This window comes from Scyliorhinus canicula, chromosome 10 (assembly GCF_902713615.1).
Source record: "Scyliorhinus canicula chromosome 10, sScyCan1.1, whole genome shotgun sequence".
Lineage (NCBI taxonomy): Eukaryota > Metazoa > Chordata > Chondrichthyes > Carcharhiniformes > Scyliorhinidae > Scyliorhinus > Scyliorhinus canicula.
Genome location: NC_052155.1, coordinates 121,971,373 through 122,115,551, shown reverse-complemented (window position 1 = coordinate 122,115,551; position 144,179 = coordinate 121,971,373). Strand labels below are relative to the sequence as shown.

Genomic DNA, 144,179 nt, shown 5'->3' with positions numbered 1-144,179 from the left:
CCAGAATGGAGTTCTGGGGCCCGACCCCGATCGCATGTGCCCCCTCATGGAACTCCCCCTCCCCCACTGCCCCAAGATCCTCAAACAATGCCTGGGGTTCTTCTCGTACTACGCCCAGTAGGTCCCAAACTACTCGGACAAGGCCCGCCCACTCATTCAATCCACCATTTTTCCCCTGATGGCCGAGTCTCACCAGGTCTTCAACCGTATCAGAGCCGACATCGCCAAGGCCGTGATGCACGTGGTCAACGAGACGCACCTCTTCCAAGTCGAGAGCGATGCATCAGACGTCGCTCTGGCCGCCACCCTGAACCAGGCAGGCAGGTCCGTGGCATTCGTTTCACGCACCCTCCATGCCTCCGAAATTCGGCACTCCTCCATCGAAAAGGAGGCCCAAGCCATCGTTGAAGCTGTTCGGCATTGGAGGCATTACCTGGCCGCAGGAGATTCACTCTCCTCACTGACCAACGGTCGGTTGCCTTCATGTTTGACAACATACAGCGGGGCAAGATCAAAAATGATAAAATCTTGAGGTGGAGCCTACAACTACAAGATTTTGTATCACCCCGGTAAACTCAATGAGCCCCCCGATGCTCTATCCCGAGGTACATGTGCCAGCGCACAAGTAGACCGACTCCGGACCCAACACGACAACCTCTGTCACCCAGGGGTCAACCGTTTTTACCATTTCATCAAGGCCCGAAATCTGCCCTACTCCATCGAGGAAGTCAGGGCGATCACCAGAGACTGCCAGGTCTGCGCGGAGTGTAAACCGCACTTCTACTGACCAGACTGTGCGTGCCTGGTGATGGCCTCCCGCCCCTTTGTACACCTCAGCGCGGACTTCAAAGTGCCCCTCCCCTCCACCGACCGGAACACGTACTTCCTCAGTGTGGTCGATGAATATTCCCTATTCCCCTTTGCCGTCCCATGCCTCGACATGACGTCTGCCACCGTCATCAAAGCCCTCAACACCAGCTTCACTCTGTTCGGTTTCCCCGCCTACGTCCACAGCGACTGGGATCCTCATTCATGAGCGATGAGCTGCGCCAATACCTGCTCAGCAAGGGTATTGCCTCGAGCAGGACGATCAGCTACAACCCCAGGGGAAACGGGCAGGTGGAGAGGGAGAATGGGACGGTCTGGAGGGCCGTCCAGCTGGCCCTACGGTCCATAATTCTCCCGGCCGCCCGCTGGCAGGAGGTCCTCCCCGACGCCCTTCACTCCATTCGGTCGCTCCTGTGCACTGCGACTAATGAAACCCCTCATGAACGTCTCTTTGCCTTCCCTGGGAAATCCACCTCCGGGGTTTCGTTCCCAACATGGCTGGCAGCTCCCGGAACTGTTCTCCTCTGTAGACATGTTCGACTCCACAAGGCAGACCCGTTGGTTGAGAGGGTACAGCTACTCCACGCCAACACGCAGTACGCTTACATAGCGTACCCCGACGGCCGCCAAGACAGTCTCCCTCAGGGACCTGGCACCAGCTGGTTCCGCACACACACACCCCCCCCTCTGCCCCAGCGCCACTCTCCCTTCCCCCGGCGCACCCCACTGTAGACCCCGCTCCGGGATAATCCTTCCTCCCCTTCCTCCCACCCGGGGATGAAGAGGATTTCGACATGCTCCCGGAGTCACCGATGACTAAGCCGCCGCCTGAGTCACAACCAGCACTGCGGCGCTCTCGCCGGCAGATCAAGGCACCGGACCGCCTGAACTTTTAATATTCTCTGTAATTTTGAACACAACTTTCTGTATATAGTTCTCCACCACCCCCGCTGGACTCATTTTTTAACTGTAGGTGAATGTGGTCGTCACCACTGATGTATATACTGTATATATATATATGTGTTTTACGGTAAGGCCCCTGTACTACAGGTACGAGGGTAGATCCCTGCCTGCTGACTCCGCCCAGTAGGTGGAGTATAAATAGGTGTGCTCTCCGTACAGCAGCCATTTCGTCAGCTGCTGTAGGAGTCCACACATCTCTGTGAAATAAAGCCTCGGTTACATCCTACTCTCGTCTTCCTGTAATTGATAGTGCATCGCTGCTCCTTATGATGGTGAGATTGTGCAGGGTGCATTCTACAATGAATCATGACAATGCTTTGCCGAATGCTTCAGGGCTTGAACAGTGCAGTCGACGCAGCAGAAGCATCACTGATGATGTTTCATGTGGCAACATTACTCTCACTGTATGCAAGCTGTCCACATGTAGTTGGACAAGAGCCAACATTCTCTGGTTTGACAAAGGCTAATGGGACAATGGACTGAATATGATAAAGGTATCAAGACAGCTGCCATACTGAACATTCCCCTGCATGATGTGCTGAGCATGAATGCACACCCAGTCGGAATTCAGGGACTGAAACCCTTTGTAGCAGAGGTACATCTTTTAAAATTAAATATGAAGAGTGCAAAGTCAAGTTATGATGGTGTTCATGCCTGCTATCTTGGTAAAGTCATGTGTGTGTTCTGCCTATATTTCTATGGACAGAAAGAACTGATGTACCATCAATGACTATGAGGTGAATGGTGAACTATTGAGGCTTTATTGTACTAGATGTTAAGCCTCTGGCAGCTGAACCCAAGAATGGGGGCACTGCAGGAGAGCGTACACTTTTATACAGAACCTGCTGGGTGGAGCCAGCAGGCCGTGATTTACTGTAATAACTGGAGTACAATGGCAGTGTACCGTAATACATGTAGTGTATGATCAGTGGTACCACAAGAACATCATCTTCTCCCTTCCCATATCATAAAATGTGTCAGTCACTTCCTTTATGGAATAGTTGACAGTGAATTAGGAAATGTTCGAGATCTCAACTACTCCAGCCTGGAAAGGCCCAATATGAAGTCATTTATGGTAATGGTCAGCTTCCATCTACTGACCAAAAGACAATAAGACATAGGAGCAGAATTAGGCCACTCGGCCCATCGAGTCTGCTTCGCCATTTAATCATGGCTGATATTTTTCTCATCCTCATTTTCCTGCCTTCTCCCCATAACCCTCGATCCCCTTATTAATCAAGAACTATCTATCACTGTCTTAAAGACACTCAGTGATTTGGCCTCCATAGCCTTCTGCGGCTAAGTGTTCCACAGATTCACCAGTCTATGACAGTACCATCCTTGCTTGGCTCTGAAGTTGTAGTTCTCTTCCAAGAAGTGGCAGATTTCAGGAACACCTCCTTCATAAAAACGGAGTCAAAACACACAATATTCCCAGCTTCGGTTGAAGTAGGACAAACGAAGACCCAGGGCAGGTTAGATTTCCTAGTGAGAGCCCCACTTCTACCTCTGGGAGTAGCTTGTCCTCTTTTCTATTGCATCTTCTATTTTTTGCCTTTCATGCTGCAGACCATGAGTGCTTGTAACTACAGCACCCAGTACTGGGAGTAAGTGGTCTGGTCCGAACCCTTGAAGTTTGAATCAAGGCCTTCCCCAGGTGTGACACTATTCCTTGCCAGCTTTACCCACTTTAACCTTACAGCACCTCTACAAATGCAGGTGGAGCTATTAGAAATTAGTCAGATAACCTGAAAGCAGTTGAGGGTCACTTTAAATACTGTAGTTGAACAGTCCGTCAGGCTGCTAAATTCACGTTCAGCTATCGGCATCAGATCGAGTGGTTAGGTTGGAAATGGCAGCATTGGTATCAAATCAATGCTGCATGCAGGCTAACATCACAATCTGCCTATTCTGCAAGCTTTTCAGTGGACAATCCTAATACCTCTACTAAACCCTCACCAAGATGGCTGCTGGAAATGAGCATGCTCAGTATGATGCCATTTTGGCACCAAAATGGAACCTGTAGTGCCAAGGTCATGGGTGTTATTTTGTGATGTTAGTGGTTGACAAAATAAATGCTGAAAGTGCAGAAAATTAATCCACGCAATAAAATATAAAATTCTTTAACAAGTTAAAATAAACTTCCCCAAAACAGAACTTAACAAGCAAAGAGAATTCCTCATTCTTCAAAGGATCTGCCTGGATCTGTTGAGGCTCAGTAAATGACTATGGCCCTCACCTGCAATTGTTTTGTTCAAGTCACACTCGTTTAGACTACCCACATTTAGAATTGCGATATAGGCCTGAATTCTTCGGTCATTGTGATTCACTTTTCCCGCTGGAGCACAACCCCACCCCCCTGCAGCCAGGCAACGTGGGGTGGTTAATATGGGAAATCCCATTGGCAATAGGTCGGAAGATAGAAACCCTACAGTGCAAAAGGAGGCCATTCGGCCCATTGGGTCTGCACTGGCCCTCTGAAATAGCATCCTACCTAGGCCCAATCCCCCGCCCTATTTCCGTAACCCCATAACTCCACCTCACCTTTGGATACTTAGGGGCAATTCGGAATGGGCAATCCACCTAACCTCCACATCTTTGGACTTCTTTGGATCTTGGGCATTTTTAGAGATAATCCTGCCACCTGCGAACAGCATACCGCCAAGAAGCACGTGGCTAGGTAACGAGAGAATCCTGCCCATTGTCCCATCGTTGCTCATTAACTATCTAGGCAATTTGTGATGTGAAATGTTTGCTGCCATAATACCTTATCTGCCTTTTCCTGGTTCCTGCCAGGCACTCCTGTTTATTTCAAGATTAGTTAAACACTCCACTGTGAAATTGGAACAATTGGGCACGAGAACAGAAACCATATAAATTGTAATCTCTCATATTAAAAATTAAAAATGCCAGTCATGAAATTGCCTGAATTCTGTATACAGGTTAACAACACTTGAATATTGCATGAGCACTCATTTTTAATGGTCATTGTCGTTATGGCATGAAAGGAGCCATTCGGCCCATCAGATCTACGCTTGATCTGTGTGGAACAGTCCAGTCAGCCCAGTCACTTCTCTGTCCTGTATCCATGTCATTTTATTTCCCTTGAATGTCCATCCAATTTCCTTTGAAAATCATTGATCGTTTCCACTCTGCCACCAACATAAGCCGCAAATTCTATTACCATTCATTGCATAAACAAGTTCTTCCACACACCTCCCCCTCTTAAATCAGTGGTCCCTCTTCTATTAGCTGATGGGAATGGATTTTTATTTTCTATGTCAAAACCTATCACAACCTTGTACACCTCTATTAAATCTCCCTTCAATTTCTTCTGCTCGTAGGAGAACATCCCCAGCTTCTCCAGCCTAACCTTTTAGCGAAGATCCCTCTTCCCTGGAACCATCTGGTAAATCACCTCTACAACCTGTCAAGGACCTTCACATCAATGGCGCTTGACAAAGCAACAAATGATTGTGACATACAAATTGTCCTAACTGACGCTTTGGGAGTACTCTTTCTCACATTAGACAGCAGTACGAAATAAGAGAGGCTCTTTGTGCTCCTTTGTCTCATAGTATTAGCACCTGGATTGTGTGGCTGGACAAAATCTACACCCACATTGCAGTTACAGCGCTGACTCCATCAAACGTTTCTGCAGGACATCTTCATTAAAATATTCAAGACGAGGCTTTTTCCTTTAGGAAGTGCTGAGGGTTTTGGCAAAGGGTTGTATCATTTTAAAAAATAAATTTAGAGTACCGAATGATTTTTTTTCCCAATTAAGGGGCAATTTAGCATGGCCAATCCACCTAACCTGCACATCTTTGGGTTGTGGGGGTGAAACCCATGCAGACACGGGGAGAATGTGCAAACTCTACATGGACAATGACCTAAGGCCGGGATTTGAACCCGAGCCCTCAGCACCATAGTCTCAGTACTAACCGTTGTGCCACTTGCTGCCCCCAAGGGTGGTATCATGACCGGTACAGGCTTGAGGGTCGAAGGGCCTGATCCTGTGCTGTATTGTTCTTTTAGGCCTTGGCATTATTAATGCTTCTGACTGAGAGTTCACCTATTTAGGGTTGATAAAAAACCCCGGCAACTTAAAAGTCAGGCATTATCAGACATTTTTCAACAAACTGTTATAAGAATCTTCTGAGATGCTAAATGCAGGGTGAGGTGCAAGGGCTCAGTGAAGCAGAGGATGAAGTTCCAAGCTGAATGAAGAACACTTGCAAAATGTTGACATCTAGAGAAAGGATGTGGTTGGGGCTATCAGTGCCAACTGTGTGACTTAGCAACTAAATGCCACAGTAAGTTTAATGACATCAGCAGGTCAGGCAAGGAACAAGACATTAAGTCTTCTTGCCCTATACCAGCATTCAACCCGAGCTTTGTTGGGCGTGCCTATCAGTAATACATTGGAAGTACAACAAGCCACTTTGAACTTCAGCCTTCAATGCACATGTTTATTTATTCATGGCTTTTCATGCATTTATCCCACTGAAAACTTGCATAGTAATTGCTTGCTTTATACAGCTGTCATCCCTTCATTATGGTTTGTCAGTTTGCACCTGGGTTTGACAGCATCCCATGGAGTAAATTAATGTATTTTGCATTCTTCTTAAAAAAGAGGGTAGTCGATTCCACCAGACAGCTGGCAACGTTTGTTCTTCAACCTCCTTTAACAAGGATGATATGTGGACACTCCTGGTGTGGCAGCCAAAAGAAGCAATTGAAAACAGGAAGAAATCAAATCATCGGACTTATAGGTCCATTGGTTTGACAATGGTTGCAAGTTATTGAAGGTCTTATAAGGACATGTTTTTTAATCATTTACAGAGCTTCGAGACTATTAGCAATTGGCTGTATAGTTTCAGCAACAACACAACTCATCTTTATATAACCTTTTTAATCAAAGTAAGTCTCACTAGCGTGATTGAGTTATTTGACATTTTGATTACACTAATGAATACAGGCAATCCTGTTAATGTTGTATACCTTGATTTCCAAAGCATCTTTGACAAACTGAAATGTAGACAATTATTTGAAAAGATTAAACTACACAGAATTCAATAATGTGAATGGATGAATTTGAGCCTGATAACAGGTTGAGTTCCATACATTTATATGTTGAGACCATTGTTGATCAGTATTTTCATGAATAATTTGAATGAAGGTAATAAAGTCTGCAGATGGAAAACAGTTTGGACTGTGGATGCAACTATATAACTGCAAGCAGATTTGGCAAATAGTATTTAAATTAGAGAAGTGCAGTGTGGCAGACCCAATGCTAATAAGCACACGAGGAAAGAAATGAAGCTGGTGGTGAAAGGAAAAGATCTTGGTATCATTTTTTATAACTCTGAAGGTTTACAACCAAGTGGTAGGAGCTGGTCCAGGAGCAAAAAAGATTTTGCGATGATATTACAAAGCAAACGACAGCAGTGAGTCCTTGCACAAAATCTTGATTCGGAATCATGTAGATTACTGTGTCCAGTTTTGGTCCCCTCACATAGTGAGTGATATTGAAGATTCGGAAAGGTTCAAAAGAGGATCACAAGAATAATGCTGGTTTTAAAATACCTTCGTTACCTAGAAAGATTTAAAGAACAAAATACTTCAGCAAAGCATATACTTGGGCAATTTGATTACAGTGTATAATATACTAAAATGATTTGATAATATACATGCTGAAAATGTAGTTCAACTGGTTAGGTGTATAACCCCCACGGGGACCGCCCATTAATCTCCCTGTGAGCCTTGTGGAGTACAAGATTTCCCGCTGAGGGACGTAGGCCTATCCGTGGTATTGTTAACTCAGGACCTTAAAAGCCGGCCCAGGTAGGAGCAGACCTGCAGAGTATTCCAAGCTGGGACTGGGATTGGAACTGTTACTTGTAAATCCTTGACTTTTAGCTTTAGATCATTCGTTTCACTCTCCATTCTGTGATGACAGAATTGGCGACAAGAATAAAGCAGAACTACAGTCGGCGCTGCTGATCATTTGGAGCAATGCCACCTCTCTTCATTTAAAAAAAAATGTTTTTATTGGTTTTCACATATTTATGTTACACATTTCTGATCGTACGCTAAATTACAAGTGTCATAACTGCGCATAATATTGAACGATTAAAAAAACATTTAGAGTACCCAATTATTTTTTTTTCCAATTAAGGGGCAATTTAGAGTGGCAATCCACCCACCCTGCACATATTTGGGTTGTGGGGGTGAAACCCCCGCCGACACGGGGTAAATGTGCAAACTCCACACAGACAGTGACCCAGGGCTGGGATCGAACCCGAGTCCTCAGCACCGAAGGCATAATATCAAACAAAAGCAATCAAGGAGAAATTAAAATTATGAAAGAGAGATAGGTCAAACAGTGAGAGAAACAAAACACAAACAAACAAGGATCACTATAAAAAGTTACACCTATTTGCCCCCATCCACCGCCTCTGTGGCTGCGGGCCCCATTTGCCCGATCTGCCTCATCTGCACTGCCCAGATTGTCCCTCTGTATTTTACCCTGCATATTGCTGTTCAGCCTATCTTTCCGCTTGCCCTGGGTCATGTCCCCTGCAGCTATGCCCCTTGTGTCCTACAGTCTTTGTTATGTGCTATTGTCCCCCGCCCATCTTCCCTTTATGATCTGTGGCTCTTCTGCACATCCCCATTCCTTCTCCCCCTCCACTCTGCTGGTTGCTGGCTATGAACAGGTCTTGGAAGAAGTTGGTGAACAGCTTCCACATCCTGTGGAAGCCCTCTTCCGACCCATGGATGACAAATTTGATCTTTTCCAGTTGGAGGAACTCCGTCAGGTCGGACAGCCAGTCTGCAGCTTTGGGTGGTGTTGCCGATTGCCAGCCAAGCAGGAATCTTCGGCAGGTGGCAAGCTAGGCAAAGGCTAGGGAGCGGGCACCCGCTCCCCATAAAGTGCTCTGGCTGGTCTGATACCTCGAAAACCACCACTATTGAACATGGCTCCACCTTCACCCCAACAACCTTGGACACAGCCTCAAAGAAGGTCGTCCAGAACCTGACCAGTCTGGGACATACCAGAACATGTGGTTCTGGTTGGCCGGACCTTCCTGGCACCGTTTGCACTTGTCATCTACCTCCGGGAAGAACCCACTCTTTCGGGCTCTGGTTAGGTATGCTCTGTGCACCACCTTTAGCTGCATTAGGCTCAGCTCTGCGCATGTGGAGGTGGAGTTCACCCTGTGTAGTGCCTTGATCCAGAGTCCCCTCCTAGTTCTGCGCACAGTTCTTACTCCCATTTTTCCCTTGTCTCATCCAGGCGGGAGCGTACCTCTTCCAGCAGTCGTCTGTACAGGTCCCCACAGTTCCCCTCCCTAGGTCACCCGCGTCTAACAGTTCCTCACCTAGTGAGTACCCTGGTGTCTGGAGGTATGTCATTGTTTCCGTAGAGAAGATGTTTTTGATCTGTATATACCTTATTTCATTCCCTTTAGGTGGTTGGAACCTCTCCATGAGTTCTTCCAGGATCACTAATCTGTCATCTGTGTACATGCCGCTAACTGTCAGTGTCCTCTTGCCCTGTGTCCACCTTTTGAAGTTGGCCTCCATTATTGCAGGCGTAGACCTATGGCTGTTACAGATGGGAGCCATATTGGACATTTTGGTTAGGCCGAAATGCTGTCTTATTTGATACCACTATTGGAGCATGGCTACCACCACTGGACTTCTTGACTGCTTGGTTGGGGGGGATGGGAGTGCGATCGTGACTAGGGCTCGGAAGGCTGTACCTATGCAGAAACTCTCCTCCATTGTCACCCATTCTACTCCCAGTTCCTTTACCCATCCCCTCACTCTTTCTGCTGTGGCTGCCCAGTGCTAGGAATGTAGGTTTGGGACAGCCAGATCTACCACACTATTTTTCCTTTGTAGGACCCTTTTTTAGATCTTCTGGTTCTCCACAACCTCACACACATGCACACACATAAACGGCATGATTAATTTTTCTAATGTGTTGGAAAAGGCCTTGGGAATGTAGATCGGGAGGGATCTGAACAGGAAGAGGAACCTAGGCAGCATGTTCATTTTGATCATCTACACCAGGGGTGGGCAAACTTTTCCGTGCAAGGGCCACATTCAAAAATTCACAATTTTAAAGGGCCGCATAGTATATTAAGTAAAATAATTAATATTTAAAATAGCCAAAATAAAAGGTTTTTAAAGGAAAAAAAAGCAATTAATTTTTATTAATTAATATTTTAAAGTAGAAACTTTACATGAAACACATTTATTTGAAAAACAAAGTAACTCAGTTTAAAGAAAAAAAGCAATTAATTTTTATTAATTAATATTTTAAAGTAGAAACTTCACATGAAACACATGTTGTGCCGAGCAATGATCACCCTACTCAAGTCAACATATCCACCCTATACCAGTAACCCAACAGCCCCCCCCCCCATTAACCTTAAAATTAAAAAAATTAAAAAATTAAAAAATTTTAAAAATGTTTTTTTTTAATTTGACTTGATTTTGGTGGGCCGCATAAAGACCTTGCGGCCCGCGGGCCGTAGCTTGCCCACCCCTGATCTACACTCTCCCCACCAGCGAGAGTGGGAATGTGCGCCACCTCTGCAGATCCCTTTTGACTTCCTCCAGCAGACTCATCAGGTTCCATTTATAGATCCGTTTGCAGTCATGGGCTAGTTGGATCCCCAGGTAGCGGAATTTGTTTTGGGCTTGTTTGAACGGTAGTCCCTCCATCTCTGCCCCTCTCCCTTGCGGGTTCACTAGGAAGACTTCATTCTTGCCCAGGTTGAGTTTGTATCCCATAAAGTCTCCAACTACTTTAAGAGCTTCATGATCCCTTCCATGCTGGCTTTGGGGTTCAAGATGTAGAGGAGCAGGTCATCCGCATAGAGTAAGCATTTTCAAAGTGGGGGTCTTGACCCGCGGGTGGGTCATGGGCGGGTGTTGGGAGGGCCGTGGAGCCGTCCATCATGGTGTTCCGGACTGCTGGAATTCACACTCAACAGCCGCAGCAGCCGGCTTTTAACAATGCTGGCTGCGAGCTGGCTTTAGAAGTGGCGGCCGCGACCAGCTAAAGAAATGTGGGCGCACTGCACATGCTGCCCGCTCATCAGTGCGCATGCAGCCCGGGAGTGTTGCGACCTGAGCCCGGGGTCAAAGTGTGATGGCGGCATGCCGGCGGCTGACTGCGTGGTGATCACCGATGTTGAACCTCGATCTGTTTTGCATCCCTAAACATTATTCAAATGATCTGGAGAGAATATATATTCCTCATGGTTTAATCATGGTTTAATCTGAACGTATGGCAAGGGATATGATGAAAACCATGGGAAATCATCACATTGTCGCCCTCTGTGTACTGAAGGGTGGCTATATATTTTTTGCTGTCTTTTTAGACTACATTAAAGCAATGAATTGAAACAGTGACCAGTCAATCCCAGTGACGGTGGACTTCATCTGCTTGAAGAGTTACTGCAATGATCAGTCAACAGGGGAGCTACTCAGAGTTTAGGAACTGAGGTACGAAATCCATGCTTTCCTCTTCAAGAAATTGTCCTCTCTGGCTAATTTGTTTGCTGATGAAACTTGGATGCTAGCCATCATCTTTTCAATTCTACATGAACTGAACCTCAAATTGCAAGGGAAGAATGATGATTGCTTTAGGCACTGTGAAAAAAATCGCAGCTTTCCAAAACTCATTGAAAGTATGGCAATTGCGAGTGCAAAGCCAAAATTACTACATGTTCTCCAAACTGCTATGCCACATCGAATAAAACAGCATTAGTAAGGAAACTGTGAATGGACTGGCAAACCTGACTCCAAATGAAGCTGACTGACCGTCTGCACCTCAGCTTTGACAGCACATTAAAAACACGGCACAAGTCAATGACACTGTTATAATTCTGGAGTGGCGCCTCCGAGGAGAATCCGGAGCTGAGTAAAACAAGCATTTTGTTGCTTTTGTCCTACATGTGCGAGGTTGGATTTTCCATCCTCACAAAGATGAAGAAGGCACAAAGGAGCCGGTTGAATCCTACACCCGATATGTGCATAGCCCTGTCCTCCTATGAACCTGATTAGAGTGTGATTGTGAGGACCAAGCAGGCTCATCTCTTGCATTAAAGGTAAGAGAAAATGGTGGGTTGCAAATGTCAGCGGTGTGGGTCATGAAGGTCGGAGGCATGGGTTGCGAAGGTTGACCGGCATGTGTCGCAAAGGTCGGCCGGCGTGGGTCCGGACGGTTAGCCAGTTGGTAAAATTGGGTCGTCGAAAATGTTTTTTTGAAAAACACTAGCATAGTGTGAGACTCTATGCTCTCTGTCCCCTCTCTGGATATCTCTCCAGCTTTTCGCCATTCTGATGGCGATCACCGGTTGCTTGATTGCCAGGGCGAACAGCAGCGCGGACAGCGGGCATCCCTGTCTCGTGCCTCTGTGCAGCTGGATGTATTTCGAACTGGTGGTGTTTGTCCATACACTCGCCATGGGAGCGCTGTACAGTAGTTTCACCCAGGAGGTGAACCCTGGCCCAAGCCTGAACCGCTCAGTACCTCTATGAGGTACTTCCACTCGACTCTGCTGAAGGCCTTTTCTGTGTACAGGGAGATGATCACTTCAGTGTTCTCTCCCCGGATGGGGTCATTATCACGTTCAACAGGCGACTGATGTTCGATGTTAGCTGCCTGGCCTTGAAAAAAATGGCTGGTCTTCTTCAACTACCTCGTCTGGTACGCAGCTCCACTTTCAGCATCATAAAGAACCTGATGCACCCTGTGACCCCAGATTCCAAGACATTCAAAGAAACAGCAGCGTCATGGCAAACCACGACGACCCCCAAGTCATCAGTTACTGTGCAGAGGTACCAATTTTATACAGCCAAGAGGACACCAGGGGAGTCGACTACTGTGCTTTTTGCATGATTGCACAAATTGGCAGCGTTTTACGAGTATGAGCTATTCCTACTGAGATGCTATGGGACCCCCTTGTATGTGGAGTAAACAATATGGTGACCGAGCAGCAATTGTTGGCTGAGCTGTTGCTTGACCTAAAAAAAGTCCTTCGAGATCTCCCTCTCATGGGAGAGCACAGAGAAGGGAGTCTAGGAACTCCAGGGGATTCTACAGATGGGGTGAATAGCGTAGGATGCCCCTTGTTCAGGCATACAGTGCCACCTAGGATGAGGACCCCCTCAGAACCGCACCCTGGCCTGAACACCACCGGAACCAAGCCCATTGGTCAAGGGCTGCCACAACCAGGCGGGAAGCCTCCCCGGAATGAATGGAGGATGATCCACGGTGTGGCACTTGTTGCCGATGATACCACAGGGATAGGAAACCAAAGGTAGCCAGCATACCCGCTGCCCTTCCCGAGGGAGACGCTAGCCCAGAGCCAGGAGTCTCCACTTAGAACAACCTGATGATGAGGAATGTATGCGGTTGAATTGCATTGTCACACCACCGGTTGCCCCCATTAGGAATAATGTTCAGGTGAACGTCCACCTGTTGGAGACGGAGTTGGACACGGCAGCCGCAGATTCGGCAATTGGGAGGCAGACGTTCAAGCATATCAGGACTGAAATTCAACAGTTGAGTTTGGGGGACACTGAGGCAAGGCTAGTGACCTATACGGGTGAACTCCCAGCCATAGCGGGCACGACGATGACCCTATTAACCTACGGGCAGCAGAACATTAGACTGCCATTAATAATAGTGCAAGGCCCTGGCCCGTGTCTGCTGAGTCATAAGTGGCTACAACGCCTCTGGTTGGACTGCCAATAGATCTTCCGGATAGTTATGACATATTAGAGAAGTACTCTGAAATCTTCCAGGAAGGCCTGGGCAAAATTAAGGGAGCTGTGGCCAAAATATATGTGGGCTCTGAGGCACAGCCAAAGTAATTCTGGGCCTGTCCGGTCCTATATGCACTGTTGGCGAAAGTCGAGGATGAACTCCGCTGACTGGAAGGTCTCAGGAATTTCCGACCGGTGTGGTTTGCTGATTGGGCAGCGCCGGTAGTCCTGGTACTAAAACCTGACAAAACCGTACGCCTCTGCAGTGATTATAAATTGCTCATCAGCAAGGCCTCCCATCTGGCCAGGAGCCCAATGCTGTGGATAGTAGGCCTGCACGCAAAGTTAGCTGGGGGTCATTCCTTTTCCAAGCTTGACATCGGCCGTGCTTATTTTCAGCTGGAGCTGGACGCCGATTCCAGGTGTTTGGTAACCGTTAATACCCACAGGAGCCTCTATGATTACACAAGACTGCTGTTTGAAGTGTTTTCGGCTTGCGTAATTTCTCAGTGCACTATAGAGAAGATCCTGAGAGGGCTACACGTGTGGCGGTCTACTTAGACGACGTCTTGGTCACCTGAGCCAGGGAAAGTGAGCACCTGAGCAACCTGGAGGAAGTCCTCCACCGATTTTCTGAGACAGGCCTACGCCTCAAGAGAAGAAAGTGCGTTTTCAACGGCAGGGAAGTTACATATTTGGGTTTTTTAGAACAGTACAGCACAGAACAGGCCCTTCGGCCCTCGATGTTGTGCCGAGCAATGATCACCCTACTTAAACCCACGTAACCCGTATACCCGTAACCCAACAATCCCCCCCATTAACCTTACACTACGGGCAATTTAGCATGGCCAATCCACCTAACCCGCACATCTTTGGACTGTGGGAGGAAACCGGAGCACCCGGAGGAAACCCACGCACACACAGGGAGGACGTGCAGACTCCACACAGACAGTGACCCAGCCGGGAATCGAACCTGGGACCCTGGAGCTGTGAAGCATTGATGCTAACCACCATGCTACCGTGAGGCCCCATGCTACCGTGAGGGTTATCATGTAGATCGGGATGGACTACAACTGGTAGAGGAGAAAGTGAGGACGATTAGACAAGCCCCCACTCACGACAGAGTTGTGGTCGTTCTTGGGTCTCGTAAACTATTACAGGAAATGTATTCCTGGCCACGCAACCATCCTCGCCCGACAGCACGCATTGCTGAAAAAGCACCAAGAATGGGTGTGGAGAGCGCCTCAGGAGGAACCTTTTGTGAGGGTGAAGCAGCAGCTAACGTCATCCGGATTATTGACACATTATAATCCCTCCAAGCGTCTTTTGGGAATGTGCGATGCCTCACCTTATGGAATCTGAGCTAAATTGTCCCACCTCATAGCAGACCAAAGAGAGAGGTTGATAGCATTCGCATCAAGAACATTGGACACTACGGAGCGTAATTACGCCCAGATAGATAAAGGACTGGCTGTCATAGTCAAGGTGAAGAAATTCCATCAGTACATGTATGGGTGGCGATTCACTATTGTGACAGACTACAAGCTCTTGCTATGCTTTTCAAAGAGGACAAGGCGATCCCACGAATAGCATCTGAAAGGGGTGTCCAGTGATGAGACCTCTTAAAACTGAATAGCTAGGATGCCACTAGAGTAATTTTACATAAGTTAGTTCATTAAGGATTGAGATTAATTATAGAAAGGGTACTGGGTAATCATTATTAACCATTAAACCTGTATTTTAGGACATAGCAGTGATTATCATATAAACTTTAGCTACAAATGGTGGCCACAATGCATGATGGGATTTAGGCTAGCTAACTTGCCCATATTTTTGAGACACAGGAGATGTGTGGTCAGTAGATTGCATAGTGGACGTAAACAAGTTTTATCAGTGGCCCCCAATATCCTCTGAAACAATCCATGGAGTAAAAAGGATGCCAGTTCTGCCATCCTGTCCCTAATGAACAATGGATGAACAGGATGTTAGGATGGGGGAAACAACTTAAAATGGACATAAAACCTTTGGTAAACAACAGGTGACAGGATGAGGCTCAATCATGGATTGATCGCAATTTTATTAGATAAGTTTGAACATCGCAGCTTCAGGGATTGGATTGAGTCCAACTGGGGTGGGCTATTGATTTTTGGAAATTGTATAATTGATGTGATTTCATCAGTGTACAGCAGATCGATCTTGACATTATCCAGGTCCATCTCTCGTGTACACAAAACCAAGCTTGGGATAATAAATAGCCGTCTTATCCAAGATTGTTGTGTGTCTACTCTGTTTATTAAGCCAAGGCCTAACAATTAGGGATGAACCCCACTTTAAGGCTGGCTCAATACTCAGGCCTTGGAAAACATTCCTACAGTACCCACTTGGATTCAGTGCTGAGCTCTGTTGCTAGCAGCATACCTTTGAGCATCGCCCAGGAACGCAAATTGCAAACGCGAATGCGTTAAGCAGGCTTCCACTGCCGATGCACACCCCAGCCCCCCCACCCTGTCTCCACCGAGAGCCGATTAAGTAATTTTGATACAACTTGCCAGTCACCACCGCCCAGATCCGTGACTGGACGCAGAAAGACTCCATATTGGCAAAAGTACGCCACATTGTCTTGCACAGAGGACAACAAGGGAAGCTGCCCAAAGAACTGCCAAAATGCAGTAGCTCAGTGTGGAAGATGCCATCCTTCTGTGGGGGGCTCGCATTGTGGTCTCACACCAGAGTAAAGATATCATCCTCCAGGACCTGTACAACAGACACCCAGGGGTGCTGAAAATGAAGATGCTCGCCCGCAACTATATGTGGTGGCCAGGCCTGGATGGCGTGATTGAGCGACTGGCTCAACAATGTGCCACATGCCAGCAACAGCAGAAGCTCCTGCTAGCTGCCCAATGCATCCATGGGAATTTCCAGGCCATCCTTGGGTGCGCCTACACGCCGATTTCGCCGGGCCTTTCCAAAGGTCAATGTTTCTACTCATGGTTGATGCCCATTCCAAGTGTCTGGAGGTCCACCGGATGTCGCCCACCATGTTGAAGGCTATGATTGAGGAGCTCTGACTGTCCTTCAGCACCCAAGGCATTCTGGAGTTGTTGGCGCTTTATGAAAACAAACAGGGTGCAGCTGACAGGAGCTTCTGCTTTTCCTGGCATCTGCATGGCCCCGTATCACTCTTCCTCAAATGGGCTGGTCGAGCGAGCGGTGCAGGCCTTTAAGAGGGGAATGAAGAAGCAGACCACAGGGTGGGTTGAGACGTGGCTGGCAAGATTTCTGTTCAGCTATCGGACCACGCTGCATACCTCAACCGGCATTGCGCCAGCAGAATTGTTGATGGATAAGAGGCTCAGGACCCGGCCCAACTTCACGTACCTCGATATTGGTGGGAAAGAATGACATGGCCAGAATCTGCAGAGGTGAAGCCAAGGCAGACAGAAAGGATCTGGAGTTTCAAACCAGGGGATACAACACAGGTCTGAAACTTTGGGGACGGTGCTCAATAGATCCCAGGGACAGTGGCACAGCAGATTGGACTGGTTTCATACCAGGTAAAGATGCAGGAACGGACAGTGCGGAAACACCTTGATCACCTCAGGAGCAGGGGCCTAGCATTAGGCTGCACCCCAGCAGAAGAACCATCTTCCAGCCCCATAGCCCCGATGCATGAGGGCCTGCACATCACCCCCTGGGGGCCCGGCACCAAGATGCAAGAGGAGGTCGACTCCGACTCGGAAATGGAGACCCAGGAATCCAAGGTTTCCAACGGCAACCTGGCCAGGGATCAGCTGCCCATGGTGGTACCCCACAGACAGTCATCGAGGACACGGGGAACACCAGCCTTCCGCCCCTGACCCAGCACCACAGCTGCTGGCGAAAAGGAGAAGACACCCTCCAGTTCCATATTTTTCAGAGGGACTTATGGACCTCGGGGGAGATAGGATGTTATAGCTCACGAGAATCACTGTAATGACCCGATTAATCTCTCCGGGAGCTTCGTGGAGTACAAGCTTCCCCGTAGAGAGGCGGAAGCCCATAAACAGGATAGTTAACTCAGGACCTTGAAAGTCAGCCCAGGTAGGAACCGAGCTGCAAAGCAGTCCCAGCTGGGACTGGAACTTATAAATACTTTACTTTTGGTAACAAATCATTCATTTGACTCTCCTTTCCAGACTCCTCTGTGACAACTATAATAGGCTGGTGATGAGGATCGACCATAGGAGAGGTTGCTTGTGTATAGACTGCACAATTTTATAACTAGATTAGATATTAGGAAGTTCTTTTCCCAATAGTAGCAGATCCACAGGATAAGTTGCAGTCTTATTGTGTGAGTGTCAATTCAGTGTATACCCTCAAGAGACTTGGACCAGTTCCTGGCTGAGGCAGGGATCCTACCATGCAAGAGGTTTGCACTAAATAATACAAGTCATGATCATTTTTTCGCCTGGACTCATTTCCACAGCCCAGAGGGATTTGGATCACCATCTGAATGTATTAAACCAGAAATTAGAAGTAAGCAATGGAACCACCTTACACACATTAGCCCTCTTGAGATCAGTTTTTATTTTCAAAACGTAATATAATTTCTGCGCTGGAATTAATACAACTGATTTACTATGTATGAGTTCGACAAAAAAAATCACTTGGTATGCAATTCATATGAAACAACATGCAGAATAAAATTCTTCATCTAACAAACTGAACAGATCAATTGTTGCCAAATTTGGGAGAGACTAGAAGTTGTTCCGTCTGTCTGTAACTGTTTGTTCCTTATCTTGGTGGCTCACACTGAACTAGACTGTGAACCGTCCCCTATTGAAGGCTTGAAATTGCAGCCTACGTGACACTTGTCACACCTGCCAGTCAAATCGTTGTAACAGAACATTGCACAAGCTCACAAGCTAAAGTTAATGGATGATAAATATATTTTATGTGTCTGAAGGAGTGCGGCCCTCATCAATAAATGCAATCCTGTCGTAGATGTGACCTAATAGATTTGTTTTTTGCAGCTAACAATCCTCTCCTTTTCCGCCAAATAAATGCTGGGAATTCAGGAACTTATAAACTTCTAAACGTAACAACGAAACCACATGGTTTACACAAGTACCAATCTGTCACTGCGCCTTGACATGAGGATGCTCTCAATATAAAGTTGCCATAGTCCCAGATGACCATAGGCTGCTTTCTATTTTTGAGGCGGAGAGCTGACTGGTGGTGGTTTAACCTGAGGATCACCACACTTCAGGAAGGGGGGAAAGGTTGAGAATTGAACCCATAGCTGTTGGCCTCGCTCTGCATCACGAGACAGCTGTCCAGCCAACTGAGCTAAACCAGCTCTCATTGTAGACAACTATGTATCCCTGTGAAGCTGGGACATATGACATGATTGGAAGCAGCCACACAGTCTGTAATTGAAAATATGGAAAGATATGTCATTTGAAACATAGAAATCTGGCAATACCTGATCTAAGAAACATGAGAGAATGTAGGGAAAATCCCACGAAGGGTCAACAGCAGCTGCCAGGAGAGGATTGTAAAATGCAGATAGCCTTGGTCAAGCAGACTTAGCAAACAAACCAAGCAGGTCTTTCAAGACACAATCAGTGAATTTTAATATACAGATAAAAGCAATGTTTTGTTCCTCCTTTTGAAGTTAGGTAAGCAGATGGAAAAGAATGGATAAGGTTTTCAGCTGAATTAGGTGACAGATGTTTAAATGTGAGAAAGTATTTTAAACTCAACACCAATTGAATCATTAGTATAAAGCTAAAAGCAATATTTCACACCTTCATTGAAGTTAAGTAAGCAGCTGGAAAAGAATGGATGAGGTTTTCAGTTGAATTAGGTGACAATTCTAGGTGTGAAATTCTGCTGACACCAGGTAAATTAAAGAAACCTGGAGACAACGTGTCTACGAGAACACAAATTAGATCCAAATCAAAGTTAAAATTATGAGCTGGGGGACACAATTTGATAATAATACTATAGAAATGAGAGGAACCAAAAGTCTCACCTTTGAAATCAAAGCATTTTTGAACATCACAAAGGAAACAATGTAATCAGAGATCTATGAGATGAGGTCATGCTCAAAATCAATACTTAGTCGTGTTAGAACATTTAGATTAAAGGTACCTTTTACAATCCAAGTGAAATAAAAGTTACTTTACCATAAAGTCATAAAAACTTAATAACTGTTAGAAAAATATAAAAACCCTGAGAAAGGGGACGGTAGGGAGAGAAGCAGAGAAGGAATAAGAGTCAACTCAGAGTCATAGCTTGGTCATGGGGATGGGACAGAGCAAAGCAGCCGAGCTAAAACAGCTAATACTTCTAAGGAAGACCAGAATTTAAAGAGGAGGCAGAGTCAGCTCAGAGTCAGCTCAGAGACAGCCAGCAGAGCCAGCTCTCACAGCTCGGTACATGGGAAAGATAGAGCATAGCAACCGAGCATAACAGCGAATACATCTGCGGAATACCAAAAGAATTTAAAGAGTGATTATCAAGGTGGACCTGAAGGTCCCTTCAACCAACCAGAAGGTTCCAGAAGCAAGATCGTTTTACTTTTCTGTAAAGATAGTGATTGCATCTTTTAAAAGAAAAAATATAATAATAAAATAACTTAAAAGTTTTAACCTCAAGCGGTGGTTATTACAAAGCCTACTTTACTTACTTAGCAATGCAGGACCCAGGATATCGATGCTACTAAGTGGTATGTAGGTAAAATTCTTCTGTGAAGATATGTGTTATACCGGGGGATAACTTGATAACATAGTTTGACCTGAATAGCACCCACCTAAGCCTGCACAGGAGTCAGGGAGTGAGAATCCCTGTTCACCATTTAAAATGTCGGCCCTATTTGGTATAGGGGAAATTCTAAGAATAGTGGTGAGTTTTTAACTTCAAATCTCACAACTTTTCAGACCTAGATGTTTCCAAATTGCGTTGGTGGGATTCTCCGAACCCCCCGCCCCCAGCCGGGTCAGAGAATCCCCGGGGTGCGGCGCAAATCCCACCCAACAGCCCCGACGTCGGCTACCGTATTCTCCGGTGCCGTTTTTTGGGCGGGGCGGGGTTTACGCAACGCCAGTCGGTGGCCAATGGCAGCGGCCCCCCCGGCAACTCTCTGAGCCCCGATGAGCAGTCGGTTTTTGGCCAGTCCCGCTGGCGTGAATCACTCAGCTCACGTACCAGCAGGACTTGGCAGGTAAGTCGGCTGGGGTGGTCTTCGGGGGTAGGGGTGCAGGTGTATTCGACCCCGGGGTGGGGGGGAGGCCCTTACGGTGGCCTGGCCTGCAATTGGGGCCCACCGATATGTGGGCGGGCCTATGCCGTGGGGACACTCCTTTCTTCTGCGCCGGCCCCTGTAGGGCTCCGACATGGCTGGCGCGGAGATGGGAACACCCCCCGCGCATGCACCAAAACGCACCCGTGGTTTCGCACATGTGCGAGATCACGCCAGCCCTTTGGCGCATGCGCAAACTCACGCAGTCCCTTCGCCGCCGGCTGGAGTGGCGCCAATCCCTCCAGCGTCCACCTAGCCCCCAGAAATGCGGAGAATTCCACACTTTCGGGGACTGTTGACGCTGGAGTGGTTGGCGCCAGTTCTCCTGCCGGCGTGGGGACTTAGTCCCCCAGAAAGGAGAATCCAAGTCCTTATCTGTATTTTAGAGGATCATTATAATTAAACTGCTTGTGCTCAATATGTCAGCTTGTATTGAAACGTGTAGGTGTTTTATTCAGATTCTGATAGTCTCGATCCTCGGAAGGCCTGCATATAATACCAAGCACACTTACTAACAGATCAGAAAGACAGTTTCCAGATTTCTGATACTCTAATTGACCAAAGGTTTTAGAACTTTATTTTGCCCTTCTCAGGCGAGAACATGGCAATAGTGAGTCTCCTGGCATGGCACATGAGGCATCCTAACTGCATTAAACATGTTAGATAGAAAGCTGGTCTGTTTTTAATCCTTCATTTTTTTATGTCTGTATGTTCATATTAATGGACCATTTATAAATACATAATGATAGAAAATTATGCATGGGGTAAGAATATTGGGCTGGGTTCTCTGATCCCGCGGCTATGTCCACAGGATCGGTCTGATCTTATGACCGGTAAGTCGGCGCTGCCCCGCACCGATCCTCCGTCCGGTGGGGGGCTAGCAGCCGCACAGCGTATAGCCCTGGCTTTACCTGCGGAAACGGCCGGAGAATGGCCGGGTCCGTGGCCGTGCTTGTGCATGCCGGCGGCTTGTGGTGGGTGTGCCATGCAACATGGCACCGGCTGCACGGACCCGGCCTGCCAAAATCTGCCCCCCTCAGTGCTAGTGCCCTCAGCCCCCACTAAAGCCCCTCCCCCCGCAAGCGGAACACCTCTCCCCCACCCTCCCGACTGTGGTGGTGTTGGACTCAGTCGGGAGGCCGTCATGCGAGGTTCCCGAACGGTGTGAGCACACGCACCCCACGACGTCGGGGACTCAGCCCATCGGGGGCAGAGCATTGGGAGAGGGCCTCAGGTGATGGCCTGAGGCTGTCCATACGGCGTGCGCCATACTCCCCGAATACGCCGTTTTTGAGATGGCTTGGCATTCCGGCGTAAAGGGAAATTCTCCGGCCGATCGCTGAATGCGATTTCAGCATCGCCAATCCGAGAATCCCGCCCATTGAATAAGTGACAGGGACTCACCTAAATTAATGCAGGCAAAATAATCGACATGACCCGATGGCTTTGTTCGCCGAGTTTAAAGAAAATAGGTGAGAAGGTCGAATATAATCTTCTGAAGATAAAAGCAAATTACTGCAGATGCTGGAATCTGAAACAAAAAACAGAAAATACTGGAGAATCCCAGCAGGTCCAACAGCATCTGTGGCCGGAGGAAGGTGCTAACGCTTCAAGTCTGGATGACTCTTTGCCAAAGCTGGTAATCTTCTGAAGTTCCCTTGACTCAAGAGCTGTTCCTTCAATTGTAAAATTGTGCCTGCCTCTTCAATATTCAGTAAAGGTAAGAGAGGAAACTTTGGAATTCTAGACCAGTGAACCTCGCATATATCATCAGGAAACTAATAGAATCTGGTGACTGAATTGCCTCGAGATTTTCAGTTGACCAGAGAGAGATAACACAGATTCATCATAGTAAATGCACAATGAACCTGATTGCATTATTTGAAAAGGTGATTAAAGTAGGAAAGCTAAGGCAATGTCTATAGATTTTGACTTCCAGAAGACATTTGACAAAGTCTCAAAAGAAGTTATTAGATAAAGTTGGAGTTGAAGGAAAATTATTGATGGGGTTCGGATGGTGGGAGACAGAAGATGGAGATAGCAGGAAGGTTCTGTAATTCCCAACTTTGACAAAGGGTCACCTGGACTTGAAACGTTAGCTCTTTTCTCTCCCTACTGATGCTGCCAGACCTGCTGAGGTTTTCCAGCATTTTTCTTTGGATACTGTAATTCGCAATATGTGACTAGTGGTGTCCTGCAATATTCAGTGTTGTAGCCTCAACTATTTACCATATTTACAATTTACTCATGATGATTGGATAGAAGGCCACATATTCAAATTTGCTGAAGACACAAAGATAGGCAGTATTGTGAGCACTTTAGATAAAAGCATAAAATTACAAACAAATACTGATATATTGAATGAATCGGCAGGACTGTGGTAAATAGATTTCAGTGTAGGTAAATATGAGTTATTCATTCGAGAACAAAAATGAATAAAACAGATGCTTCGTGAAAAGCTAGACACATTGGGACCCAGGTATAAAGATCATTAAAATGTCACCAACAAATACAGAAAATAATCAGAAAGGCAAATAGCATGCTGACCTTTATATCTAGAGGACTAGAATACAAAGGGGTAGCAGTAAAATCCTGGTTGTCATTGTGGAAAATGACAGAAAGCAATTGTGAATTGTTGGATCTTGATTACTCTATAATCTAGGAGTCTGAATTATATCGCCTGTGGAACAATGAAGTGGATAATTGGTCAAAGGTCACACCCCTACAAACAGAAAACAAGATATGACCACAGCATTTTTGCTTCCTGCAAGAATTTAAATCAGAAGCAAATGTCAAGAAACCTGCTGATGTTAAATACGAGAGTATCCCAAAACCCTGAAGGGTAACTTGGAACACTGTTTCTTAGTAGTGTATATTTTCAATTTATAATGTAAGGAAAGAAATGCAAACAACTGAGAAAAGGTCCAGTCTTGTTATCAATGATAAAAGAATATTTATTAACTTTATTTATTAACTTTAAAGAAACATACAAGAAAGACTACAATAAAAGGAAACAGTACACTTAACTACAATAATGGCTGTATACACACACACAGTATCAAATGAAGTTAACCCGATTCCCATCCAACAACATCCCCTGCAGTATAACTCTGTGAGTTAAAACCAACAAATAGTTAGCACCCACGGGTTATTCTTAGGTTTGGAGAATCATTCGCCCAATCATCGTATTTTTCCTCTGAGGTATTCAAAACAAGTAGCTTTGAGACTCAAATTCTGTGCCTTTGGGGAATTCCATTTCTAGCTGGGCATGGCTGCTTGCCAACTGTTATCCTCTCTTCCACCTCTCCTGCTGAACCCAGTTAACGCTGTTAAAATATACTATTTTTCCCTTTAATGCTATTATTCCTAAATAATCCCATGGACCTCTGTTCCTCTTTTAACAGAGAGGAAGCCAACTGAATTCTTATCTCAACATTTCTAACACCTACCTCTATACTCCATTGTTCACCCCTAGTCACTTGGGTAAATACTTGTTTTCCTGCTGTTAAACTAATCTGTGTATCAAAAGCCCCTTCAAACAGGCGCACTCTTATCAATTCCTCTTTCATCCCATTCTTTAAACTTTATTTTAGCTTTTCTTTTACTCAATTCGTAAATCTTCATTTTCTTCAAAGATCTTGACACAAAATATTTTCTTAAATGAATGCCCATCAGTTAGATAGGGAAGAAAGTTTGAAACTTCTGTTGGAGATCTTGAATAAATCCACAAGAATGATGAGCCATTCAGGGATTTTTGAGGCATTGTCAGAACTTGATAAGTATCAGAAAACAGATGGCAGTTCCTTGGAAGAATATATCATGAACTTTAACAAATTGTATAAGAGATTGGCAAAATTCAATCTGGGGATCTCAGGATCAGTACTAGTGTTCAAAATGCTGGATTGTGAAAAGATATCTCATATGGACAGGTTACAGGTTCTAATGAATGCTCAGTTCTCAGAGATGGATCAGATGTTGGAACAGATCTCTGTTCCCTCAAAAGAATTCCTAGATATATAGTGTTATGATATGACAGGTGATAATTGGACAGTTGGCTCGTGATGAGGAGCGATGCCAACGGCGTGGGTTTAACTCTTGTACTGGCTGAGGTTATTCATGAAGGTCCTGCCTTTTCAAACTTGACACTCGCCAGAGGTGTAGTGACCCTCAGGTTAAATCACCACCACCATCTCTCAAAGGGGAGAGCAGCCTATGGTCATCTGGGCTGTGGCAACATTTACATAGTTAGGTCAAAAGTGCTATTATAGGCAAATTCATAGAGAAAATGGCTACAGACCAGGCTTGGGACACTGAACTTATAATGGAGGGGAATTTGCCAATGATGAATTCAGAAACATGTGTGAAAATATGAAAATCACATTCATGAAAATGAAACAAAATGAAAATCGCTTATTGTCACAAGTAGGCTTCAAATGAAGTTACTGTGAAAAGCCCCTAGTCGCCACATTCCGGCACCTGTTCGGGGAGGCTGGTATGGGAATTGAACCGTGCTGCTGGCCTGCCTTGATCTGCTTTCAAAGCTAGCGAATTCGCCCAGTGTGCTAAACCAGCCCCTACACAAAATACTGCAGTTGAAAATCTTCTCAGCAATGGACTTTGAGAAAGGAATCATAGCATATGATAAAAAGTTGCACAAGATTTTAGTTGATCAACCAGACTATCTGTTGACAACTGTCCTGGCATGGATAATCCATTAAAATAATTCACTCCAAGTGGCTGAGGGTATTGTTCCTATCAATTTGTCTTTGGGCAAATACCAAATTGCCTTCTGTTCTGTATAATAATCCTCCTGCATTAGAAGATCCAATTGTTAGTTAATTTCTCCACATGCATATTTGAATGTTTCACGAAGACTATAGGAGAAAGGATAATCAGCCATGGATATCGAGGGAAATAATTGAAAGAAAAGGCATACAAAATGGCAAAGAATAGTGGGAAACTAGAGGATTGGGAAATCTTTAAAGGTCAACAAAAAGCCACGAGAGAAGCTATAAAGTAAAGCACGATAGATTATGAGAGTAAACTAATTCAGAATATGAAAACAGATAGCAAATGTTTCTACAAATATATTAAATGACTAAGAGTAGCTAAGGTAAACATTGTTTTTTTTAGAGGCTGAGAAGGGGTATTTAATAATGGGAAATGAGGAAATAGCTGAGGCATTGAACAGGTATTTTGTGTCGGTCTTCCCAGTGGAAGACACAAATAACATGCCAATAATTGTTGGCAAGTAGACTATGGCAGGTGCGAACCTAGAAACAATCATCGCTGAGGATGTAGTGTTGGGCAATCTAGTGGGGCTAAAGGTAGACAAGTCACCTGGCCCTGATGGAATGCATCCCAGGATACTAAAAGAGGTGACAGGGGAAATAGCAAATGCGCTTGTGGTAATTCACTAAAATTCGCTGCACTCTAGGGGCGGGTCCGGCAGATTGGAAAACAGCAAATGTGATATCACTGTTTAAAAAAGGAGGTAGACAAAAGGCGGGTAACTATAGGCCGATAACCTTAACTTCTGTAGTGGGGAAAATGCTTGAATCTGTCATTAAGGAAGAAACAGTGAGACATTTGGATAGAAATTGTCCCATTGGGCAGATGCAGCATGGGTTCATGAAAGGCAGGTCATGTTTGACTAATTTAGTGGAGTTCTTTGAGGACATTACGAGTTCAGTGGACAACGGGGAACCGGTGGATATGGTGTATCTGGATTTCCAGAAGACATTTGACAAGTGCTGCACAAAAGGCTGATGTATAATTTAAAGGTACATGGCATTACTGGTAATGTATTAGCATGGTTAGAGGATTGGTTAACTAACAGAAAGCAAAGTCTTGGGATAAATGGATGTTTTTCTGGTTGGTGACCAGTGGCTAGTGGTGTGCCCCATGTTGCTCGTTCTGGGTGAGTGTGCTTAACACTCAATTTGGCTCTGTTTCTTTACTTAGCTCTGGAGTCGCCAGGTATCGTTACGATACCGCCACAAGTTTCAAGGTGAAGTTCAAAGCAGTAAAACCATACACCAATTAGTAAGTTCAAACAACTGAGTTTATTATAATACAATTATAAAACTACCCATGCACACGCTAAAAGGATTAAACTATTCCTACCGCTAAATAAACAAATACTTATCTCGAAGGAACTGCCAGATCAGGGAACAAGGCCTCTTGCTCTGCTCTGGTCTGCAGACTTCAGGTTGGTACAGGTTAAAAAGGGGTCAGGAGTGTCTATCTCTAGTAGCGATCGTTGTGAGACACTTACTTGCTGGCGGCTGCTGTCCCAAACCTCTCCTCTCTCTCGTTCAAGGTCTTCTTGGCAAAAGCTGGTCGAGGTGCTGGTCCACAGGGGAGGGCTGGTCAAGGAGAGAGGAGGGCTGGACAAGAAGAGCGAACTAAGTGTGGGACCTGTCTTTTATAGGTCCCAGGGATCCGCGCCCCTTTGGGCGGACCCCTTTACCTGCTCGGAATCGATTGGGTCTCTTCCCAATCGATATGTTTGAATCCCCCCAATACTGAGGCTGTTCCTTGGCTACTGGGCGGGCTTTCAGGTGCTTTGTTTTCGGACCCCGCTGGTGCCGGGGTGTCTGGTATCCTATACAATGTTGCAGTTACTTCCCCATTTGTGTCCATTGTCTCTGGGATCGTTCCATTAAAATACTAATTATCCCGGAGATTGCCTCATTAGTATGCAGAATGTTCGTTTCAGTGCTGTCTGCTCTCTTAGCAGACATAATCCACATTTGCTTGGTGCAGCCTGCTGGTGCTGCAAACATTGTCCATTTTAACCTGTCTGCTTTGCGTTCCTCCATTTTGTATTTAGGGAATGGCCAACCTCAGTGGCTACACCCAGCAATCAGTGTTGGGTCCGCAATTGTTCACAATTTACACAGATGATCTGGAGTTGGGGACCAAGTGTAATGTGTCAAAGTTTACAGATGGTGTTAAGAATGAGTGGTAGAGCCAAGTGTGCAGAGGATACTGAAAGTCTGCAGGGTGATATAGATTGTTGAAGTGAGTGGGCAAGGGTCTGGCAGATGGAGTTCAATGTTGATAAATGGGAGGTCATCATTTTGGTATGAATAACAGCAAAATGGACTATTATTTAAATGGTAAAAAATTGCAGCATTCTGCTGTGCAAAAGGACCTGGGTGTTCTTGCGCATGAATCACAAAAAGTTGGTTTGCAGGTGCAGCAGGTAATTAAGAAGGCAAATGAATTCTGTTCTTCATTGCTAGAGGGATGGAGTTTAAAAGCAGGGCGGTTATGTTACAGCTGTAAAGGGCACTGGTGAGGTCACACCTGGAATACTGTGTACAGTATTGGTCTCCTTATTTGAGAAAGGATGTGCTGGCACTGGAGGGGGTGCAGAGGAGATTCACTAGGTTGATTCCGGAGTTAAGAGGATTAGCTGATGAGGAGAGGTTGAGTAGACTGGGTCTATACTCATTGGAATTTAGAAGAATGAGGGGGGATCTTATAGAAACATAAAATTATGAAGGGAATAGATGGGATAGAATCAGGGAGGTTGTTTCCACTGGCGGGTGAAACTAGAACAAGGGAGCATAGCCTCAATATAAGGGGGAGTCTATTTAGGACTGTAGCCACTGTAGCCACCTAAAATGGACACTGAACCAAACAAAATGGAGAATCGCTAAGACTGTAGGGAAAACCAGTTTAGCCAAGGCAAACAGCCTGCAAACACTCATTAGCATTTTGCAAGCAGCAAAACCAGTTTCTGGCCAGGTGGAAGATCTCCAACCAAAGGTGATAATGGCAGAACGTTCTACATACTAATGAGGCAGTCCAGATCTAGGCACACACAATGGCAACATTTGGGTTTGAATAAGATACTTTAAGTGGATGTCCAGACAGAGCGGCACCAGAAGTATCCACTATAGAAACCGCCCCCACCATCGAGAAAGACCCTTACATTGGAGGAATTCAAAAGATATCGATTGGAAGCGATCCAATCGATACCTAAAGGTAAAGCCCGCCCAGGAAGAGGGAAGGACATTGGGGACCCCTATAAATATAGACCCCCACACATGGTCCTGTCTGTTGTTTCGTGCTCCGGCTTTGACCAAGACCTCCAACGTGTATCCTGACTCCAGCCGTTGAGCACCAGCCGCCGAACCGTAAGTGCCAATACGACGCTCGCTACGCGAACCAAGCCCGCTAGACCCCCAGTGACCAGCACGCTTTCTGAAGGTTGCAGACCAAGACCGGGACGAAGGCCTCGCTCCCTGACCTTGCCTGTTCCTGTGTAGTTAAGTATTCTGTTTGCTTAGTTTAGTCATAGCTTAGTCCCTTAGTGTGTGCATGCGTATTTATTATAATTGTATAATAAATATTGATCGTTTGGAACTTACTAATCGGTGTATCGTTTTATTACTTTGAACCTGACCTTGGAATATATGTGAGTTGTCTATATGGCAACTGGCGACTCCTGAGCTGAAAATACATAGACAGAGCCTAGTGGTGTTAAGCACACGGCCTTTAACACAGGCAAGTTAATACACCCCAATAAACGCGTTTTGCACCCATAGCAAAACGTGCAACATTTAGTGGCGACTTCCTGACGGGACACGGTTACAAGTGGTACCCCCACTCCGTTGAGGACCCTGAAATTTGAATTGGAAATCTGGTAAAGAAAACGGAAAGAAATCACAAATATTCAAGGTGTTCAAAGCAATAAGCGTAATTCGGAAGTGTGTTTAGTGCATGCGTACTAACAGGGTTGTAAGGAAAACCTGAAAGCATTTTTGTTGTGACAAACTTTCGGTAGTTTTGTGAACGGAACATAGCGTAAGCCTTACCCGTTTCGTGAGACATAACCTCAACACCCCCTGTTCCTAAATTTAAAGTGGGTCAGAGAAAAATGGCCATGCAGGCAATGGAACGCCTCATGAACCCAGAACGGTTTGTGGTCGCAGCGACCAGCAGCAGTAGCAGGGTAGGTCAGTGTCCCATGTGGGAGCTGGAACTCCGCAAATATCTGCAAGGAAAGGGATGGCCCCTTTGGAAAGAGTTTTGTTTGAATGAGGAGACAGGTCCCGGAAGTATAGGACATACTTGGTGGGAGAACCTCTCTCAAATTCACAAGAAAAACATGAGTAAAGCACGTAAGCCGATGGCGATTGTGTCCTGTTTGGCACAATTGCGAGGCACAGAGGAGGCGTTCAGACGCTCCGGGCAGAACTAGAAGAAAGGAATAGAATGAGTAAAGTGGATGTCAGGGACATCGAGAAGGAAAATATGGAACTTAGAGGGAAGTTGGCAGAGAAAGGTAGAGAGGTGGATGATGCCAAGAGGGCACATCAGTCTTGTCTAGCCCATCTCAGCAGTTCCCAGACCCAGTACGAAAAGGCCTATCAGGACGTGCAACGTGCCGTCCTGATAAGAGAAGAATCAGAGAAGCAGGTAGAGGCTTTGCAGAGGCAATGCTCTGACCTTAAAGCAGCTTTGAGAGCACTCCATGCTGCAACCACAGAACAAAGGCAAAGTACAGTAGACCACGCGAAATGCAGGAAACAGATTGCAGAGCTGCAATCGCTGCTTTCGGTGCAAAATGGGTTTCAAAGCACCTTTGGAACCCAGTTAGATGAGGAGAATGCCCCAGACTGGAAAGAGTTAAGTGAGACAGCGCAGCGTTATGTTCAGGGAACATGTGCGCCAGCAGCGCAGCAGAAAAGGCAAGCACCCCAACCCCGCACAGATCAGCTCCTTACCATTCCAATGAATCCAGTCACCACCCAGAGAAAAGCGACCATAGAAGGCGCACCCGATATAACTTACACCACCCCCTTAACTGTAACCCAACTAAGGGACGCGTGTGAGAAGATCACTCCGTTTCTCCCCACCGCAGACCCCCACCAGTTTTTCGCTAAGGTAAAACAGCAGGCTACCATGTACGGCCTGGACGAGAGAGAGCAGGTCAAACTCACAGTTCTGAGTTTGGACCAATCGGTTGTAGCAGCCCTCCCCGACCCACAGAACGTTGGCGGAGGAACCCTAGAGGAAATGCACACCTCCATTTTAGATGCCATAGGGTATAATCGAGGTGACCCCGTAGAAGGACTCAATAAGTGCCGGCAGAAGAAATCCGAGCACCCCACAGCATTCGCCGGAAGGCTGTGGATCCATTTTAATGCAGTATTTGGCGATTTAAATAGAGCCCATTTGAACCGTGAAAACATGGTTAAATGGACGCGCACCATAATTTCCCATGCAACAGAAGCAGGACAGAGCGCTTGCAACAGCTATGACCCCTCAGAGGAAGCCCATAATGAGAAGTGGGTCCTGAAAAGATTGTCCCGCGCTTGGGAGCAATCAGTTCAGGGCAAGAGTAGAGTGAAATCCCCAGAAGAAGCTCAGGCTGCAGCAGACATACAGGCAGTGAGAGAGCACCAAAAACCCGCATGGGTCAATGAAGGAAAGAGCAGCCCTCCACAGAAGTCGCAGGAATGCTACAACTGTGGACAGTTAGGGCATTGGGCAAAAGAATGTAATGGACCCCAGAGATCACAGAGAGGCCAGCAGACAGGCACTCTGAACCGCAATAAAACAAAACCGATCCATAGTATAGGGATCCAGTCAGGACAGACCAATGTGGACGGAACGGACTGACGGTGTTCGGGCTCCCCCACTTGGGTCTGTGACACACTATGGGATCCATCAGGAAGACCGGTAGTCACGGCAAAGTTAAGAGGGAAGCCCATAGAGTTACTTTGGGACACAGGAGGCTCCCGCACCACAATTAACTCCACCACCACGGCACACACAGACACGTGGCCGACCACCTCCACCATCACACTTAGCGGGTTCACCGGACACTCGCAGCAGGGACACATTACAGCACCCGTAGCAATCCAGCTAGGGAACATTTCCACCAAACACCCCGTTGTTCTAGTAAATCTTCCCCGGACAGCAGAACACATCCTAGGGATAGATTTTATGAATGCACATAGCCTGTCGTTCGACCCAGTGAACCAATGTGTCTGGCGAATGGCAAGATCGGACAGAGCACCCGCTACTCTCACAGTAGGAGAGTACGCTAACAGGATTAGTGCAGTAGGAGAATACTCATTTGACTTGACTACACTAAACACGGACAGACAAGTTAAGGCAGTACTGAATAAACACAGGACAGCATTTGCCAGTCACCGGCATGACTGCGGCAGAATGGCTGGACAAATTCACGTTACCGGACCTGACCCCAGACCACAAAAACAATATAGATTTCCCCTAGAAGCAGAGGGAGAAATAGAGAAAGTGATAGGTAGCTTATTGGAGCAAGGTGTGCTTAGAACAGTAGCCTCTACCAATAATGCTCCTATTTGGCCAGTGAGAAAGCCCGACGGATCATGGCGTCTGACCATTGATTATCGGGAACTCAATAAAGTAACCCCAGCAGTAGCCCCCACGGTAGCAACAAGTCCCGAGACCATGCTCAAGCAGGGACTCAACTCCAAATATTTCACGGTTTTGGACATTAGCAATGGCTTCTGGTCAATCCCATTGGCAAAGGCGTGCCAGTACAAATTTGCCTTCACTTTTAAAACACAACAATATACGTGGACATGCCTTCCACAAGGATTCCACAATTCCCCCTCCATTTTCCACCGACAGTTGGCGAATGGTCTAGAAAAATTTTCCCGCCCCGAATGTCTGGTACAGTATGTAGACGACCTACTACTGCAGACAGACACAAAGGCAGAGCACATTACGCTTCTGGCCGAACTCCTGGAACTTTTAACCGAGATTGGATGTAAAGTTAACCCAAGAAAGGCCCAGATTTTGGAAAGTAAAGTGATGTATTTGGGAACAGTCATCACACACGGCAAACGCGAGATCGAATTCAAAAGAATTGATTCGATTGTCAAATTGCCCCTTCCCCAGAATGTTTCAGCCCTCCGGTCGTTCTTAGGACTGGTTGGTTATTGTCGGAACCACATCGACGGATTCGCGACAAAAGCCGCCCCACTCTCAGACCTCCTTAAGAAAGGAGCCCCCTGGGAATGGCTTCTGCAGCATACAGAGGCTGTGGAAGAGTTGAAGAAAGCCCTTAGCGCAGCACCCGCGCTACAAGTCCCAGACCAACTTTCCCCCTATGCAATAGAGGTAGCGAGCACAGATCTGACCCTCTCGGCCGTGTTACTTCAGGAACGGCACGAGCAGCTAAGACCAGTGGCTTATGCCTCCCGACTGTTAGACCCAGTTGAACAAGGATTTTCAGCCTGCGAGAGGCACCTCCTTGCTGTCTTCTGGGCAGTGCAATATTTTTCGTACATTACCGGACTCAACCCCACCACCATTTTGACCGAGCACACCCCCACACAGTTACTCCTAGACGGTCGACTGAAGGACGGTTCAGTTAGCCAGATTAGGGCAGCTAGGTGGACACTACTTTTACAAGGACGGGACATTACAGTAAAACGGACCCGCACACACACATTTTTAGCCGACAACCTCCAATACCCAGGACAGCCCCATGAATGTGAAATTGTAGCCCCCTTACATAACACAGGACCCTTTATAGCAAAGACACCCCCCAGGAAGATAGGGAACCCAAAACAAAGCCCCCAACCCACAGACACGTGTGGACCACTACGGATATACGTAGACGGTTCATCCACAGTTTTAGAAGGTGAGCGTATCACAGGATGCGGCATCTATGTAGAGGACGCGCAGGGGCGCGCTCTCGAAGAGATAGCTTTAAAACTACCCGGACACTTAGGCGCGCAGGCAGCAGAGCTCGCGGCCATAGCTTATATAGTGGACCACCCCGATTCTTTCCCCAGCCCAGCGGACATATATTCGGACAGTTTATATGTCTGCAATAGTTTAACCGATTTTCTGCCCCTGTGGAGGACACGAGGTTTTGTCTCCGCAGATGGGAAACCCCTTCCATCAGCCCCTTTACTCAAGCACATTTTAGAGAAAGCGAAGGACAGGACCTTCGGCATTATCAAAGTAAGAAGCCACCATAGGTCATCCCCCCCTGGGAATGTAAAAGCCGACGCACTGGCTAAGGCAGGTTCCAGGCGAGGACACTTATGGACACCCCCAGCTAGCGCACCAGCTAGCGCCCCTGTGAGCGCAGTCCAAGTCTCACAGACCAGTATTAAAGATTTAGTAGAGGCACAGAAGCAGGATGAGGATCTCAGGGAGATTTTCAAAGGCAACTTTGTGCCACAGTATGATAAATTCAGACACGCACTGACCACACATGAGGGTGTGATCATAAAGGATCAGCTTTATGTGGTCCCGCAGCAGGACAGGAATGAAATGATTGCTTTGTTCCATGATGGACACGGGCACCAAGGGACCGACGCAACCACGAGGCACCTCAGGCAGCTCTGTTGGTGGCCTAACCTAAGGACAGATGTAGGTCACTACATCGAGAATTGCCTTATTTGCGCCCAGAATAACCCGGAGAGGTATTCTAAAAAGGCACAACTTCGGCATACTCGACCAGTTAATGGCCCCTGGACAAACCTCCAGATCGACTTTATAGGACCATTGCCCCCTTGTAGGAATGGCTATAAATACGTTCTGGTGGTCATCGATACCTTTACCAAATGGGTAGAGGCATTCCCCTCTAGAACAAATACAGCTAAGACAGCTGCAAAGATCCTGATCCACCACATCTTCACGAGATGGGGTTTACCCCGTAGCATTGATTCGGACCAGGGATCTCACTTCACAGGACGGGTCATGAAGAACGTCCTGACAATATTTGGAATAAAACAAAATTTTCATATTGCGTATCACCCACAGTCCAGCGGGATTGTAGAGCGCATGAATCGGACCCTAAAATCTACGCTTAGAAAAATGGTTCAAGAGAACAACTCCACATGGGATTCAGTGCTCCCATTTGCATTAATGTTCATCAGAAATACAGTTTCCACTTCCACAGGATACACACCACACACACTCATGACCGGACGCCCTATGAAAGGTACAGAATTCCTTTTAGGACTGGACATGACTAGCCCCGAAGTGACGGCCCTCACACACGAAAAGACGGTTAAAGACTTGGTTGAGACTGTGAGGTCTGCACAGATTGCAGCCGCAGTTCAGCTAGGGAAACGCCGTAAACAACGCACAGCTTGTTTTAATAAGACCGTACACCCCACAGAATTCCAGGTTGGGCAACAGGTAATGCTATCTGTATACAACCCCAGCAGTTTTTGGCACCAAAATATTCCGGACCATACTCAATTTCGGATAAAATTAGCCCCTCAGTTTATAGGATAAAATATCCTAATGGTAAGACCGCGTGGTTCCATATCAACCAGTTAAAGGCATATGGAACACAGGCCAACCATGCACACCATGTCCTGCTAGACGCAGCAGAACACCTCACCCCACCCACCAGAGACACGTTTCCACCATCCCCCTCACAGACCAGTTCTTCATCGGACTCGCCCACGACTCCGCCCACTGACCATGACAGACCACGCCCCGAAATGCCCACAAGCTGCCGCAGCAGAGACAGCGAGACAGACACTGACTCTGAGGACAGCCACAGCACACCACACTACAGCCCACATAGCAGCGACTATGACCCCGACTACAGTGACCCCATGGAAGTCACTTACATTAAAAACCCAGACCCACCACCCGACCCCGACGACCCCGACAATACCCATTCACTTTTGGACCCAACACTCTGGCACAGGGACAATTCGTACAGACTTGTCCGCAACGATGAAAGTGACCCCCGGTCACACAATTCAAAAATATCATGCCTGATCCACACAAGGGTGTGGGATCCGGGAGAGCAGGACGACACGGTGTCTGAATCCCGATACGGCAACCCCTTTGTGACCCTGTTCACAGAGACAGAGGAAAAGTGAGGTGTCCAGATGATGTAAAATAGGAATCGTTTGAGGGAAGCGATGTCCTTTCTGATGGAACCTGCACGTATGTTTGTTTGTCAGTTTATGTTTGTTTGTTAATATGTTAAGAGACTGATTACAGATCTTTTCAGCTGAAAAGATTGTGACCACCTCACACACCCGTTAGCTTGTCCGCAAATACCTTTGAGAACTTCGGTTCGCAACCCAACCGTTTGATTGGAGATCTTTTCAGTTGTAAGGATTGCGACCACCTCGCACGCACTTTAGTTTATCTGCAGATACGTCTGAGAACTTCTATGGTGAGCAGCTCACCTTATCGTCTGAAATGTCTGAAGCCCAGCTCATTTCCCAAAAGGAGCATCTTGGCTCCTCCATTGTTTTTAGGTGCCCCTCTATTCGGCGAATAGAGGCTGCAAATCCATGATAAACACATTCTTACCCGTTTAATCCAGGTTACTCAGGCAGTGGACAAACGGCACTGAGGACCCGCCCTGTCTGAGAACCCACTTTGGTCAGCCAAGCTCGGGTATGGCACAGCACGCCCTACCCGGGGATCCCATTCAAATCGTACCCGTAGCGGCCCATATGCAACCCATTCGACCTTTCATTTCAAATTTGTTTTCATTTTTCGTTAGGCAGCCCTTAGGCCGCCATCCCACATGCTATTTACATCCAGGAACATTCGGATGGTAAATGAGCAAAGCCTGCGAGACGGCTCGCAGGAGGAGAGTTGTTAGGTGTATTGTGTTCATTAAATTCGCTTTTGAAAAAAAAAAAAATGAGGGGAGTCACAGGGTGTGACTTGGCCAGTCATTTTTAATGGGTCAATTGGAATTGAAAGACAGATACACTAACCAGTATGGATATTAAGCTGTATTGACAGATACTGTGCTTGATCCCATAGCTTTCGAAGGACGAAACAGGGACCACAGCAAGGATCGGCCATACAGGAGGAAGAAAAGAAGGAGAACAAAGAGAAGATGATGGAAGCCCACTTATTGCTTTTAAATGTTATATTTGTTTGTGTGGAAGCAAGACACGTTTCCCCCACAACCCCCATCGTAAATGTTTCACTTACAGCAACTCCCCAGTGCTCAGCTCTGATCAGTGAGGTTCAGACCTGGTGCACAAAATTTATGACATGGTACTCCATGTCATACGTGATTGAATCACTGCTAGTGATTGCGATCCTCGCCATACTTGTACAGACCCTCAGGTTGAGGAAGTGGAAGAGGAGAGCCTCCCGTTCCTGCCCCTCAACCGTCTATGGAGTTCGATCTCCTATTTTTCGATTTCATCAATCCCCTTTGCCCCATGATGAATAAAGCACTGTGTAATGAATAAAAAAATGTACCCATGTATTATATTGTCCTGAACTCGACTGCCGAGTCAGGAAATGTTATGTGATGTGGTATGAATGGATGAGGTTTAGTCTGTAAGGAAATGTTTAAGTTAAGTTAAGGATAATTGTGATAGGTAGAGGTTCCCGTTTGTGGTAATGCATGTCCCCTTTGACATAGCGCCAAGTAGAGATGTCAGTTAAAATTTTTTCTTCCCATAGTTAAGGACAGAGTAGACGCTCAGGAGCTTGCCGAGGTCAGGGAACACAAAGAAGGCAACCCAGATGCACTCAAGGCAACGTACATAGGTGATCCTTCACAATATTTTGATTGTGAGGATCACAAGGAGGGAATGTAGCCACTGTAGCCACCTAAAATGGACACTGAACCAAACAAAATGGAGAATCGCTAAGACTGTAGGGAAAAACAGTTTAGCCAAGGCAAACAGCCTGCAAACACTCATTAGCATTTTGCAAGCAGCAAAACCAGTTTCTGGCCAGGTGGAAGATCTCCAACCAAAGGTGATAATGGCAGAACGTTCTACATACTAATGAGGCAGTCCAGATCTAGGCACACACAATGGCAACATTTGGGTTTGAATAAGATACTTTAAGTGGATGTCCAGACAGAGCAGCACCAGAAGTATCCACTATAGAAACCGCCCCCACCATCGAGAAAGACCCTTACATTGGAGGAATTCAAAAGATATCGATTGGAAGCGATCCAATCGATACCTAAAGGTAAAGCCCGCCCAGGAAGAGGGAAGGACATTGGGGACCCCTATAAATATAGACCCCCACACATGGTCCTGTCTGTTGTTTCGTGCTCCGGCTTTGACCAAGACCTCCAACGTGTATCCTGACTCCAGCCGTTGAGCACCAGCCGCCGAACCGTAAGTGCCAATACGACGCTCGCTACGCGAACCAAGCCCGCTAGACCCCCAGTGACCAGCACGCTTTCTGAAGGTTGCAGACCAAGACCGGGACGAAGGCCTCGCTCCCTGACCTTGCCTGTTCCTGTGTAGTTAAGTATTCTGTTTGCTTAGTTTAGTCATAGCTTAGTCCCTTAGTGTGTGCATGCGTATTTATTATAATTGTATAATAAATATTGATCGTTTGGAACTTACTAATCGGTGTATCGTTTTATTACTTTGAACTTGACCTTGAGATATATGTGAGTTGTCTATATGGCAACTGGCGACTCCTGAGCTGAAAATACATAGACAGAGCCTAGTGGTGTTAAGCACACGGCCTTTAACACAGGCAAGTTAATACACCCCAATAAACGCGTTTTGCGCCCATAGCAAAACGTGCAACAGGACTGAGCTTAGGAGGAACTTCTTCACCCAAAGGGTTGTGAATCTGTGGAATTCCCCGCCCAGTGAAGCAGTTGAGGCTAACTCGTTAAATGTTTTTAAGGCAAAGGCAGATAGAATTTTGACCAGTAAAGGAAGAAAAGGTTACAGTGAGCGTGCGGGTAAGTAGAGCTGAGTCCACAAAAAGATCAGCCATGATCTTTTTAAATGGCAGAGCAAACTCGTGGGGCTAGCTGGCCTACTTTTGCTGCTAGTTCTTATGTTCTTATGTTCTCAGAGAAAATTCACAGTGCACTGAAGCATATAGAAAATGAACTAGTTTACTATAAAAGGGAAGGGTCATTGTGAATACATTGGTATGAGAATAAGTTGTGAGAGTAAGACAGCACAGATTAAACATGGCAATCAATCTTCATGATTAATCAGAATTAATTACATCTTGGACTGTTAGCAGCTGATATAAGTGAATGAGGCACCTTGAACTTAAATGCTCATTTGTGTTTTTGTGAAGGTTATGAGGAACAGAACACAGTCAATCAAGTTAATAAGCTTCAGGTTGATTAAATAATTTGCGGATTGATCCCATGTGTGACTGATGCCTTTCAATTTGGACAAGGTCAAAGTTACATATTTAGGGTGGGTTAGACGGGTTCAGGTTTATACCATTATAAAGATGAAGAGAAATACCGGAATCTAAAGCTGATAAATTACTAAAAGTGCACAATGAGTGTGAAATGGATTTTTGCAGGCAAGTATGGTTTGGGATCTATTGCTACGCTATGAGACAAAGAACATAACAGCTAACCCATACAAGACTTTGATACGTTGGTACTTGAAGAATTTTGTTGAGCATATAGTGGAGGGCATTAGGACTTTGGAGAAAGACAGGAAGTATTTACATTGATACATACGCTGTAAGGGCAATTCATGTTGTTCACTATGGGGTGGGGGCCCTGGTTGGCAATAACAGCGGGTCTGGCCCATGGGATTGAGGTTGATGATGGCCCGCTCTGTGATGAGCTCTGGTGCTCCACATCATTTGACAATGTCTGACTCCTGTCCACGGTAGTACTTCCCAGTGTCCACCTGGGTGATCCCTGCATGCAAGCTGGCCATTCCATCATACTGACCCACCAAAACCTTGGGGTGGCACAGACCCAGAACCCATCATCATCATCACTGGCACAGACCCCATCATCTCCTCCCTTGGGGTGCCCAATGGCCTCGGGGCTACTCGTTGGGACGGGGGTGCATCCGAAGCGAGCTCCGGTGGCTCCCCCACCACCTAGCCCACTCCCACCTTGACCATGGTCTCAACGCTCGCACCATGGAGCACAGGGACTGGGACATCTATCTCTGGGTCTGTGCCACGTGACTCTTGACTGACTCAGGTCAGCCAATGCCCAGGCAATGCCATCAACGCCTACAGCCATGACCAGTTGTGATTGGATCAAGCTTTGGAGTGCCGCTACAATGTCCAGGTGGTTGTGATACATAGCTGCCTGTGACAGGGCCTTGGACATCCTGACCCATAGCCGATGCCTTCACCCCCAAGGCTTCCACCACGGATGAAACCTGTGATTATCATCGCCTCCTGCCGCTGCAGCTGGTTGGACTCCTCCAACTACACCTGCAGGCATTAGATGGTTGCTGACAACCCCTCATATAGTCCCTGGCTCGGTGTCTGCATCTTCAGCATCGATGGGATAGCCCTTTCCAGAAACCCGAGACCCATCTGGACAGCAGCTAGAACCTGGGATTTGACCGCCCTCCGACAGTCCATCCCCTCTGGGGTTCCTACTTCCACCTGATGTACCGCTGAATGTGTGTGATGCGCACCAGATAGTGCCCCAGGAGCTTCTTCACTATAATGCCCAACCGAGGTGAGTGTCTCTGGGATGGTGGAGGGTGTTGGAGATGGATGCACCGGAAAGTCGGTGTCGTTCCCGGACTGATGCTCCAGGATGTCGCGGGCTGGCGTTTTGGGGTTTGTGCCGCAGTCCGGTGCTGCTTTTCTGCGCAATGTGCCCTGGGGTTGTGGCCAGGATGGGTCACCTCATCACCAGGTGATCCTACTAAACATGACCCACAGTTGGCTCTCAGGTTGGGGTGGTGGAGGTGGTGGAGGGGTGGTGTAGATGTGGTGGGGATGGTGTGGTGGTTGTCGGAGAGAACCAAACTCAAACACGCACGAAAGCGGTGATCCATCAGCAATTCAGCCAGGTGACCACTGTCGTAGCGTGCGGTGTTGTCCGATAGCAAAAAAGGAATTGCGCGACATGAGTCTCCCAAGACCCCAAAGTCTGCTTTCTCATTCTGTTTTTGAACGTCTAGACTGCTCGGTCCACTAATCCATTCAACGCCGCATGGTCAGGGTGGCATGCATGTGCCATATGCTGTTTGTGGTCATGAATGTCCCAAATTCCGCACTCGTGAAAGCTGTCCCATTTTCCGAAGCCAGCACATCTAGTATCCCATGTGTGCTAAAAGATTGTCGCGCCTGTCGATGGTGGCTCGAGCTGTCGGAACTTGCATTTTATGGACCTCCATCCCCTTTGAGTGGGCGTCTATGACAATGAGGAACATTGCTCCCTGGAACGATCCAGCAAAATCTATGTGGAGGCGGATCCAAGAACTGTCCGACCAATCCCATCCTCGTCACCAGTGTCGAATCCGCTAAAGTAGCATGCAGTGACCAAGCAGGTAGAAAACAAAGGTTAGGTTTATTTACGGTATCTAAGAATCTCCACTGCCTGAAAGCTCTCCCTCTCGACCTGCACCCAGGTTGGAGTTTTTAATACTCGTGATCTAATCCCCTGCTAAAGGGAAGCCTCGCCCCCATTAGCGGGGAAGCTCGTATTCAGTGGAAGTCACAGGGAATCTGATAATCCTGGTTCAGTGACCTCCATAAGGTTTATGACACCACTGACACAGTCCACGTCCAAATGCAGCAAGATCTGGACAATATCCAGACTTGCGCTGAGAAGTGGAAAGTAACATCCAGGCCACATAAGTGCCAGGCAATGGCTATCACCATCAAAAAAGAGAATCTAACCATTTCCCCTTGACATTCAATTGTATTACCATTGCTGAATCCCCACTATCAACATCCTAGGAGTTACCATTGACCAGAAACTCAACTGGACTCGCCATGTAAATACTGTGGCTGCAAGAGCAGGTCAAAGTCTAGGAGTCCTGACTACTTAATGGCTGTCCACCTTCCACAAGGCACAGGTCAGGAGTGTGCTGGAATTCTTTACACTTGCCCGGATGCGTGCTGTTCCAACAACATTCAAGAAGCTAGACACCAACCAGAACAAAGCAGCCCGCTTGATTTGCATCCCAATCCAGAAACATTCACCCCTTCCATCACTGACACATAGTGGCAGCTGTGTGTATCATCTGCAAGATGCACTGCAGGGACAAACCAAGACTCTTCAGATAGAACCTTCTAAACTCACAACCTCTACCATCTAGAAGGAAACAAACATGTTGGACTTTAACCTGGTGTTGTAAGACTTCTTACTAGAAGGACAAGAGCACCAGGTGCATAGGAACCACCTGTACTTCCCCTCCAACACCATCCGGACTTGGAAATATATTGCCGTTCCTTCACTGTCATTGGGTCAATACCCTGGGATTCCCTCCCTAATAGCACAGTGGGTGTACTAGCACCTCATGGATTGCAGCAGTTCAAGAAAGCAGCTCACCAGTACGTTTCCAAGGACAATTAGCAATGAGAACTTAATGCTGGCCTAGCCAGCAATGGCAACCTTCCAAGAATTAATAATGATTTTTTTTTAAAAATTCTCACTGTGGACCTTTAGAACCCTGGAAGTGGTTCCTTGTTGAAGTTGTCCAACTGGAAACGTTTGGGATAAAATTCCAAGATGTGTTCTTTGCGTGTTGATTTTGGAAGCCCTCATGAGAAAGACAGAGTTTGACTGCTCACAGTGCAGCAAGCATTGGGGAGGTTGATAATAAATCCTTGAAATCTGCTTTAGTGGCACCTGTCACAGTTTGGAGTGTGGTGTGTCTTACCACAGTTCACACATTGTTCACTGCTTACTTACCATAGATATTAGAGTACAAGATAGATATTCTAAATTGTGCTATCTTTATGAATTTCTATATATCTGCAAAGGTATATTTTTGGTAATGCAGCAGTGCGATTTGACTCATTTACTGATGTTTGCATTGAAATCGTTCCAATCTCCTTGTCAGGTGTAACATAGTTAATTTTTACTGTTTAAAAAACATTTTGGGCCGGATTCTCTGTTTCAGAGACTAATTGCTGACGCCAGGACCGAATTCGTGGTGTTCTATGGCCACGGAAGAGAACCCCACATCGCGCATGCGCCGGCAGTGACGTCAGCGGCAAGCTGCCACTGATGTCACTGCCGGCGCATGCGTTGACCGGCGAAAGCCTTTCGGCCAGCCCCGCTGCCGGGGGCGCCGGTTTTTTGCGCCAGTCTTCTGGTGCCAACCGCTCCGGCGCAGAGCTGGCCCCCAAAGGTGGGGAGAATTCCCCACCTTTGGGGAGGCCCGACCCCTGAGTGGTTGGCGCCACTCCCCTACGCCGGGACCCTCCGTCACGCCGGGTAGGGGAGAATCCCGCCCATAGTTTCTTGCTTATGGCAAAACAGCTTGCATTTACTTCAAGTGTTAGAGTGGAAAAGTGAAAATATGAAAATAACGATAGCGAGTAGTTAGATCAAAGCATAGGATGATCCTGGATAAAGATGGCCGTACAGACCATCATGTTTAAGGAGAATCTTATCAGACTTTAGGCATCTATCTACACCTCAATGTCATCCTAAATGGTTTGGGTTATAATTAAATACATTTGATTCGCTGGTTAACTGTCAATCCTTAATGTGCATCATAAGTTCTGAATGTTTCATGTTTGAATATTTGTGTATGTTATGGAATGCGATTCTGTGCATTTATCAAGCTGGTTTCTACTGGTTTTCTGCAGGGGATCAGATAACTAGTATAAAAACCCGGCCTGGGTGCACGTCAGGGAGAGAGACCCTTCGACGAGTGGAGATTCTTGTAATTAAGCGTAATTAAACCTAACCTTTGTTTTCTTCCTGCTTGGTCAATGCGTACTACTTTAGCAAACTCTACAAGTACCTGATCAGTTATGAATGGTCCTGAACATTCTGCAATCATCAGTGAATATGCAAAATTCTGTTTTGTGATAGAAGGAACGTCATTGATGAAGCAGCTGAAGACAGTTGGGCCATGGACACTACCCTGAGGAACGCCTGCAATGTTGTCCTGGAACTGAGGCTTTTCACAATAACTTCATTGCGGTGTTAATGTAAGCCTACTTGTGACAATAAAGATTATTACTATTATCATGATTAACTTCTGGCAAACACAAGCGTCTTCATTTGTGCCAGGTATGACTCCGACCAGCTGAATGTTTTTTCCCCTGATTCCCAATGATTGGGTTTTGCTCAGGCTCCTTGATGCCTCACTCCGTCAAATGCTGCCACGGTGCCAAAGGTTGTCCCACTTGCCTCACCAGCCCTTTGGCTGCCTCTTCCAGTCTTCCGGCTTCTCTTAAGCCCACTTTGCTTCATGTCTGCTCCTTGCAGCTTTCTCTTTAACTTGGAGCCACTTGCTCTGCCCCTTACTTTTAACTTTACTTCACAGGACCTGTTTCAGATTCCTGCTGTTGTCCTTTCACTTGACTATCTCACTGAGATCTTGTTCTGACCCATTCCCTGGTTTGGGACCTTCTTGATTTGAGCCCTGCTCCCTTTCTCCCTCCCACATTCTGCTCCTTTGGACATCTTCTTTAGAATGGCACTCTTCTTGTAGGCCACCTGACTTCCTATTTACACTTTCACTCTTCTCTTTGCTTCTTCTGTGCAGGACCAGTTTCCAGCTGAAAAAATAACAAAACACAATGGTGAAAATGGATCAGCTGCTGTACTCCAGTGGTGCATATGCAGGAATCCTGTGGCCTAGTGGGAACCGGAGTTTCCAGCCTCCAATTATAAGGTAAGTTTATTTTTTTCTTTAGGGGTTTGTCACAATCCTCTGCATCTCCAAAGTACTCTGGCAGCTTCAGACCTTTGGAAAAGGGTAAAGCCCTCAAGTCAGGTTTTAGACATCCCAGTAGTGAAAATTAGGTCACTTTAACATGTGAAGCTGCCTCCATGAACTAGGAGATGGAAACTGCCCCTGATGTCCCCCAGTGAAAATTGTGGGTACTGGATTCAGGGGCAGGATTTCTAGAAACGAGACTGGGTGCGGTCTCAGAGGAAAGTAAACAACCACATAGAAAGTGTCATCTCTGCATAGATCTGAGATATAAAATTGTAATCTTATTGTCACAGGTAGGCTTACATTAACACTGCAATGAAGCCACTGTGAAAATCCCCTAGTCCCCACATTCCGGCGCCTGTTCGGGTACACCGAAGGAGAATACAGAATGTCCAAATTACCCAACAAGCATGCCTTTCAGGACATGTGGGAGGAAACCAGAGCGCCTGGAGGAAGCCCACGCAGACACAGGGAGAACGTGCAGACTCCACACAGACAGTGATCCAAGCCGCAAATCGAACCTGGGATCCTGGAGATGTGAAGTAACAGTGCTACCCACTGTGCTACTGGGCTGCCCACGGTATGGCATGGTTTGGGGTGCTCCAAACAGAAACGGGAACCAAAAATCTTTTAACAAAACAAAATATACAGCATTCAGCATGAGTGAGACAGCAATGACAGAAAATTCTATATATTACTTCAGGAGAGTTGTTGTCCATTATGGAGCTGCTGTGATTCTCCTGGGAAATTCAAATACCCATCAAGGAATCACCTACTCCAGGGTGATCAATAATCAATATGATCATTAGAAAGTTATTAGTGAGGAAGTCCATATGGCCTATCTATATTCAGTGACCTGGAAAGATCTTACTGTCCCCTCTGTGCAGCATTCAATTAGTTCCAGGTTGCCATCTACTACTCTTGTCTATTAATCTCAAAAGTTAAAAGAAATATAGTGCTTTTCCTAGCCTCAAGACATCCCAAAGCACTTTAAAGCCTGTAAAATTCTTAAGTGCAGTTATTGCTGTAATATAGGAAATATGACAGGCTATTTGTACACAGCAAAATTCTGCGAACAGCTATAAAATTGTGAACAAATAATCAGTTTTAGTCATGTTGGTGAGGGTAAATAGGCCAGGACACCATAGAGAATGCTCCTTCTCTTCAAAATAATGCCACAATATCAGTTCTACCCACCTGAAAGGGAAGAATAAGCCTCAGTTTGATGTCGCACATAAAATATGGCACTTCCAATAGTTCAGCACTCTCACTCCTGCACAGGAGTGTCAGACAAGATTTTATACTCCAGTTCAAGTATTAATCATTCCTTGAAGAGTATTTTTTTGACATGAGTCCTAATTTTACCTTTTGTTTTAGAGTTTTTTTAAATTCGAGTTTTTTCTTGTTACGCAAAATGAAAATGAAAATAGACATAGGCAAATATATACACATCAGTTACACTTTACAAGTTCCCAGCATTTGAATTAGTCCACTAACCCCAACTCCCCTTTTACTAGTTTGACCCTGTATCACCATGGCATCTTAAAGGAATAATTACTTCTTTCATATCTTAAACATCTTATGAACCTAAATAAGATTATTTCTCAGGTGACTTCCTTTGGCTGAAAAACTGCAGTCTTTACTCAGAACTCAAACCTCTGACATTATCAATCTATCCAGGATGACATTTCAGGATTGAATTATCTGGAATCATCGAAAGTTAATAGCACAGAAAGAGGTCACTTGACCTATTGTGTCTGTGCCAGCTGAAAAACGAGCCACCCTGCCTAACCCCACTTTCCAGCATTTGATCTGTCTCCCTGTAGGCTGCATACAGCACTTGAGATGCATATCCTGATACCTTTTACACGAGTTGAGGTTTCCTATCTCCATTACCCTATTTGGCAGTGAGTTCCAGACCTTCAAACCCCTTTGGGTGAAAACGTTTTATCTCATCTCACCTCTAATATTTCTACTTTCTAATCACTTTAAATCTATGCCCCTTAGTCACTGATCGCTCTGCTAAAATAACTAGGCCCATCCCATCCACTCTATCCAGGCCCCTCACAATTTTGTACATTTCTATCAAATCTCCCCTCAGCCACCTCTGTTCCAAGGAGAACAACCACAGCCTTTACAATCTGTCTTCAATTTTCCTATCTGGCAGCATCTTCGTAAATCGCCTCTGTAACTTTTCTAGTGCAAATCCATCCTTTCTTTGGTGAGGTGACCAGAAATGCACGCAATCCTCAAGTTGTGGCTAAACTAATGCTTTATTAAGATCCCTGCTCTGACATTTGTAAAGCAATGCATTGAAAATAAGGATTCCATATGCCTTATTAACTGTCTTATCAACATGTCCTCCTCCCATCAGGGATTAGTAGACGTTCACTCTTAGGTCTCTCACATCCTCTACACTTCTCAATTTATTGTATATTACCTCACACTCTCTCGGTGGAATTCCATTGAATTGAATTGACTTTAATTTATTGTCACAAGTGCTGAGGCACGGTGAAAAGTATTGTTCTGCATACAGTCCAAACAGATCATTCCGTACATGAAAAACCATAGGACATGCATAAATACACAATGTAAATACAGAAGCATTGGCATCGAGTGAGTAGACTGAGGGCAACTCAGTAGAGAAGATGCGTGAAGAGATCAGTTCACTCCATAAGAGAGTAATTCAGGAGTCTGATAACAGCGGGGAAGAAGCTGTTTTTGAACCTGTTAGTGCGTGTTCTCAGACTTTTGTATCTCCTGTCCGATAGAAGAAGTTGAAAGAGAAAATAACCCGGGTGGGAGGGGTCTTTGATTATGCTGCCGCTTTCCCCAGGCAGCGGGAGGTGCAGATGGAGTCAATAACGGGAGGCGGGTTCCTGTGATGCACTGGGCAGTGCTCACGGCTCTCTGTAGTTTCTTATGGTCTAACCAATTAATTGCCATACCAGGCTGTGATACAGCCAGATAGAATGCTTTCTATGGTGCATCTGTAAAAGTTGGTATGAGTCAGTGTGGACATGCCGAATTTCCTTAGTTTCCTGAGAAAGTATAGGCGCTGTTGTGCTTTCTTGGTCGTAGTGTTGATGTGGGTGGACCAGGACAGATTGTTGGTGATGTGCACACCTAGCAATTTGAAGCTGTAAGGGCGGCACGGTGGCGCAGTGGTTAGCACTGCTGCCTCACGCCGCCGAGGACCCGGGTTCGATCCCGGCCGCGGGTCACTGTGCTTGTGGAGTTTGCACATGTTCCCTGTGTCTGCGTGAGTCTCACTCCCACACTCCATAACGTGATGGGTAGGTGGATTGGCCACACTAGCTAACTTATCGCTTAATTGGAAAAAAATAATTGGGTACTCTAAATTTAGTTTAAAAAAGGAAAAAAATAATTGGGCACTCTAAATTTATTTCTAAAAAGGTATTTGAAGCTTTCAACTTCACCTTGGCTCCTTTGTGCAGACGAGGGTATGTACGATACTTTGCTTCCTGAAGTCAATGACCAGCTCTTTAGTTTTGCTGATGTTGAGGGCGAAATTGTTGGTACACTACGCCACTAGGTTTTTTATCTCCCTTCAGTACTCAGACTCATCGTTGTACGAGATCCGACCCACTACGGTCATGCCATCAGAAAACTTGTAGATGGAGTTGGAGTCAAATTTTACCACACAATTGTGTGTGTGTGTATAGGGTGTATAGTAAGGTGCTAAGTATGTAGCCTCATGGGGCCGGGTATTGAGGACTATCATGGAGGAGGTGTTGTTGTTTATCCTTACTGATTGTGGTCAATGGGTCAGGAAGTTGAGGATCCAGTCGCAGAGTGAGGAACCAATTCCTTGGTTTTGATGTTTTGATATGATCTTGGCTGCAGTTAAGTGTTGAAGGCAGAGCTGTAGTCAATGAATAGGGGTCAGATGTAGGAGTCCTTGTTGTCAAGATGCTCCAGGGATGAGTGTAGTACCAGGGAGATGGCGTCTGCTGTGGACCGGTTGCGGCAGTATGCGATTGCAGTGGATCAAGGCATTCTGGGAGTATGGAGTTGATGTGTCTCATGACCAACCTGTCGAAGCACTTTGTAATGATAGAAGGCCGAGGTTCAACAAAGAACCCACGATCTAAAGAACAGATGGTGGGTGGAAAGAGCGCAGGAGCACCGTGAAGTCGAAAAAGTCATCCGACAGCTGAAGAACAACAAGGCCTCAGGCGCAGTTGGAATCCCCGCAGTAGTACTAAAATGCACCTGGGATGCAGTCTTAACAAGAATCCACAACCTCATCATCCTTGTCTGGAAGGAAGAGAGCATGTCGGATGATCTCCGAGATGCCTTAATTGTGACCATCTTCAAGAAAGGAGACAGGTCTGACTGCAGAAATTACAGAGGGATTTCCCCACTCTTCGTCACAGGCAAGGTTATCATAAGAATACTCCTCAACCGCCTCCTCCCAGTAGCTGAAGAGCTCCTCCCCGAGTCATACTCCTCAACCGCCTCCTCCCAGTGGCTGAAGAGCTCCTCCCCGAGTCTCAGTGCAGTTCTGCCCATCGAGAGGCTTAATAGACATAATAATAATAATAGCAATAATAATAACATGACCTTCATCATGCGATAAACCCAGGAACAGTACAGGGAGCAGCATCACCTTTGTACATCTTCGATCTCCAAAGGCCTTTGAATCTGTCAACCATGAAGGACCGTAGAACCTTAAATTCGGCTGCCCACAGAAATTCTTCACCATTCTCCAGCTGCTCCACGATGACATGCAAGCTGTGATCCTCACCAACGGGACCACCACAGACACAATACATGTGCAAACTGGAGTCAAACAGGGTTGTGGCATCCACCAACTCTCTTCTCCATCTTCCTTGCAGCAACATCCACCTCGTCACCCTGAAGCTCCCTGTTGGAGTGGAGCTAACCGACCAGACAGTCGGGAAAACTGTTCAACCTCCAACGCCTCCAGGCCAGAACCAAGATCACCCCAAGCTCTATGTGCGCACATTTAGAGGCCGAGCTACAAAGCATCATTGATGCATTCACCGAGGCATCTGAGAGAACTCCTCTCAGACTAAACATCCGGAAAATAAAAGTTCTCTACCAGCCGCTCCTGCCACACAAAACAGGCCCCCAACCATCAAGATCCGCGGTGAGTCCATGGACAATGTGGAACATTTCCCATACCTTGGGAACCTCCTTCTTGGTGCAAGCAGACATTAACAAGTCCAACATAACATTGACTCCATTGAGCCAGTGCAGTCTTTCATGCCTGAGGAACAAAGTATTTGAAGAGACTAAGGGCAATTTAGCATGGCCAATCCACCTAACCTGCACATCTTTGGACTGTGGGAGGAAACCGGAGCACCCGGAGGAAACCCACGCAGACACAGGGAGAACGTGCAGACAGTAACCCAAGCTGGGAATTGAATCTGGGACCCTGGCACTCTGAAGGAACCATGCTAACCACTGTGCTACCATGCTGCCCGTGTCTTGAGTTCCCCTCAGAGGGTCCAATGGTGAACGCACTTCTCTCTTGCTTCAGTCTTTCACTGAAAAGCCCTCCTTGCAGTTCAGTCTTGCTGTAAACTATACTATATTGACCAGCAATGTTGCAAAAGGGTTCTATTCGGCAGATGATGGTATCCTACCAGATGCAGAAGAAACCTTCATGTCTCCAATATCTCTTCGCTAAGGACCATGAATACTGGTAACTAAGTGCTTTCAGCTGATCACATTGATCTGGACTCCACTGCACAACCCAAACACACGTGGGGTGGAATTTAATGGTTGTGGTTGTGGACCCATCCTCTGGCTGGAGGGTCTGTAGCAACTCCACCACAGGCATTCATACCCAGATTTAATTGGGGGAATCAAGAAGGCAATGGGCTTTGCGTCTGAGCCTTCCAGCCCCATTATATGGCTCCCCCAACCTCCCAGAATGCTCCTGGAGTTAGCATTAAATTCCTCCTTTGGAGGGCATAAACATAAAATCTGAGCCATATCGCTACACAGAATGTGACAGAGCAGCCAATTGGAGTCTTTAAGAAATACTTCTGCCACCTGGACCACATTGACACCTGCTGTCTTCAATAAGTAGTCTGCTGTATGCTGCAACTCACCATTATGTGAGTACAGCCCCTGCCACCAGCTGTATAGTTAAATGGACACTTAAGGGCCTCAGTCTGCCACTGCTGGTATTCAACCAATGGTGGGCAGTGACCACCCCATGTCAGTAAGCTACAAAGTAAACCCTGGCAGGCATGTCTACTACCTGATGGAGGCACCATCTTGACTGGGATTAAATTGGGGCTCCTGGAAATGCCCACATTGGAGATGCTACTAGCTGTCCAGCCAGTGGACGGGGCCACTGTCACACCCTTTAAATTCCACCCCATGTGTGTTGGAGTTGTGCAATGGAGTCAAGCTCAATGTGAGCAGCTGCTGGCCCTTATTTGCCAGAAGCTAGCTGCAGGTTTATCATGCTGGCTCAAATGTAGATTGTACAGTGGGCCCTACAGAATGAAGGCTATTGTTGCTGCCAGGATACAGGTCATTGACCTGCATGCTACATTCTGTATTCTCGCAGAACAGCTGGAAGAGAGAGAAAGTGACAATATTTCCATCTCGGGTTGATATGCGGCAATCACAAAGCAGCATGTGTGTAGTCAATGGCACCCTGCACAATGGGGAACCTTACAATCGTTCTGAACCAACACGTTCACTGTTCTTGCTTCCAATCAGCTCTCTTGAGAAGAGAGTAACAATGGATGGTGAACTGGGAAGTGTTGCACATAATGGCAGCTCTAACTTGGATAGAACCAGATGCGTAAAGTTTGGCGGCAATTATCACCTTCACTGCCTCTGGCACGAGTAGTGGGCAACCAGTAGCCCAGCGGCCACATGTGGTCCATCTGGGTTCTGAGTGTGGTCACAAGATATTTTGTTGATTGTTGCCCACACGCCCCCACAGGATTGCCAGATTCCACTGGTTTCCAGCTGCGTCATTTTTTTCCTACCAGAATTACTAAAGTTTTAAAGAATTCATTCACGGGATGTGGGCGTTGATGGCTGGACACATATTTATTGTCCATCCCTGATTACATTGAAGAGTCAACCACATTGCCGTGGGTCTGGAGTTGCATGTAGGTCAGACCAGGTAAGGACGGCAGATTTCCATCCCTAATGTACATTAGTGAATCAGATGGATTTTTACGACCATCAACAATGGTTTCATGGTCATCATTAGACTTTTCATTCCAGATTTTTATTGAATTCAAATTTCACCATCTGCCATGGCGTTACCTCGGGTCCCAGGTTCGATTCCTGGCTGGGTCACTGTCTGTGCGGAGTCTGCACGTTTTCCCTGTGTCTGCGTGGGTATCCTCTGGGTGCTTTGGTTTCCTCCCACAGTCCAAAGATGTGCAGGTTAGGTGGATTGGCTCTGCTAAATTGCCCTTAGTGTCCAAAAATGGTTAGGTGGGGTTATGGAGATAGGGTAGAGGTGTGGGCTTGGGTGGGGTGCTCTTCCCCAGGACCAGTGCAGACTCGATGGGCCGAATGGCCTCCCTCTGCACTGTAGATTCTATGAAGCTGAATAGTGTCAGAGGGAGGACTCTCATACATGACTCTCACTACCCTGGGTCTAAGAACATTGGCCGGGATTCTCCCTTAGACATAGAACATAGAACAGTACAGCACAGAACAGGCCCATCAGCCCTCAATGTTGTGCCGAGCCATGATCACCCTACTCAAACCCACGTATCCACCCTATACCCGTAACCCAACAACCTCCCCCTTAACCCTACTTTTATTAGGACACTACGGGCAATTTAGCATGGCCAATCCACCTAACCCGCACATCTTTTTGGACTGTGGGAGGAAACCGGAGCACCCGGAGGAAACCCACGCACACAGGGGGAGGACGTGCAGACTCCACACAGACAGTGACCCAGCCGGGAATCGAACCTGGGACCCTGGAGCTGTGAAGCATTTATGCTAACCACCATGCTACCCTGCTGCCCCTTCTTGGGACTAAGTCCCCATGCCGGGGGGAAAACCGGCGCCAATGATTCTGGCATCAACGGGTCCCCAAGGTGAGGAATTCTGATCTGTCTCGGGGGCTAGGTGGATGCCGGAGTCGTTGGCGCAGCTCCAGCTGGGCTAAAGGGGCGGCACAAATTTCCGCATGCACCAAAGGGTCGGAACCGCCGGCATGGACCCGTGTATGCACAGACCGACCGGCGTATTTTTGCACATGCACGGGGAGTTCTCTTTTCCGCGCCGGCCATGATGGATCCCTACAGGGGCTGGCGCGGAAGGAAGAAGTGCCCCCAGGGAACAGGCCCGCCCGCAGATCGGTGGTGCCCGATCGCTCCCCCCGAGGACCTCACCCGCCGACTTACCTGCCAGGTCCCGCCGGTGTCAGAGGTGAATGCTTCACGCCGGCAGGACTGGCCAAAAATGGACGACCGCTCGGAGCCCGGAGAATTGCCGGGGGGGGGGGGGGCACTGCCAACGGCCCCCGACCGGCGTGGCGTGAATCCCGCCCATGCCTGAAAAACAGCGCCAGAGTAAACGGCAGCCGGCGTGGGGGCGGCGGGGCGAGATTCGTGCCACCCCCCGGGGATTCTCCAACCTGGCAGGGGGTCGGAGAATCCCGCGCAGTATGTCCATGGCCTACATGTGACTCCAGACCAGACCAATGCGACTGAATCTTCATGCCCTCTGAAATGTCTGAGCAAACCAGTCAGTTCAGGGCAATTAGGGATGCCCATCCAGAGGTGCCCACATTCCATGAAAATAATTTTTAACAAGGATGTCCTTCACCTGAAGGGGTTGGTATGGGGATGTCATGTCTGGATGAAAAAAGGGCTTACACTAGCTTGCTGTGTTTGAGATGGAGGCCTGCCTTGGGACTGACTCTCATCCAGATGAGAAGGAGGGTTAGCATAGATCCAGAAGGAACAACAGCCTGAGTGGGGAGATCTCAAGAAGATCAGGATACTGGTGAACAGGGCCCACTGCAACAGCACTGGCCCATCCATCTGTATATCGCAGGGGCTGCACTTCCATAGAATTAATAGAACCCCTACAGTGCAGAAGGAGGCCATTTGGCCCATCGAATCTGCACCAACCCTCCAAAAGAGCACCTCCCCCACCCTATCCCTGTAACCCCAGTTAACCTGCACATTTCAGACACTGAGGGCAATTTAGCATGGCCAATCGATCTAACCTGAAAATCTTTGGACTTGGGAGGAAACCGAAGCACCCAGAGGAAACCCACGTAGAGACGGGGGAGAATGTGCAAACCCCACACAGACAGTCACTCAAGGCTAGAATTGAACGTGGGTCACTGGTGCTGTGAGGCAACAGTGCTAACCACTGTAATATAAGAAATGTGTGTGCGCCCCTGGGAAACCATATTGTTGTAAATGACCTCCTCCTGCATTCAGCTGGAGGTACAACCTGAAATCTCTGTTATGAAGTTTCCTTGAAAGCGGCAACAAATACCTGATTTGTTTTTTTTTCTAAATATTTAACATAGAAACTTGCATTTGTGATTAAACAATACCTATGAATGATGTATTACTGATTTTTTTTATATAGAAGTAACAGAAATTTATGAATATTCATTTAGAACACAATTCCAATTGCAGCTGACAAAATCATTTGGTTCCAGCAGAAGTAGTTTAAAAATGTATGCATATCCTGTTTCATGACATGTGGTCTGAGATGAGCTAATGCAGGATATTAAAATTTCATGCCTTTAAAAGAAATCCTGAGCCTTGAAATTGGATCATGCAAAAAACATTTTGCAGGTAAAACGGAGTGTTGAAGTGTCTAATATGGTATTATTACCATATACGCATGCTCATTCCACACTGGCTGTGCACCATGCACACTTTATATTGGTTACAGAATGCTGTCGTGATCCACAGCATCTGTCTAAAGCAGGCATCAAGCCAGTTGCCATGTAGATTTGTGGCCTAGTGCCTACTTCAGGCTCACTCGAGAAATTGGTTCAAACCTCACTGCAGCATATGGTGTGCATGCTGTGATTGAGTTTATCAGGATGCACATAGAAACTGATCTTTATCAGCACTGCTGGAGCCCACCATCAAGTGACTCTTCTAGTTCCATATGATATCTGTGGGCTGCTGTCAGCCATTACTTGCAGCCTGCCACCAAGGCCACATCCTCCCTCAGCATGACCCAGCCCTTCTAATCTTCTCACACCTGTCCTTCCTGGATTTACCCTTCTTTTAATTAAATCAATAACTTCCAGTGAATTAACTGTGAAAAGCCCCTAGTTGCCACATTCTGGCACCTGTTCGGGTACACTGAGGGAGAATTCAGCATATCCAAATTACCTAACAGCACGTCTTTTGGGAATTGTGGGAGGAAACCGGAGCACAAGGAGGAAACACACGCAGATACAGGGAGAACGTGCAGACTCCACACAGACAGACAGTGAGCAAGCCGGGAATCGAACCTGGGTCCCTGGAACTGTGAAGCAACAGTGCTAACCACTGTGCTACTGTGCTGCCCTATGATCAATGCATGGCCTCCTAGGCTGCAATTGAAATGCTGGAGATCCCAATTGCATCTTTACTTTTTCGCGATGCTGTTGATCGATAGTATCAGCATTTACAACTGCTGCTGGGTTCATACCTGACTTTTGTAGGCTCTGGTTTCTATTTCAACAAAATCAAGGTATTCTTTTCATTATTTTCCCCAGGATGAAACAGTGCTTACATTCATGATTTAGAATCTTAGAATCCGTACATGCTGAAGGAGGCCATTTGGCCCATGGCCTCTGCACCGACACTCTGAAAGAACACCCTACCTAGGCCCGATCCCCCACTCCAGCCTTGTAATACCACCTGGGGCAACTTAGCATATCTAATCCACCTAACCCGCACATCTTTGGACTGTGGGAGGAAACCGGAGCACCCGGAGGAAACCCACACAGACACGAGGAAAACGTGCAAGCTCCACACAGACAATTGGCCGAGGTTGGAATTGAACCCTGGTCTCTGTCACTGTGAGGCAGCAGTACTAACCACTGTGCCAGCTAGATTTCTAATCTGTCATCAAATAGTTCATGAGAAATAAACTGACTCATCCAAACCAAAAACGTAAATTAGATTCTGCATTACTCACTTCCTATTCGACACTTACTATTTTGAAGGAACATGCTATTGCCAGTTTTTAAAAATAATGTTTTTATTAGTTTTCACAACTTTTATGTTACATATTTCAGTCTGTATGATTAGTTTACAGGTTTCCTAGGCACACATAGGCCGGGATTCTCCGACCCTGCGCCGGGTCGGAGAATCCCCAGGGCGAGGCGCGAATCCTGCCCCGCCGGCTTCCCTATTCTCCGGCGGTGTTTTTCGGGTGCCGATGGGATTCCTGCCATGCCGGTTGGGGGCCGTTGACAGCAGGCCCCCTGGCGATTCTCCGGGCCTCAATGCGCCGAGTGGCCGACTAGTTTGCCCAGTCCCGCCGGCTTGAATTACTCACCTCACACACGGCGGGACCTGGCAGGTAAGTGTGCGGGGGCCATCCTGGGAGGGGGTGGGGGGAGGGCAGGGGGTATCCGACCCCGGGAGGGGCCCCCACGGTGGCCTGGCCCGCGATTGGGGCCTACCAATCGGCAGGCGGGCTGATTCCGTGGGGGCCTTCTTTCCTCCGCGCCGGGCCCCTGTATGGCTCCGCCATATTGCCCGGGAGCCGACGTGGAGAAGGTTATCCTCGCGCATGTGTGGAAATATGGCGCCTGATACGCGCATGCACGGAAATACGCCACCCGTTCCGCGCATTCGGCGCCAGTTGGAGTTGCGGGAACTACTCCGCGTCAACCTAGCCCCCTAGAAAGTGGAGAATTCCTCACTTTTGGGGGCCGTTGATGCCGGAGTGGTTGGCGCTAGTTTTCACACCGGTGTGGGAACATAGCCCCATTATTGGAGAATCCTGCCCATAGTGTTTGGGAAGGCAACTAAGGGATCGCAACCAAGGAAAGACTAATATTACATGACAAATAAAGATTTAAGTACAATGAGAGAATATACAAACAAACACAGAACACTATACAACTATTATTTCTCCCCGTACCGTGGCAGTGGGCCCCATACAGTTGTTCTGCCTCGTCGATCCTTCCTCTCTGCTTTATTGGTTGCTGGCTGCGAACAGGTCTTGGAACAAGTTGGTGAACGGTTACTACGAATTGTGGAACCCATCTTCTAACCTATGGATGCCAAATTTTACCTTCTCCAGCTGGAGGAATTCCGACAGGTTGGCCAGCCAGTCTGCAGCTTTGGGCGGTGCCGATTGCCAGCCGAGCGGGATTCTTCAGCGGGTGATTAGGGGCAAAGGCTAGGGCATTGGCTCCCATCCCCATGAAGAATGCTGGCTGGTCAGATACCCCGAAGACTGCCTTTTGGGCTTGGCTCCACCCTCACCCTACAACTTTGAACACTGCCTCGAAAAATATTGCCCAGAACCCGACAAGACTGGGGCAAGCCCAGAACATGCAGTTGCAGTTGGCTGGGTCTCATTGGCACTATTCACATTTGTCCTCCACCTCTGGGAAGATCCTGTTCATTTGGGATTTGGCTAGGTGGACTCTGTGTACCACCCTTCAGCTGCATCAGGCTCAATCCTACACATGTGAAGGTGGAGTTTTCGCCCTATGTCGTGCTTCGATCCAGAGTCCCTACCCCTTCTGTGCCCAATACCACCTCCCATTTCTCCCTCGTCTCATCCAGGAGGGATCGTACCTCCTCCAACAGTCGCCTGTACAGGCCCCCACAGTTCCCCTTACACATAGGTAACCCGCGTCTAACAGTTCCTCAACCAGTGAGTGTCTCGGTGTCAGGAGGAACGCCGTTGTTTCTCTATGGAGGAAGTTCTAGACCTGTATGTGCCTCATCTTGTTCCCTGTGGATAGCTGGAACTTTTCTGTGAGCTCCTCCAGTGTCGCTATCCTGTCATCTGTGTACATGTCGCTAACTGTCAGTGTCCTCTCCTCCTGTCTCCGCCTTTTGAAGGTGACATCCATTGTTGCGGGTGTCATAATATACACACAAGTATATGATGGTGCACAGACAGACATTGATTGATACACAGGATGACCAATGAACACACAGAACACAGCAGCCAATCACCAGACAGGACACAGCCACTATAAAGCCAGAGGGCACTAGTTTTCCCACTCTCTTGGGATGCAGCCTCTGAGACAGCCAGAGCCTGTGAGCAACAACACGAACATCCACCATGTGGTAGTAAGATAGTCTGGTCAGGTTAGCCTCAGGTCTCCAGTCAACTCAGCATAATGTCAACCCACAGTTTAAGTATGTTTAACGGTTGGTAGTTCAATAAAATAGAGTTGCATTTCTCCAAGTGTTGGTAGCCTGTCTCTCTCACTGCTATGGTAAACGCAGTCCTCGCATACCCAGCTTACCCAACACATCAGCGGGCTTGAATCTGTGGTTGTTATAGATGGGACTTTTAGCAGACATTTCGCCCAGGTGGATGGTGAAAAGTGCTACCATGGGCAGGAGTCAGACATTGTCGAACGATGGGGAGAGCCGAGCGAGTTGTCATCATCTATCCAATGGGCCAGATGCACTGTTGCTGCCAACCCAGGGCCTGTCCTGCATAGAGAGGCAGGTAGAGATTACGGAGGGATTTGCAAAGGGGGGGGGGGTGGGTGGGGTGGTGGTGCAGGGAGTGGGGCGAGGGGGTTAGGGGGATGGGCTGTCCGTGCCACTGGCCAGTCCCCTTAGACGGTGAGCACGGAGGCAATCAGAGCGTCTTGTACACGTCGGCCCAAGCACACATATTATGTGACCTCCCGTACCTGCCCGGGGTGAAAGGCCGATATGTTAGCATGGTGCGTACCTCCGTGCCCAACCAGGTCCGAAGGGCTACAAGGTGGCTCCTGTCAGCACTGTGGGCGCGGCCCCCGCATGACTCCCCCATCTCTGAATCACTGGCACCAGGGGGCTTCTGGCCCTGGCACGCGTCATTGCTGCCTGGGGTACCTGTCACCTGGCATTGCCCATGTGAATGGTACACTCCACAGCCCCGGTCTGGCACTCCCCCTGTGGGGGTTACTGTGGGAATTGCCCTTGGGTGGGCACATGCTGCCCCTCTGGAGGGTGGCAGCCTTGTGGGGAGGGGGTTGGCATAGCTGAGGCGGTGGTGGCACCCATACAGCCGGTGTCACTCTGCAGAATCACGCGCCACGGAGGGTGGTCAGTGGGGTGCACAGTAAGATGGCTGCCTAGCAGGCCACAGTAATGGTCTAGTGGTCTGTGCCAGGACACCCCTGCCCCCCAGCCAGCCTGCCCAGTATCAGGACTGGCCGCCCACGGCCACGCTTCTGTATGTCCTGTCTCCTCTCGCTCCCTCATCAGCCTCGGCGCCTGTTTCCCTATTTTTATAAGCACAGGTGAACCTCGATGTTGGGAATTTCCCCTGTCGGAGGCAGAGCATTGCAGAGACACTGGAGAATACCAGGTCAGGCCCGTTAATGATATGCAAATGGCATTTACTGGACGTGCAGTGTGCATTGACGTTCCTGTCGAGGCACCGGAGAATTGCGATTTGGCGTGAACCCAGCGCTCGCCATGATTTGGCGTCAAGACCGATCCTCTGCCGAATCGCCTTTCCCGATTTTGGCGTCGGCCGACGGAGAATCTCGCCCCCTATATCCGCCCAAAATTACAATCAACTCCAATAAATGCTAATGTCTATAATGTTGATGGAAGTTAGCTATGTAAATCAATGCACTCTCTTTATACTCTTCTAGCAGTGGAAACAAAATGACAAGTTTAGATAAGCAGTTTCCATGAAAAATTAGGACATCGGAATTTATAACAGAAACCTAAGAGTAAGGATGATTTTAAAATGGAGACTGTGCTCTAGTCTAAATGTCCTCCTGCCTGCAGAGATTACACTTGATCTCCTAACCCAAAAATTGAATTGCGCTGGAACCATTTCACACGCTAAAATGGAAATAGGCTTCTGGGCCAAATAGGTGCACTTCTGTAAGCACAAATTTGCATCAACATTAATAAGAAAAGAGAAAAAGGCTTGCATGGATCTCATGCTTCTCGCACAACTGGATATCTCAAAGTACTTTACAATCAACAAAGTACTTTTGATGTGTAAGCATAGGTCGTACAGTAACCTTGGAAACCTGGCATCCAATTTGTACAAAGCAACCATCCACAAACACGTGGGACAGTAGCACACGTGATTAGCACTGTGGCTTCACAGCGCCATCATCCCAGGTTCGATTGCGCGCTGGGTCACTGTCTGTGCAGAGTCTGCACGTTCTCCCCATGTCTGCGTGGGTTTCCTCTGAGTGCTCCGGTTTCCTCCCACAGTCCAAAGACGTGCAGGTTAGGTAGATTGGCCATGATAAATTGCCCTTAGTGACCAAAACGGTTAGGAGGGGTTATTGGGTTACGGGGATAGGGTGGAAGTGAGGGCTTAAGTGGGTCAGTGCAGACTCGATGGGCTGAATGGCCTCCTTCTGCACTGTATGTTCTATGTTCTATGTGATAATGACCAGCTAATCTGTTCTTTTGTGATATTGACTGGGGGATGAATATTGACCAGGTCACCAGGCATAATCCCCTGCTCTTCTTGGAATTAGTGTGATGAAAACTTTTATGTCCCCGTGCAGGTAGATGGGAGCCAGGGTTTAATGTCTCATCTAAAAGCTGGCACCTCTGACAGAACAATGCTCCCTCAGTATGCAATGGAGTTTCAACCTTTTTATGCTCAATCCATGGAGTTTGACTTGATTTCAAAGTCCTGTTACTCAGAGGTGGGAGTGTGCTGCCAATGCCAAAATTAAGGTTGGGAAAAACCCAGTTGAATTTGCCAACATTTTATAATTGAGAAAACATCTGACCATTTGTCATACTTTAGGTGCAGGATTTCTTCCAATTAGATGAGGCTGTATGTTTTGCAAGAACCCCAGATATTTTAAAACTTCAACAGGGACATGTAAAAAAGCAAATGTAAAATATTTAAAAACTTTTCAAGCTGCTTTGTTCTTTGCATCAAATGGTTTCCATGCTTCCTGCTGCTGGTTGGGTCCTGACTATTTACCATTTCAGCAAAATAAACATGTGGCCTCTGGCTTTGCTGCATGTACGTCATTCTCTTTCCTGTTCTACTGTTTCCTTGACACCCAGATCTGCTCCTCTGCAAGTCACATCCCTCTCGCCATGATTAAAATATGCTTTCATAGGCCAATGGCTGAAATTTAAATCAGGTTAAAGTCCAACAGGTTTGTTTCAAACACGAGCTTTCGGAGCACGGCTCCTTCTTCAGGTGAATGGCTGATTGCCATTCACCTGAAGAAGGAGCCGTGCTCCGAAAGCTCGTGTTTGAAACAAACCTGTTGGACTTTAACCTGGTGTTGTAAGACTTCTTACTGTGCTCACCCCAGTCCAACGCCGGCATCTCCACATCATGAAATTTAAATATTATGCCTTCGGTTCCACTCCTGAACCTTGATGTTTTCCAGCCCATTGTACCAGTCCTGCTTTTGTTGCTTAAAGTTGTGTATATAAGCTGACTCCTTGAGCTAACTCCTCTTTGGCTTGCATACGTGATGAGACCATAAGGTCACATGACATGTGGTTAGAAGTGAACAGTGGTTTTTAAAAAAAATAATTTTTATTGAAAAATTTTGAATTTATACAACAATAACGCACCATAGTAAAATACCAAAAATAACAATAATATTAGCAATCAGAAACATTTGCCCCACTTCCATGAACAACAAAGCATTTTAGCAACACAAATTAACACTAAGTTACAGAATAGAAACTACAATAAGGAACACCCCCCCCGGGTTGCTGCTGTTATTGACCAAGATATCTATCTTTGAGCCAGGAAGCCCAGAAAAGGCTGCCATTGTTTATAGAACCCTTGTATTGATCCTCTCAGGGCAAATTTGACCCTTTCCAATTTTATAAATCCCGCCATGTCACTGATCCAGGTCTCCACACTTGGGGGGCCTCGCATCCTTCCACTGTAGCAGGATCCTTCGTCGGGCTACTAGGGACGCAAAGGTCAGGACACCGGCCTCTTTCGCCTCCTGCACTCCCGGCTCTACCGCAACTTCAAAAATCGCGAGTCCCCACCCTGGTTTGACCCTGGATCCAACCACCCTCGACACCGTCCTCGCCATCCTCTTCCAGAATTCTTCCAGTGCTGGGCATGCCCAGAACATATGGGCGTGGTTCGCTGGACTCCCCGAACATCTGGTGCACCTGTCCTCACCCCCAAAGAACCTACTCATCCTAGTCCCGGACATGTGGGCCCGGTGCAGCACCTTAAATTGGATGAGACTAAGCCTCGCACATGAGGAGGAAGAGTTGACTCTCTCCAGGGCATCCGCCCAAGTCCCGTCCTCTATCTGCTCCCCGAGTTCCTCCTCCCATTTAGCCTTCAGCTCCTCCACTGACGACTCCTCCACCTCCTGCATTACCTTATAGATGTCAGACACCTTCCCCTCTCCGACCCACACCCCCGAAAGCACTCTGTCCATCGTCCCCCGCGAGGGCAGCAGAGGGAATCCCTCTACCTGTCGCCTAGCAAACGCCGTTACCTAGCAAGTATCTGAACATGTTCCCTTGGGGAAGCCCAAATTTATCTTCCAGTTCCCCCAGGCCCGCAAACCTCCCGCCAATAAACAGGTCCCTCAATTTACTAATGCCCGCCCTTTGCCACCCCCTAAATCCCCCATCTTTGTTCCCCGGGATGAACCGATGATTGCCACCCAGTGGAGCCTCCATCGAGCCCCCTGTTTCCCCCCCGATGCCGTCTCCACTGTCCCCAGATTCTTAGGGTCGCCGCCACCACCGGGCTCGTGGTAAACCTCTTAGGGGAGAGCGGCAATGGTGCCGTTACCATGGCACCCAGGCTCGTACCTCTACATGATGCCATCTCCATTCTTTTCCACGCCGCCCCTCCCCCCTCCATCACCCATTTACGCACCATTGACACATTGGCCGCCCAATAGTACCCCAGAAGGTTGGGCAGCGCCAGCCCGCCTCTATCCCTCCCTCGCTCCAGGAACACCCTCTTCACTCTCGGAGTCCCATGTGCCCACAGAAAGCTCAAAATACTGCTAGTCACTCTCCTAAAGAAGGCCCTGGGGATAAAGATGGGCAGGCACTGAAAGAGGAACAAGAACCTTGGAAGCACTGTCATTCTGATGGACTGTACCCTCCCTGCCAACGACAATGGCAGCATGTCCCACCTCTTGAACTTCTCCTCCATCTGATCTACAAGTCTGGCGAAATTATGTTTGTGAAGAGTCCCCCCAGTCCCTGACCACCTGCACCCCCAGGTACGTAAAGCTCTCCCCTGCCCGCCTAAGCGGGAGCCTACTAATTCCTTCCTCCTGGTCTCCAGGGTGCACTACAAACACATCACTCTTGCCTAAATTTCATTTATAACCTGAAAAGGTCCCAAACTCAGCTAGCAGCTCCATCACCCCCGGCATCCCTCCCACCGGGTCCGCCACATACAGTAACAGGTCATCGGCATACAACGACACCCTATGTTCCTCCCCACCTTGCACCAAGCCTCTCCACCTCTCTGAATCCCTCAACGCCATCGCCAGCGGCTCGATTGCCAGTGCAAACAACAAGGGGGCCAGGGGGCAACCCTGCCTGGTCCCTCGGTAAAGCCGGAAGTACTCCGACCTCTTCCTATTCGTGGCCACGCACGCCATCGGGGCCTCATATAGCAGCCTTACCCATCTAATGAACCCTTCACCAAATCCAAACCTCCCCATCACCTCCCATAGGTACCCCCACTCCACTCCATCAAAGGCCTTCTCCGCATCCAGCGCCACCACTATCTCTGCCTCCCCCTCAATCGCCGGCATCATGATGACATTCAACAATCTCCGCACATTCGTGTTCAGCTGCCTTCCCTTCACAAAACCTGTCTGGTCCTCGTGCACAACCCCTGGCACACAGTCCTCTATCCTGGTGGCCAGGATTTTTGCCAGCACCTGAGCATCCACGTTGAGGAGAGATATGGGCCTGTATGAACCACACTGCTGGGGGTCCTTGTCCCTCTTTAAAATTAACGAGATCAGCGCCCGCGACATCGTCGGGGGCAAAGTCCCCCCTTCCCACGCTTCATTGAGTGTCCGCACCAGCAAGGGGCCCACTAGGTCCACAAACTTTTTATAAAAATTCCACCGGGAACCCATCCGGCCCCGGTGCCTTCCCTGACTGCATCTGCCCGATCCCCTTAACTAGCTCCTCCAGCTCAATTGGCGCACCCAGCCCCTCCACCTTCTCCTCCTGCACCTTCGGGAAAGAAAGCCCGTCAAGGAACCTCTTCATTCCCCTCCTCGTTGGCTCCGACCGGTACAGTTCCCCGTAAAAGTCCTTGAAGACCTCATTCACCTCTACCCCCTTCCGCACCACATTCCCACTCTTGTCTCTCACTCCAGCAATTTCCTTTGCGGCATCCCGCTTGCGGAGCTGATGAGCCAGCATCCTACTCGCCTTTTCACCATGTTCGTACACTGCCCCTTGTGCCTTCCTCCACTGTGCCTCCGCCTTTATAGTGGTCAGCAAATCAAATTTAGCCTGCAGGCTGCGCCTCTCCCCCAACAGTCCCTCCTCTGGTGCCTCTGCATACCTCCTGTCTACCTCCAGCATCTTTCCCACCAGTCTATCCCTCTCACTCCTCTCGCTCCTCTCCCTGTGTGCCTGGATGGATATCAGCTCCCCACGAATCACTGCTTTCAGGGCTTCCCAGACCATCCCCACCTGAACGTCCCCCATATCATTCACCTCGAGGTACCCCTCAATACTTGCCCGGACCCTCCTACACACCTCCTCCTCCGCCAACAACCCCACATCCAACCACCACAACGGGCGCTCGTCCCGCACCTCCCCCATCTCCAACTCTATCCAATGCGGAGCGTGGTCGGAGATTGCAATGGCCAAATACTCGGCCTCCTCCACTCTCGGAATCAGTCCCCTACTCACCACGAAGAAGTCTATCCGAGAGTAGACCCTATGTACGTGGGAGAAGCAAGAGTACTCGCGTGCCCTCGGCATGAACAGTGGTTTTAATCGTCTTACAACAGAGCCTGCCTGTGACACGATGAACTCCAGATGAACTGGCAGGCAGGCTCTCAGCATCAACCTTTATAATTCCGGTTAGGGGGAGGAGCCGTGGGTGGAGCCATGGGTGGAGCCCAGTACAAACTCCCGTACACTCCCAGTGCACCTCCCCCTAGTGGCAGAGCAGCGCAACTGTTCGTGTGCCGAGCTTACAGAGACATAGTAATACAGTGTGAATTACACTACTGTGATTCACCACATTCACCCCCTGTAAAAAATCAAGGGCGGGATTCTCCGACCCCACGCAGGGTCGGAGAATCGGCCGGCAGCGGCGTTATTCCCGCTCCCACAGGGTTTTTAAATCTCTGACCGGCCAAAAACCGGCGTTGTGCAAATCCCGCCGGCAGCCTCTGAAAACAGCTGGCGCCGGCGGGATTTCAGTTTTTTTTTAGATTCCACAAATCTCCGGCCCGGATGGGCCGAAGTCCCGCCGACGTGGCCACGGGTCACGTCGGCGAAAATCACAGTTGCTTTAAAACGGCGTCAACCATTGATGATGGTTGACGCCGTTCAGTGTCGGGGGGTGGGTTGCGGCATCGGGGGGGGGGAGGGGTGGGTTGCGGCATCGGGGGGGGTGGGTTGCGGCATCGGGGGGGGTGGGTTGCGGCATCGGGGGGGGGTGGGTTGCGGCATCGGGAGGGGGTGGGTTGCGGCATCGGGGGGGTGGGTTGCGGCATGGGGGTGGTTTGCGGCATGTGGGGGTGGGTTGCGGCATCGGGGGGTGGGTTGCGGCATCGGGGGGTGGGTTGCGGCATCCGGGGGGTTGCGGCATCCGGGGGGTTGCGGCATCGGGGGGGGCATCGGGGGGGGGGTGGGTTGCGGCATCCGGGGGGATTGCGGCATCGGGGGGGGCATCGGGGGGGGGGGGTTTGGGGGCAGCGGCGTGCAGAGAGGGGGGGCTACGGATGCCCTGGGCCAACGCACCGTCGCCCCCCCCTCTGTACGCCGCTGCCCCCTACCCCAACCACCCCCCCTCACCACCCCTACCCCCCTCGCCACCACCCCCACCCCCCTCGCCACCACCCCCACCCCCCTCCCCACCACCCCCACCCCCCTCCAACGCCGGCCCCCATCTCTCACAACGCCGCAACCCCCCACCCTCAACGCCGCAATCCCCCCCTCTCAACGCCGGGTCCCCCCCCTCAACGCCGGTACCCACACCCCGTCCCCCTCCCTCTGAAGGCCGGTACCCACACACCCCCCCTCTCTCCTCCTCCCCCCCTTCCTTCCTCCTCCCCCCCTTCCTTCCTCCTCCCCCCTCCTTCCTCCTCCCCCCTCCTTCCTCCTCCCCCCTCCTTCCTCCTCCCCCCTTTCTTCCTCCTCCCCCCTTTCTTCCTCCTCCCCCCTTTCTTCCTCCTCCCCCCTTTCTTCCTCCTCCCCCCTTTCTTCCTCCTCCCCCCTTTCTTCCTCCTCCCCCCTTCCTTCCTCCTCCCCCCTTCCTTCCTCCTCCCCCCCTTCCTTCCTCCTCCCCCCCTTCCTTCCTCCTCCCCCCTCCTTCCTCCTCCCCCTTCCTTCCTCCTCCCCCTTCCTTCCTCCTCCCCCCTTCCTTCCTCCTCCCCCTCCTTCCTTCCTCCTCCCCCCTTCCTTCCTCCTCCCCCCTTCCTTCCTCCTCCCCCCCTTCCTTCCTCCTCCCCCCCCTTCTTCCTCCTCCCCCCCTTCCTTCCTCCGTCCCCCCTCCTTCCTCCTCCCCCCCTTCCTTCCTTCCTCCGTTAGTGGGGGGGGGGTGCGGCGTTAGTGGGGGGTGGGGGGTGGGGGGGGGTGCGGCGTTGGAGGGGGATAGGGGTGGTGAAGGGGGTAGGGGTGGGGAGGGGAGGGGGTTGGGGTAGGGGCAGCTGCGTGCAGAGGTGGGGTGACGGTGCGTTGGCCCCGGGCATCCGTCGCCCCCCCTCTCTGCACGCAGCTGCCCGCAACCCCCCCCGATGCCGCAACCCCCCCCCGATGCCGCAACCCCCCCGATGCCGCAACCCCCCCCCCATGCCGCAACCCCCCCCCCCCCGATGCCGCAACCCCCCCCATGCCGCAACCCCCCCCCCCAAAAATGCCGGAACCCCCCCCCCAAAATGCCGGACCCCCCCCCCCCAAATGCCGGAACCCCCCCCCCCAAAATGCCGGAACCCCCCCCCCAAAATGCCGGAAGCCCCCCCCCCCAAAATGCCGGAACCCCCCACCCCCCCCCAAAATGCCGGAACCCCCCCCCCCCAAATGCCGGAATCCCCCCCCCAAATGCCGGAACCCCCCCAAATGCCGGAACCCCCCCCCCAATGCAGGAAACCCCCCCCAAATGCAGGAAACCCCCCCTCCAAAATGCCGGAACCCCCCCCCCAAAATGCCGGAACCCCCCCCCCCAAAATGCCAGAACCCCCCCCCCCCAAAATGCCGGAACCCCCCCCCCAAAATGCCGGAACCCCCCCCCCCCAAATGCCGGAACCCCCCCCCCCCCCAAAATGCCGGAACCCCCCCCCCCCAAATGCCGGGTCTGTCTCTCTCCTCCTCCTCCTCCAAAAAACGCCGGGTCTCACCACTTCTGCAGCTGGTGAAACTGACGCGTATCGCGTCAGTCAGCTGCTGGCCCCTCCAGGAACGGAGAATAGCGGCCTAAAAGAAGGCCCCCACGCCGTAGTCATGTACACCGATTTTTCTCGCCGGAAATCGGCGTTACGACGGTCTGCGGAGAATCCCGCCCCAAGTCCGGCGGGGGTGGTGGCTTACAGATTGACTCTGTCCGGTGAGCGAGCTGTCCGCTGTGATCGGCGGAGCACCGGAGTTGCAGCCCCTTCTGGTGGCTGGATGAGCACCGTCGGTTGGGGTACGATGGCGGACTACAGGGGCGATTCTGCTCGAGCTTCATACCCATCTGGTTCGACTGGGAACTGGGGGCGCTGGGAGGTAGCTGACGCGGGCGCGCAAAAGAAATGTAGTGAACTGATAGGTGCGGGGGCGTGGGGGGCGGGTTGGGTGGGATGTAGTGTGAGTGGTACCTCAGCAGTGGTAGTGGGGGGATTGGATCCCGCAGGTGCTAGGTCCCGGAGAGATACAGTGTCCTGACGGCCGTCAGGGAACTCTATGAAGGCGTACTGGGGGTTCGAATGCAGTAGGAGCACTTTCTCTACGAGTGGGTCAGTTTTGTGTGCCCTGACGTGCTTCCGGAGGAGTACTGGGCCCGGTGTCTTCGACCATGCCTGGAGCGAAACCCCCGTGGTAGTGCCCCTGGAAAAAATAAAGAGCCGCTCGTGAGGGGTCTGGTTGGTAGCGGTACATAAGAGGGACCTAATAGCGTGGAGCGCGTCTGGGAGGACCTCTTGCCGATGGGAGATCGGGAGATTCCTGGACCGGAGGGTCAGTAGGACGGTCTTCCAGACCGTCACATTCTCCCTCTCCACCTGCCCGTTCCCCCTGGGGTTATAGCTGGTAGTCCTGCTCGAGGCGATGCCCTTGCCGAGCAGGTACTGACGCAGCTCGTCGCTCATAAAGGAAGAACCCCTGTCGCTGTGTACATAGCTGGGGAAACCAAACAGGGTGAAGATACTATGCAGGGCCCTAATGACTGTGTGGGAGGTCATATCGGGGCACGGGATAGCAAAGGGAAAACAGGAGAACTCGTCTATGACATTCAGGAAGTACACATTCCTGTTAGTCGAGGGGAGTGGCCCTTTGAAATCGATAGCGAGGCGTTCCAAGGGCCTAGAAGCCTTGACCAGGTGGGCCCTGTCTGGTCTGTAGAAGTGCGGTTTGCACTCCGCGCAAATCGGGCAACCCCTGGTGATGGCTTTTACCTCCTCGGTGGAGAAAGGCAGATTTCGGGCTTTAATGTAGTGGGCGAGCCGGGTGACCCCCGGGTGGCAGAGGTCATTGTGGATGGTTCTTAAATGGTCGCTCTGTACGCTGGCACACGTCCCGCGGGACAGGGCATCTGGGGGCTCGTTGAGCTTCCCCGGTCGATACATAATATCGTAATTGTAGGTGGAGAGTTCGATCCTCCACCTCAGAATTTTGTCATTTTTAATTTTGCCCCTTTGCGAGTTGTCAAACATGAAGGCAACCGATCATTGGTCGGTGATGAGGGTGAACCTTCTACCTGTGAGGTAGTGCCTCCAGTGACATATAGCCTCCACAATGGTTTGTGCTTCCTTTTCGACTGAGGAGTGTCGAAGTACCGAAGCGGAGAGGGTTTGGGAGTAAAATGCGACTGGTCTTCCTTCCTGATTTAGTGTGGCTGCTAGAGCTACCACTGACGCATCGCTCTCAACCTGGAATGGAGTGGATTCATCCACCGCCTGCATGGCAGCCTTGGCGATGTCCTCCCTGATATAGCTGAAGGCCTGGCGCGGCCTCAGCTGACAGGGGAAAAAGTGCGGCCTTAAAGAGTGGGCGGGCTTTGTCCGCATATTGAGGGGCCCACTGGGCATAATACAAACAGAATCCTAAGCACCGTTTGAGGGCCTTGGGATAATGAGGGAGAGGGAGTTCTAAGATGGTCCGGGTCGGGACCCAGAACACCGTTTTCCACGGCATAGCCGAGGATGGCTAGTCTGGTCGTGCGGAAAACGCATTTCTCCTTGTTGTATGTGAGGTTAAGCTTCTGGGCCGTCTGCAGAAATGGGTTGAGGTTGGCATCATGGTCCTGCTGGTCATAGCCGCAGATGGTGACGTTATCCAAGTACGGAAACGTGGCCTGCAGCCCGTACTGGTCCACTATTCGGTCCATTGCTCATTGGAACACCGAAACCCCATTTGTGACGCCAAAGGGGACTCGGAGAAGTGGAAAAGGCGGCCATCGGCCTCGAATGCCGTGTAGTGGCGGTCCTCCGGGCGAATTGGGAGTTGGTGGTATGCAGACTTCAGATCCACCGTGGAAAAAATCCGATACTGGGCGATCTGATTCACCATGTCTGCAATCCTGCGGAGGGGGTACGCGTCGAGGAGTGTAAACCGATTAATAGTCTGACTTTAGTCTATGACCATGCGGAATTTTTCCACGGTCTTGACGACCACCACCTGAGTTCTCCAGGGACTTGTTGGGATGGCCCCGCGATGAGTGCCCGCTGAGGTTGCAGTCTTCAATCGAGTTTTCTGAATGTGGAGAGGATGGGGCCCAAGATGGCCACCCCTGTGGATCGCACGTGGTGGGCGGCGAGGAAGATGGCGTCCAAGATGGCGGCCCCCATGAGTCGCCCGTGCTGGACCGTGTGGTGGGGGTCCGCCAAGGTGGCGGCCCCCATGGATCGCATGTGGCGGGTGGGGGCGGAGTCGGGGCATAGGCCACTGCGTTCCGGGGCCTGCGGGCCTGCGAGTGCGGAGAGCGATTACTTTGTGCTGCTGGAGTTTTAGGGGCTGGGGCCTTCCTTGCCAGGCACACTCTGGCGTAGTGGCCTTTTCGCCCGCAGCTGCTGCAGGTCGCGTTGCGGGCCGGGCAGTGCTGCCGCGGGTGCTGGAGCTGGGGCAGCATGGTGGCTGGGTGGCCGCGCGGCACAGGCCTGGGGGAGTCGCTGGTCGGGGGCCCATGACGGGGTCGCGCAGTCGGCAGGAAACGAGGTGAGGCTACGAAATGAGAACTCCATAGTTGTAGCGAGTTCAACAGTATCTTCTAAATTTAGGGCCCCCTTCTCCAGCAGTCGCTGGCGCACGTAATTCGATCTAAGGCCCGCAACAAAGACATCACGGACAGCAAGTTCTCTATGCTCTGTAGCAGTTACAGCCTGATAATTACAGTCCCGGGATAAGGCTTTTAAGTCTCTGAGGAATTCTTCTAGCGATTCTGTAGGGCGCTGGTGGCGAGTAGTAAAAATGTGGCGCACGTAAACCTCATTGATAGGCCTCACGTACATTCTATTGAGTAGGGCCAGGGCCTCTGTATATGAGCCGGTACAGTTTAGTTGAGTAGATATACGATGGCTCACCCTCGCGTGCAGTAGGCTGAGTTTCTGCTCCTCCGTCGTTTCTGGGGTGCTTGCTTCAGCCAGGTAGGCCTTAAAACATCGGAGCCAATGCGAAAAGATTTTGTTCGTCTCTGCATCCTGCGGGTCGAGTTCCAGTCTGTTAGGCTTGAGGGCTGATTCCATGGTCATTCCTTACTGTTTCTTAAGACGATTAAATTGATGAGACCATCAATTCACGTGACACATGGTTAGAAGTGAACAGTGGTTTTAATCGTCTTACAACAGAGCCTGCCTGTGACACGATGAACTCCAGATGAACTGCAGGCAGGCTCTCAGCATCAACCTTTATATTTCCGGTTAGGGGGGAGGAGCCATGGGTGGAGCCAAGGGTGGAGCCCAGTACAAACTCCTGTACACTCCCTGTGCATCTCCCCCTGGTGGCAGAGCAGTGCAACTGCTCATGTGCCGAGCTTACAGAGACATAGTAATGCAGTGTGAATTATGCTACTGTGATTCACCACACTACCACAGGCTCTAAATTATCTTAAAATATCCATAAGGATGAGAGACTAGAAGCCATGGAGGAGCAAAGAGATTTGGTTGTCCACATACACAAATCACTAAAGATTAGCACACAGATATAAAAAGTAATCAACAAGGCGAATAGCATGTTGGCTTTATCCCAATAGGTGCTGGAGTATAAAGGTTACAAATATTGGGGGGGATTCTGAGGGAATCGGCGGGGCGGGCAATTCCAGAGCCGAGGAGAGGCATGAAACACTCCAGCGTCGGGCTGTCCTAAACGAGCGGAATCCTCCGCACCATCAGGGGCAAGGCCGGTGCCGGGGTGGTTTACGCCATGCCGGCCGCTGGGGAAGGGGCCTGGCGCCACGTCAACCAGCACCGAAGGGCCTCCGCCAACCAGCGTGAGTTGGCACATGCGCGGGAGCGCCAGCGTGTGCTGGCGCCATTCCAGTGCATGCGCAGGGGTTGTTCATCTCCGCGTCGCCCATCGCGGAGGACCACAGCGGCCCACGCGGAAGAATAAGTGCCCCCACGGCACAGGCCCGCCCGTGGATCGGTGGGCCCCGATTGCGGGCCAGGCCACTGTGGGGGCACCACGTGGGGCCAGATCCCCCCGTGTACCCTGGAGGCCGCCCGCGCAGCTAGGTCCCGCTGGTAAGTACCTACTCTAATTTATCGCGGGCCGGAGAATCGCCGACCGGCGCGGTGCGATTCCCGCCCCCACCAAATCCCTGCCGCCGGGGAAAATTGGGAAACGGCGGGGGTGGGATTCACGCCGCCCTCCGGCAATTCTCCAAGCCGGCGGGGGTCGGAGAATCCCGCACATTATGTTTCAATTATACTGAACAGTGGTTAGATGCTAACTGGAGTATTTCCTTCAGTTCAGCGCACTGCAACTTTGAAGAAATATATTGGTCTTCAAGGCGGTATTTCTGATATTTACTTATTCTTGCTCCCTGTCCAAATTATTCATTAATTATTTCCCATACCTCCAGCTCCATGATTTGTTTGATTGCTGTTATTCCAACTCCTTTATTTAGTAATTATGTCTGTAATTTTCTTTATTTCTTTGTATAGATGGGCAGCACGGTAGCCTCAGTTAGCACTGCTGTCTCCCGACACCGAAGACCCGGGTTCAATCCCGGCCCCAGGTCACTGTCCATGTGGAATTTGCATATTCTTCCCGTGACTGCGTGGGTCTCACCCCCACAACCCAAAGATGTGCAAGGTAGTTGAATTGACCACGCTAAATTGCCCCTTAATATTAATTGGGGACTCTAAATTTATTTATTTTTAAAACAAAGAACTTTTTTACTGTGTAGACAGGACTGGAAGTCAGCCTTGATTCATTCCTTGGTGGTGGGAGGGAAGAACTTCTGGATTTAGGTACCTCTCAGCTCATTACCTATTCATGCACATGAATGCTGGAGAATCTTAAAGCAGTGTGGGCAGGAAGTCCAGCTTGGCTACCTCACAGGTTTGAAGATTTAGGTACCATGATTATTCAGTGTCTTATTCAGTGTCTGCAATCCAAGAACGGCTCTTTTCATCACTGCGTACCAATTTCAAGGTTGACCCCTCCACAGATAGATGTCTGTTACCAGACAGCATGTGATTCCACATTTAAGCAACGCCATGCTGCAGGTCCGCCTCTAGGACGACCAGGAAAGCAGGGATGTCCTTTTTCCCAGAGATGCTAGCACAAGGCCATTATGGCAGACCAAGGGGACATGGTCAGAGGGAGCCATGAGGGTCAGTGGCCTTGGGACACACAGGAGAACTGGGTTACAGTGCCCCAAGAAGGGGAATGATCTGCTGTACATTGCCAGGGTAATTATCGTTGTCTACTCATAGCAAAGACGCATAAATAAAGTCCTGAAGCATTGTGAGTTTGTGACTACAGAGGGCTGTTACACAGGAGGTTGGGTGGTTGGCACCTCCATCAGAGGCATCATGTGGACATGTGCTCAGTGCACTCAGAGGCTGCATGTCTCTGCGGCCCTGTCGGAGAAATATGACATTAGGGAAGTGCAACCTTTAGCTGCATGTGGAGATTTGTTAAGCATTGTGTAGGCTCTCAAATGCTTCTTCAAAAGTGAATGCCTCTTCTGACTGCAGGACATGCATTGTTTGTCTGGAAAGTCTCCTCAGGACAGGTCTCATGATGTATCACCCCTTTCGCATATAAGGATAAGCTGGCAGCACTGCTGATGGTGGGGATGTTTGAGGAGGCGATAGGGAAGAGGGTGTTACCACAAACTTTGGGGCAGGCATCGATTTCCCTGTTGCTTAAAAACGACAAGGATCCGACAGACTGTGGGTCGTATAGGCCCATATCACCTTTAAATGTGGACGCAAAGGTATTGGCGAGGGTACTGGCAGGTAGGCTGGAGGCGTGCCTCCCGAAGGTGATAGGTGACGATCAGGGGTTTGTGAGAGAGAGACAGCTCTTTTCGAACATTAAGAGGGTAATGAACGTTGTCATGGCACTGGTGGAGGGGAAGGAGACAGGGGTGGTTGTGGCATTGGACGCTGAGAAGGCATTTGACCGGGTAGAATGGGGGTATTTGATGGCAGCTCTGGAGCGGTTTGGGATTGGTCCACAATTTGTGGACTGGGTAAAGCTACTGTAAAAGGAGCCAGGGGTGAGTGTCCGCACAAATAAAATCATAGATACTTTTCTCTCCACCGTGGGACTAGGAAGGGTGTCCGCTGTCTCCGTTGGCCATCGCGTTAAGCTGTTCGGGGGTATGGAAAGGGATAGTGCAGGGGTGGATAGAGCATAGGGACCTTATATTCCGATGACTTGTTATACGTGTCGGAACCGAGCGTGTCGATAGGGGGAATATTGGAGCTGCTTCGGGTCTTTGGGTCTTTCTTGGAATACAAATTAAATCTAGACAAGAGTGAGTATATTGTGGTGTCTCGGCCGGAGGTGGGGGGCAGGGGGGGTGGGGGGGAGGGGGGGGGGGACTGCCATTCCGTAGGGCAAGGACTCACTTTAAATACCTGGGAGTGCAGGTTGCTCAGGATTGGGGGGTGGCTCCATAGGTATAACATTTCTAGTTTGGTAGGGAGGGTGAAAGCTGAACCAGCAAGGTGGGATGGTCTCCCTCTGTCACTGGTGGGTCAGGTACAGGCGTTTAAAATGAACATGTTGCCGCGATTTCTGTTTATTTTCCAATGACTGCCGATTTTCCTGCCAAAGGCATTTTTTAGAGAGATTGAAGGAATGATTACCTCGTTCATATGGAGAGGGAAGGTGGCCAGAGTTAGAAAGGTGCTGCTACAGAGGGGAAGGCAGGCAGGGGGTTTAGATCTTCCGAACCTGATGTATTATTACTGGGCAGCGAAGGTGGAGAAGGTACAGAGCTGGGTCAGAGGGGTTGACTCCCAATGGGTCAGAATGGAAGAGAGTTTGTGTAGGGGGTTCGGATTGAAGGCGCTAGCAACAGCGCCGCTCCCGACGGCACCGGGGAGATACTCAGGGAGGCCGGTAGTAATAGCTTTGTTGAGAATTTGGAGGCGGTTTCACCAGCACTTTGGTTGGGGGCAGGGTCAAGGGAAATGCCGATTCGGGGAAACCACAGATTAGAGCCACGGAAATTTTCGGAGATGGGAGGAGAAGGGGATTAAGACACTAAAAGATCTGTTTCTTGGGGGTCGGTTTGCAGGATTGAAGGAGCTAGGAGCAAAGTATGGGCTGGAGCAGGGAGAAATGTTTAGATACATGCAGGTTCGAGACTTTGCCAGGAAGGAGATACAGAGCTTCCCAGTGGAGCCGGCTTCCACGTTGCTGGAGGAGGTGCTGACGACAGGGGGACTGGAGAAGGGGATAGTGTTGGCAGTTTACGGTGCTATTTTGGGAGAGGAGAAGGCACTGCTGGAAGGGATCAAAGCAAAGTGGGAGGAAGAGTTGAGAGAGGGTATGGAGGAGGGATTCTGGTATGAGGTGCTCCGCAGAGTGAATGCCTGCACCTCATGCGCGAGGTTGGGGCTGATACAGGTGCTTGTGTATAGAGCACACCTTACAAGGGCGAGGATGAGCCGGCTCTTTGTGGAGGTAGAAGATGTGTGTGAATGTTACCGGGGGGGGCGCAAACCACGTTCATATGTCTTGGTCCTGTCCAAAGCTGGAGGATTACTGGAAGGAGGTTTTTAGTTTAATTTCTAAAGTGGTGCATGTGAAACTGGACCCGGGCCCTCAGAAGTCCATATTGAGAGTGTCTGACCAGCCGGAGTTGGAAAGGGCGTGGAGGCAGATGTTGTCGTCTTCGCTCGTTGATCACCTGAAGGCGGATCCTGTTGGGATGGAGATCAACCTCTCCACCCTGTGCCCTGGCGTGGTGGGGGGACCTGCTGGAATTCGTGACTTTTGAGAAGGTCAAGTTTGAACTGAGCGAAAGGATGAAGGGGTTCTACAATTCGTGGGTGTTATTCATTATGCACTTTAGTGAATTGGATCATTAGGGAAAGATGGGGGGGGTTTGGGGGAGGGGGAATGTATGTGTTAGTGGTGACTATGGGTGATTCCTGATTCCTTTTTGCTATTTGTTTATGTTAACATGCGGACTAGTGTTTGGGGGTCTGGTGGGAGGATGGGATTGTTGTTGTTGATATGGGGATTGACATTGTATTCATTACTGCTTATTGTTTATTGTTGGTGGGTGCACATTTGGGAGAAAATGTGAAAAAGGAGAATAAAAATACTTTTTAAAGAAGAGTGAAATCACAAAGTTTAATGTCAAACACAGTGAAAAGGTGGCATTTGCAGCCTGAATTTGTGGCTTTGAGGGTTATTTCAACTACTTTCAACTACGTTGGACTTTACTCACTTTCATCTAGGCCAGGATTTTATGCTCCTCATTGGTAGGTGCTGAGCTGGGGTGGGAGAGGCTGAAATTGCATGGATGAGATCCCCTCCAACATCTATCCCACCCTGGCCTGGTCACAGTTTTATGCAGACAAGGGAAGGGCTTTGGATGGGAAGCCCACCTTTGCCCCCGATTAAGAAGCCACTTCAAGGCCTTTTCCTGCCCTGCCTCAATTTTTAGGCTGGCAGGCAGATGACTAATTGGGGGGCAAACCCAAAAATGAACATCGTTCAATCTGAGGCAGGAAGGATAGGGGGAGATGGTGCAGGTTAACATTCAGTGATCACCAGACCTCGCCCCCCGCTCCCACCCCAAGCTTATCCCCTTGGGCCCTGTTGCCTTTTTTACAACCTTCCTGACCTTCCTCACTCTGGAACTCTTGATACTAACTTCTCCTCCGGTTCGGGGAACTTCGTTCCAGGCAGTTCGCTCTTCTGGTCCCTGCAGAGCTGCTCCTGGAGGGAGTAGAGAACCGTGGGTCCATCAGATTGACCGGCAGCTCTCCAAAGCAGGACTTTGTTCCAGTTAAAGTATGAAATGGCATCAGGTTGGAGTCATAGAGTCACACAGTATGGAAGAGGTTCTTTGGCCCATTGAGTCTGCCCCATCGAAACTAGACTAAATCTACACTCATCCCACTTTCAAGCACTTGGCCATTAGCCTTGAATGTTATGACATTTAAAGTACTCATTTTTTGGCAGGGTTGTATTTCCCACTGACTCCTTGGATGCCAGGCCCCTGCCATCCTGAAAATTCAGGCCTCGGTGTTAATTTCCCTGCTGCTACACCTTCTCTGCAGCCTGGCAGCACCTCATGCAGCAGTAGCCTGGGCCTCTGAGGAGCAGCAATACCAACTGTTGATGCCTCTTCCTCAGCCAACTGCCATACCAAAATGACAAAGAGGATGAACAGAGAGTTCCAGCTCAAAGGAGGCAAAATCCCTCAGCATAGGGTAGAAAGACCATTAGCTATGGGTATGTGTGTGTACTGCTACATAACTCCCTAATGTTCCTGTGACCAATAAATCAGCACTGTTGTCTCCCTCATTCTCCCCATCATCCTCTAAAGAGACATGTGGAGCTGCACATTAAGAGTGAAATCCCTTTATGAATCTGGCTGGCCAATACCAGGGAACTCTGAGGATTACATGTGTGTGATTGATTGTCTCTTGGACCTGAGTCAACCCAGCGATGGACGCAAATCCCATGGCTCTGGCAGCTTGGCTCTCTGGGTCAAAGGTGAACTGCACAAACTCGTGCTTTCCTGAGAAGGACATCCTTTAACTCTCTTGGGTGGCAGTTTGGAGATGTCATGCAAGTCCCCAGATATGCTTTGAAAGGAACCAGTCATGAGGAAGATCAACACCAATGTGATCTTCATGCCAGAGATATAGCACTGCCTCCCAATCCATGTGGCTGTTGATCACCTTGCAGGAGGCAGCAGATGCTGGTGCCAGATTCCCTAGTCATGCGAAGATGCCTCCTGCATTGTCTTTCCATTATTTGCAGATAACTGCAACGTGTGTACTGTGGATCCTGTCATCCTGACGACACTGTTGACTCTGACTCTCCTCTTCTGGCACTGCTTGTTCCTTTGCAAATGCAGCTCCCTGAGGCTCAAGTCCCTGTTGTTCCTGCCCCTGGGCCTCTCTTCCTCCTCCTTGGGCATGCCAAAGCCAGTACAGCCGATAAGTTCACTTGGCCAAACACTGCCAATGGGAACATTGATCTGTGAACATGTTGTAGCAAAGATATGATTGGCCTTTTCCAGAAATGTCCTCCTCACCCCTATAGCGTTTAAGCCCTTCTCGCCCTATTTATATCTTTGGCGAATGCTTGTCCTGCACTCAACCCATCATGGTGAGGCCCATCCTGCAAGAACCAAGACTGGTGGTCCTCGCTGTCATGCAGCCATGTGCAAGGAATTGTAATCTTGAGCAATACAGTGCAAGCCATGTCTATGGGACTGAGCTTACCCTGACTCTTGGTGGCTTTCATCAAGTCCTGCGACACATCCCTACAATCAATACCACCACATCCCCATGTCATCCACCCATGGCAATGAAGGTTCTTCAATGGCTTAGCATTGCTAAGACAACCCCCCTCCCCGCTCCTCCCAACATTGCTGAGTGTGAGTTGCCTTTCAGTGCAGACTTCAATGTATCACCTGGCCTGGTTGGGATCTCAGTGTTAAGTGAGGCAAGAGGATGAGAGCCTTTGTGTTGTCCTGAGCCCATCATTGCTGTGTTAACTGAGTACATGCACTGCCTTTGACTGGTTTCTGTTCGACTTCGCATTCATTTGGGAATGTGATCAGTTGAGGAAAACTATAGTGCAGTGAGAGATGTTACAGTGAGTTTGTATAAGTTACAATGGTACACTTTACTTTCTTTTTTGATTCCTTCACCCTCAATCCTCCCATGACATATCAACTATCCCACATCATCACAGACGGTCTCATCGTTTCATTACTCTCCCTTCTGTTAACCTTCAGCCTTCCCTCACTCCAGTCCGATTCACTCTTACCATGGATCTTCCTGCTGTTTCACCTAAGCCCACATCCATCAACCTCCCCATGCCCAGCCCGATCCTCATACTGCCTTTATCCATTTCACCTGCTCCTACACCCTCACCTCAGGAGACCATTCATTTCCTTTGTGTTAACACATAACTCCTACCCTTCCATGTCTCCCTTCCCCATCACTGAAATTGGCCCCTGTTTTCCAGTTGGCTGCACTCGATATCCAGCTCCTTCTACAAACTCAACCAATCTCACCTTTCAGTTCCATCCCTGCCAGACACACCTATCCATCTCACATTCAACTGCCCCATTGAGGTTCGCAGTGCATCCTTCGTGCCTGTCCCAAACTGCATTCCAGTCGGTATTCCACCCATTATGAATCATTATGAATTCATTTCATTTTTCATTTTAATGACTTGGAAATGAAGAATTATGTGTGAGAAGCATGAAACAGCATGTACTCACCAGAGATCCTACAAGTCTACCTCCCCGGGTGCATGCCTCTTAAACGTTATTTTGAATAAAACAAATTAATAATTAAAGGGACAAATTAATAAAATATCAAATCAACAAATTAAAGGTTCTGTCCCTTAAAGGGGAGCTGTAGCAAAAACCAGAACCAGAAAGGGAACTTATAAATATCCAATTCAAATGTGCTTGTGAGAGTCAGTAAAGCATCGCAGCCTCTGCGGTGCCCACCGGACATGGAAAGCCTCGATGGTGCCAGTGGCCACTACAAGCTCCCTCTCCAGGGATAACCGGCTGCAAATGTAGCTATAGAAGAGGGGCAGACAGTACACCTCTTACATACGGTCGGGTTTCTGAAGGCATGTTTTTCTCATTTATTACCAGCAAGATTGAGACCGTGAGTGTAATACCGTCAGGCTCTATCTTAATACCAACAGTTTTACCCACTATCAGGAATCTGAAGTTTGGGTCTCCTGAGCAATGAATTCTAACTCCTACTTTCCGTTCCACTTCAGGCCAGTTTTGCCCTTCGTTTTTCGTTGTTGATTTATTTCACTCACTCACTCATACTTACTTTATGATCCTCTAATTCTTTTAGTGCTCCTGTCTGAAAACTTTACTATACACCAGCTTCCCACCTAAACCTAATCTCTTTCTCCAGGGAAACTGTCAGCCCTTCTGCCCTTATCAGCCCCCAGCCCGGGCTTTGAGTGGTGACATGACACCACAGAAAATTCACATTGTCAAACGTAAGAATTTCTCTATTTTCCATGACAGAAGTAAGCAGTGTTCCATAAATAGAAAACAAAATACGAACAGGACAGCAGGTTTTAGGTATGCAATTGCACTTAAAATGCAAGTGGCACTTTGCTCTGCTGTTTGACTGGATGTCGATAGTAGTCAACTCCAGGTCCTGACCAGAGAACTAGGAAATTCAACTGAATATGTGTGTCATCTTTGAAGAAAGCAATTCGAAATTAATCCCCCTCTGTAGTCCGGTATCTTCCCGGGCTTCAAAAGTGCATCTACTTTTCTCCAGACAGATTCACTTCTGCTTTTCCCTTTTGCTATTTGATTACCAAACGCACAAACAAGATCGAGTGCAAAACATGCCTTTGGGAATATGAGGAGTGAGATGGTCACATGCTCAATGCTGGTGTCCGTTGCTTATGTTTTATTCACTGACCATAATTACCTGTGGAAAGTGGCGAATTTATTGGACAACACCGAATTAGACCGAGTCGGTGCTGCAATTGATGTGAGAAATATGACGTCTTTTGGCGACTTTGAGGATTAAGAAAAAGTGACTTTGACAAAATGTTGGGCGTGTCGGTACTTCTTATTAAAGCGAGAGCAGCCACATGTTGAGTAGTGCAAAGGAAATGGGCGTGTTTGTGTTGTTTCTGATATCAGCAAGGAACACTACTTAAATGACCCTATTCGCACTGACACTCTTGAGGATGGCAGGGGTAGCTTCAAAAACACTATTCCACCAACCCAAGGTAAGGTTCAAACTGGCCACTTAATTGGCGAAAGGAAATCTAAACTGTCGCGACAGTAAGAATCAGTTTCAACCTGTTGGCGCGAGCGGTTGGTGAAGGTCTAAACCTGAGATCGTTTGTCACCGGTTCTCCCCACACAAAACTGCATTTATTGCGTGTATGTTTTGATTGACGTTTTCAGACTGGAAGTGGTCATTTGGAAACAAATATTTTAATGTAACTTAAATTTTCAAAAAGGTCCCTTTAAGATTGAGTTATTTTGTTATATGGACTGGGGAGTTTCTGCAACAACCGCTTCATCCCCCCCGTCATATCGAAGTTGTTAATTGTTGCTAATATGCAAAGGGAAGCAAACCGAGTCTTGGCGTTATTCAGTCTTAAACTGGCCTGTAATAGCTTCAAACTGCAACGCAAATCGCTTTCTGGAACTGATGGTGTTGGTTACGTGAATGCGTAACGTGAATGCGCCGTAATTCTAACTGACATTGGGATTGAAAAAAAAATCTTTTGATCTTTTGCGGTAACCCATAATTCTATCGTGTGGATGGCCACAGCTTTCTTTAAATGGCTGCAATCAATCAAATAATAAATCAATTAGCGTTTCACTTGTGTTTTCTATGTTTTTAAATAATTTAGAGGTGATTTTACAGGATTACACATGATGAGAAATTCTGGGATGTATCCATCCAATTAGTAATGTCACTTGAATCCTGCACCATTGCAATTTAAAGCTAGATTTCTGACACCAATTATTCTTGAAGTTGGAAACTTTAAATAAAACACTTGTTTATTATTGGTGTGTGATATATATATATATATATCAGACTTTGTTCACAAAAAAAATGACTACTTCAGTCAAAGTGCTTACCCTTCTTGTAACTTAAACTTGATATATCTAACACCGTTAAGTATGTGTGAGCTTTAAGGGTTGATGAAGGTGCAATATTCATTTTCAAGGGTGGTGGGAATCTGGCAGTATGATACCCCAGAACATTTTGATTTTAACACTTTTTATTTGGTGCATCTTCTAATGTTCCAGTTCACTGACAGTTTGCTCCTTTGCCAATTTCATGCTGTCACTTTCCTCCTCTCCCTGCCCTTGAGCCATCTGAGAAGACGACATAGCAAACTCTGTTGGGTTTACCTGCAGACATGTAGGATGTCCCTTGTTTGCATGCTTCATTTTGAGGGATCCAGGCCCTTGCCCTTGCTGTCAACCCCCACACCAACCTGACTCAGAAAGATCCATTGCTGAATACTTGTGTTTGGTTCTGTTGTAATACCTGTAGTTGTCACCACTCCGAAGTGGTGCAACTGACCTCTAATTCAGGATGGGATTTCCAACCTGGGCTCGAGGAATGTCTCCAATGGAGCTGGCAACATTGGTGGTAAGATTCCCGCCACACTTGGGCAGTATTCCATCAGGCCTCTCGAAGATTATGTCGGCATGGGTGGCACCAATTTTCATTGCAGAGGTGCCTGCCATCTACTAAATTCTGTTTTTACATCATACCAAAGCCCTTTATGTTATTCTATTTGTCTTTTACAGGTTGAACTTCATTGTCATCTGGATGGAGCTATAAGACTTCAAACTATTTTGCATTTTGCCAAGTATGTGATTTAATGTCTAATGTTCCAGTTTATTTATTTTGCACTACAGAAACATAAGTAAATGTGCCATTATCATTCTTGGATATGGGAAGAGTATAGAACATAGAACAGCACAGAACAGGCCTTCGGCCCTCGATGTTGTGCCGAGCCATGATCACCCTACTCAAACCCACGTATCCACCCTATACCCGTAACCCAACAACCCCCCCCCCTAACCTTACTTTTTAGGACACTACGGGCAATTTAGCATGGCCAATCCACCTAACCCGCACATCTTTGGACTGTGGGAGGAAACCGGAGCACCCGGAGGAAACCCACGCACACACGGGGAGGACGTGCAGACTCCGCACAGACAGTGACCCAGCCGGGAATCGAACCTGGGACCCTGGAGCTGTGAAGCATTTATGCTAACCACCATGCTACCGTGCTGCCCTTAAAGTATGCTCCGTAGTATGAATAAGATAAATTCTTGCAATTTCCTTTGCAATGATTAATTCTTCCCACTCCCACTCTATGATCCCACAACTCGGTCCTCCTTGCACTGTACATACTCTTCCAATTATTTTGACAACCCAAAGTCTTCCAGGTTCAGCACAGTGGCACTGGCATAAAGCTGCTTGGAGGTATTCCAATGTGGAAAAGATGGCTATAGATTTGAAAGGTGACAACACATTCAATGAGTTTTGGGAGGAAAGGGAGATTGGAGTTTGTAACGGTGGTGGGGATGAAGTTTTATTTTTGGTTCGGGGGGAGGGACAACATTTGGAGATCCAGACGTGTGAGGGTCAGGAAGGGAAACTGGTTGACGAGCCATTTAGTGGTGGGAGGTGGGTCTCCTGGACAAGTTGAACTCGTGTGTGTGTGTGTGTGTGTGTGTGCGTGTGTGTGTGTCCTTGGACGTGGTTAGGTTGAATGAATTAGTGGGAGGGAGGAGGCAGATCAGATGGTCTCGCGTTTAGTAACAGAAATCCAAGAGCACTTTTAGCAGACTGGGATGGTTTGGACTTGGGAAATGGCGGAAGTCATAGCCATGTGGGGTGGCTTCATTTAGGGAGAAGATGGTTATCAGAAGTCTAGTCTAGGATGATGCTGGAATACAGAGCAATTTCAGCAGACTGGGATGGTTTTGACTTGGCAAATGGCGGAAGTCATAGCCATGTGGGGTGGCTTCATTTAGGGAGAAGGTGTCATCATTCCTCAGCCAAATTCCTGCCAAAGGCAGGGGGCAAGATTCTCCGCAAATGCGGAGAATCGTAAAGGCTGCCGTGGGCCAGTGCTATGGGCGGGAAGGAAATTAGCTAGATTTTCACTTAGTGGGGGGGGTGGGCAGAAGCGTGGCGAGAGAGTAGGATGGGGAAATTAAGACTGCTGTTTAAAATGTGACAACTCTTGGAGTGTGTTTGATGAATCCTTTGGAGAATGTCAAGTAAGTCACCGAGAGAAGCTGTGGGTTGTCTGGGATTGTCAAGTCCAGGAAGCAAACAAGAAGATTGAGAGCATTGGTTGGGATACGTATTTCAGCAGGCAGAATACTTGAGAGAGTGGGAAGGGAAAAGAGGCATGACAGTATAAGAGTACAATGTAGGAGCAGCAAGAGAAAATAAGTTTGGGCTCAGGCCCAGAGTGGCAGCCAAAATGCTGACTCTAATGGACACGGGGAATACTCCCATAGGCCTAGTTGCAGAGCAGATATTAGGATCCACAAAAGCTAATAGTAAATAAGAAATCAATAGGATGTAGTCCAGAGGTAAAGTTGACAAGTTCCAGGATGTGGTAACATTGACAAAACTGTCTGAATTCTGATTTAGGTCTTGTGAGTGAACTTGGGAAGCTATTTCAGGATGGCGTGTCAGAGGAGCACCAATGACCGTATTTTTGTGGGAAGGAGGACCCAGAACTCAATGCAGGGCAGAAAGATGCCAGAAGTTAGAGGTCATCTAAATGTCCAGAAGTGGTGGAGATTTGCACTTCAGCCCTGGCAAGGGGCTGGTTTAGCATAGTGGGCTAAATCGCTGGTTTATAATGCAAAACACAGTCAGCAGCGCGGGTTCAATTCCCGTACCAGCCTCCCCGTACAGGCGCCGGAATGTGTGCGACTAGGGGCTTTTCACAGTAACTTCATTGAAGCCTACTTGTGACAATAAGTGATGATTATTATTATTATTATGGGAATTTCAGGCGAAGAACGGATTGCAGCTGGAAAAGTGAAATAACCAGTGGCCTGTCATGGGTTCAACAGATGATTGAAGTCACTCAGTCACAGCGGCAGTAGGGGAAGTGCTCAAAAGTAAAGCTACCTCCTTACAAAATGGTTTCATATTTAGCTGGTTTAAAAGTATGAAATTGCCTAACTTTAAACAAAAGCTTTTCTAATTTATCTGTTAATTGCTGAATGCCTAAATTTATCTCCTGCAAGATTTTCCATTTTAAACAATCAGGAGGATGAATTGTCCTATTCCTGTCATGTCGGTCCCCTTTCTGTGGAACTGCATCTGCTCTCTCCACCCCGCCCTCCCACACTTCCCTAATAGCAGCCATCACACATTGTTTCTTTCAATATCGGTATGTCTCAATGTCAAACTGTAATATCAGCAGTCTTTCTTCCTGATGTGCTGACATGGCACCCATATGATTTACAGCAGTGTGGGAGGTGGCAATGCGTTCTGTCAGGCAACAGAGTTGACTCTGTAGTGCTTTTCCTCCACCGAAGTTGAATTTTGGAACGTCTAATTGCCCGTGCCCTGGTGATAGACATTTTGTTTATGTTTTCTCATGGGGAAAGGCAGATGGACAAACAGGAAGGGAGTCACAGGGGTACAAACAATTACAAATCACCAAATTCAAATGTTTTCCGGTAAGTGAGGTCAGTTGAACTCAACACTGAAGTGTCACCTCGGTTACGTGCTCGAGTCTCTGAAGTAGCTGTTCAGACCACAAACCTTTTGACTGAGGCAGAAGTGTGAACAATGAGTCAAGGTTGACAGTAAAGGAAGAAAGGCCAGGGTTTTGGTGGGACTGTAAATCCCCGTCCAATAATAGATCGTACAATTTACAGTGCAGAAGGGGGCCATTTGGCCCATCAAGTCTGCACCGAGCCTTAGAAAGAGCACCCTACTTAGGCCCACGGCCCCACCCTATCCCAGTAACCCTACCTAACCTTTTGGAAGCTAAGGAGCAATTTGGCACGGCCAATCCACCTAACCTGCACATCTTTAAACTGTGGGAGAAAACTGAGCAGCCAGAGGAAACCCACGCAGCCACGGGAAGAAAGTGCCAACTCCACGCAGATAGTCACCCAAGGCCGGAATTGAACCCAGGACCCTGGAGCTGTGAAGCAGCTGTGCGAACCACTGTGCCACCGTGCCGCCTAAAATGGATAACCTCACACTTATCCACGTTGAACTCCACCTGCCAAATTTTGGCCCGACTCGCCCCACTCACCTAACCTATTTATATCCATTTGTACATTTCTTATTTCCTCATTGCAACTTACTGTCCCACCAATTAGTGTCATCTGCAAATTTCTACCTTCTATCCCTACATCCAAATCATTAATATTTCTGTTGGTCGCTCTCTGAATTTTCCGGTCTTGCCTGCGATGATTCCAGTTGGCGGTGGGACTGGAAATTCTCATCCAAAGACAGAAAATGCTGGAAACACTCCAGCAAACAGTTGGACGAGCAGTGGCAAAACTTTAAACCTGAGACAGATAACATCGGTTCAAACTAAATTGAAAGGGCACAGTGTGATGAACTGATGACTCAAATATTAATGTTACAAGAAATATTCAAAGAGGGACCTAGGTGTTCTGGTACATGAATCAGCAAAGGTTAGTACACAGCAAGGATGGCAACTGGAATGTTGACCTTTATTTCAAGGGGGGATGGAGTAGGTACGTTTTACTGCAGCTGTACAGGGTGTTGATGAGGCCACATCTGGAATACCATGTACAGTTTTGGCCTCCTTATTTGCAAAAATATATAATTGCATTAACAGCAGTTGGTATATAAAATGTATAGGTAGAGAGGATAGAATAAATCAGGTATGGAAGAATGGTTAATTGAAGGTATGGTCTCCATATTAACCCCACAACAGGCAGAAGAGGGTCTGGGAAATTAAAAATGGAAAAATGCAGAATACGACTCCGACTCACTTGTTTACAAGCAGGAACAGGTTTCTAAGGATGCATGTGTCCAGCTTTAGTGAGGTAGGACACACCATTAACATATTTACATGGCAGTGTCTCTTTAAGAAAGGTTTTTGTCTGATCACATAGCTTCAGTGATGCCATTATGTGGGTGGAGCTGAGCTGTGGCTGTGAGGTTTGTTTTACTTTCGCTTTCAGTTTTGACTGCTGTGGACTACAGACAGAGAAAATGAAAGTTTTGGCCTATCTCCCTTTATTTTTATTTTAAATCTCTGTTTCAGAAGTAAACAGGTTGTGACTACCTGTTTGGTAACTTAAAATATATATTCAGGGAAAGCCAATCTTATTCAAGTGAGGATGCAGAATGCTGGGCAATGCCCTTGAAAAGGGGTGTTTATGTTTATAGGATTTTGTTTTGAATTGGAACAGTTAAAGGGGAATTCATTAAGTGTTACACATGGATTACTGTAGCTGTGTGCTGTCTTTATGTTTGTAATTGATAAAAATTCTTGCTGTGTGTTTAACTATATATGTTAACCTAAGTACTTGGAATAAAGCTTGTTTTGATTAAAATGTCTAGGAAGACTGCTGAATCAGACTTGAGGGGAAAGCTCTTGTGTTCATCCCAGCTAAATTCAACATAAAGTTTGTAGGTCAGGTGGACTCCATAATACACTTTGGAGTTTCTAAGCCCTGGCCCATAACCATATTTAAATCAAGCTCTCACAATTCACTTGGGAACGTTTTGCAAATTGACAGTTGGTGTGCAGTTTTTCTTGATACTCTGGAAATTTGAAAGTGAGGCAGATACTGTCAGTTCAACAAGAAAAGTCCCTTTTACAGCACTCCCATGTGGGCAAGAGTAAAATGAAGCAGAAGGACCTCAAGGAAGCCATCACTCTCCCTTGCAGTGATTATAGACTTTGCTCCACCCAAAATAGTAACATCTCCTCCATGCTGCAATTATGGCTGACCCCCCCGCCCCAATCTCCGGCCTTCCCCTTTCCTGATTGAGGGAGATCATTCACAAGAACCCTCGACTGTGATCTCTTGCCACCAGTTTTCCAGTCTAGCTGGCTGTTATTTTGGTGGAAATGGAAGAACAGATTATAATGACGACCTGCGGATAAATTTGAGAGGACATCTATGTCTCTGGTCTTGATGTATTCCCATCTCCCTATAAATATCCAGGCCATTTTATTGGAAGTGGGAACATGAGTGACTTAAAACAATAGAAACTCATATGTAACTCTGGAAAATATTGGAGTTACAAAATTTATAAGATTATTTTTGGACTATTTCTTTAATTTAAGGTAAAATGGAGGAGTGAAAGTGGTTCAGAATTCTGTCGCCAACAAGCCTGGGTGGCTTGGTTGCTATGGTGGCAGTGAGGCCAAGATAGATTCACCAGGAAGAAGATACACATTTTCTTACCTGTGGACAATAGCAAGGGAATCGGAGATGATTCTGAGTAGACAGTTATTCTCCAAGTCTCACAGGGAGGTTTTGGGAATGTCACATTTTTCAAAACAGTTATACCTCAAACTGTCTATTTATTTAATTGCATGATTGAATGGAGTTGGGTGTCATGTTTTCATAGAGATGGGCTTTGAGAGGGGAAGAGTGCATAGCAATGCCATTGTAGTATTGACTTACAGGGTTTATCTTGATATGTTCTTCTCCCTAACAGGCAAGGTCTGTCTAAAATAATCTGAGAGAGAGCTGAGAGATTAAGGTAACCAGTCTCCGTTGTTCATTCTGCTACATGTCGGAGCTTGCATTCGAATTGAGGAGTCCAAGTTTGTGAGGATTCAAGCAAGGCTGGAAGGTTAGCCTAGCTTTAGCTACAGGGCAGAATCTCCAAGGGACACATCACTGTGAAAGTCAGTTCAGAGATCAGAAGTTACCTGGCTGGAAAAGTAAAAAACAAAGGAAACCATCAAAATCTGAGAATAGCTTTGGATTGGTCCCTGAAGAATGAAGGGTCCACGTAAGGGATAAAGTGAAGTATAACTGTACAAGGGGTTTTTACTCATTTAAAAAGATAAATGGGGAAACGGTTCTGTAGTTTAGATAGAGTATAGGTTGCCTACAGTTTTAGTCTCGAGTATATAGGTTGCCTACTGAAATAGTGGTGAGTTGTTTAGTAAAAGTCTTAAGTTGAAATTCCATTTTCTGATTCTTTCAGTTGGTCATTAGAATTCAATTTAAGTCATCAGACTCTATGGAGATCATAACAATGGTGAAACTCAAAATGGATAAGCCACTGGATCCTGATAAGATGTTAAAATAACTCAGAAAACATATTCAAGAGGACCTGGCTCCTTAAGTACGTAACTTGTGCTCTGAAACTGTGAAGCGTGTGGAAGTTGAAAAATGGATAGAAAGATAAATCATGAAACCACTTACAGTAATGTCAGTTGTGGGCAAACGTTTAGAATTGATATTTTGAGATAACATTAGGGTATATTTGAAAATGCACGGTTGACCAAGGATGGTCAGCAGGTCATGATTACCAAATTTAAGAACACTGTTTGAAGACATGACTGATTAGATGGGTAAAGGAACTAACATAGAGGTAGTACATATGGATTTTCTGATCACAGTAAGATGTCTCCCAAGATGCTTGTTTGAAAACATTTAGGGATATGTTATAAAATAAATGTTGTAACAAGAATTGAAAGTTCATTGATCGAGCAGGAAGCCAAGATGGTAAACGAGTGTCGGTTCGGCTGGAAAAGGCTCTGAAGTGGTGTACACCAAAGGTTGCTACTGAATCCACTTCAGTTTTCAGAATGTTCGGATTGAGAACCCAACGTTGAAATTTGTTGATGACACAAAAAGGAAGTTGTCTGATGGTGAGGAGGAACACAAGAGGCTCAAATATAGGCAAATTATTGAAATTTACAGGTGGTTGGCAGATTCTATTTACAGTGGATAATGGTGAGGTAATACATTTTAGGGTGAAAATCAAGGAATATTAGTATGCACTCATTTGAAAAGCAGCAAAAGGTATGGATAAACAGATGAATCTAGAAATTTCCATGGGAAGCACTGGTGCAGGTAGAAAAAAAGGCTATTAAAAAGCAGCAGAATTTTAGGTTTCATAAATAGGAATAAGTTAATGGCAACGTTGTACAAAGGAATGATGAAGCTGTAGTTGGGAGAACTCCATGTAGTTTTGGCTGCTCCAATTGTGGAAAGGACATTAAGGTCAAAGGATGTTCAGAACCATTCATCAGGCAGGAAACCGGAGAGGCTTGAGATACTGGGACTCTTCCCACTGAAGCAAAGGTGATGAAGAGTGGATTTCATAAAGATGTTTCTAATATTGAAGAAGTTTACTGGAGGGAATAGGAAAGGTCAATGTCCTCCATTTGGTAATGGTAGTCATCAATTTCAAATTGTTACTCAATGAGAAGGAAGGCATGGAATGCTTCATTCCAGGGAATGGTTGAATTCAATATTATTTTTCTCATCTGAAAATCTATCTATGATTTTGCCACATCATCTGTCTGAAATCTCATTCAGCCCTATGTGCTTTTCCTTGGGGCTCCTTTCCTCTGACTCCAGCCTTCATCTTCTCCTCTTTCCACCTTCTCTATTACTCAGGCAGAGATGAGAGAAATCATTTTCTCTCAGACTGTCGTGAGTCTCTGGAACTCTCTCCCTCAAAAAGGCGGTGGAAGCAGAGTCTTTGAATATTTTTAAGGCACAGCTAGATTCTTGATTAACAAAGGGGTGAAAGATTATTGGGCTAAACAGGAATGTGGGGTTGAGATTACAATCCGATCAACCATGATTTTATTGAATGGCTAAGCAGGCTAGAGGGGCTGAATGGCCTCTTCCTGTTCCTAATTTGTATGTTCATATGTCACAGTCGAACACTTTGGAACTCCCAAGATCTTCCAAATTGTTTTCCCATGACGCTTTCAAAACCCCCAAAACTCATCTCTTTTTGAGCAGGTTTTTGGTTATCCCATCTGGCCTAGCATTACATAGATACATGGAAGATAGGAGCAGGAGGAGGCCTTTTGGCCCTTCGAGCCTGCTCCGCCATTCATCACGATCATGGGGGATCATCCAACTCAATAGCCTAATCCTGCTTTCTCCCCATAGCCTTTGATCCCATTCTCCCCAAGTGCTATATCAAACCGCCTCCATTGTTTTTCTTATGTCTATTTGTGCATCATCTTGTGCATCATCTATGTAATCTTGGGACAAATAGTACATTTGATAGAAATGGGTTACTTGTAAAGTAATACTCCATAACATTATCTTTGCTTTAGGAAAAGGAAAATCAAAATTCCAGCACAAAATGAAGATGAGCTTCGCAGTCTAGTAATCTGCAGCAAACCATCATCACTTACAGAGGTTTTGTCAAAGTTCAGTCACTATATGCCTGTGATTGCGTAAGTATATCCTCATTTTATATTTTTATGTGCTCTGGTTTTTCTGAATTCCCACAAAAACCAAAAATTATTGCTTTTTAATCTCGTCGGAATATATAATTGTCACCTTGAAATTTGTGCCTGTTTGCTATAGATGGGGTGTCTGGTCTGGCGGAGTCTGATTTGGTGGCGATTCTCAATCTATTTTCTAAAGTATGGTGTGTTAACTTGTGTGTGGGTTGAAGCTTGTGCTGGGTTGCAGTTCTACAGGTTGTGGCCACCTCCTGGTGTTTTGCCAGACTGGTGGCCCATATGTGGTTTTGGTAGTCAGTGTTGTTGACTTGTCGGCTGAGGGTGGTGGGAACTAGCTCAGTGACATCTGGTCCCCTCTGGGGAAAACATTTTTAGCAGGCGTGCCTAATTATAATCTGTTTTATTTTCTCTCATGTATGGGTTTTCTATCCGAGCACAGACATTGAAGATGTGTGAAGGGATCAGACCAGTCCATAATAGGGCCTTTTAGGAGTCTGGTAACAGCAGAGAAGAAGCTGTTTTTGAATCTGTAAGTGCAAATTCTCAGACGTTTTGTATCTCCTGCCTGATGGAAGAAGTTGGAAGAGAGAATAGCCCGGGTGGGAGGGGTCTTTGATTATGCTGCCTGCTTTCCCCAGGGAGCGGGAGGTGTAGACAGAGGCAATGGATGGAGGCGGGTTCGGGTGATGGACTGGGCTGTGTTCACGACTCTGTCGTTTTTTCCGGTTTTGGGTCGAGCAGTTGCCATACCAGGCTGTGATGCAGCCAAATAGGATGCTTTCTATGGTGCACCTGTAAAAGTTGGTAAGAGTCAATGTGGACATGCCGAATTTCCTGAGGAAGCATAGACCCTAAGACATAGGAGCAGAATTAGGCCACTCGGCCCATCGAGTCTGCTCCGCCATTCAATCATGGCTGATATTTTCTCGTCCCCATTCTCCTGCCTTCTACTAATTTGGGTTCTTGGACACACTCATCTCCATCAAGGATGGTCACCTCAGCACTTTGCTTTACCGCAAGCTCCACTTCTCTAGCTTCCACCCTAAACAATTAAAGAAGCCATACCCAATGGACAAGCCCTCCCTATACCCAGGATCTGCTCAAGACGAGGAGGAGCATAACAGACATCGACAGACGCTGAAAGATGCCCTCGTACAAACGGGATATGGCACTCGACTCATCGATCGACAGTTCCAACATGCCACAGCAAAAAAACCGCACCGACCTCTTCAGAAGACAAACATGGGACACAACCGTCAGCGTACCATTCGTCGTCCAGTACTTTCCCGGAACGGAGAAACTATGACATCTTCTTCGCAGCCTCCAACACGTCATCGATGAAGATGAACATCTTGCAAATGTCATCCCCACACCCCCACTAATTGCCTTCAAACAACCGGGCAACCTCAAACAAACCATTGTTTGCAGCAAACTACCCAGCCTTCAGAACAGCGACCACGACACCACACAGCCCTGCCATGGCAATCTCTGCAAGACGTGCCAGATCATCAACATGGATACCACCATTACACGTGAGAACGCCACCCACCAGGTACGTGGTACATACTCGTGCGACTCGGCCAACGTTGTCTACCTCATATAGGCTACAGGAAAGGATGTCCCGAAGCGCGGTACATTGGCGAGACCATGCAGACGCTGCGACAACGGACATTGCGCGACAACCACCAGGCAGGAATGTTCCCTAATGTTCCCTTCCAGTCGGGGAACACTTCAACAGTCAAGGGCATTCAGCCTCTGATCTCCGGGTAAGCGTTCTCCAAGGCGGCCTTAAGAACGCGCGGCAACGCAGAATCGCTGAACAGAAACTTGTAGCCAAGTTCCGCACACATGAGTGCGGCCTCAACCGGGACCTGGGATTCATGTTGCATTACATTCATCCCCCATCATCCGGCCTGGGCTGCAAAATCCTATTAACTGTCCTGGCTTGAGACAATTCACACCTCTTTAACCTGGGGTTACCCCTATCTCTGAATCTGTAAAGACTTAATTACCTGCAAATGCTCGCATTCTAAGCATTGTCTGGCATCTTTGAATTTGTCTATATATATGTTTCTGGAACATACCTCTTCATTCACCTGAGGAAGGAGCAGTGCTCCGAAAGCTAGTGTTTGAAACAAACTTGTTGGACTTTAACCTGGTGTTGTAAGACTTCTTACTATCCTTTGGTAAGTCGGGCCTTGTGGTATTATCATAAATATAAAAAACTGCAGGGGTTAATGAATTGTCTCGAACAGTCACTAGATGGAGCTACAGTTACAAATATATAAGACCTCTAAGCCTGGGGCGGAGAGGGGGGAGTTTTTAAAAATAAATTTAGAGTACCCAATTATTTTTTCCAATTAAGGGGCAATTCAACATGGCCAATTCACCTATCCTGCTCATCTTTGGGTTGTGGGGTGAAACCCACGCAGACACTGGGAGAATGTGCAAACTTCTAATGGACAGTGACCCAGGGCCGGGATTTGAACCCGGGTCCTCAGTGCCGTAGGCAGCAATGCTAACCACTGTACCACCATGCTGCCCTGAAATGAAGGAGTTAGCTAGAAACAGACTGAAGTAAATATAATGTGAGTAAGAGCAGATTATAGTTTATTGTAGTTTAGAGATTAGTTGTAGGTAAGCGTAGATTATATGTTAATTATCAACTGTATTCTTTAGGAGTATGGGGCCTCACGGTAGCATGGTGGTTAGCATAAATGCTTCACAGCTCCAGGGTCCCAGGTTCGATTCCCGGCTGGGTCACTGTCTGTGTGGAGTCTGCACGTCCTCCCCGTGTGTGCGTGGGTTTCCTCCGGGTGCTCCGGTTTCCTCCCACAGTCCAAAGATGTGCGGGTTAGGTGGATTGGCCATGCTAAATTGACCGTAGTGTAAGGTTAATGGGGGGATTGTTGGGTTACGGGTATGTGAGTTTAAGTGGGGTGATCATTGCCCGGCACAACATCGAGGGCCGAAGGGCCTGTTCTGTGCTGTACTGTTCTATCTATGTGTCGAACCCAAATTAGTAGCGTTCATAAATTTACAGCTTTGTTCAAGTTAAAGCTATTTTGTGGTCTTTGCGAACACTGCACCAACCATCCTCAATTTAGCAACGTAAAGAACACCACAGGCCTGGGCAGGCCGGGTCTCGTGGTTGGGGGCCTGGTCGGGTGCTCTGGCGGCTGGATTGGGTGGTCCAAGGGTGGGCATCTATTCCTAGGCTGGGTCGGGCGCCCCAAGAGCCGGGTCAACCTCCGGGTTGGGTTGTTGTAGGGGTCGGGTCGGGTCATCAGGTCCATTCCGCGAGCCTCTAAGAAATTAAAAGAGAAAGGTTAGTGTTAAGAATTAAGAGATTAGTATGGTTATCGGAAATGGAAGATAAGGATCTGTGTGTGAGAGCTCGCAGAGAGTCGCCACGCTCCAGCGCCATCTTGCTTCACACTACTGACCACAAAAACTGTCAGTCCCTTTTCTCTATTTTAATTAAATGCCTACCTACTTGTACTGATTTCACGTGTTTGTGAACGCGGCTGTGTTCAATCACACAACTCAGCCAGCGAACATAAGTCTAAGCTGCTGCAACTCTTGGAATATGGAAGACAGCACATCGCTGAGAAACGGGAGACAGGATATCTGATTAAGGATGTGCAATATTTGTATACACCTCCTGCTGCCTCTGTATACACCTCCCGCTGCCTCAGGAAGGCAGACAGCATTATCAGAGACCTCTCCCACCCAGGCATTGCCTTCTTCCAGAACCTTCCATCAGGCAGAAGGTACAGAGGTCTGAAGACTCTCCCATCCAGACGTAGGAACAGCTTCTTCCCCACAGCTATAAGACTCCTCAATGACTCCCCCTCGGGCTGATCTGTTCCCTGTAAGAACACTATTCACGACGCTCTATGCTGCCCTTGCTCATATATTAGCTTCATTTGGCCCCTTGTTCCACATTGTAACCAATCACTGTTTGTAGATGTACCATTTGTCAATGTACTCTGTTGATTATTCTTTTGTCTATACTATACGTACTGTGTACGTTCCCTCGGCCGCAGGAAATACTTTTCACTGTATTTCGGTACATGTGATAATAAATCAAATCAAAATGGCCTTCCATCACAGCCATCAAGTGCTGCCTGATCTGCTGACTATTTCCAGCATTGTCTGTTTTAAATTCAGGTACTTTGCATTCTGGGGGTCGGTTAGCTCAATCAGCCTGTCCTCATTCAATGTTGACATAAATTCAATGCACCAGTGGCTGCTAGATAGTGATTAAGAACAGGAAAACTAGATGATTTTCTTTCTCTCCCTTGTCTGAGGCAAGAAAGCTTTAGTGCCCTAACCACTGTTTAGACTCCAGGAAGACTGGGGAAGTGAACGTGACATGGGTTCCGAAGGTCGGCCGGCGTGGGTCCTGAAGTTTGGCCACTTGGGTCCTAGGTATAAAAAAAAGAAGTTTGAAAAACACTGATGTGGCTCATGAATGCATGTTTAGATTGGCAGTGTGTTGACCTAGTCCTCAACAAATAGTGGGCAGTAGCTTTTAAGACTGTGCTCCACGGGGAAGTGGAAGAGGAGGCTGCAAAATAATTTAAGCCTGTAATACAGTTGCTAGTCCTGGTACAGGAGCTGGCCTGTATTAACAAGAGTAAGTGAACTATTAATTCCATCTTATGAGACACTATATGAGCTTGAACTCCACTAAAAATGTATGCTCTCTATCATGACATCTTTAACCCCCCCCCACCCCCAGCCCCAAACCTGGCTGATGGGACCTGCCTGTGATCAAAGTCTCAGGCAACAGAAGAACGAGTGATGTTGCAGCACTCCAAGAATATGCTTATGTTTTGAAGTGGTGTTTGAATCCAGATCATTTGATACGACAGCTATGAATTGCAACAAGATAATACTGTTGCTTTGATTTGCTGATAAAATTTGACACTTTTCAATAATTGCAGGGAGTTCGTCTAATGAGACGATCAGCATTCTTTTCAAAATTAACAGCACCAAAATGAGATTAACTGATAGCCCATCATATTTACTGCTCTCAAGACCTTTTGTAGCATTTGCCTTTATAACATTTCTTCAGAAGTAATTAATTTGGTGTCAAACACCTCGGGGAATTTCGGATTTTATAGGATACTGTATAATAGTCATTTGGTACAGAAAGATTATTGCTGAAAAATAACATAATAATTAGGAGCAGAAGTAGACCATTCAGCTCTTCCAGCATGCTCCGTCATTCAGTCAGATCATGGCTGATCCCCTAGTCTCAAATCCACCTCCCTGCATGTTCCCCATATCCCTTTAACCCGTTTTAAAAATCAGAAATATATCTATCTCCATCTTGAAACCATTTAATGATTCAGATTCCACCACACGATGAGGCAGTGAGTTCCACAAATTCACCACCCTCTGCGAGAAGTAGTTCCCGCTCTACTCGGGTTTAAAACAACCGCCTCTCAATCTTTATCTGTGGCCTCTTGTTCTAGATTGCCCATGCGGGGGAACATAGAGTCTGTTTACTTTATCAATCTCTCTTTGTATTCTATATACCTCGATCAGATCCCCTCAAACTCTTCTCAACTCTAAGCCCAAACTGTTCAATCTCTCCTCGCACATCAACCCTTTCATCCCTGGAAAAAGGCCTATCAAAGCTTTTCGTTTTGCACTCATCAAGACGCTTTGCATGAATACCGAAACAACTATTTATATTGTCTGAGAAGAAAGTGCTGATGGGTTGGCAAGAAGACTCTGATTGTTAGAGACATTGGCATGGAGAATGCACCAGATGACTGACCGTTAACTGCTAAGTGTTATTTGAAATTTAAATTGGGCAGTTTTACCCTGATTGAACAAGGCTTTAGCCTGAGAAATGAGTCAGTGAATGGCTGTCACTTATTTTGTTTAGCTGAAACAGGCACATGTCGTTTCTACTTGCAAAGAACTTTGGTTCTCTGGATCATTGGTGATGTATAACTGAAATGCTCACCAGGATCCGAGGAGGTTCTGATATGTGAATCTATGTGGTAATTGCACAGGAAGAATAAACGTCCGATGAGCAATTCCCCTGCTGCCCACGTCTCTCTGCGTCCTATTTACGAGTTGGAGACTTTGGACAGTTCCATGGTACTTAACAGAGAAAACCTAATCTAACACCTGGATAAGTACAGAACTGACCCCGGTCAGGCGACTGCCCCCTGCCCCAAGGAGATCCAACACTCCGCAGCATCAATCAACTAGCATTGCTGTTGCTCGAAAGATTCAAGCCAACATTTGTTAAGCAAATGACTTTATCTATAAAAGCCCAAGCCCTTTGTATTAATTATTCACCAGTAACTCATTTATACAATTTGTAGTAATTTAATTATTTTGATCTGTAATGGAAACTTGATAAATTTGTTTTTCAAAATATTTAATCTCTTTCGAATGTTTTATCTTCTTGATGTGCCTCTTTCATGTGCAATAATGTTTCTTTAACTAGTCCCTTATTCAGATAATTAGAGATTAGTCTATTGATATTACCTGTGGCGTAACAATAATACTGAGCTCAGTGTTGTACTAGTGGAGTTACTGTGTCACTTCAGCTACATTGTAAAACTGTGATGACAATTTGACTTTACAGATGTTCAAATATTAATTGGTGTAAATTACATAAAATTTTCTAATTCCCCAGCGGTGACCGAGAAGCTATTCAGCAAATAGCTTATGAGCTTGTGGAGGATAAAGCAAAAGAAGGAATTGTATACCTTGAAGCTAGATACAATCCACATTACCTGGCAAATTGTAAAGTACATCCTGTTCCATGGGGGCATACAGAGTAAGTTGACTCAAATACAATCCGAGGTTACCATAACTTCTTTATCAGAAATATTTTTTTCTTGTAATATAATGAAAATATTGGAAAAGGGTAGAGGTACGATTATTCGCTGATATCCAACGGAAAGCAGTTTATAAGGCAAATCCAGTACTAAAATGCCTCAAGTTATTTGCTTGTGAATGAAAACAAATTTTTCTTGGACAGACGCATAATTCTGTGAATGCTGTAAATCTGAAATAAAACCAGGAAATGCTCAGGAGGTCAGGAAGCATCTGTGGAGAAACATTTTCAAGGTAGTGAACTTTAATCAGAAGTGACAAAGTAAGCTGTAACGGGTTAAATCCAGAGACAAAGGTGCTATGGATGTGGGGGTAGCAGAGGAAAAGAACAAAAGGGAAGATCTATGAGAGAGTAGGAGGCCAGTGGGTTGAAATGACAAAGGGTTGATGGTTGAGGGTGTGTGCTAATGGAACAGTAAGAAACAGAAGATGGATCCACAGGAAGCATTAATGGGAATAACTGAATCATTTATAACAGTTGCTGTTCAAAGTTTCGTAGATTATCATAGAATTTGCAGAAGGAGGCCACTCGGCCCATCGAGTCTGCACCGGCTCTTGGAAAGAGCACCCTACCCGAGGTCAACACCACCACCCTATCCCCGTAACCCCACCCAACACTAAGGGCAATTTTGGACACTAAGGGCAATTTATCATGGCCAATCCATCTAACCTGCACATCTTTGGACTGTGGGAGGAAACCGGCACATCTTTGGACTGTGGGAGGAAACCGGAGCACCTGGTGGAAACCCACGCAGACACGGGGAGGATGTGCAGACTCCGCACAGACAGTGACCCAAGTTGGAATAGAACCTGGGACCCTGGAGCTGTGAAGCAATTATGCTATCCACAATGCTACCGTGTTGCCCTGTTAAAAAATAAAGGAAGATAAATGTGAATCACTGGTGTAAAATGTGACATTTTCTGAACAAATGCAACAGAGGTAGAGGAACTGGGAGGATGGGAGAGAGTCCGTGAAGGAAGCAGGGTGCGAGGTTGGAATCGGACTCTGGTGGAGTCGCTTGAGTTGAACAATTTCAGATTTTACTCACTGTCCAAAGATGCGCAGGGTCAGTACAGACTTGATGGATCGAATAGTCGCATCCTGCATTATGGTGATGCTGTGGATTCTATGATGAGGCTAAAGCAGTTGTATAACAGATATGATTAAACCCCTGCCTGATAGACTTGAAGGAGAGCACATGAGTGTCTGATACCCTCTCTGACAGTGTTGTTATCCACACCAATATTGTTCCTTTTATACAAAAAAAAAGGAACAATGTCTGGGAACTATAGAGCAGACCCATAACATGAATGATGGGAAAGATATTGGAATTTATACTAAAATAAATGATAAAACATTTACCAGCGGAAAATATAATAAAAGCAGTCAGCATGGATTCTGACAGGCTAAGTCATGCTCAACTAAACTGATAAATTCTTTTGAAGAGGTAATGGAAAGAATAAAGGGAATGCACTTGAATGTTCAAAAGGAGTTTGATGAGGTAATCTATAGGGCATATGGGGCCAAGGTACAAGTAACTGAATGGATCGCAAATTAACTTAAAGAAAGAGAAAACCGAGTGGGAATATAGGGAAGTTATTTGAATCGGAAGAAGTAAGAAATGGAAATTGCTGTTGTTCATAATTTACATCAATGATTTGGATTTGGGAATAAGTAGCACAGTATCAAGATTTACAGATTACTTGGGGGAATAACTAACATTGAAGAAGAATGCAACATAATCATATTATCATAGAATTTACAGTGCAGAAGGCTGCCATTTGGTCCATCAAGTCTGCACCGGCCCTTGGAAAGAGTACCCCACTTAACCCCTGCCTCCACCTTATCCCTGTAACTCCATCCAATCTTTTTGGACACTTGGGGCAATTTATCTTGGCCAATCTACCTAACCTGCACATCTTTGGACTGTGGGAGGAAACCCACACCGACATGGAGAGAACGTGCAGACTCCGCACAGACAGTGGCCCAAGTCGAGAATCTAACCTGGGACCCTGGAGCTGTGAAGCAACTGTGCTAACTGCTGTGCTACCGTGCTGACCCATAATGCAAGAAGACATATTAGTAGACTAAACAGTTAAGTGACAAATGAACTTTAACATTACAAAAAACACACAGAACCATCACCTGTATCTCTGAAAATAAGTAAGCGAATGGAGCAAGAGGGATCTAAGCATCATTAAAAGCAGCATCACAGGTCATCAAAGCAATTAGAAATGCTTAAAAAAAAAAAGGGCTCTAATTTATTTCTAGTGGTATTGAATTTGGGTTAAACTTGTGCAGGACTGTGATCATGCTGCACTTTGAGTACTGTGCGTAGTACTGGCTTCCATATCACTGGACGTAAAATCTCTGGAGGAAGTAAATCTGGAAAAACTGAATAGGTTGGGCCTTTTTCAATAGAAAAGTGAAGACTTTAAGGTTACCTGATTATGAATGGAGTGTGCAGCATAGTTGTGGAGTAAATATTTCCACTTGTGGGGCCATACTTGAGGCAGCATGGTAGCATTGTGGATAGCACAATGGCTTCACAGCTCCAGGGTCCCAGGTTCGATTCCGGCTTGGGTCACTGTTTGTGCGGAGTCTGCACATCCTCCCCGTGTGTTTCCGCCGGGTACTCCAGTTTCCTCCCACAGTCCAAAGATGTGCAGGTTAGGTCGATTGGCCATGATAAATTGCCCTTAGTGTCCAAAATTGCCCTTTAGTGTTGGGTGGGGTTACTAGGTTATTGGGATAGGGTGGAGGTGTTGACCTTGGGTAGGGTGCTCTTTCCAAGAGCCGGTGCAGACTCGATGGGCCGAATGGCCTCCTTCTGCACTGTAAATTCTATGATAAATGCTCTAATACTAATATGTCCAATAGGGAAATAAGAAATTACGCACTGTGAGGTCGGTGACATGGGAGGAGACTAGTGTGAAGTGTCAGGACCACCACAAATAGGTTGGATTGAATGGCCCCTGGATCAATTGGAATCAATGCTTTGCTTCCGAGCATCACAGGTCTGCCTTTTCACAATGCACAAATATTTTGAAAATGTAAGTTTTAAGTTCTCTATAATTTGAATATTATTTTTGCTCCATAGAGGTGATGTGAGCCCAGATGAAGTTGTTAATCTTGTTAATCAGGGTTTTCGGAGAGGTCAGCATGATTTTGGCATCAAAGTGAGATCAATTCTCTGTTGCATACGCCACAAGCAAGGTAATTTTCTCTTACAATTGTCTTTTCAGGTAACAACAGTATTTTTTTGGAGATGTTTAATTGTTCCTGTTTTCAGTGCGCTGCTATCATTTACACAAGAAACTCAAATGTAGATTTTGTTTTTATTGCTCATCACAAATTTCCTCCGGACAATCGAGAAGTCCATTGATCTCTGGTGGAATTTTCCATGTGGACGCGAGTGGTGAATCGCCGTATGGGCCAGATTTTCCGATTCTGTGTTTCCGATTCAGAGGCTAAGTGCGGGGGATCTGCGGTGTTTTACGTGGAAAAAGTCGGCAGCGCCCCCTCACTGATGTTGCGACCAGTGAGGGGCTAGCAGCCGAGCCAGGTAAAACTCCCGGCCTCTATGAAATGAATGGCCGGGTCTGTGGCTGCACATGTGCATGGTCATGACCTGCAGCGGTTGGGCCGCAAAACATGGCGCCGGCCGTGCACAGACCAGATAGTGCCCACCAGAACCCCCAGCCCTCGCAGTAGCTCCCCCGGCCAGCAGCACGGCACCCAGCTGACTGTGGCGGCGTTAGACACAGTCCGCTGGTGGCGCTGGACACAGTCCACAGCTGGCATGCCGGGTTCCCCACGGCTGAGACCAGAAGTGAACCGTGCAATCGTGAACTCAGCCTATTGGGGACGGAGCATCGGGGGATGGCCTTCAAGTGACATGCTGAGGCCGTCCTAACGGCTTGCGATGCGCGCCGCGATGATGCCGTTTTGGAGGGGGTGGAGCATACGAAACCTATGCCAAACAGGCGCCGCCCCGAATTTCGGCATCCAAAGGGATTCTCTGCCCGATCGCCGATTATGAAATTGGCAGCGGGGAAAGGGAAATCCCACCCTATGTCTTTCAGCCAACCAGTCGGAGAAGGGAATTGGCAAACTGTATGAAACATCATGACCAATGGTACAAAATCAAGCATTAGTCACTGTATGTGGTTACAGGCCAGAAATCATTCAAATTAACTTATCCATCTTGTTGTCGGACAAGGCATGATTTTGATGTGAACAGTGCAGGGCAAGTCAGTTGCCCCTGGGCCGGGAAACCGAAGGACTTTATCCCCCTGACCAGCAGCCTGCATTGGGAAGCTGATGTATTCCTGTTTCCTTGCTAACAGACCACCTGCTTGATGACCATATGGACAGCAAACTGACTGACTGCTAATGCCACCTGTTACAGGCAGACACGAGCCTGTAGCTGAGGACTGTATGGTTCTTCAGACCCACAGACTGCTGTGATGCCCTGGCGTTTAGCTGCAATTCCTGCTGTAACAGATGACAGTCAGTGACTGCCTGTAGAAATGCAGACTCCTCACACACTGATCCTTCATCAGCTTTGACATTCTGTCCCAGAAAATTTGTTCTGTTTCCTTTGCCCATGCCTTGTGCATACAATCCAAGCCCACTTCTTCGAGATTTTGCAGGCCTGTGCTTCCATCCGTGCTGTTTCTGCTGGTGTGACAATAGCAATCCCACTGGCTGAACACCGGAAAAATAGGGATGTCAATGCATTAAAACTGTAAGTGTAGCCAACTGCAGTGTGAAAATCTGCATAAACGCTCAAGCAGCCAAAACGGTTCAAAAGATTCTCCGCAACCTAAAAAGGGCTTTTCCAATACTTACATAATGAAGGTGAGCATTCCTTTAAGTATCATTCATCCATGGGATATAGGCATCACTGGCAAGGCCAATATTAATTGTCCATCCCTAATTGCCTTTGAGGAAGATGGTGGTGAGCCACCTTCCTGAACTGCTACAGTCTTTGTAGTGAAGGTAAACCCATAATTCTGTTCCCTGATGGTGGGGTTGCCATGGAGAACACAGTAATCAAAGTTGACTTTTAAAAAAAATTAAATAAGTCTACTCAGGATGTTTACAGTGGGGGAATTCAGTGATGGTAATGCTACTGACTGTCAAGAAGAAATAGTTAAATTCTCTTATTGGAGAAGGTTATTGCCTGGTTTTGTGTGGCATGAATGTTACTTGCCACATATCAGACCAGGCCTGAATGTTGTCTAGGTCTCATTGCACAAGGGCACAGACTGCTTCATTGTTTAAGGAGGTGCAAAATGGAACTCAGCACTGATCATCCTCACTTTTGTTGTGGGGGGGGGAAGGTCATTGATGGGGAAATTGAAAATGGTTGTGCCTAGGAGACATAACCCTGAGGAACCCCTAGGACTAAGATGATTGGTCTCCAAGAGCCACAACCATCTTTCTGCTCGGTATCATTACAGCCTACAGTAGCCCCTCATTTCCGGTAGCATCGGTTTAGCCAGAATTCCTTTGTGCCACACTCCGTCACCTACTAATGTGATGCCAAGGGCAGTCATACTAGTTTCACCTCCTGGAATTCCGCTCTTTTGCCCAAGGCCGTACTGAGGTCTGGAACAGATGTGGCTTTGGTGGAACCCAAACTGAGCATTGGTGAGCAAGTTGATGCTGAGTGCTATTAAATATATCAACACCCTCCAACATTTTGCTGATGATTGAGAGTGGATGTTGGTGAAATGGCAGTATTGTAGCTATGCTGGAACAGCTTGGCTAACTTTGCAGCTAGTTTTGGATTACCACTCTTGAGGACAACTGTCAGAATGTTGTTGGCACCATATCATTTGCTGCATTCAGTTCACATCAGTTGTGATGTGACGTGAATTGAACTGCCTTAAATTGGAATCTATGATGTTGCAAGCCTCAGGAGGAGACCAAGATGGATAATCCACTTGGTCCTTCTGACCAAAGATGGTTTCAAACAGTTCAGCCTTGTCTTATACACTCACTTCTTGGATTCCAACATTATTGAGGATGAGAATGCTTAGAGATTTGTCCCATTAGTTGTTTAATTATTTATTTTCTGAAAAGTTTCTGCCATGTTTTGCTGGATATGCATAAAAATGATCGAATCAGGGGCAGCATGGTGGTGCAGTGGTTAGCACTGCTGCCTCACGACGCTGAGGACGCGAGTTCGATCCCAGCCCCAGGTCACTGTCTGTGTGGAGTTTGCACATTCTCCCTGTGTTTAGGTGGGTTTCACCCCCACAACCCAAAGATGTACAGGTTAGGTGGATTGGCCACACTAAATTGCCCCTTAATTGGAAAAAAAATAATTCATTTGAAAAATAAGAATGATCGAATCAAATGCTTCCAGGCAACAGTTTTCCAGAAGGCTCTATACAAGCTCATGACTCCTATTTAAGTAGGCTAAGGAAGCATCCGGTATTCATTCCCGGCCGTGACCTGGACAGGGCAGCTGCATGCATCCGGTATTCATTCCCGGCCGTGACCTGGACAGGGCAGCTGCATTTGATGTGCACATCTCGTGCGGGGTGACCCACTGGTATATTATATGACTATTTAACACTCAAAAAACCTGCGCAAAGGAATAGCTAATTGTGCAGAACTTGCATTTATCTGTCTGTCTCTCTAGAATGGTCTCCTGAAATTGCTGAGCTTTGTAAAAAGTATCGAAATGATGGTGTAGTGGGAATTGACCTCGCAGGAGATGAATTGACTAACGCTGAGACCTATCCAGGTCATATGACAGCTTATGAGGTAAGATATCTATACTGATATTAACATTGCATTGTATTCCAATTTCCCTAATTACCAAACACCATGCTCCTCTCAATTTAATTTATAATTGAGGAAAATAAGCATAGACTTTGCATTTGTTACTTACTTTCAGCCACTAACACTTCTATTTCATGTGTAAAGATACAGAATGACATAATGTACTATATGTACATTTCGCTACTCTTACTCTACAAAAATAAGGAAGAATCCTGAGAAACCCTATAAATAAGAATAGTTGGAGAAAGTATTGACTTAACAATAATTTGACTGGTACTTATTGTGGTAAGTACCTGAAAGTAGTACCTCAATTAACCCGGGGGAATATCGTCATTGGTGGATTCCTTTTGCCATTATCCTGGCTGGATAAAGTGAATGTGGTGAATAGAAATTCTTTATAGTGGTGCCTATGGCCCTGATGTTTACCAGGAGGCAGAGCGGGTACAGGTGAGGCACTTACGGTGCTTGTCAAGTTTCTTTTTGAAAGCCATGAATGAAACTGCCTCTGCTATAATTTCAGACAGTGCACTCCAGATCAAAACCAATCACTCACTGTACTTTTAAAAAAAAAATAGTATTTCCCATGAAGTGTTTAGTTCTTTGGCCAATCAACATTAAATCTGTGTCCTCTAGCTTTCGACCCTTTCACCAATGGGAATGGTTTATTTCTCTCGATAAAAACACTAAACAGGCAAAGGCACATCGAGGGATGGTACAAAGGAAATGCACAAATCTGGTTGGTTGAAATATGTGTCCAATTGCTTTACTTTAGAAATTTGGTTTGTGATGTTTTTATTTTTCTTCAAATGTTTTAAATTCTCCTCCTTTTTCACATTTTCTCCCAAATTTACACCCAACAATAATCGGTAACAATTGTAATGTCAATCCCATATCAATAACAACGATCCCATCCTCCCACCAAACCCCAGACATTAGCCCGCATGTTCACACAATCAAATGACAAAAAGAAATCGGGAATCGCCCATAGTCACCATTAACACATACAATCCTCCCAGCCCCCAACCCCGTTGGCAGTTAGGAGGGATTATTGGGTTTCGGGGATGGGGTGGAAGTGAGGGCTTAAGTGGTACGGTACAGACTCGATGGGTCGAATGACCTCCCTCTGCACTGTATGTTCTATGTTCTAACCCCCCCTAATGTTCGATATGATCCAATTCTCAAAAGTGCAGAATGAATAACGCCAATGAATTGTAGAACCCCTCCATCCTTCCCCTCAGTTCAAATTTGACCTTTTTCAAACATTAAGAATTACAGCAGGTCCCCCTGCCATGCTAGGGCACAGGGTGGAGAGGTTGATCTCCACCCTAACAGGATCTGCCTTCGGGTGATCAACGAGGCGAAGGCTACAATATCTGCCCCCGCGTCTGTTTCCAACCCCGGCTGGTCCGACACCCTGAATATGGCCTCCCGAGGGCCGGGTTCAGTTTCCCGTGCACCACTTTAGAGATTACCCTAAACACCTCCTTCCAGTAATCCTCCAGCTTTGGACAGGACCAAAACATATGAACGTGGTTTGCAGGCCCCCCGTGCCACAATGTTCTCACACACCTTCTGCCCCCTCGAAGAGCCGGCTCATCCTTGCCTTTGTAAGGTGTGCTCTATACACCACCTTCACCTGTATCAGCCCCATACTCCACACGAGGCGGAGGCATTCAACTTCCGGAGCACCTCATACCAGAACTCCTCCTCCATACCCTCTCCCAACTCTTCTTCCCACTTTGCCTTGATCCCTTCTAGCGGCTTCTTCTCCTCCTCCAAAATAGCCCCGTACACCACATTTACTACTCCCTTCTCCAGTCTCCCTGTCGTCCACACCTCCTCCAGCAATGTGGAAGCCGGCTCCACTGGAAAGCTCTGTATCTCCTTTCTGGCAAAGTCTTGAACCTGCATGTATCTAAATATTTCCCCCTGCTCCAGCCCATACTTCGTTATCAGCTCCTTCAATCCCGCAAAAAGGCCCCCAAGAAATCAATCTTTAGTGTCCTAATTCCCATCTCCGAAAATTTCCATCCCACTTTCCTGGCTCAAATCTATGGTTCCACCGAATCGGCATTTCCCTTGACCCTGCCACAACCCAAAGTGCTGTTGAAACTTCCTCCAAATTCTTAATGAAGCTATTACTACCGACTCCCTGCGTATCTCCCTGGGGCCGTCGGGAGCGGCACTGTCACTAGTGCCTTCAATCCTGACCCCCTACCCAAACTCTCCTCCATTCTGACCCATTGGGAGTCAACCCCTCTGACCCAGCTCTGTACCTTCTCCACCGTCGCTGCCCAGTAATAATACATCAGGTTCGGAAGACCCAAACCCCCTGCCTGCCTTCCTCTCTGTAGTAGCACCTTTCTAATTCTGGCAACCTTCAGGCATTGGTTTGTGATGTTTTTACGTTGGCTTTTATTTTTGCACTGTGACCAAGTGGACGTTGTGACACTTGGTGATCGAGGGAAGGTAAGATGTGAGACTTTTTATGACTATTAAATTGGGCTCAATAAAATACCACATAAAAGGCTACTTGATAAGATAAGAACCAATGATGTTAGGGGTAGTATATTAACAATGATACAGGATTGGCTAACTAATAGAAGACGGAGAGTTGGGATAAAAGGACCTTTTTCAGGGTGGCAACCCGTAACTCGGAGTGCTACAGTGCTGAGGCCGCAATGATTTACAATATATTAATGACTTGAACAATGGAAGTAAATGTACTATTGTCAAGTTTGTGGATGACACAACAGTAGGTGGGAAAGCAAGTGGTGAGATTGACACAGGGTAAAAATTTAGCAGATTGAGTAGGTAAAAACTTTTTTTTTTTAAATTTAGAGTGCCCAATTATTTTTTCCAATTAAGGGGCAATTTAGCGTGGCCAATCCACCTACTCTGCACATTTTTAGGTTGTGGGGGCGAAACCCACGCAGACACGGGGAGAATGTGCAAACTCCACACGGACAGTGACCCAGAGCCGGGATCGAACCTGGGACCTCAGTGCCGTGAGGCGGTTGTGCTAACCACTAGGCCACCGTGCTGCCCAGTAGGTAAAAACTTAGCAGATTTAATGTAATGTAGGAAAATGCGAAGTTATGCACTTTGGTAGAAAGAATAAAGGAACGGGATATTATTTAAATGGATGAAAGCTGCAGTGCAGAGGGATTTTGGGGGTCCTTGTGCATAAATCAGGAACAGCTAGCATGCAAGTTCAGCAGGTAATAGGGAAGGTAAATTAATGTTGATCTTTAGTTCAGAGGGAATAGGGCATAAAAATAGGAAGTCCTTGCTAAAACTATACAAGGCATTCGTTAGATTGCACCTGGAATACTGTGAACAGTTTTGTTCCCCTTGGCTAATGAAAGATATACTGGCATTGGATAAAGTCCAGAGAAGGTTCATTGGGTTGATCCAGGTATGAGGGAATTTTCTTATGAGAAGCGGTTGATTCAGTTGGGCCTATATTCAGTGGAGTTTTGAAGAATGAGAGGTGACCTTATTGAGACATATAGGATTCTCAGGGGCTTGACGGGGTAGATGCTGAGAGGTTGTGAGAGAGTCCAAGACCATAGGGCATAATCTCCGAGTAATGGGTTGCCCATTTAAGATGGAGATGGAGAGGAATTTCTTTTGAGACTTGTGAATCTGTGGAATTCTTTACCACAGAGAGCTGTGGAGGCTGGATCGTTAAGTATGTCCAAGGCTGAGATAAACAGATTTTTAATCAATAAGGGTATCGAGGGTTATCGGGATAAAGTGAGAAAGTGAAGTTGAGGATTATATCAGATCTGTCATGATCTCATTGAATGGCAAAGCAGAGTCGATGGGCTGAATGAACTCTTCAGCTCCTACATTTGCATTTACTGGAATCCTAATTGATTAGCCACTCGCAAGCAGGCTTGTTTAGGCTGCTTCCACCGTTCATCCTATTTTTCATTCAGCTGGTTGTCATATAAGTAGTGGCCAGGGCCATGCTATTATGATGGTGACATTGTCCAGCATGCAACAGACAATACCAATCTTGGCATGCGATTTGTCGAGTTGTAGGATTCCTTCTGGGTGGCCCAGACTTCAGAAGCATTGTTTCCGCATGCACATTTCTTGTGGCAGCATGCTTTTTGTTTATGCATGTTGCCCAAATGAGTGTGGGTCATGCACTGTAAGTCATGAGTAATGTTGCCAAAGCCCTTTTTGCCCAGTAGCCATCCCCTAGTTTTGTTATGGTGGCTCAAATGCAGATGGCATATCTGACCATCACAGAATGCAAGTGCCAGGATACTAGGCCTATCTTGCCTCATACGCTGTGTATGGCTGTGAGCGGAATCCCTATTTAGCTCAGTACATCTCAGTTGAATAATGGAGCTGGGTTTGATGGCCCTTTGTTCACTCATTTGAAGGTAGGAGCATGTAAAATAAAATAAGTGGCCTGCCCATTGCCTTGCCACCCACCCATCCACCTGTAACCTATCTCACATATTTACGGTGGCCATAATGTGGAGATGCCGGCGTTGGACTGGGGTGAGCACAGTAAGAAGTCTTACAACACCAGGTTAAAGTCAAACATGTTTGTTTCAAACACTAGCTTTCGGAGCACTGCTCCTTCCTCAGCAGTGCTCCGAAAGCTAGTGTTTGAAACAAACATGTTGGACTTTAACCTGGTGTTGTAAGACTTCTTACTATATTTATGGTGGGGAGGAAAGGCATCAGCCATCTCTACACAATATACCTCCACACAAAATCCAGACCATGCTGTTTGCAAAGTGACATTTGCAAACTATACTATAGCACTACAGCCTCTGGGTTCATGCATGAAGAAGTACTGGATGAGCACCATTGCCTGTGAACCCAATCCAAGCATAAATCAACACCATCTGGCCAGAAAACTTGTATTGTGGTGAGATATAATTCTGTGATTTTATGATTCCTCTCCAGATGGCTGTGAAATATGGTATCCACCGTACTGTTCATGCTGGGGAATCTGGACCTGCAAAAGTGGTGCGTGAGGTAAGATATTTGACAAAAGTTTTTACCTCTGATTTTATGATCAAGAAACCAATCAGTGATTGAGTTTAAAATATGGAAGCTTGTTTCAACTGACTTTGAATCGTTTCTGTGGCCAATGTTCGTGATTATCATTGCAGTGCTTTTATAATGCTACTCACAAGGAGGGATAATGACTGGTTCAGGAGCAAAGAATTTGTGATTTATTGCAGAAACAAATGCGGCATGTATTGTATTTTTTCCCATTTATAGTTGTGAATAAGTAAACATGGCAAAAAACATAATGGGCTGGATTCGTCGTTTCTGAGACTAAGTTTGGAGGATCTGTGGCGTTTTACATTTTTAAAAAAAAAACAGCGGCGCCCCCTCACCAATCCTGTGACCGGCGAGGGGGCTAGCAGCTGCGCTGCATAAAACGCCCGACTCTCACGATATAAACGGCTGGAGAATAGCTGGGCCGCATGTGCGCAGCGATGACCTGGACACAGTCTGCAGTCACCATGCCGAGTTCCCGACCGCTGAGACCCCACCAGGTCGGGAACTCGGCCCATTGGGGATGGAGCATCGGAGGAGGGCCTTCAGGTGACATGCTAAGGCCGTGCCAACAACGTGCGCGTGTGACACAATAATACCATTTTGGAGGGGGTAGAACATACAAAACCTGCGTCAAACAGGCGCTGTCCCTGATTTCGCTATCAAAACGGATTCTCTGCCCGATCGCCGATTACGGAAAGCATCGTATGGGAATAGACAATCCCGCCCAATGACTAGAAAAGCTGCATTTTGGTTTATCTATTTAGTTATGTACATGGATTGGTGATTGGTCAGAAGTATCAAAATTGTAGTTAGTTTGAGTGTGATGTAAGAAGTTGCGTTATTATTTTTGACCAGTTACATTATCCACATAGTCCTGTATCTGGGTAAAGCATCTGTGCTGTGGCCCAACTGAGACGTCATCCATTTACATTTAGAACAGTATTCCTGGCTTGCAGCCTGACATACTGGCCACCTGTTGGCAAGGAAATAGAAGAAGAAAATGATTGCAGTCTGGACCTCCACGTCCCCAAGCTTTCTAGCTTCATCCCCTACCACCACTCCAGCTACTGCACTCTATTTCCTTTTGAGGCCTGGAGCATCCCACTGGGGTTAGCTACATAACTGCTAAATGTAAATCCATTAGGTGGGAGTAGGAAATTGGCCCTAATGGCATTGTGTACTCCGACAATTCTGAAATTTATCCGACAGAAATAATGGGATGTTCAAAAAAAATGTCCATTGGCTATGACGGGTATTTTCACAGGTAATGCAGTTGCCAGGAACGTATTTCCTGTCGATGCCCACCCCGGAGGAAGCCAGCTACACTGTTGCAAATGTGCCACACATAATCGACAGAAGTGAAACTCTCACTCGGAGCATGTTTTCAAACGAAACCTGGTCTATGGAGTCTAAACCTTGGAAAATCTGGTCACTGGCCTGTCAAGTTAAATTCTGTCAAAGTAGAAGTACTAATCGGAGTCTGTCACTTTGTCGATGCTGCATATTCATGAAGCCCAGCCCATCCATTTATACTCCGGGCTGTTTCAGGAATACGGTTAGATACATAGAAGATAGGAGCAAGAGGAGGCCTTTTGGCCCTTCGCGCCTGCTCCGCCATTCATCACGATCCTGGCTGATCATCCAACTCAATAGCCTAATCCTGCTTTCTCCCCATAGCCTTTGATCCCATTCTCCCAAGTGCTATATCCAGCCGCCTCTTGAATACATTCAAACTTTTAGCATCAACTACATCCTGCAGTAATGAACTCCACAGGCTCACCACTCTTCAAATGAAGAAATGTCTCCTTATCTCTGTCTGAAATGGTTTACCCTGAATCCTCAGGCTGTGGGGGGAAAAAAACCTCCAGTTACATCCCATTTATACTCTGGGCTGTTTCAGGAACAGGGTTACATCCCATTGATACTTTGGGCTGTTTCAGGAACAGGGTTACATCCCATTGATACTCTGGGCTGTTTCAGGAACAGGGTTACATCTCATTTATACTCCGCGCTGTTTCATGAGTGGTATACTCCACTGTTGGGCCATTTGACACTTCTCCATTTTGTCAAATTTTCCATGCTGCTCCACCCACGCCGCCCCCTACGTTTTATGTAATTTATATCTCTTTGTGCAAACTGAAAACGCTGACACCTCGACGCCTGCATGTGAGCTGTCACCACAAAGAGACCAGTGAAACTGCTGAATTGTTGGGAATTCAAACAGAGACTCAATCAGCACATTGATCTCGAGGTATGGTATGACGAGAACAGGGAGAGCAGTGAGATCAGCTGTATGGGCCAATGTGGGAGTTTCTATAAGGTTTGTTCAGGCTTTTATTCTAAACGTTTTCATAGAATTTACAGTGCAGAAGGAGGCCATTCAGCCCATCGAGTCTGCACCGGCTCTTGGAAAGAGCACCCTACCCAAGGTCAACAACCCCACCCTATCCCCATAACCCTGTAACCCCACCCAACACTAAGGGCAATTTTGGATACTAAGGGCAATTGATCATGGCCAATCCACCTAACCTGCACATCTTTGGACTGTGGGAGGAAACGCCGCGGCGCACCCGGAGGAAACCCACGCACACACGGGGAAGATGTGCAGACTCCGCACAGACAGTGACCCAAACCGGAATCGGACCTGGGACCCTGGAGCTGTGAAGCGATTGTGCTATCCACAATGCTACTGTGCTGCCCAATTTTAGAGGTACCCATGAAACCCAGTGTCTTGGCCGTGTCTGCGGGGTCTCACCCCCACAACCCAAAGATGTGCAGGGTAGGCAGATTGGCCATGCTAAATTGTCCCTAAATTGGGGGGGAAAAAAAGAATTGGGCACTCTAAATTTATTTTAAAAAATCAAGGGCGGGATTCTCCGCGAACCGGCGGGGTGGGCCACTCAGGTCCGAGGAGTGGCGTGAACTACTCCGGCGTCGAGCTGCCCCGAAGGTGTGGAATCCTCCTCGCCTTCAGGGGCTAGGCCGGCACCGGAGTGTTTGGCACCACACCAGGCGGCACGGAAGGGCTTGGTGCCACACCAACCGGTGCCTAATGGCCTCCGGCAGCTGGCACGAGTTGGCGAATGCGCGGGAGTGCCAGCGTGTGCTTGCATCATCCCAGCGCATGCGCAGTGGGTTCCTCTCCTCATCGGCCATGACGGAGGTTGACAGCGGCCGTTGCGGAGGGAAAGAGTGCCCCACGGCACAGGCCCGCCCGCGGTTCGGTGGGCCCCGATCGCGTGCCAGGCCACCGTGGGGCACCTTCCGGTGCCAGATCCCCCGAGGACTCTGCAGGCTGCACATGGAGCCAGGTCCCGCCGGTAAGGACTTGTTGTGATTTACGCCAGCCGGACCGGCCGAAAACGGGCAGCCACTTGGCCCATCGCACGCTGGAGAATCGCTGGGGGTGGGGCTGCTGCCAACGGCCCCTGACCGACGCGGCGCGATTCCCACCCCTGCCAAAACCCCAATGCCGGAGAATTCGGCAGCCGGAGGGGGCGGATTTCACGCAGCCCCCCCCCATCCTCGGCGATTCTCCGACCCGGTGGGGGGTCGGAGAAACCCACCCCAAGTGTTTTGGAGCGTAGGTGGCAAGGGGGTTCCCACACAACATTACTTGTAAGAAATTTTTATTACTTCCCTTCTAGTTGCATATTTTAGATGATCCAATTTTGTGAGGATACAAAGAACAAAGAAAATTAGAGCATAGGAACAGGCCCTTCGGCCTTCCGCAAGGGAAATGCTGATTCGGGGGAACCATAGATTTGAGCCAGGGAAGTGGGATGGACATTTTCGGAGATGGGAGGAGAAAGGAAGTGGGACACTAAAAGATTTATTTCTTGGGGGTCGTTTTGTGGGATTGAAGGAGCTGGGAGTGAAGTATGGGCTGGAGCAGGGGGAAATATTTAGATGCATGCAGGTTCTAGACTTTGCCAGAAAGGAGATACAGAGCTTCCCAGTAGAGCCGGCTTCTATGTGTGCAGTTAAACTGCTCAATCGTCTTTCATAATCACAAACAAGGAACCACGTCATGAAAAATAAAAATGAAAAATAACCTTCTGGTGGTGCACTTTGCAATATTCACAGGCCTCTGACTGGCGTCATTATCTAGGTCCTAAGCAGGTACCGTTTATCGCTCAAGAGCCACCTGGTCACCCTGGGGTGTCCCTCAAAGATGCTGGGGATCTCCGACTACCCCCAGGAAGTAACTGTCGTGCACACCCTGGTGGTTGGACACAAGTTGGACATTCAGGGAGTGGAACCCCTTCCTGTTGATGTTGGGCAAGTTGACATGCATGCCCTCTATCCCCTGGTCCTGGGGCATCCTGGCAATGGAAGGGAACTCTGCTGCCCGGGCATCCTGTTGGGCCTAGTCCAGGTCAAAGTTTATGTAGTTAGCTGCCTGGGGAAAGAGGGCATCCGAGACTTCACGGATGCACTTGTGGGCTGTTGGTTGGGATATGACTCAAATCCCATGCGAGCCCTGGAATGATACTGAGGTGTAAAAATTCAGGGTGCGATGACCTTGACGGAAACTGGGAGCGGGAATCTCCCTCCTCCCATGTGGTGCCAAGTTCAGACGGAGCCTCCTGCGGCACACGCTGTCATCATCTGTTCAAGCAACCAACTACGCCTGTGCACCTTGGGCCATCGCCAGCCTCCCCTTCTGGGGGTCACCATTCAGCACTCCTGTTGCCACCCCATTGAGGTCGTCATCTGAATCCTCTGTATCAGAACTTGTCTGCCACATAAACTACCATTTCAGCGTGGCATGGCTGCAGTCCACCTGTGCCTGGATAATGATCCTAACTCTGTATTAACCTCAAAGGTAGGTAGTCTGCCAGTATTTAAGCGTGAGATCAAGTGATGGATCTCTTTGTTCACGCTGTTCTGTGCTGGCCTCTCCCTCTTTCTCGTTGGACTGCTGTAGCTGGTTTTATGATGTGGAGAATCATCTCCTTTACAGAGTTCAGGAGAGGCATGTGGCCTTGTCCATCACTGGCACTCTCTGCTCCCTTCTGTTGTGTGCCTCTTTTCTCTGCAAGATAGAATGCCAGTGGTTCTGGAATACTCTGGGTAATGTGCCTGCCATAGCTGAGGGCAGGACAGTAGTACAGTGGTGAGCAGTAGTGCCTCACAGCGCCAGGGGCCTGGGTTCGATTGGGTGACTTTCTGTGTGGAGTTTGCACATTCTCCTGCACATGTCTGGGTTTATGCCAGGTGCTCCGGTTTCCTCCCACAGCTCAAAAGATGTACAGGTTATGTGGATTGGCCATGATCTAAGCACAAGGTGAGAGGATGGGGTATGGGGGGGCTAGGTAGAGTGCTCTTTCACGGGGTCAGTGCAGGCTCAATGGGCCAAATGGCCTCCTGCACTGTGTAGGGATTCTAAGAATAACTTGGGTATGTGGAGGCAGTGAGAGGTGGATGCCAAATCATCATCGGATCCAGAACCTCTGGCCACCTGCTCTCACTCTGTTCTTAGGGTAGCTCTTAAAGATCTCCTGTCCCCTATTGGAAGCATAGAGGCCAACTTCCATCACCCTGACACTGAAGCGGGAAGATTCACCTGATAGATGGGGGTATGGGAGAATGCCACCCCATGAGTTGGAACATTAATTCCTCAAGTCAACCAGGCAGGTTTTGCAACTTCCCAGACCGTGCTAGCTGTCATTTAAGCAGTTGTTTTCATATTGGTGACCTTCGCTTTGTTTGTTGTGTTAAATTGATGGCAACTGGTCTGACATTAGAATTCCATTATCATAATTACAAACCATGGGAGAATAAATTGGTCGTGATAGTCAGTCATTATTTTTGTACAATACTTGAACAAAATTGTAACTAACTGTTAAACAGTGTAAAATATGTCATAATAGTTTTCATAACTACACAATTACAGCCCATCCTTGGATTCTACTGGTACACCATAATTACGCTACACTGTAAACATATCGGCAGGATTATTTGACATGGAGTTTCCCTTTGTCAAGAAAAATAAATATTGGGAAAGCTGCAAATCATCACTGCATAAGAAACTGCTATGCTATATTTCAGAAATAATGTCAAAATTGAAAATATCTGTAGACCAGGTATTTATATTTTAATGACACAAAGTAATTCATAGGCATACACATTAACAAAAATTATTTTCTTCAACACTTTGTCATTTTTAAGTCTGAATAAGTCACTGAACCTTGGAGAGTGGGGGATAGTTCCATTAAGACATAAGGAAGTAATTTAGATATTAGGCAAGGTGGCACAGTGGTTGTTAGCACTGCTGAATCACCTGGGTTTAATTCTGGCCTTGGGTGACTGTGTGGAGTTTGCACATTCTCCCTGTGTCTGCATAATAATAATAATAATCACTTATTGTCACAAGCAGACTTCAATGAAGTTACCGTGAAAAGCCCCTAGTTACCACATTCCGGTGCTTGTTTGGGGAGGCTGGTACGAGAATTGAACCCGCGCTGCTGGCCTTGTTCTGCAATACAAGCCACCTGTTTAGCCCACTGTGCTAAACCAGCCCGTCAGGTGCTCTGATTGCCTCCCACAGTCTAAAGATGTGCCGGTTAAGTGAATTGGCCATGACAAATGACCCCTTAGTGTCTAAAGGTTAGGTGGGGTTACGGGGATAGAGCAGGTGCGTGGGTCTGGGTGGGGTGCTCTTTCAGAGGGTCGGTGCAAACTCAAAGGTGCCGAATGGCCTCCTTCTACACTGCTGGATTCTGAGATATCACCTATTTGCTGCCAAGAATTTGTTGTAAAAAATAATTTGAATTTATGTGTTGCCTTCCTGACTCCTAGTGATGTCTCAAACTACTTCTCTTGCGATCATAGAATTTACAGAAGGAGGCCATTCAGCCCATCGAGTCTGCACTGGCCCGGCCCTTGAAAGATCACCCTACTTAAGCCCACATCTCCACCCTATACCTGTAACCCCACCTAACCTTTGGACACTATGGGATAATTTAGCGTGGCTAATCCGCCTAACCCGTACATCTTTGGATCAATTGCTTTGAAGTTCTTTCACTGCTGTTACATTGGCAAATACAGTAACCATGCTGCACACTGCCATGTCTTGCATATAACTATTAGATGAATGACCAACTAATCTGTGTTTGGCGGCGTTAGCCAGGGAAACATTATTATGAAATAAGTGAGTGCGAAAGTTGAAAGTAATCCCATTTCTACAAATGGATAGCCCTCTTCAATTTTCAAGCTACCAAGATACACAACTTTGACAATCTTCTCCAATTGTTAAAACAATTTAAATCAAATAAAAAGGCTCGAGCTTTGCGTTTGCCAAGATGGTGAAATGGTCAGAATTTTCCATTGTAACTCTGAAATTGAGAGCAGCTTGTGGCATCCACCATGAGCAATAACAGATGAAATCCAGAAGCTGCTATCGGTGATTCTACCAGGGGCTGGTTTAGCACACTGGGCTAAGTCGCTGGCTTTTAAAGCAGACCAAGACAGGCCAGCAGCACGGTTCAATTCCCGTACCAGCCTCCCCGAACAGGCGCCGGAATGTGGCGACTAGGGACTTTTCACAGTAACGTCATTGAAGCCTACTCGTGACAATAAGCGATTTTCATTTCATTTCCACAGTTCCTCAGTTTGAAATCAAGTAGACGACAACTTCCGCGGAGGAAAGGATTGTCCTATGAGCAGAGATTTGAGGAGAATGAGCCAGTACTCTTTGTAGAATTCAAAGCAATGAGATGTGCAGAATTCTGCGTTTTTCCCCAGCTGCATGTTTCTCGACATCGCACCGTTCGCCGGAAACCCCACAGGCAGGGTGCGCTTGTGTGCTGTCGGTGTAAACAGGGAACCCCAGCAACCAGAGAATTCCGGCTGTGATCCCATTGAAAACTTGAAAAGTCTTCGCAGTGTAGGCACTGAGAGACCTTTCCCCCGATTAATGATCTAAAACTAGATTAGTCTACGGATAAGAGGTCAACCATTTGGGCTTGGATGAGGAGAAATATCTTCGTTCTGAGGGTTGCAAATCATTGGAATTCTCTAGAGCAGAGGGCTGTGGATGCTTGGTAGATTCAAGGATAAAATCAAAACATTTTTGGACTCAGGAGAATCAAGGGATATGTAAATTAGGTGGAAAAGTGGAGTTGAAATCAAAGATCAGCCTTAATCTTATTGAGTGATGGAGCAGGCTCAAAGGGCCGTATGGCCTGTCCTGCTGCTATTATCCTACATTCTTATGTATACTAGTACTCTTGTGTGAAAACCCTTGAAAGATAGACATCTTGTTGCATGCGGTGTAACTGGATGTCAATAATTATTACTGGAAAGCCTTTCTCGCCTTGAAAATGTAATTTTATATTTGTGAATTTATGGTCAATTCCACGTTTCCAAAAATAGTTTTCTTTAACATTTGTTTGATGTTTCATCTTCTACCTTAATCCCATGTGCAATCTTTATTTTTCTGTCTGTTAAATTATGTTTAAAGAGTGATGGATAATTAGTTCCTTTTAAACTGTCTGCTTTGCTGGCTGTGAGACTTCTTCACAGTCAGCACCTCCTCGATAACATCGCTGTCGCTGGACATCGGGAGGTCAATTGATTGGCGCCAGATTGAAATTAACATTGGGAAAGATGAAATCCATGGCACAGAGATGGTGATTTTTGTGGGTAGCTTTCTTCAAGGTCGGTGACAAAACGCGGTTCACGTCACCACTGACCACACAGTCAAGTTGCCCGTGAACAATTAACGCCCAAACAGATTTGCAAATTCTGAATATTCACCTTTATGATTCCAGATGGGCACTCTGAAGAGTAACACTTTTTTTTCAAATAAATGTATTACTTTGACAGGCTTTGGATATTCTAAAAGCAGAAAGAATTGGTCATGGATATGCAACCATTACGGATCCTGAACTCTACAAGGAAATACTACAGAAGAACATCCATATTGAGGTAATAAAAATGCTTTTGTAAATGGCAATTACAATAAACCCTGCAGTTGTATTGGAAAAAAATGTTTCAATTCATATTTTTATTTTTTATATAAAGGCATGTCCCCTTTCAAGTGTTCTCACAGGAGCATGTGATCCTGATTATACAAAACATTCAGTTGTCACGTAAGTCTTTTCGCATCCCAATTATTTAAAATTTATGTGGGGTTTCGTAACCATATTCAAAGCTTTACATTTTCCGCATCTAACCTCAGTGTTATGAATGAGTTTATACTGTAGAATAAGGCATAAGCTTATTAAAGGTCTAATGCCAGAGGACAGATGGATAATGAATGTTATTTCTATAGTCAAAAAAGGGGACAGAACATGTTGAGGGAATTATAGATCAGTCAACTTAACATCAGTGGTAGGAAAAAGAATGGAACCCTTGCCAGAAGGAAATTAAATAGCATCAATTTTAAAAGGGAAAATCTTGCTTGCCTGAATTTTTTGAGGAGGTAACGGAGAGAGTGGACACAGGTAATATGGTCAATGTAATTTATCAGGATTTTCAAAAGACATTGTTAAGGTGGCTTATAGACAAATGAATAAAGTTAGAGACTGGGCTTGTAGACTAATGAATAAGGTTAGAGACTGTGGAATCAGAGGACAAGTGGCAGAATGGATCGTCAGCTGGCTCCCAAGATCGTGTAGTTATTCAAATTTGCAGAAGTTGGAAAATGTTGTTTGCTTCACAAGAAGCAGTGCTGGGACCACTGCTGTTCACAATTTGCATTACTGGTTGGGACTTTGGAATCAAAAGTACCGTTTCTAAACCTTGGTTAGGTCACACTTCATTCTAAATGATAAGGGGTTGGATAGCTCCCACCCACCCACCCTCAGAAGCCATGATGCACTATGGGAAGGCTAAATAAGGGTCAAGTGGGACTGTTGCCTTTCACTGGGAGGAGATCCTGCCTTCTGGAGCTGCTAACCAATCCAATGCCTGGCAGCTCCATCAATTCTGGCAGCCCAAATAATGCACTGGTGGCTGCTGCCTGGAATGTAAGAGAAGTAAGAAGCAGAAATAGGGAGAGAAATCATTGACCCCAGTGCTTCTCCTGTTTCTCAACTACTTATTCCTCACTGCAGTTTAACCTTCCCCCTTATACATGCATGGTACTTTTTCACCTTTCAAAACTCACCAATCAATTCTCAAACAATTACAGAAAGCTCCCAGTAAAATTATAATAGGTCATTACTATTAATGTTAAGAGCAGCAATAATACAATGCACTGTTAGTTTGTGTTCTCCCTAGAAGTGATCCCACTGAGGCTTTTTAAGGAAACTAGTGAGCGCAAAAGTTACTTTAACTGCATTGTGCAATATTATGAATTTGACAGGAAGCTATCCCATTAGTTATGTATAGCACTGTGGAGATGAGGACGCCTCAGCCCTCCGTAACATGCTCTGCACATTGCACCATGTGGACACAGTGACAATAAATATAATTTGGGGAGAAAGATTCAAAATTGCAACTGAGAAAAAGTGCACAAGATTTTTTCCATTCTGTAGGAGAAAAGGAGTATCTTCTGCCTGGGTGCATGTTATTATTCAATATATTTATTTCTTACAAGGGCGTAATTGGGTCAAATGAGTCCTGAGCAATGAAGTGGAATGATTGAACAACATGGGTCTTCACTGTCAGTGAGAAGTGTTGGAGCCCTCGGGTGTCTTTGTGCGGCGCAACTTTTGAGAGACCACAGACTGATTGGTTCACAATTGTATATGTGGTTTCTTCAGCAAATCTGAAGACTCTGCTTATTGATGCTTCTAACTGCAATATATTTTAAATACCGCTATATAACACAATTTTATCACTATTTTAAGACCTCAAATAACTCCTATAAGTCAGCAAGTTAGAGTGGAATAATAGTAAGTGGGCAAAAGGACAAGATTGAAGTAAATGGAAATCATGTGCAGTGTAAAACATGACATTGATTTTAAAAATCACTGTGAGCCCATTGTGCACTCCTCTGCCTTGGAAACCTTGCCCCACAAAGCCTTCTCACTGTAAACTTTAATTAGCAACAAAATAAACAGAACTCCACCAATGATTCTCATTGTTGTTGCAAGATAATATGAATGACAAAAGCCATCTATCCCAGTTCATCTCGTCCATCCAAGAATGACATGCAAACAAGTGTATCAGGAGCAGGAGTAACCCATTTGCCCCTCCCCATTCCTGAATCTGCTATGCCATACATTGGGCACCATTTGACAGAAATTAAACCGAGTCCCATGTCAGGCGCGTATAGCTGGGTGTTTCCCTGTGCTTGCTGCGCCAAGGACGACCCCACTTTTAAATGGGACTTGGCTTCATTTCTGGGTCTTGGCGAGGACCGCCCTGCCGAGGCCACGCTTAGGCTTATTTCCTGCATTAACCAGCTCTACTTGCTTCCCAGTGCACTAAGAGATCTCTGAATCCCCCCCCCCCCCCCCCACCATGGCATTCGAGACCCCCCAATGCTCCAACTTACCACGGAGCGGGCTCTCGAGCCCTCCACGTACCACCTCATAGGGACACCCCTGGGCCAAATCACAAGCGTGGGCAAAATGCCACCTGCGCACCTTGGCACTGCCAGCTTCCTTGCCAGCACCACCTGAGCACCCTGCCAGTGTGCCTGGCACTGCCAGGATGGCACACCAGGGGCGGCATGTGGCACAGTGGTTGGCACTGGGACTGCAGCGCTGAGGACCTGGGTTTAAATCCCGGCCCTGGGTCACTGCCCGTTTGGAGTTTGCTCATTCTCACCATGTCTGCGTGCGTTTCACCCCCACAACCCAAAGATGTGCTGGTTAGGTGAATTGGCCATGCTAAATTGCCCCTTAATTGTAAAAAGAAAAATAATTGGCTACTCTAAATTTATTTTAAAAAAGGATGGCACCCAGGTTGCATTGGCAGAGTGTATAGGTGGTACTGCCAAGGTGCCAAGCTGGCAGTGCCACAATGTTTGTGGCATCGGGGGTGCCAGGGTACCACCCTTGCCAGAGCCTGATCACACGGGAGCCCCTGATCACCCGGGAAGAAAGAAATGGTAAAAGGCAGTTAAAATATAATGGGATGAAAACCAATTGTTCGAGGTGAGGTAGAGCTGATCAGCTGACCCATTTGTTTTTGTCCCATTTCATTTTAACTGTCTTTTACCATTTCTTTCTTAATATATATTCAATTCTCCCCCCCCCCCCCCCCAATTTTATCCACCTTTCCTTCACCTTTCTCCTCTTTGCTTCCCCCTTCCCTCCCCCCACATCTGCAGTTCATCCTCTTTTGTTAGTTTCCCTGCTGTTTGTCCTTTCATATCTTTTGTTCTCTTTGGGGACTGCCGTTAGCACTCTTTCCCCTTGGTTTCTGTGGCCATTAGCACCCGGTTTCCCTGAGTTACTGTGGCTATGACTCATCTTTCATTCTCACTCCACAATATAAATATTTCCATTTTCTCTCGGTTAGCTTTGACAAAGAGTCATCGGACTCGAAACGTTCGCTGTTTTCTCTCCCTACAGATGCTGCCAGACCTGCTGAGATTTTCCAGCATTTTCTCTTTCGTTTCAGATTCCAGCATCCGCAGCAATTTGCTTTTATCCAGGGTCTTGGACAGAGTGGGTTTGGGCAGGTCAGGGAAGAGGTGAGGGGTGGGGTTGGTTTAAAACTGTGGGCAGGTAAGAAGAAAGGGGTGTTCCATTTTACGGAGGCTACCCCCCCGAATCCACAAAGGGCAGCCCCCATGAGTAGTGCCACACCCCGAACTTCCTTTCTTCCCGCCCTTTGTATGGAGAATGTACAAAATCTGGCTGCCCACTGGTCCTAGACTCTTCCACAAGCAGAAACAACCTCTCAGCATCTACCCTGTCAATCCCCCCCTTGAGACTCCTGTATCAAGGTCGCCTTTTAATATCCTACTACAGCTACTTTCTTGCTCAGCTCTTCTACCTCTTGTGTAATCTAATTTTCTAGGTTCCGTGTGAATACAAATACTACGTTCTTCCTTTTTTTTTATTTGGTTATATGTTTTTCTCACTTTCGATCCCTACTCTCTTAGTTTTGAACCAGGATCTGGCATTCCTCGTGCAACACAATATTAGCAGGGTGCATAGTTCAGCAAATTGCAAGCATAAGATCATTGATTTTCTCATCCCACGATCAGAAAATGATGAACTGTCCATTCCACACTTCCTGAGAAGTGGCAGTCTCCTTTGGAAATGGTAGACCAAGTCCTATTACACAATTTCAAAAGTGGAAAAGACCCCAAGCCTTTCTACCCTCTGACCAGTGACTAAGTGATATGCAGCAGACTAAGTTTGCCTCTGATTTTTGTCACTTTATCCCACAGTGAAGTGGCTCCTTTAATCATGTCTCCTCTTGTGAACTGACAGGGTAGGTATCTGCAGCTTGGGTAGTGCAATATTCTTATTGTTCTTAGTGGAGAGTGATCATCATCCACTGGACCTATGAGGTATGTATGGAATTTCTCACATCCATACACGTTCCTTGTGTTGGCCAATCCAGTCTCAGCTAATGTTAGAGCTTTGGATGTAAATGCTTTTGGCTTTCCGTCTTGTACCGGGGTTGCTCCTAGTCCTTTTGGAGAAACATCTACTTGCAGATGATTGGTTACTTTCTGTCATAGTATAATAGACATGTCTCCTTCTATATTAATTTTGAATGTGACTTCGACCATGACTCCACATCTTCTTTCATCAGCTTCTGTAGGCTTGTTCTGTACTCCTGATATATCTGAAATGAAATGAAAATGAAAATCGCTTATTGTCACGAGTAGGCTTCAAATGAAGTTACTGTGAAAAGTCCCTAGTCGCCACATTCCGGCGCCTGTTTGGGAAGGCTGTTATGGGAATCGAACCGTGCTGCTGGCCTGCTTGGTCTGCTTTCAAAGCCAGCGATTTAGCCCTGTGCTAAACAGCCCCTGATATGATCTGATATGAAAGGGCTCGTGTATTGGAACAACTCAAGGAAACTTTCCAATTCTTGTTTATCTCTTCGGCTTGATTCTGTCTGGTGTGTACACCATTCTGAAAAACTGGCAATAAGTCACATTCACAATGTATTTGATTGCATTTAACTTTATCCCAGCTTTCCTGGTTCTCTCAATGGCTTCAGATAGATGAGAGTCATGATCTTTTATTGTCTACACTGTATATCAGGATATCTTCCGCTATGCTGACCGTTCCTTTGCAGCCCCTGTGTGTCTCGTCCACTTTCTGCTGGGACACATCCTGACTCACTTTCAAGCCATGAGGTAGATGCAGCAATTTGTACTGTCCAAAGAGTGTGTTGAATGTTATCAATAGCGAAGACTCCTCCACTGGTTTAACATTCCGGCAGCCATACTGACATCGAGCTTGCAGAAAGCTTTAGCCATTGCAAGTGTGGTCTGCACTCTTTCAGTGTTGGAATGGAGCAGCGATCCCTTTTAATGGCTTGATTAAGACCTTTGGGATCCCATCCAGTTGGCTTCCCTCTCACCGTGTTGGAATTTGCCCAATCTGCAGACTTTGTGACAGGGCGTCACCCCACCTCTATAACAAGTCATGTGGACTGAAGACAAATATTCTCTAGGCCTCCAAAGGTATATTCGTGTGAACAAATGATATATTCTTGTAATAATAATCCATAATAATTATTAGTGCCACAAGTAGACTTGCATAACACTGCAATAAAGTTACCGTGAAAATCCCCTAGTTGCCCCACACCGGCGCCTGTTCGGGTTTACAGAGGGGGAATTTAGAATACCCAATTCACCTAACGAGCACGTCTTTCGGGACTTGTGGAAGGAAACTAGAGCACCTGGAGGAAACCCACGCGCACATGGGGAGAACGTGCAGACTCCGCACAGATAGTGAACGAAGTGGGAATTGAACCCGGGACCGTGGCACTGTGAAGCAGCAGTGCTAACCACTGTGCTACCATGTCACCCCCATAGATACAGAGCATTTGAACAAACAATGTTACGCCCTCTTCTTAATAATATAACCTATCATAAACAATTCACATCAAGGTATGTTAACCTATTCCCAGGGATATCAAAGCTTTTAAGGACAAATTTTAATAACACTTCCTCCCATAATGTCAGGAAAGGATGGTTTTTGTCTAATCCAGATGTTCTGCCCTACAGTAATGGTTAATCAATTAAGACATTTAGTAAACCAAAACCTAATAATACTTGTTTTTTGTTTAAAGATAAACTGCGACGCTGAATTCAAGCTCCTGAGCCCCACCCATTTGGTTAGTTATTCAAAGCTGACAAGCTCTCAGATACGCAGTGTAATTGAAATAAAGACAATTCCTTGAACACAGACTTTTCAATATATTTTAAAGTAATTAAGTCATCAACACCAGTTCCTTACAAACAGCTGCCTTAAATATTAATTATACCACAAGCAGAAATTCAAACTGATCTGTTACAAGTGGTCAACATATAATCCATAATTGTTACTTCAAACATCAAACCCTAGAAATTAGTAAACTCCTCATCATCTTCCAGGGTATGGATTTAGTTTCCTGCCCATTTGCCCAGTTGCTTTGGTTTCTCTTACAGCACCTTTTGTCTTCATTCTGCACTTATTTGGCAGCACGGTAGCACAGTGGTTAGCACATTTGCTGCAGGGCCCCAGGTTCGATTCCCCGCTGGATCAATATCTGTGTGGAGTCTGCACGTTCTCTCCGTGTCTGCGTGGGTTTCCTCCGGGTGCTCCCACAGTCCAAAGATGTGCCAGTTAGGTGGATTGGCCATGATAAATTGCACTTGGTGTCCAAAAAGGTTAGGTGGGGTTAGGGTGAAGGCGTGGGCTTAAGAAGGGTGCTCTTTCCAAGGGCCGGTGCAGACTCGATGAACCAAATGGACTTCTTCTGCACTGTAAATTCTATGATAATTGACCTTTCCACAAGCTCTGCAGATTGATCCATAGGCAGGACATTTTCCTGTCTGAATTCATGTGGTCGTCTACAGCTCCTCAATGTCTTTCCGCCTGGTGTATGTTCTTTTGCTCCACTGTATCAACCTAGCTCTATTTCCCTTGGCTTTACTGAAGGCAGTAGTCGGTGTCTTCATCTCTCTGCCTGCGGCTTTGTGTACTCTGGCAGTGTCTGCAGCCTGCGATATTATGGGATTGTCCTGTCCAATTAGCACTTTCATTAGCTTTCCACCTGTGCCCTTAAACTTGCAGAAATGGGCTCGCCTAATTCCTGTCTGAGGCTTTGTATTTTATACACCTGGAACTGATGATTTGATTTTGGTTGAGGACCCGCGCTGAATTTTTCAAAAATCTTGCCTGGGTTTCTGTTGTCCTTTTTCAGTAAGCTGCAAGCTTGTTAAATAAATGTAATCCTATATCTTCTGCCCCACATTTCTAGTTCCTGTTAAGAATGTCAATCCACACTTCAGTTTAAACTTTGTAAATGCCTCTATGATATCATCATCTCCCGAGTGCATTATGGGCTGTAACTGTGTATTTTATGCCGTGCTGGTCAAAATTTTGTCTTTGCACGACTGACTCCGATTTCCTTCTGGCACTGTGTGCTATCCGGCCCATCGAGCCCACTCCTGCACAAACCCACATACCCCTGGACATTGAAGGGGCAATTTATTTTTAGCATGGCCAATCCACCTAAACTGCACGCCTTTGGACTGTGGGAGGAAACCAAAACACGCAGACATGGGGAGAAAGGGCAAACTCCACACAGACAGTCACCCTAGGCCACGTTCGAACCCGGGTTCCTGGCGCTGTGAGGCAGCAATGCAAATATGCTGCCTAAAACATTTAATTGCCATCATTAGATTCAAACTCGGGGTGGGGGGAAGTATTACCCTGGGTCTCTGGATTAAATTCCAGTGACAATACTACTGCTCCACCATATCCCATATTTGCCATGTTGCCTTGCATAATCGAAGGGCTGGTTTGAACTGGGTCTGTTAGACATCACATGACACTCTAATGCTGTATTCATTATGACGCCCTGGAGCACTTGTAACAATTCGTTCATAGCCTGAGCCAATCTATTTGGGAGAGAAGGCAGTAAACACTTCTTCTTTTACAAAAAAGGTGATCGAACTGTGGATCTCTCTTCACAAAAAGCAATAGGATGTATCTTAAAGCCTGAGATCAATAGATTATTGCTAATCAAGAGCATTAAAGGATTTGGAACTAAGCTAGGTGGATGTAGTTAGGACATTGATCACCTGCGACAGGAGGCACAGCACACTAGAAACTGTAATATTCATAAGTGGATTGTATTATAGAGTGTGAAATTCTAAGACCAATGCTGACAAATAATATTTTACACCAGTGTTTTTCATTGCAGCTTGCGACCCGCGGGTGGGTGTCGAAAGGGTTGCGAAGCGATCGGTTATGTCATTCCCGTGGTGGTCCTGATCGTGGGAGAAGGGTGGCACTGTGACACAGTGGTTAGCACTGCTGCCTCACAGCTTCAGGGTCCCAGGTTCAATTCCAGCCTCGGGTGACTGCCTGTGTGGAGTTTGCACTTTTTCTCCGTGTCTGCATGGGTTTCCTCTGGATGCTCCGGTTTGCTCCCACAGCCCAAAGGTGTGCAGGTTAGGTGGATTGACCATGCTAAATTGCCACTTAATGTCTAAAATGTTAGGTGGGGTTACTGGGTTACAGGGATGGATTGGAGGCATGGGCTTAAGCGGGATGCTCTTTCCAAGGGCTGGTGCAGACTTTATGGGCTGAATGGCCTCCTTCTGCATTAAATTCTATGATTCTATAAGTGCCCAATAGCCGCTAATGGATTTTACATCGAGAATGGTGGCCGCTGCTGCCTTTTAAATGGAAATAAATGAGGCTGTGTGGAATCATTGGCCAGAAATGGCAGCAGAGTGCAGGTCATGCGCCCAGCACGCATACTAACATCAAACGCCCTCTCGGTATCTTTATTTGGTGCCAAATCGTGGAGAAGACTTGCTTCCATTTCCCAGCTGCTGGTAAGCAAGACACGTAACTGTGAAGATGAATGAAGAGATGGCCAGAGACTCAAATAGACAGTTTAACTATTGGACAGGATCTCACAACAGAATGTGCTGAGAGAGTTGCTCAGGAGATGACAAAGCAATGATAGTGTTAGCTCTGTACAGAGCTCAGGGCCTTTGGTTTGTAGCCTACAAAGAAGAAGCCAACTCAGGGACACAGCGGTATAAAGATAATTTCCTGAGGTATGGCTTTGTCAATTGTGTCAATGAAAATAAGGATGCAAAGCCCACGTGTATTGTATGCAGGGAAGTACTGGCAAATGAGAGTGGAAGTTTCTGATTTTGAAAAAGAAGTGGTGGGTGAAAAAATATTTTTGAAGGGCGACCCCAGAACCCATTATTAACTTAGAACCACTTCCAAATTAAAAGATTACATTGCTGCAGCTGACCTGTAATACCACATTAAAAACATGGCAAAAGCCCATGATGCTCTCAGCATTCTGATGTAGCATCTCCAGGTGTATCCAGTGCTGAGTAAAACATGCATTTTGTTGTAATTGTCCTTCACGACAACCTACATGTACAAGGTTGGATTTTCCATTTTCATAAAGGTGAAGACTGCATAAAGAAATTGGCTGAAGCATGCACCTGATATGCGCAGTGCCTGCTCCTCCTTTGAACTTTAGTCAAGTGATATTGTGAGGAATAAGTAGGATCCCATTTCACATTAAAGGTAAGCGAACATGGTGTGGGTCACGAAGGTCGGCAAGTGTGGATCCCAAAGGTTCGTCGGTTGCCAAAAATGGATCCCGGGGGGAAAAACGATTGCCAAAATGTAGTAGCTTATGAATAAATGAATTTCCATCTGTTAGGCTAATTAATGGAATTGTATTTATTTTACAGGTTCCTGAAAGATAAAGCCAACTTTTCACTCAGTACAGATGACCCATTGCTTTTCAATTCAACGATTCACACTGATTATAATATTGCGGCAGAGCACATGAACTTCACAGAATTGGATTTCAAGACAATGGTCAGTGGGAACAACTTACTGATAAATACAAGTTTATTCCATTACTTATTTATAGATTCACATGATTGACGTGCAACTTTAGGACGATAATACCAACTGACCAGCTGGTTGATTAGATCAGTTGCTGAGATTGTGGTGCAGTGTGACATGGTGCAGATACAGTTCCCTTCCATAAGCAGAGCAGTGCCACACTAGCTATGTGACCACAGACATGGTAACCAACCAAGCATCCAAAAGAATATTGGTGTTGTGCTGATGTTCTAGCCCATGACTTTTGGCATTGCTTCCGATTTCTCTTCCCGCACCTAGTGGTGCATTAAGGCAGACCTTCCTCTGTTTCTATAGCTAGTCATTCCTGGAACAAGTCACTAGTTTTTCGCCAGAGGCTTATAGCTTGAGGGGTGTTGTTCCACATCAAGCACATCTGGCCAGGTATTTCTCCTGGTCTTACCGCCAGCTATTGGCATGTTTTGGCAGGTTGACACTCGAACTTTTGGCCACCAAGTCCTGGGTGGGACTGGGACGTCAAGACCTCCTTTGGCATTATTTACAGCAGCTTTATTGCAGTACAACAAGGAGCTAAGGAGCTGTGTAAATTTGCACAGTAGTTCACAACACAACAGAGTACTCTTTTTTATCTTCAACAAAACTGATTCTTTTTTAAAACAACCAGGTAGAAAACTGGAGTCTGGCTGGATGCTGACTGCTGGACTAGACCCTGTCTTCAGTACATACAATGATTTGCCAGACAACTGCCAGTGGACTGCTGGGGGAATACAAATGCAGCCCCCACCAGATCACCAAAGATCAGGGGCTGGATTCTCCACTTTGCGATTACAGAAACGAGAATCACGATCGGGTGGAGAATCGGGTAAAATAGGAAAAAGTCCATTTTGCGCCCTGCATTGGTTCCGATTCCATGCTCCAGTCCTTTGCTGGCAGCGATATTGAGGTTTGTACCCTACACTGGCGGACCCATGCACAAACATCATTTGCATGGATTTTAATATCATTAGCATCTTGGACATTTAATGTACCACCCCTCCATGAAGCTCTGCCCCTCGTGGGCGTGAATGTGTGCAATATTTACAAGCGGGGCCTTGGTGCCATGGCTGCTGAGGGGGAGTGGGAAGCTAAAACAAACTCTGAAAAAACCTCAAAGATTGCTGTGGGGGTAGCAGTCCGGGCCAGGGACAGTAGCAGCCATATCCATGTACTCAGGATGTCCCCCTCAGGATCGTCGTGGCCAGGCTCAGTCCGCCATTGCTGCAGTATGTGCTTTAAACACACCCCTTTAGTGCTACTCCTGGCTGTTCACACTGCTGAGTGCTGCCTGTGTCCTATGAGAGCCTCTGGTTATCTGGGAGCCTGCCCATGGTGCCCCTCTGGACATTGTCATTTTCCAGCTGATTCATCAAGGGGATGGGTGTGGCCGACCTCAATTAGGGGCCCACCAAGTTTTGGCACTCCCCAGAAGCGCTGCTCCACTGCAGAGGAAGCAAGGTATTAGCAGAGCTCACCTCATGCAGGGGGCAGCTGCACAGTGGCCTTTGGAACCCTCCCTGATTCTCTGCCCCTCTCACGGCAGAATCCTCACCAGTGACCCTCACCCCTCAGCATCACCAGCTGTCTCTTCCTGGTGAGGCTGGCAGCGCTGACTGCCTCTGCCATCAACCTCTCGGGTGCTGTTTAGGAGGACAAGCTTGAGTCTGCGGCACACCTTGCAGAAAAGGGTGTTCCTCCTCTCCTCACTGGCTTGGAGCTGTGGATCCACCTCGGACTCCCAAACCTGGGGGGAGGGGTAGACAGGACTTCTGTGAGCCAAGTCACCTTGGTGGCTGCAGTGTGTGTGCGGTAAGTGGAGTGCTGAAAAACATCCCCAACTGTCACTCGCTTTAACCCTAACCCTGGCAGCAGTGGTTACAACACTCATTGGGCCGGGGATTGCTCTCAATCCGTACCGGCAGAGTGCTGGCTTATTTGCATATTCTGCACCGCTTACCAAATAGCAACCCCAACGGAAGTTTGAATCGCACGCTAGTCAGTCCTGCCCTCAACACTGTCTCGAAATGGAGAATTCCGGCCCTGATGTGCAGTTGACAATGACTGATTCAACCAGTTATTAAAAAATCCTCAAATGCCACAGCGTATCATTGGGAATTTCCCTGGGAGTCTCTCCATTGACTTCAAATGACATGGTTCATCCTTTATATGGGCCTAACAGTTTGATTGATTTGTAAATCTTTTCTGAATCCCTCTTGATGCTGTCCAAGATTTGTCTCGCCGCTAATTTCAGTTTTTGGATTCCTAAAAATGGTTAACAAAGCACACTGTCCTTTTCATTTCCATCTGGTTTAAAAGTACCGTTTATACCTTTAACTTTCTTCATATTTTAAGTGATCCATGTTTTGTGATGCTTTTTAAAATTAATTATATGTTCTGATCCTACCTGTATATTAGGTTTAAATGCATTCTATTTTACTTCTGCAGATCAATTTTAATGTATCAAGTCCAATTAATGTTGCCTATGAATTTTCTTTCCAGCAATAAAAACTGCCTTTCCCAAGTATTATAATGTGGAGATGCCAGTGTTGGACTGGAGTGGGCACAGTAAGAAGTCTTCCAACACCAGATTAAAGTGCAACAGGTTTGTTTCAAATCACTGGCTTTCGCAGCGCAGCTCCTTCCTCTGGTGAGTGAAGAGGTGGGTTCCAGAAATACATCTACAGACAAAGTCAATGATGCAAGACGATACTTTGAATGTGAGTCTTTGCAGGTAATTGAGTATTTACAGGTCCAGACAGAGTGACTGGAGAGAGGGATAATCACAGGATAAAGAGGTGTGAATTGTCTCAAGCCAGGACAGTTGGTAGGATTTCACAAGGCCAGGCCAGATGATTTGGGGGGGTGGGTGAATGTAATGCCGCATGAACCCAAGGTCCCGGTTGAGGACGAACTCGTGGGTGGAATTTGGCTCAAAGTTTCTGCTCGGCGATTCTGCGTTGACTTGTGCCCTTCAGGCCGCATTGGAGAATGCTTACCCGAAGATCAGCGGATGAATTCCCTTGACTGCTGAATTGTTCCCAGACTGGAAGGGAACATTCCTGCCTGGTGATTGTCATGTGATGTCCATTCATCCGTTGTCACAGCGTCTGCATGGTCTCGCAGCGTCTGCATGGTCTCGCCAATGTACTACGCCTCGGGACATGCTTTCCTGCAGCGTATGAAGTAGACAACGTTGGCCAAGTCGCATGAGTATGTACGACATACCTAGTGGATGGTGGTCACACCTTAATGATGGCACCCATTTCATGATTTGGCACATCTTACAGAGGTTGCCATGGCAGGGTTGTGCGATGTCGACAAGGCAGCCTTCAGGACAAGTGACGACGCAGAATCGCCGATTTAATTACCTGCAAAGACTCTCATTCAAAGTATCGTCTTGCATCATTCACTTTGTCTGTATATGTGTTTTTGGAACCCACCTCTTCATTCACCTAAGGAGCTGCGCTCCGAAAGCTAATGATTCGAAACAAACCTGTTGGACTTTGACCTGGTGTTGTAAGTTTTATAAAACTCATTGTTGTTCCTGACTTCAGCTTTGATCTTGGTTTGATTTGAAACTATCAAATCCATAGACTGGCCCAGATTTTGTTGCCAAATCAGCACTTGAGTTTATTGTGACCCGCTGTATGAATTTGTATATCACCAGGAAATGAGGGAGTGTGGGGATGATACCTGTGAAGTTGAAATCCCCACAAGTTGCTCGATGACATGAAAATTTAATCTTGTCCTTAATCTCCCTGCACTTATATATTAAGGGCTGGAAGGTCAAGAGAAGCATCCTGACCTGAAAACCCCCAACTTCTTTAAAAAGGTCTCTGCCCACCGAATTTTCACTGCTGGAGGTCGGATAGAGCCGGGCCAGGCCTGAGGTGATGATGCGAGCAAGTGGATTTTGAGATCAGCAAGCTTGGAATACTGACCTCCAATCACTGGGAGATTGCCCAGTTTTAATGAAGAATTCAGACCCTAAAACTTTTACCTCTCACTCCCTGAACCTCTCGCACCTCCTGTGCCCCCCATGTTAACTCCTGGTTCTCTCATATCCCACATTAACCTCTCCTTGCCCTCTCATATATCCGCCATAGTCTCTTTTTAAAAATGTATTTTACTACAAACATGTATCAGTGGACAAACGCCCCGGGAAACATGCTTCCCTACAATCAACTATACAGTCTGTACAGATTTTTCCTCTTTTTCGTCCTCCCCCACGGTGAAATAAGGTCACAAACACCCCACCTTTCCTCAACCCCCTTCTGAAGAGCCCCAAAACTCATACTTTATCTTCTCCAATTGCAGGAAGTCGTACAGGTCACCCAACCATGCCGCTACCCCTGGTGGCAATGCCGACCGCCACTCAAGCAAAATTTGCCAATGTGCAATCAGAGAGGTGAAGGCCAAGACATCGGCCTTCCTCCTCTCTTTGAGCTCTGGCTTCTCTGTGACCCCAAATATCGCCACCAAAAGGTCCGGATCCACTATCCTGGCTAAGACTGCAAACACTCCTGCCCAGAATATTCCCAATTTTTCGCAACCCCAAAACATGTGCATGTACTTCACTGGCCCCTGCCCACACCTCTCACACTCGTCTGCTACCCTGTGAAAGAACCCACTCATTCTCACCTGAGTCATAGGCACCCTTGGCACCACCTTAAATTGTATCAGGCTCATCCTTGCACATGAGGAGGTCCCGTTTACCCTTCGCAGTGCCTCACTCCATGCTCCCTAATTGATCTCCCCTCCCAACTCCGCTTCCCATTTCTCTTTGATCTTCACCACCCGCTCGCCTCCCTGTTTGCCAGCCACTTGTGTGTATATATATCCCCAGTTCTTCCCTCCCCTTCCACATCCGGGAGCAGCAGTTGTTCCAGCAGGGAGTATCCCGACAACCTAGGGAATCCCCTCCAGACCAAAGTCCCTAACCTGCAGATACCTGAACTCACTCCCCCTCGGCAGCTCCACCCTCTCCCTTAGCTCCTCCAGACTGGCGAACCCTTCCTCCAAACACAGATCCCTCGCCTTCACCAGTTCCACTTCCCTCCACCTCCTGTATACACTATCCATCTACCCTGGCTCAAACTCATGATTCTCGCACAGCGGCATTAGCACCAATATCCCTTCCACCCTAAAATGCCTCCTCAGCTGATTCCATATCTTCACTGTGGACTGCACCACCCGGCTCCTTGAATACCTACTCGGAGCCATTGACAACACTGCCGTATATCCTCCATAGTCACCCACCCGGTCTCTACTATGGGAAAATCCCAAGAGCAATGCCTTTGAAGTGGAAACCCTTCTCGCAATCTAAAAGAGTTGTCATTAAAAGACACTTCTTACTGAAAAAGATTCTTATTCCAAAAAGTCATAATAAAAAATTGAATCCCCTCAAGTGGTCAACTATTGTAAAAATACAGCTCTAATTCACTTCACATTAAGAAAACCTCTTAAAAATATTGGCCAACATATGAACATAGCCGCCCAATTAAGTGCTTCTGGAGCTTTTGAAACTCGGCCAAGCAGTCATAATGGGCTCAGCTGGATTACAAAACCATTGTTTTCTGTGGTACAAAATCATTAACATTGAAACCTATTGAAATTGCAAAAATAGGTGCCTGTGGTTTTTCCTGAAGCTTCAACAGAAGGCCTGCCAATGAGTGCATTCTAGCAGCATGTGTCGAGGTTTTAAAAAAAATTCTTAATTGAAAATTGCAGACTACGTTTCCCATTCTATAGGGCTGGGGATTTAAATCACTTATCATGACACGCAAGCATTCCCGTTATCCAGGTTCAAACATATTATTACGATCCTGGACCTGACACCAACGGTGGCTAGGATACTGGACAGAAACACCAATATTTTTGTAAGTCTGTGAAGCAAAGGTACCTCGCCCCAGGAGTAATTTCAAGCAAAATAGGGATATAGTATATGAAAACAAACATTATTACTAGCACAGTTTTAAAATATAGAATCCCTAAAGTGCATAAGGAGGCCATTCGCCCATCAAGTCTGCACCGATCCTTCGAATGAGCACTCTTGCCCATTTACAAGTGTCTACTTCTACCTGTCCCTGTCATCCCATAACCTAACCTGCACATCCCTGGACATTTAAGGGACAATTTTATAGCATGGCCAATCCAGCTAACCTGCACAGCTTTGGGCTGTCGGAGGAAACAGGAGCACCCGGAGCAAACCCATGCAGACACTGGGAGAATGTACAAACTCCACAGTCAGTCATCCAAGGCCAGAATTGAACCTGGCACTGTGAGGCAGCAGTGCCAGGGACCTGGGTTCAATTCTGGCCTTGGATGACTTTGTTCAACATTACACAAGAAAATAGGTTGCAATTATCCCTTAAATAATGTTAATCAATACAGTGACACAATAACCCTTAACTGCTATCTTTATATCCACTCCACAACGCGACAATCTCTGGTCACAATCCACTTTTAAATACAGTTAGCAGTCTCTTGATGTAAAGAGATGTCTTAGACACTCCACCTTGACCAGGACAGATCTTTTGAGACTGCTTGAAAGAAACAGACCTGACACATTGTCAGAATAATGCAATATCTTTGGCTGTATTCTTCAGATAACTTCTCACCTTCTAGCTGAAAACTTCAACACCTGACTACATCAGGCCCTGGCTCCTCCCATTAACTGCATCATATTACGTAGCTGAACACACTGTCTCTATCTACTCACCAGGGAACCCTCTAAATATAAATAAAAGTCCATTCACCCCAAATCTTTACAATTCTTTAATTGCACCTCTGGCTCCAAAACGCCTAGCTGCCTTTCAAACTAGGAGTTGTAAAAAACATGACTGCAGCAGTCACACACTAACCGAGGCTTTTTTTTTAATAAACATTTTATTGAGGTATTTTTGGAATAGAAACAACAACAAAACAGACTACATGAAACCATAAACATAGTGCAAAAACCGTTTACCTTTCATTCAGGTCCCATCCTTATTAGCCCCCTACTCTAACCTAAACTACTCCACCCCCCCCCCCCCCCCCCCCCTTCTGCTGACAATTTTCTGTAAGGAAGTCGACGAAAGGCTGCCACCTCTGGGTGAACCCTAACAGTGAACCTCTCAAGGCGAACTTAATTTCCTCCATGCAGAGAAAGCTAGCCATGTCCGATAGCCAGGTCTCCGACTTTGGGTTCCTCCATGCTAACAGTATCTGTCTCTGGGCTACCAGGGAAATAAAGGCCAGAATGTCTGACTCTTTCTCCTCCTGGATTCCTGGATCTTCTGACACAACAAAAATCGCCACCTCTGGACCCACGTCACCCTTGTTTTTAAAACCTTGGACATGACGTCCGCATACCCTTGCCACAATCCCCAAAGCTTTGGACATGTCCAAAACATTTGGACATGGTTCGCTGGTCCTCCCGCGCATTTTGTATACCTGTCTTCTCCCCCAAAGAATCTACTCATCCAGGCCACTGTCATGTGAGCCCGGTGAACAACCTTAAATTGTATCAGGCTGAGCCTGGCACATGTTGCGGATGTGTTGAATCTACTCAACGCGTCTGCCCATAGACCATCCTCTATCTCACCTCCCAACTCCTCCTCCCACTTACGCTTCAACTCCTCGGTCTTCATCTCCTCCGACCCCATAAGCTCCTTATAGATGTCCGAGACTCTCCCCTCCCCTACCCACTCTCTGGAAACTACCCTATCCTGAATCTCCCTCAGCGGCAGGAGCGGGAAGGTTGCCACCTGTTTACGTAGGAAGTCCCGCACCTGCAGATATCTGAATTTGCTTCCCCTCGCCGGCCCAAACTTTTCCTCCAGTGCCCCCATACTCTGAAAGCTCCACTCTATGAACACATCCCCCACCTCTCAATCCCTGCTCTCCGCCTTACCCAGAACCCTCCATCCATACTCCCCGGGGCAAACCGGTGGTTATCACAATTTGGGGCCCAGACCGATGCTTCCACATGCCGCCTCCACTGGCCCCAAACACTCAGGGCCACCACCACCACGGGGCTGGTGGAGTACCATGCCAGCAGGAGTGGCAGAGGTGCAGTTACCAATGCCCCTAGACTGGTGCCCTTACAAGAAGTGCCTCCATAAGCACCCATGCTGACCCCTCCCCCACCACACACTTCCTGATCATGGCTATATTAGCCGCCCAGTAATAGTTGCTAATATTTGGCAGCGCCAGCCCGCCCTCTCCCCGGCTCCGCTCAAGCATTACCTTCCTTACATGCGGGGTCTTGCCTGCCCAGACAAAGCCCGTGTTGACCGGCTTAAAAAGGACCGCTGAATAAAAATGGGGAGACATTAAAATACAAATAGGAACCTCGGGAGGACCGTCATTTTCACCATTTGTACCCTCCCGGCCAGCGACACCAGGGGCGCGTCCGATCTCCAGAAATCGTCCTTCATTTGGTCCACTAGCCAGGCCAGATTCAATTTATGCAGCCAGTCCCATTCCCGCGCCACTTGGATGCCGAGTTACCTAAAACTTCCCCCTACTAACCTAAACGGCAGCTCGCCCAGTCCCCCCTCCTGTCCCCTCGCCTGAACCATAAACATCTCACTCGTATCCATGTTTAGCTTATACCCCGAAAACCGGACAAATTCCTCTAAAAGCTTCATGATTTCCTCCAATTTCTCTACTAGGTCCGAAACGTACAGAAGCAGATCATCCGCATAGAGCAAAACCCTGTGCTCTCCCCCAGCCCCTTGAGGCTCTCAGAGCAATTGCCAATGGCTCCATAGCCAGCGCAAACAACAATGGGGAGAGGGGGCATCCCTGTCTCATCCCCCGGTGCAGTCTAAAATAGTCCAAAGTTGTCCTGTTCGTAACTCAGGCTTTTAACCCTTACTGCACCAAATACATATAATATAATATATCTGAATTTCCTACATTCGTCACAACATATTCATTTAATTTTTGTTTTGCAGAATATCAATGCAGCCTCCTCTAGTTTCCTTTGTCCAACGGAAAAAGAAGAGCTCCTTAATCTGTTGCATACAGCATATGGAATGAGTAAATGTGCTTGCTATTAAAAGTTTATTAAGCTAACATTCCATGTTAGTGAGCAGCACATAGTTAATGGCTTCAATCAAGGTATGTTTTGCTCTTCAATACAGTCCCCACTGCTTGTTGCGGTCCTGTTTATGTGAATGTGATATGCTCACTGTAAATGTTGGCTGGTGTAACAAATGGACAGTTATACATGACAGAACATACAGAGGGTGATTCAGAAGCTTGCACTCTCAAACGTTAAACCTGTCAATCTTGCTGAGATTAATGCCCTGCGATTGTCTGCTGTTTGCACCTAGAATCTGTTACCTCCATTTTAGTTAAATTGAATCATACTAATTGAGAACACTTTTTACAAAGCTTAAAACTAAGCCTGAATGTGTCAAACTCAGCAGGCCAGAAAGAAGGGTTCACTAACAATGGCAGAAGTTGTGGACATCAAGGGGGATTAAAATTTGATGGTAATCATGAGGTGTAAACAATTGCTCGAGTTGCCTGGAAAATCTGGTCTGCTTAATAAGGATTAAATGGTGCCTTTGGAATTAACGTCTATCACAAGAGAAAATGCTTACTTTTTTCTTAATCTCCAAAAAGCATTCCAATTTAAGAGGGCAGACTTACCTGCATATTTTCCTGAGAATTTATATCTGATAATCTAAGAATGTATCTTCCGAGATGACAACAGTAAATTGGAAGACTATAGTTAATTCAACCCTGGTGAAAAGGTTGGTTCGCTACTAAAGCCTAGATTCTCTTGAAACTGTCTTGTGGAATAACAAAGCTCAACTGATACCTTGAGCTACTTATTTTTATATAATCTTTGGTTGGTACAGCTGTTTTGAATCTTACCAATACCAAGAAAAAGTATTAAATGTAACTGCCTATCACTATTTTCAAATTGAAAGTAGCTGTGGGGGTGCATCTCAATTCACATATCATGTGGACTTCCGGGAATGGATTCCAGATTGGTAATACCCGAGTTCCTGGAGGGATATATATATATATCCCTTCATGTACCTGGCATAGATCCGGAGGTACATAATCGACAGTGATTTGTTTTTGTGGTGCTCATTGTTAAGCAATGGTCTGAAATATGTCAATGGAAGTCTGGTATTTTTAAAAAGCTGACTAGCTTTACTTTTTATTTAAATCTTTATATTCACCTCATTTTCATCAAACAAACAGCAAAAGAAAAACAAAATGCCAATCCCAAAGAACAACAGCCCCCTCAATATATAGTCTGATACATCCATTCGTATATTCCAAGTATAAGAATAATCTTTATCATCACAAGTAAGCTTACATTAACAAAGTGAAAATGACTGTGAAAAGACCCTTGTCGCCACATTCTGCCACCTGTTTGGGTACACAGAGGGAGAATTCAGAATGTCCAATTTAACTAACAGCATGTCTTTCAGGACTTGTGGGAGGAAACTGGAGCACCCGGAGGAAACCCACGCACACACTGGGAGAATGTGCAGATTCTGCACAGACAGTGATCCAAGCTGAGAATGGAATCTGGGACCCTGGCGCTGTGAAGCAACAGTGCTAACCACTGTGCTACCATGCCGCCCACATGTTAACAACAAAACAGAGAAAAAGTGAACCCCCCCCCCCCACTCACTTAGTGTTTAATGGCAAAAAGTTCCCAAAAGTGCATGGTAAACAAACCCCCACCCTCCCGCCAAGCTCAAATTTCGCCTTCTCAAGGGTCAAGAATTCCAGTAGGTCCCCTGTCCCACTGAGGCACCAGGTGGAGAAGCTGACCTCCACTCCACAGGAGCCGCCCCGGGCAATCAGCAAGGTGAAGGCTAAAACATCTGCCCACGCACCCACCTTCAGCTCCGGCTGGTCCGACACAATGAAAATGGCCTCTAGGGGACCCGGTTCCAAGTCCACATGTAGTACCCCCAAGATGGTGTAAAAGACCTCCCTCCAATACCTCTCCAACTTCGGGCAGGACCAAAACATGTGTACATAGTTTGCAGGGCCCCTCCCATACCTCTAACAGACATCCTCACCCCCTCAAAGAGCCGGCCCATCCTCACCCTTGTGATGTACACGACCTTCAATTGAATCAACCCCAACCTCGTGCATGAGGTTGAGGCATTCACCCTTCGTAGCACCTCACACCATAAGCCTTCTTCCATAAACTCTTCTTCCCACTTGAGCTTGCTAGCTTTATGATGTATTGTTGGTTAACATGCATTCTCTGATGTGAAATAATTTGAAAGACTGAAAAATGTTTTAACAGTATCTTACAAGTTTATGGCCTGAGTTACCAATGGAAATTGGTTTATTAAAATTTACTGAAATTATTAAATGTGTGTGTCTACAGTCTAATTTCATTTATTAAACTCAATTATTAGAATTCTAAAAATGAAGTGCAGCACGGTGGTACAGTGGTTAGCACTTCTGCCTCATGGCGCTGAAATCCCAGGTTCAATGCCGGCTCTGGGTCACTGTCCATGTGGAGTTTGCACATTCTCCCCATGTTTGTGTGGGTTTTGCCCCCACAACTTAAGATGTGCATGGTAGATGGATTGGCCACGCTAAATTGCCCCTTAAATGGAAAAAGATTAATTGGGTACTCTAAAAAAAAATTTTTTAATTCTAAAAATGTTTTATTGTTCAGCATTAATTCACTCCATTTATCACACTTCACGGTCTAGCATTTGTAGAAATTGTCCTATATCTCATGTCTCAGAATGCTTGGTGTTTACTGTTGCCTTTTGCAGTTACAAAAATACAATGATAACGTACCAGTGATCCATGTAGTCGGTCTCAATTATGAAATTGAAAGTGTGGGTAGTATTTTCTGCTCATCCACACACCAGAGTAGGCTGGCAGGGGCAGGGGATAAAATTGGGTGCCATGGCAGTGCCATGTTCTCAGCGCTTGCCTGCTACCACTGGAATTTTGACAGTGGTAGGGGAGATGTCGGATGGCCCACCTACTCTGATGCCAGTTGAGGTCCTTAAGCCTATTAATGGCCACTTCAGAGCCACCACCTCCTAGTGGCCTGTGCAGGTCTCTGGAGGTGGGGTACCCCATGCGCAACGGAGACCCCCTACCATCCCTCCCCATCAATGGATTCCTCTTCCTCATCTGTTTCCTCCTCTGCCTTCCCGAACCATTGGATTGGCCAGCAGTTCTTAGAAGTGTGACTTTCCTGGTCAAGTAGAGGCAGGTTTGCTCATGAGCGGCCAACCACCTGCAAGTAAAATTCCCCCCTGTAATTGATGGAGCCATTGCTATTTCAACGAGGGTGACATTTTATGACTACTTATGAGCCACAATTCTTACACTAACGCACATTTGTGTGTGCCTTTGGCTTCACTCCCTTTACCTGACAGAAACCAGGAATGTTTGAGGTAGCGATGGAAGCAGTTACAATGGAGTGGGGGCTTAACCTACCTAACCACGTTCTAATTAGGGTCCTCTGTAAATATGCAAAGCCATCAATTTGACTATAGCGGTCAGTCTTTGTCAGATCAAATCTGCTATGGTTAGGTAGAAACAATGTTTTTTTAGGTGGGCCAAGATGTACCAATATCAAACTAATACTCATAACCCAAATAAAGTAAATAACCTGGGCGTCAAAGTCTGGGGTACTCTGCATTCCAGAGGCCGATTTCCAGTTTGTACACCCTCTGCGTTCACCTTCATTTCTAGCCCCCCCCCTCCCACACACAGACCGCAACCAACCTCACTCCCTTCCCCACCTACCTCGCACCACAGAACAGAAGCCATAAAAATGCACAAATTGATCATTGCATTTTCACTTTTAAAAACACGCCTGTATGAATAATTGCTGAAATCCAAGCTTCCCTCTTGTCAGAATGACGGTAAAGATGGTCAATATTGTGGTGGGAGTTTTCAGGTGAGCAAACCTGGAACTTGCTGATGAGCAACGAGATGGAAAATTCAGCCGATGACATCACTGCAGCACAGCCCAGTGCAGGGCAGAATGAGCCAGTCCAGTGCAGGGGAAATACTCCAATCAACAAGATGCGTATTTTGCCATTCAGTATGTTTCATCAAAGGTCAAAAATAAAAGTTAACTTTCTTCCACTTGCAATCTTAGTTCCCTATACTCAATGTGTGGAGTGCCCAGTGAGTCCAAGTTCATTATCAGTGGCTTTGTCTGGCAGGATTCCGTTCTTTGTCCTGGAGACTTTCTGAAGGCCAGTATTGAGAGTGATGATGGTTAGAACTACCAGCATGTGACCAGCTGCAGCCATTATATCAGACCAGCAAGGGTCCATTTTGAAAAATAGAATTTAAACAAGTGCTGCCTCACTGCTCCAGTGACCTGGATTCAATTCCAGCCTTGGGTGACTGTATAGAGTTTGCATGTTCTCTCTGTGTTTGCATGGGTTTCCTCTGGTTTCTCCAGTTTCCTCCCACAGTCCAAAGATGTGCAGGTTAGGTGGATTCACCGTGATAAAATTGCCCCTGAGTTTGAAGATGTTCAGGTTAGGTAGGATTATGGGAATAGGGCAGGGAGTGGGCCTAGGTAGGGTTGTTGGGTCGGTGCAGACTCAACAATTGTGTGTGGACTATAGAAAGGTTAATGCAGTCACAAGAACAGACTCTTATCCTATCCCACTGCATTGAGAAGGTGGGACAATCAGCTTTTATCTCTAAACTGGATTTACTTAAAGGTTACTGGTAGGTACCTTCATCCGAAAGGGTGAAGGAGATTTCGGCTTTTGTGATTCCAAATAGTATATACCAATTCAAAGTTATGCCATTTGGCATGAAAAACGCCCCAGCCACATTTCTATGATTAACTAACAAAGTCGTTTCAGGATTACCCAATTGTGCGATATACATAGATGATCTGGTGATTTTTAGTCAGACATGGAAAGAAATGGGCAGCACGGTGGTGCAAGTGGTTAGCATGGTTGCCTCACGGTGCCGTGGTCCCAAGTTCGATCCCGGCTCTGGGTCACTGTGCGTGTGGAGTTTGCACATTCTCCCTGTGTTTGCGTGGCAACCCAAAAGATGTGCAGGATAGGTGGATTGGCCATGCTAAATTGCTCCTTAAATTGAAAAAATTAATTGGATACTCAAAATTTATTTTTAAAAAATGACATGGAAAGAACATTTGAAGCATCTGATGGGGTTATTTGATCAGCTTTAAGAGGTGGGTTTGATGCTAACAAGCCAAAAGTGAATTTAGGAAAGGCCAATCACATTCCTTGGCCATACAATTGGACATGGCCAAATGATCCCATGGGATGTGAAGACAAAAGCTATTGGGAAGTTTCCAATACCCTCAACACGGAATGCGATTTCTTGTCATGAATGATTTTTACTGTAAATTTGTGCTGAATTTTAGCAGCGTGGTTGCTCCACTGACGGACTGGCTGAAGAAGCGTAACAAATTTCAGTGGACGGTGGAGTGTCAACAGGCATTTGACAGCCTGAAGGCTGTGTTAACTACTGCTCTTGGTGTTGGCCACCCCATATTACACCAAACCATTCAAGGTGGCTATCGGTGTGAGTGTGGTGGACATAGGTGTTGTGCTCTTGCAAGAAGACGACAAAGGAATAGAGCGGCCTATTGGATATTTTTTCAAAAAATTAAATGATCACCAGCGGAAGTTTTCAAAAATTGAAGAGGAGACTTTGAGCTTGGTGCTGACTTTGCAACATTTGAACAATTCTGTTACCAGCAATTCGCCTGATTTACTGATCATAATCCATTGACGTCTTTGGAGAAATTCGAGAATAAAAATGCTACTGTTTCGATGGAGTTTATTGTTACAGCCATTTAATTTAAAACGTGTACATGTGGCAGGACGAGAAAATGTGATAGCCGATGCTTTGTCACGAATGTGATGAAGAGACGCAGGTTCGATAGTGCAAGACAAAGTACTAAAATGGACTATTATTGGAAATGTTTGCCTATTTTAATGTTTTTAAATGTATGTTTATTGTCAAGTGTTAGGATTGGGCAAGTGGAAAGGTGAAAAATGAAACCATCTTTCAAGTTGATGGGTTATTTTTCTTCTTAGGGGAGGTGTCATTGGAATGTCCCTTTTAAGAAAGATTTTTGTCTTGTCACATGGCTTCAGTGATGTCATTGTGTGGGTGGAGCTGGGCTGTGGCTGTGTGGGGTTTTTGGTTTTGGTTTCATTTTGATTGTTGTGTACTACAGACTGAGAAAATAAGTGTTTTGGCCTGACTTACTCTATTTTCATTTCAAGAGTTGTTCCAGAAAAAAATCCCATTGATTATAGCTACCTGATTTTATAACTTAAAATATATAGTTTGCTTTCCGGGAGGGTTTAAACCTGCTGGTGAGAATGGGTCAGAATATCGGGGAAAGCCAATCTTATTCAAATGAAAATGTAGAGTGCTGGGCCACACCCTTTGAATAGAGGTTTATGGGATTTGTTTCTGAATTGGAACAGTTAGGGGGAATTCATTAAGTGTTATACATAGATTACTGTAGCTGTGGGTTGTCTTTATATTTGTAATTGAGCTGCTTTGTTTTTTTGTTCTAATTGATACAAAATGTAAATTATATTTAAAAAATTTACAAGAAACAAAATAAAAATTAGGAACTACAAATTGGATTAAGGGAAAGAGAGAAAAGAGACAGAAAAAGTAGAAAAAGAACACTTATTTTATTTTTAAATCACCAGCATTGATTATCTGTTGAGGGAATAAGATTCCACATTGATTATGTTTTAAGGTTTAGAGATATTTTGTTCATGTGGTAATTACCAATTAGCAAATGCACCAAACCCAATTGTCTCAGCTGATTTTAATGTAGAAATGATGGCTAGTACTCCAAATTCACACCATGACGTGATTTCAATGTTGAAATATTAGCAAGAACTG

At 46.8% G+C, this 144,179-nt stretch overlaps 1 protein-coding gene across 2 annotated transcripts; it reads left to right on the top strand.

Moving 5' to 3' along the window:
* Positions 1 to 80,097: 80,097 nt before the first annotated feature.
* On the top strand, positions 80,098 to 141,402 carry LOC119972638 (adenosine deaminase-like). 2 transcript variants are annotated; one of them, XR_005462126.1, is made up of 12 exons: positions 80,098 to 80,408; positions 81,958 to 82,019; positions 90,456 to 90,578; positions 97,261 to 97,404; positions 100,565 to 100,680; positions 104,123 to 104,247; positions 109,201 to 109,272; positions 118,138 to 118,239; positions 118,336 to 118,403; positions 128,123 to 128,252; positions 137,240 to 137,405; positions 141,163 to 141,402. XR_005462126.1 is itself a non-coding variant. In XM_038809668.1 (11 exons), exons 1-11 carry the CDS (start codon positions 80,337 to 80,339, stop codon positions 137,342 to 137,344), a joined length of 1,119 nt encoding a protein of 372 aa, XP_038665596.1. In that variant the 5' UTR covers positions 80,098 to 80,336; the 3' UTR covers positions 137,345 to 138,511. The 2 variants fall into 2 exon arrangements, 1 of the variants encoding a protein (XP_038665596.1); XM_038809668.1 differs by lacking the exon at positions 141,163 to 141,402 and having other exon boundaries at positions 137,240 to 138,511.
* The last annotated feature ends 2,777 nt before the right edge of the window (positions 141,403 to 144,179 follow it).

Bases quoted from the DNA above. Each gene is read 5' to 3' on its own strand.
- LOC119972638 (XM_038809668.1), top strand. From the start codon at position 80,337: ATGACCCTATTCGCACTGACACTCTTGAGGATGGCAGGGGTAGCTTCA. The intron at 82,020-90,455 runs GTATGTGATTTA...TCTTTGCTTTAG, and splicing joins ACTATTTTGCATTTTGCCAA to GAAAAGGAAAATCAAAATTC. The intron at 109,273-118,137 runs GTAAGATATTTG...TTACTTTGACAG, and splicing joins CTGCAAAAGTGGTGCGTGAG to GCTTTGGATATTCTAAAAGC.